This window comes from Callospermophilus lateralis, chromosome 1 (genome assembly GCF_048772815.1).
Source record: "Callospermophilus lateralis isolate mCalLat2 chromosome 1, mCalLat2.hap1, whole genome shotgun sequence".
NCBI lineage: Eukaryota > Metazoa > Chordata > Mammalia > Rodentia > Sciuridae > Callospermophilus > Callospermophilus lateralis.
This window is the reverse complement of record NC_135305.1, coordinates 126,669,618-126,809,867: the sequence shown is the minus strand read 5'-3', so window position 1 is coordinate 126,809,867 and position 140,250 is coordinate 126,669,618. Positions and strand designations below refer to the sequence as shown.

The following is a 140,250-nucleotide window of genomic DNA, read 5'->3' as shown; positions in this document are numbered from 1 at the left end:
CTAAGATCTACCCTGGCCTCGAGGCTTGGGAGGTCGGGGTTGCAGGTTTTCAGATCTGCCAGTGCTGGCTGGGCTCCTGCCAGCTCTCACTGCTATATAATTTAATCTAATTGATCAATTAAATCCAGATAATCTTTAAACAAGCTGTAATAACAGTTATGTAATTTCAGTACTACATATAATTTCCCTAACAACTTTATCAAAGGAAACACTCACCAGGACGCGCCGTCTGCCTTTTGGGAACCGCGGACTCCAGAGCTTTGAGCCCAGGGAGCAGGCGGTCCTCCAAGTGGGAGTGGAGGTAGGGACTCCCCAGGGCCTCACCATCTGGGAGGCAGTGGCTCTTCCCGTATTGCTTAGTAGAGATGTGAAGGGATTCGCCTGCCCAGCTATGCCGCAGTCACCTCTCACTCCAGCGCTGCTCCGTAACAAAGAGTCCCCAGACACAATGAGGTGCTTTGCTCAGGCACCCATGGTTGGCTATAAGTCAGTGGCCACTCTGCTCACTTCTCCCAGGCTCTCTGGGTCTGGCCTCAGGAGAGAGGGCCAGCCGTTCTCCAGGAGGCTGTTGCAGGGTGAGAGGGGGTGTGTGTCATCAGGCTTCCCATGACTGTAACTTAAAAACAGGAAAGCTTCATTTTGAGTCACAGTCTTAGAGGTTTCTGTCCATGTTCGACTGGCCTGGTTGCTTTGGGCCTGTGAAGGGGCCGCGCATCATGGTGGGAGTGTATGGTAGAATGAGTGGCAGAGGGAGGGGCCCGGGGCCCTGTCCCCTCTGGGGCTCACCCCCACCACCTGACTTTCTCCAACTGGGCCACCTCTAAGGGCCGGCCTCAGCCCCAGAGGCTGGCTGCCCGCCTCCAGCACTGCAACTCCAGAGGGGAGCCGGGAGCCGTGTGAGAGGCTCAGATGCTTGTCCCATCTGCCCTAGGATGACTCCCTGGACATTGTGGCCTTGGGTGGAAGGGGTCCCTGACGTACAGGGCAGAGGACCCAAGGGCAGGAGATGGTTCCCCACAAACACCGTTGGCCCATGTGAGGCCAGATTGTAGGCTGCAGACCGATGCTGAGTGACCGGAGCAGGACCTGGAGGAGGAAATGAAGATCTAGGCCTGGACAGGCCAGTTGCTAGGCGTAAGCCTCAGAGAGGTGTTGGCCGCCGGTGCCCTCTGAGGCTGCAGGAGAGTCCATCCAGTGTGCCGCTGGTTGCTACTGGCAATCCTCGGTGTTCCCAGCAGTCCTTGTTTCTGCTGTGTCCTCACCTGGCCATCTTGTCCTATGCGTGTGACTTTGTCCAGGTTTCTCATTCTTATAGGGACACCAGGCCCACTGGATCAGGGGCCACCTCACCTCAGGGTGGCCTCATCTTAATGACATCTACAATGTCTATTTCCAAACGAGGTCCTGATGTTAGAACTCCAGCCTATGGGCCTCGAGGACACTGCTGACCACAGTGGCCATTTAGGAGCCTCAACCCTGGGGAGGTCATGTGAGCTCTCTGGGGCTGCCTTCCTTGTCTGAATTATGGGTGTTATTCCACCAAGGTTCCGAGGACTTCAGAACACACTGTGTGGGCTGCTCCACCATCAGCAGAACCCAGTACATATCAGCACCAGTACTGTTGATGGCCCGGGTCGTCTACCCCCGTGGGAGCCCCCCTCAGCTCCACATCCTGCCCCAGAATTCCTCCCATCTCCACAGCCAGGCCCAGGAGGGCATCTGCTCCCCCTGGGCCCAGCACCCAAGGCCCCCTGGCATCAGCAGCTGCCCCTTCACCCAGTGCAGGACAGGAAGGGGCTCAGAACACAAGGCTGTGGTGGATTCCCATGGCTCCTCCTTAAACACAGCAACAAAGCTTTCATTAATTCTCCATAAGTGTAAATGTTCCCACAGGCTCCAATTACAGGCTTCTGTGGAACTGAGTTTTCCCAAATAAGCACCATTTTAATGTGAATATAAACTCATTGCTCAGCAGGGCTGCTAGGATTCCCAAGAGCCAGGCCTGGACAAGAGAATAGCCTGGGCCCAAGGCTCCTCTTCCCCTGAGCCCCTCCTCCCATGAGATGCTCCTTCCTTGAGGCCCCCTCTAGGCTCCTCAGCACCACCATCATCATCATCTTTGCCTTCATCACCATCATCTTCTTCACCATCATCACCATCACCATCATCACCATCATTACCATCACCATCACCATCATCATCACCATTACATCCCCCTCCTCCTCATCATCATCTTCACCATTACCACCATCACCACCATCACCTCATCACCATCAACAGCATCATCACCACCATCAAAATATCTTTACCATCACTATCATCACCATCATCTTCTTCACCATTGATATCATCACTATCATCACCATCACCATCATCACCACTACCATCACCACCAACATCATTATCATCACCATCACCACCATCATCACCATCATCACATCACCATCACCAGTGTAAGGTCAGGCAGCAGCGACCAAAAAAGAGGCAGATTTAAAAAGGCTGCTGAATGAGGCTTTATTGAGATTTTGCTCCCAGGCAGAACCCTCAGACCCACAGAGCGAGTCTAAGGAGAAATGCACGGGGGCTCCACGGAATGGAATTTTTATTGGGCTTAGGGCAGAAAGGGAGGGCTTGGGACAGGAAAGGGGGTTTTTAGAGTCCCTTTTCCTACTGGGTTTGGTCAGGGGAGCTGGCTAAGATCCAGAATTGGCCAGGAGACCCTGCTGATTGACAGGTGGTTCTGTCAACACCTGGTTAGTGGTTCTTTTGCATGTGCGGGTTACTTGGTGCTTTCTCAGCCAACCTCAAAACTGACCTAACAACCATCATCATCATCACCACCATCACCACCATCACCATCATCACCACCATTGTAACCATCACCATCACCATCACCATCATCATCATCACCATCACCACCATCATCACCATCATCACCACCATCATCACCATCACCACCATTATCACCATCACCATCACCATCACCACCAACATCATCACCATCATCACCATCACCACCATCATCACCATCATCACCATCATCACCACCACTATCACCATCATTATCACCATCACCATCATCACCACCATTGCCATCACCACCATCACCATCTCCATCATCACCACCATCATCATCATGGTCACCACCATCACCACCCACCAGCACCTGCACCGTCATCATCACACATACACAATACACCACCCTCTCTTTCTAGCTTCATTTTAGTTCCTCTGGCCACCCCGGGAGCTTCTCAGAACCTCCAGGTGCTGCCAGTGTGTACAAGTCCTAATCCATACAATGAGCCCAAGCTGAGGAGTGTGGGGTGGATGAGTGGAGCAGGGTTAGAGTCTTCAGATTAGCACATGCACGGTCCCCAGCAGGATGAGTGTGGTTAGCTCTAGGTCATCAGCACCATTACCATCATCACCTTTAGCATTATCACCATCATGTTCTTCATGTCCCCTGGGGAAGCGTAATTGATAGGCCAGTGTCCACTTTCCCTTCCTTTGTGGCAGGTTTCTGGAGGAGCCATCTACTCTACATCCTCTGGTGGACCTGAGGCTGGCCAACCCTCAGCCCCAGAAATAGTCTACAGCCCTTCCAGCATGTTGGCACATCCCAAGCCCAGGGATGTGGGCTCTAGGGTGGCCCTTGGCCTGCATCAGGCCAAGGTGACTTATGCTCAGACATTTCTAGAAGGTGGCTAATGGTCTCTTCTTCCATCAAGTTTGTGCGTCTAGTGGGAGAGGGGTGAGGAGTGTCCAGGATTGTTCTCACCAACAACGAGGAGCCGGGGCAGAGGGAACGCTGGGCAGAGGGAGCACGTGGGCTGGAGATGCCCATCCTGGGTGCCGTCTGCATCCACCACAAACCCACAGCCCACTTCCTGCCTTCTGAGTCAGGTCCCATTCTGCACCAGTGCCTTGGCCTGCTCGTTTCCTTCCCACGGTGACCTTCCTGGGAAGGTCCCAGCCAGTCTGGCTTCTGTGGGGCTCGGAGACTGCCATGTCCACTCAGCTCCGAGGTGATGAGCCACCCACCTCCTTGACATGGTGCACAGGCTGGTGTCAGCCGAGTTGCCTTGGGGGAGAAGCGAGCAGTGGCCTCTAAGGTCCGGGCCTGCCCTGTTCACCTGTCCAGCTGTGCTGGTGCCTGGGCTGAGACTCTCAGGCCAGAGACCCATATTCTTTACCTCCTGTTTCTCCACGGTCTGTGCCTGGGGACCCTGAGCTGAGCCCTGCTGTCCCTGAGGAGCAGGCTGGACTGGGCTCCTGGAGACTTGGGGGTGAAGCCTGGGGGCTTCTGCAGAGCGGCCAGCACAGCCCGTGACAGGCGAGGGGCAAGGCCAAGGGGCCACTGCACAGGGATTCGCACGAAGACCCTGGGGCTCTGCTGGTCTGCCTGGCGCGAGGCAGTCCCCAGGCTCCCACCTCCAGCCCCTCTTTGAGGAGCCATGTGGCTCTCTCCTCCTGGCCATGTGGAGCAGAGTTTGGAGCCAGCTTGGACAGGCTGTGTGCTGGAAGCCCGGCCCCAACCCAAGTGTTCAGGTAGCAGGACCTTGAGAGCTAGGGACTCTCAGGGGGTGACGGTACTGGCACCAAGCTCCTGAACTTTTCCCTAAAGTGTTCAGCTTCAGGTGCTTGTTATAGAAACAGAAAGTGCCCCACGGCACGAGGTGCCACTGCAGAGGTGCTTGTTCCCGGAGCCTTCTCTACCCAGTAGGGTGGGGTCTTCGTCTTTGCTGGACCCTGCCCCTGGGGTGCCCTAGTGGGGCATATGGGAGCCTTGCTTGCGTGACCTCTCCCTCTTGGAATTCCAAGGACATTCCTGTCCCTCCCTCAGTAGGAGCACCTCTCCAGCAGGCCAGGGCTGGATGCAGGCAGCAGTGGGTCAGCCTTCTGTCCCCAGGAACCCTCAGTCACCCCTCTGTCCCCAGGAGCCCTCAGTGTGTCCAGTGGGGCATAGAGCCTGGCGGCCACAGGGAGTCAAGACAGCCCCAGGCCCAGTGTCGTCCACCCTCCTGTTCCTGTTGACCTCCATGTCCTTCTCCCTCCATCTCAGAAGAATTGGAGCAGAGGCCCTGGACTTGCCTCCCATGTGGTCCCTGATCCTCACACAGGAACGGACTCATGTGCTCAGGACAGGCTGCTCTACCTGGGCCCTGGCTGCTCAGCCTGCCCTGCAAGGCCCCGCTGGCCCCGGTGGCCCGACAGGACCAGGGCAGAATCACCGTCTCTTATAAGCCATGATGGGCCACAGACCTTGGGAACAGCGAGAGCAGAAAGAGGAGCCTAGCGACCCTGGTAGCCAGAGACCCCCCCAGGTTCTGCCTCCCCACCCTGCTCCCCTGCCCGCACCTCCCGGCCCTGCACCAGGCTCACCAGGCCCCAGCTGCTGGCAGGAGGCGCTGGAAGGGTGGAGCGGCAGCGGAGCCGGCCATATGCTGCTTCCCTGGGAAGGTTTCTCAAGTGGATGGGTCCAAACCCCTCTTCCTGCCAATATCCCAGGCCTAGCTTCTCCACCTCGCTGGTCCAAATGCTTCCCGCCGCCCGCCCCAGCGCAGGAAGGAGGGAGAAAGCAGAAATACAGCAAGCAGGGGCAGCACTCTGGGCTGGGGTTTGGGTGGCATCCAGACGTGTCCATTTCTATAGCTTGTAAGCTCAGGCTGGCGAGTCCAGGTCTGGTTGGGCAGGGCCCCAGGGCCACACTTGGGCGACGTGGGCCTCCTGGGCTTACTCTGTGGCAGGGACTGGACAGATGCTCCTGCCAAGGCCAGGGGACCTCGGGGAAAGGCTCCAGCTCTGGTGGAATCTGGGGAGATAAGTGTAATGTCCAGGACCAGGCCAGAACCCTGGGCTCAGAGCCAGCTAGCACGGGGAAACGTATGACCAAGCCGAAAGCAGACATCCCACTGGAGACCAGGAGGGCCCAGGGCTGGTGCATGTGGCACAGTGGCAGGGCACACGGGAGGACAGGGTCTCCAGGATGAAGAGCTGCCTGTCCCTTGAATCCTCTCTTGTGAGGCCCACCCCTCGGGGAACCCCTCCTACATGGGGCCACTTGGTCTCAGGCAGCTGCCACTTCCAGGCTCCACAGAAGGCCTAGCCTGGCCACCAGAGCCCGGGGCAGGACTCTCTTCCTTCCCAGGGGGGAGGATGAGGCTCTGAGGCCACCTGGGCTTGAGACGGGCGGGAGGGAGTCCATCCCTTCCCGGTGGAGCTGTTCCGAGCTCTGGGCAGTGGGGCTGCTTTCTCTGCCTCTGGCTACAGACGCTTCCCACCAGCCCCCTCCCTTGCCACTTGGTGCAAATGGATTTTGGTCACTTGTGACCAAGGTACCCTGAGGCCCACAGAGCTGCCCTGTGGGCTGGGCCCATCCTTCTTGGCTGTGACATGCTCTGTACCTACCTGGAGCCCTCCCAGCAGCTGAGCCCTGGAGCACGACCCAGGTGTGACATAGGTGTGACCTGGGTGTGCTCAGGAACAGGTGGGGCAAGGCTGGCCCTAGGATTCCCTGACATCTGGTCCAAGGGTCTTCTGGGCTCTCCAACCCCTCCTGTTCCACAAGTGTCATGTCCCTTGGGGGCTGCTGCTGCTCCTGCAGAAGTGATGATCTCCACACTGGCCATTGACACCCGGCTGGTCTTACAGGCATTGTTCTCTGTCTGGCAAGAGTGATGTGTGCTTCAGAAAATGCCAACGGCCTGTTCCATTGGTCTAGCTGTGGTTTGAGTGTGGCCTGCATGTGTCCCTAAAGGGCTATGTGAGGTGGCGGCACTTCTAGGGACTGATGGAGGTGACTAGCTCACTGCTTTGGTCCTTGGAAGGGGATGGCATGGTTCTCCTGGGCCCCTGCGGCTCCTCGAGCTGGTAATCGGGTGTGAGCCTGGCTGAGCCCTCTTGCCTCGGCCTCAGGCCACGGGAGTGAATGCCTCAGACCACGGGGCTCCTTCCTGCTCCTTGCCAGGTTGTGAGGCCACCCGTGGGCCCTCCCAGAGGCAGAGCAGGTGGGGCCACCCATCTGGCTCAGCCCCAGAACTGAGCCCCAGCCTCGGGCTGTACCAACCGCCGCTGAGCCAGCCTCCAGCCCTGGCTTTTTGTAGGTCCTCTAGGGTCCCCACACGTAACACAGGCTAAAGTCCCCACAGACCGTGACCTCCTCTGCCCTCCCCTGGGGCCACCCCTGCCTGGGTCCCCAGGTTCCCATGTGTCCACCAAGCTCCAAGTACCCAGGAACCAGGCCTCCCTCCTCTGGTCCAGCTGGGGCTCTCAGGAGCTGGACTGAGCTGAAATTGAGTCCAGTTTCCACCCACAGGGTGTCCCCTTGAAGGGTGGCTAGCGGCTCCCTCCTCGGCCCATAGGTGAGCCTGCCCTGCATGGAATCTGCCTATAGAGGAGGACGGCCTCGCCAGCCTTGTCTCTGTGGGGATAATGTCCTGCCCAGGCGGGGAACTTCCTGGGACCCATTTTACCTTAATGAAGAGACAGAGGCAGGTGGCCTGACAGGCGCCTCCTGGCAAGTCCGCCTCTCTCTGAACCCCCCGGAAGGTGTCTGGAGCGTGGACAGCTGAGAGAAGCAGGGACGCCCCCGCTCTGCCTCGCGTGGCCTGCCCGGCTGTCCCCGCTTCCCAGGGAGCTGGTGCCGCCGACTCAGCCCCGCCATCTGCGCCCTGCGACTGGGATCCGTGGTGTTTGCTTTCTGAAACTGTGTGTGCGGGGTCTGAGGCTGGCAGCCGCTGTGTGTGGCAAACTGCGCTTCCTGTCATATGTCCCTGAGGCACAGAACAGCTTGCGCTGCGTCTTTGAAAACAAACCAGAAGGGAGGAGGTTTTCCGGGCCTTTCCCCCAAAGGCTTCTGGAAGGACCAGAGGTGCTGTCCCACCTGGAGCCAGGTGTGCCCAGGACACTGCCAGGCCACTGTGGGAGGGGCACATGCAGGGCCACGCCTAGGGCCTCATGTGGAGCCTGAGCCCTGGGCAGCAGGATCCCCAGCTCTTGAGGCCTGCTCAGCCCAGTGTGCAGCCCAGCTCTGCCTGGGCTCCGGGACCTGCTGAACAGGGGGACACCATGCACTTGCTGCAGAGCCATAGCCCTGGGAGTGGAGCACAGGGTTGGGGGGGGGGGCTTCCACTCCAGGGGAGCTAAGAGCAGGGCTGCTCCACCCCAGTCAGTGCTGCACTGGGCAGAGGGACCGCCTGAGCAGGCCTGGCCCACACCCCGCTGCCCTGAGTGCGCCTCCGTCTCTCCAGGCTGTGTGGGGCAGAACCAGCAGCACCCAGAGGGTCTTGGAGCAGCTGCCGTAGGCTGCATGGTAGCCGCGTGGGGTGCGGGGAGGCCTGGCTGGGCTTGGGCTGGTCACCAGCTGTGAAGGCAGAGGCCAGCGGAAGGGTTGGCTGTGCCTGTGTTTGGGGTCCCCTCTGCCCTCTCATCAATTTTCTGTGAACTTAGTCCACCTGAGCAATAGTGCATCCTTCTTAGATAAGCTCGCGGTGTCCACTTACGACAATCCTCCCCTGCTCCCAGGCCAAGTCCTACCCTCCTGCAGACGGCTCAGCTCGGTTCGTCCACTCTGAGCTGGTTTCTCCCTGTGTGTGCCAGCAGCAGTCAGCCATCTGTCCGACCCACTACCCTCTTCCCAGAGCCCAGCTTGATGTGGGGTACACAGGGTGCAGCTGTAGACAATGATGTCTGCCTTGTGAACTTGCAGCGAGGCTGCCCTTCACGGTTTGGGCCAGAGGCAAAAACAGGAATCTCCTGGGGATTTCTGGGAAATCTTGGGTCTTCTGATTTATGTGTTGCCCTTTCTCCTTCCTGTTTCAAATGAGGATGTGATGGTTGAGGGTGTATCAGCCAGTCTTCAGTGGTGAGGTCTAAAGGCCCTGGCTGTGATGGTAGTGCAGGGGGAACCTGAGGTCTCCCAACTCCTCAAGCAGCTGTCTGGGCCCTGCAGTGCCTATTTGCCTGCTTGGCTAAGCTGCGGTACTCGGGTTTCTGTCTGATGTAGTTGGGCATAATCCCAGATGGTTGCTGTCTCTGGGACCCACCCCTCGGGTTCACAGACCATGGCACACGGCAGATGACTGCTCAGGCTCTGGCCTCAGCCTCCTGGCCTCTGACCAGTGGCCTGGTCCTTGCTAAGGAATCCCAGGGATACTCAGCCCTCTAATCCAACGATGAGGTGAGCCACGTGGGCATGTCTCCCCCACCAGGAAATCTCCAGGCTGAATTGGAGCTGGCCTGGGGTCCTGGTGATGGCCGTGGCCAGCATTGCAGGGAGGGATGCCTGTCCACCTGCAATACGCCCCTGATTCTGAGGTCATCCGAGTGGGCAGAGCAGAGCTAGAGGCTGGTGGCTGAGAACAGCAGGGTGCGGTGACATGGTGGGGCCTGTCCTTGAACGGGGACAGGGATGTTGCAGAAGGCCTCTGCAGGCACACATCTCCACCAGCCGCACTGGCTCCCTTCTCCAGTTTGAACAAAGGGCCATGTGTCCTCTTCAGGTTTGTGTACCAGCCCCTGCAGGGCCCAGGCCCCACCAGCACTGTAAGCTCCTGCTCCCCTCCCACTCTCCCAAGCACCATCTTTCTTTGGAGCAGGGCAGAGGGGCCTGACTTGAGCCTTTGAGGCCAGCGTGCACAGGTGACTTCAGGACACCAGGGCCAGGGCCACCTTTGATCTAGGCTCAGAGGCACTGCCTGGGAGGGCACCAAGGTCCCGTACAGGTCACAGCAGAACCCACCTCCTTGCCACAGAGGGCTGGGCCTTGTGCAGGCTGAGGGGAGAGGCTGCCCAGCACGGAACAGAATGGAGGTGGAACTGGCCTCCGTGGCCAGCAGGACTCAAGTGGGGCTCTGCCTGCTGCCCCTCCACTAGCCCATGCCCCCAGATAGCTGTCTGCCGACAGCTCACAGAGACAGGATGCCTGGCTCTTGGGAAATGCTCCTAGTTCCTCAGTGTCTGCTGTAACATCAGCAGAGCCAGAAAACTGGGAGCCTGCTCAGCACAGGCTTGGCCGGTGGGCGCTCGAGGCTGGCCTGATCTGTTTCTTAGAAAACAAGGTGACAGCGGCACAGAGGCAAGCTGAGCAGGGCCATCGTCTTCAGGGATGACCAGAGCTATTCCTGCCCAGGCTCAGACCCAGCCCCCAACCTTGACGCCCAGGAGCACCTGACAGGGATTTGCAAGTGGTCCTGTGAGGGACCCAGGAAGCCCCACCACCAACCCCTCATTCCTTGTGTGTCCCCAAAGCATCACCAGGACCAAGCACTCACCCTGTGTGTGTGGTACCTGGGAATGGGGACAATGGAGAAGTCCCCAGCTGGTGCAATGTGGCCACAGCCCTTCCACCAAGTACCTGGACAGGTAGCAGCTGAGCTATCTCCATGTTGGATGTAGCAAGACTTGACTGGGCTGAATGTGAAGTCACTCACTCCTGTGCCTCACTCTGTCCCCACCAGGAACAATGAGATGATAGTCTCTTACCAAGGGTCTGCTCCCTGGGATGCAAGGCCACCCGGCCCCCACACTCATGTCACCATCCAAATCCCCTGTGCCTTTTCAGGAGTGAGGACCATTTTCCCATAGCACCGGGCAGGCCCTTCTGGGGCCCTTGACCGGGGGCCAGACAGTCCTGGTCTCCAATCCCTTGCAGGGCCAGTCATGCACTAGGATTGGTCTGGTGGAGAATCCTGGGGGACACTTCCCCCTATGCTGGGAGCCTGGCAAGCCAGGAACATATGGCGTCAGCCCCTTCCGCACCAATGCTGGCCCCTGCTTGCTCGCTGGCCACAGCCTGGAAGGGGTGAGGGCAGGAGAAGCTGCTCACGGAGGCAGCACAGGAGAGCACCAATCCATGCAGGGGTAAGGCACCCAGTGCTGCTCAAGCTGTGCTGCTGCCTGTCACCTGTCCTGACCCAAATGGCCAAACTCAGCACAAGGTCCTGGTGGTGGGTCCCTCCCCCACACCCACACCCAGCACACAGTGTCCACCCTCCACTGCTTGAAGGAATGGGGCCGGGCCCAGGGCTCCACCCAGATTCAGCAAGGCCTGCCAGGCAGGGTTAGTGGAGTGTGCATCAGTGAACACCGGACATGTGCACACTGCCACATGCGGGCACATGTGGGCATACACAGGCACACGTGCTCACACACCCACATACACACAGAGTGCTCTGCACACCCGCACACACACCTGGCCACACGCTGCATCCATGTGCCCACACAGCAGGCCCCATCAGTAGGTCCGCCCCACGGAAGAAGCTGATTCCTGAGCCCAGTCACTAACGGAACCACGTCTTGGTTTCCTTGGGTGACAATGCTGCCGGCACGAACGCCCGTGTGGGAACAAGGATGCACATGTGCGTGAGCCTGCGCTGGGAGTCTTCACTTTTATTTTACTTGAAATTCAGCACTAAATAATAACAGTGCTACTGGGTGGGGCCCATGTCTACCTTTCTTTTTTTTTTTTTTTAATGTGTCTTTTTTTGAGAGAGAGAGAGAATTTTTAATATTTATTTTTTAGTTTTTGGTGGACACAACATCTTTGTTTATATGTGGTGCTGAGGATCGAACCCGGGCCGCACGCATGCCAGGCGAGCACGCTACCGCTTGAGCCACATCCCCAGCCCCCATGTCTACCTTTCATTAAGACAGAGCCGTGGTCCCCATCAGACACCCACGGGGCCCAGCTATGCCAGGACAAAGCCACAGGAGGCTGACTCGGGAGGTGCAGCCTCCAGAAGCCTCTGTGCTTCACAGAGGTCACTACTGCAGAGAGGTGACCACTGCACAGGATGACCACTGCACAGGGGAGAGAATTGCCCAAGGCTGACCATGTCAGAGGGTGACCACTACACAGGGGTGACTGCAGCAGACGAATGACCATCAGACTCCACCAGAGCTTGTGGCTTCAGGGGTTTGAAACGGACAGCCTGGCCTACAGGAGCAGTGGTCAGGATGCCTCTGGGCTCAGCCATGCCCCCCAGCGTCACTGAGGGGCAAGGGGACCTGGGCTTCTCGAGAGCAGCCTTCTCACTGGGGTAGAGGTGGTGTGGGGATCCCGATGGCTGCTTCCCCAGTAGGATGCCAAGACCTGGGCTCTGTGGACTCCGGGGAGCTGGCCCTGGCCAGGAGGTTGCAGCCCTGGGTGGGATGGCAGGAGGGCCCTTCCCTGGGCTCTGGCTGCAGCACGGTTCTGCCCTGGGCCGGGTCTGCTGGAGAACACTGAAGAACACTCCCTGCACCGTGGTGCCCCAGGCCGCCTGGGGTGAGCCTGAGGCTGCTCCAAGAGCGCCGGGAAGCTGCGTAGGCTTGGGTGCCATGTCAACAGCACTGCCCCACAGCCTGGGCACAGCAGGGCAGCCTGGACTGGCCTCCCACTCGGCCAGCAAGGGGGCACACCTTTCCCTCTGTAGAAGCCAGCAGGCATCTCTGTGGCCACTGCAGCCCAGAGACAGGCAGTCCCTTGCCCCACCAGGCCTCGGGTGGCAGCACCCAGTAACACCTGCCAGCCACACATGACCCGCAGAGCCGTGTGCCAGGAAACCTTCTTTGGCATTTAAGGCTCTCCTCAAGCTGGGCTGTGGACACCCGGTACCCTGAGCAGAAACACTTTCTTTAACATGCTCCTAAGCTGCCCTTGGCCAGTGACCTCGAGAGGATCCCGGGACAGCACCCCATGGGAGCTCCTCCCTGGCTGCAGTCTGTCACTGTGCCCCGGGACCAGTGTGCGGATGCCTTGGCTCCACACCTCACCACATGGCCTTATGTGACATAGGAGGTGGCTCTGTGGAGCTGGGAGAGGTCAGACCACATGGCCAGAAGCCCAGCCACTTGAGAACCACAGCAACCACAGGGGTGGGCCTGAACCTGCCTGTCCTCTTGTGTAGCTGCCTACCTGCTGATCTGGCTGGGCTTCCTCCTAAATCCCTTGAACCTGGGGTTCTTCCTCCAGGCAGGAGTGTCCTCAGGACCCTGGAGACGTGCACATGGAACCACTTCTCCAGTCCCCAGATCTCCCTCCCGGACTCTCTCCAGCCCCCTGGGCTCTTCCTGGGGACCCATGGCTTTGTGCATAGTGGTAACTGGCCACACGGGCCACAGTGCTCCACGTCCTGGTGTGGCCAGCCCTGCCTCTAGCTCTGCCCCACTGTGCCACCTGCTGCTGCCTGAGGCCTACCCAGCAGGCCTGGCCCCTGGACACTCCCTCCCAGCTCTGTTACCTCCTCCCATGCACCTTGTAGTCTAGAACAGTGGCTGTCCATGACCTGTCGCACAGGCTGGGACCCCACGAGGGTGAAGTTCTCATCTGCTAGCTTCTTGCCACGTCCGTTCCCAGGCACAGAAGCAGGGAAAGACCAGCGACCCCAGTGACTCACTGATGGACAAGCCTAACAACGGCTGCACAGCCTGCCTGGAACAGATGGGCGGGTGGTGGGCAGCTCCCCAGCACGGACCCACCACCATCCCCACCACCATCCCCACCACCATCCCTGTACCTCCACCCTCTCTCTCTTTTTTTTTTTTTTTAAGAATTATTATTTTTAATTTAAAAATGTTGTTTTGAAATGGGATTCACAGCCTTTACCAGACCACTGAAGGGAACCACAGGGCATGGGCTCAGGAGTGCAGGCATGCACACACGTGTGCGCGCGTGCACATACACACACCCACACATACACACTCACGTCGCTCAGGAGGTGGACCAGTAGGGGACAAGCCTGGGTCCTGAGGAACTTCATGAGGTACCGATTCTGAAGACTAATAAAAGAGAAAGTCAAACTGCTCTTTGGAGGAGTTTCTAATACAAGCATTAATCTCAGCCTCAGAAGTCTGGGCAATGTAGTTTTTGGTCTTTGAAGCTCTTCCATTAGAACAAGGTTTGCATGAATCTTGAGAAGCTAAGAGTGGCTACTGGGATTGGTTTGCCTGCCACTGGCCCTCTTCCATCTGCCTAGGCAGAGTACAGGAAAGTACAAGCACACTGAGCTACGTTGCCACTGTGTCTTGCAACTATGCCTCCATCCTTTCTCAACCCCTCCCAACCTCATGATGGTTGTCCTGCTGCCCCATGGGAAGGATGGACCCTGGGCCTCTGCTTCTCCCTCAGCTCTGAACCTCTGCACATGGAGAGAGGCTGCACCCATCCAGGGCAGTGGTGGTCCCTCCTGGCTCACCCCAGGCAACCCCCACAGCACTGAGAGAGGTGACAGTGACATGTGCTCAGAGTGGCCCAGACAACAATTCTCCACCACGGCCGCACCCTGGATCACCATGGCTACCCCAAATCTCAGTATGCAAGCACTAGGCAGTGGCTGGCACCCCGGGCAGCAGGGCCCAGGCAAGTGGCACAGGCTCCCCTCAAGTCACTGAGACCAACTGCAGATGTCCAGGAGGCGGAGCCTGGCACACAGCAGGGCCAGGTTGGCGGAGGGGAGTGAGAACCCGCCGCATCGTGGCCGAGGTTGCACACTGCAGACCCCAGCACCAGCTTCTCCCCCAGGTACTGAACCAGATCGGCCCTTCCTGTGTCGGGGGAGAGACCCCGGGGATGCCTGGCCTTGTCTGGTGGCAGAGGGGGTCAGAGCACAGATCCCAACAAAAGAACATCCTCAGTCTCCTCATGGTTACGGGACGATGCTGCTGCCCCAACCATCGAGCTGGAGGTCAGGAAGATAGGAGAGAGGGCGGGAGGACAACTGTGCCTGGAAAAGAGCTTCCCCTAAACCTCACAAACCAAATCCACCAGAGGCCCCGGCTGCAGGGCCTGGCGGACGGGAGGTTCTGGGTCCTGTGAGGCACACTGCTGTCTGGACAGGCATGGCTCTGAAGGAAACTGGACAGAGGAGATGCAAGGGGCAGACACCCAGCACCACCTGCCCCGCCAGGGCAGAGCGCACGCCAAGCTCCCAGGCAGCCCCACCCCCAACAGGAAAGACCCCAGCCCCATTTCCTTCCTGCAGAAGACTAAGGAAAGTAGGTCCTTCTCAGATGCCAGGGGCAGGGGTCAGAATCACGACATCACCAGACGGAAAAGGATCACTTGGAGGCACACCCGCCACTGAGATGAGTCTAGCCCACTAGGCTGAGATGAGGCTAGTCCACCAGGACCAGGTCACCCCACCACACCCAGGCAAAGGGTCTCATAATATTTTATGGTAAAACAAACTTAATAATATAAACTCGATAAAAATAAGAATTCAAGCGAAGACAAAATAATAGTGATGGATGTGGAGGGAGAGGGTGCAGACCCAAGAAAACAAATCAAGAGCACCCTGGGGAACTCAGGGTGGCCTGAGGTGGGGGAAGCCCGCGGCCAAGGATGGGATTCTCCAGAATTCTACACCCTGCTTCCTCCCCTGGATCACCTCGCCTGTTGCAGAAGCCGTGGGTGCCCTGGGAGCACCAGGGACACGGGAACCTCCCACAGGCTCCCGCTTCTCTGCGCCTGGTCTCCCATGTGTCTCACTGTCCATCTTGTTGAGGGCAGAGCTCCCAGCCACAGCACAGCGGGGCTTCTACCCTCTAGAATACTCCAGCAGGTGCTATTGGGCACCCGCACCCAGGACCAGCACACAGGGACGTGTGGTCTGCAGCTGGGCACTCAGCCCTACCCCTCCATACTGGGTGGTAGCCAGCCAGGCAGGCTCCTTCTAGAAAGGACAGAAAGGGCAGGTGGCTCCTGGGGCCAAGCTGGCTCCTATGGGATGGGAAGTCCTTGTGGAGAGCAGCCCGATGGGCTGTGGGCATGAGTGGGGCCTGACCACATACTGCCCAGAGGCCCTGGGAGCTGTGCCTGTCACCCACACACACATGGCCCTGACCAACCCATCAGCAGCCTCCTCAACTCTGACCACCAGCCAGACTCTGCCCTGTGGACTGAGGACATGGCTCAGAGTAAAGCACACCAAGTCCTGCTCTTCCCAGAGACGGACCACAGGAAGCCACAAAAAATCACCTTCACATCACTGCCCCAGTGATCAGGGACATCTGTGGGTCCTGGAGGAGGGAGTGAGTCAAATGTCATCCCCCAAAACCCACATCCCATCTCCCTCCTAGGACCCATGGGACTCGACCTTGCCCATGTAGTAGGGACTCGGGGTGAGGCCGCACTGGGTCTGGGATGGATCCTAAACCTGACAGGCCTCCTATGGATGAGAGCCAGGAGAGACTCGAGACTGGGAGACTCAGAGGAGGCAAGGACTCCAGGAGCATCTAGAAGCCTGAGAGGGCCCAGGCCTCTGGAAGGGTCTCCGTCTCCTCCCCACTGTCTTGAGAAGGCGGGCCCCGTGAAAAAGCCCCAGAGGCCCCGGCAGGTGAGCTTGAGCTGAGGCAGGTAAGGTCCAGCTAGAGCAGGTGAGATCCAGATGGGGCAGGTGAGGTCCAGCTGAGGCAGATCAGGTAGGCCCATGGGTCCTGGGGGCCCAGTGGAGTCCCAGGTGCAGATTTAAGGAAAGGATGGTTCTGGCTGTGGGGCAAGTAGACCAAGGGCCCTCTCCGTCCTCACACCCAGTCCAGGCTCATCCCACTGCCCAGGGCACCCTCAGCAAGGGCCACACAGCTCCTGTGAGGACATGGGTGGGGGGGAGCCCTGAGCAAACCAGGATGCGCCTGCTGAAGCTGCCATCTGCAGCCGCTTGGAGGCCACACAATGTCTCTAATGAGACTCAGCGGAAGGAACCATGGAGCCACTCGGAGCTCCGCCCCAGGCTCCTCTCAGCAATTCTGTGTGGAAATCTGCATGAGAATGTGCTTTCAGGTTGTGGCCTCTGCTCCCAGGTGGCCCAGCTGGGCCTCGCAGAGCAACTGCCAGGAGACCTGGCCACGGCTATGTCTGAACACCAGCACCAGGTTGATTGCTGCACGGTGGACTGTGTATTGATGTACGGAGACAATCGGCAGCTGCTCTCTGTCCGCAGGTTGAGATTTGATTACTTTTTTTTTATCACTAAATTAAATTTCTTTTTCTGCTTGTCTTGTTATGCTAAATCTCTTTGAATCTTAATAGACTGTTGCTTCTCCCCCCAGCTCAGGCCACTGAGAACCAGGTCTGGGACTCACGGGGCCAGGGCCAGAGGCACAGAGCAGGCTGGGCAGGTGCGGGGAGGGACATGAGGCAGGCGGATGCAACAGGGTTGGAGGGGCTTCTCCTCCAGCAGGCTCAGGCCTGGAGGCCCAGGAAGGAGGCCCAGGAAGGAGGACACTGCCACCTCCAGAGCAGGGCAGGGCTCCTGCCTCTCCTCCAGGCCCTGCACACCCTGCCTGCATCCTGATGCCTGCCATGCCTCCCAATGTCTGCCAGCCACCTCCCGGTGCTATGCACTCAGGCCACCTTGGGAGAAGTGCCCACAGGTCCTCCGCCTGCAAGAGTCCAGCCCCCCAAGTCCAGCAGGGCCCGGGGACTCAGGGCAGGCAGGAGGCCCAGGCATCAGATTGGAGGGGAAGAGCTTGGCGTGCTGCTGGTGGGGGCGCAGGGTGGGCTGCGGTGGGTCGGGACTGTCCCAGCCTCCTTCACTCCAGGCTCTGAAACAAGCTCACAACTTGTGCCAAGCGTACCCTGTGTGAGTGGCATGAAGGGACCAGGACCTGGTGTGTGTCCTAAACCCAAGGACGGTAGGCATCCACAGTATTGCTGGATAGTGTGGCTATGGGCATGGGCACTGGCACTAGCACTGACAATGAATCCTCCAGTCCAGAAACAACACAGGCTGTGTCCACTCAAAGCCTTCCCAGAGCTGGCCTCAGGCCCTACTCAGGGCTGGAGATGCCCAGGGGTCAAGAGCCAGCATCCTGGTGGGCAGCAGATGGCCACTGGTACAGGAACGTAGAGTGTGGAGGCTTTGAAGCCATGAAGGAAATGCCGGCAGGACACAAGGGGAAGGAATCACAGGGGAAGGCATTGCAGTGTAGGCCATCTGGGCTCGCCCCAGGTGACAATGGGGACAGGAGACCTGGGCCAGGAAGTGCCTTGGGGGGCTGCTCACAGCAGCAGGTGAGAATTGCCACATCCATGTCTGTGGGTGGATCCTTCCCCAGGAAGCCGTGGGCCTCCAGCAAGCCAGGAAGTGGGAATTGGCCCCGGGGCAACTGGAGTGCTGCTGTCACTCGGGCCAGGCCACCTTGGTGAGGGCACCAGGGCTGTGGAGAGTTTTCCTGTCTGCCAGGGGGCAGCCTCCCGGAATGGGGCCTCAGGCCAGGGATGATGCCCCTCCAGGGACTTGTGGGCCTTGTGAGGATCATATCTGCAAGAGTGTGATGACCTCCTGTACTCAGGACAAAGTAAGCGGATGAATAAGCAAAGCACGTGAATATGTCACTGGTGCTCTGGGGTCTGCTGGCAAGGCCTGGGCATCCCTTGGCACGGCTTGCACGTGTCCAGGGCCTCTGCCTTGCGTCCGGCTGCAGGTCTCAGCAGGCCACATGATCTAGCTGGATGAGTGCGTGCGGTTTGGTCCTTTGGTGGAATCAAGTGGTGGGCACATAGCTGTCCTGTGGGTGACTTGACACCTGTGGCTGCCTGGGCCATGTGGGGTTGCTCTGGTCGGATCCCGAGCTGCACACATCAGGACTCTGTCCCCTCACAGCCGGGAGTAGGGGTACTGTAGGCAAGGCATGGGCAGGACTGGGCTTCCTCGGTGTCCCCGGGGAAAGGGGTTCTCCTCCTCCAGCTGGGCTGCGGGCTGGCCTTGGTGATCCGACTGTGGCAGCACGGCTCCAGCTCTGCTCAGTCCTCACATGGACGTCTTCTGTCCTCTGTCCATTTAGGGCCTGCTGGGATCACCCAGCATGGTCTCACCTCGAGATCTGAAGACTCCATGTCCACAGGCCTCCCCAGGCCTGGAGTGAGGCCATGCACCTCGTCAGGGACCACCACTCAGTCCTCGTCCACTGGCCTTCCCCAGCTACATCGAGCCAAGGGGCCCACAGAGGAGCAGAGGCCTCAGGGCACAGCCCAAGACACTGAGGGCAGGACCCAGGCTGCAGGGGTCACAGGATGGAACCCAGCAGGGGTCCCTAGCCCCACCCCAGGGGCCCCCTGGTATAGACCTGGGAGTCAGGGAGATGAAGGTGAGTCCACAGGGCTGGGTTCAGGTGGCGGCCAACTTAGAATAACCAGGGCTGCACACTGGACACAACAGAGCTCAGACAGACCCAGAGACCCATGGGGCAGCCCAGCTCAGTGGCCCCAGAACATTCCACCAAGATCCAAGAGGTCCTGGCCTTCGTAGCAGGGCTGATGACTGCATTCCTGACCACTGTGGGCCCATCTCAAGGACCTAAGTAAGCTCAGAGGGGTACACTGTCATAATAGGTCATCAAAGCCCAGAACCTCCTGTAGCAGAGAGCGCAGTCCAGCTGGTCAGGCTGCCACAGCACTTAGCACCAGTCACAGACAAGCAGACACACCAAGACCAGGAGGGCATGGCACAGCCACGGCTCCACCCACCGTGGCAACAGCAGGTGCCTGTGGACTGACCTTCAGGGATGGGGCACCACCTGGGCATGGCTTCCACAGGGTCTGAGCAGTAGTGGACTCCAGGGTGTCATGGCAATGCTGACGTGCACAGCACTTGGAGACGTGTGCACCGACTGGGGGTCAGTATCCTGCAGCCCAGCCTGGCCTGGCCAGCTCTGTCCTGGGACCCCAGCTTCCAAAAATCCAACCGAGTGATGGAAGGCCAGCATGATCTTCAGACGGCAAGAGAGCCCATCTAAGCTCAGGTCACACAGCTTCGTCCCAATGTCAGAAGGCAGAGGACGGCAGTGGTGCCCAGCACTGGCTCTGGGCAATTGGCCAGGCAGAATTGCCACACACCAACTCCAGGCCACGGGCTGGACACACAAAGTCCCCAGCTGGGTGGAGTGCCGATGTCCTCGGGTTGTTGTGACAGGTGACAGAGACACAGACAATGATGGATAGAGACACAGACTGAAACAGAGCCAAGCCCTCTGAGGTTTTGATGGCTAGAGTTCTGAGGAGTGGGCAGTTGCTGCCCAGGGCAGTGGCAGGGCAGCTGGTGAAGCAGGAGAGGAAGAGGACACAGGGGAAGGAAGGCACTTCCCTAGGCACAGGAGGGAACCAGGACCCAGGGATGGCCAGTGTCTGCAGGGGCGGAGCCTCCACCCCAGGACAGGAAGGGCTTCCTTGGGTGGACGCTGCCCTCCTACCTTGCAGAGAGCACCCCAATTTGTCCAGGGCAGCCCAGAACCAACCCGAGTGTATTTAAGCCTATCACTAAAACTAGGGTCCTGGTCCTATTTCCCGTTGCTCACTCTTCTAATTTTGTTCAGCTGAACTAAAAAGAAGTCTGCAGAAGATTCTAGAAAGACAGTCACCCTGTGGAAGGAAACCCCCTTTTCCACTTGGCTCTTTCTCCTGCCTTAAACATCATGTCATGGGAATGTGACTCTGGAGCTGCGGCATCAATGCTGTGTTCCTGAGGCAAGGATGGAGCCTGTGTTTTAAGAGCGGGGTGTGGGCCGCAAGGAGGGTACATTCCCAGGAGGGATTTATTACCAACGTCCACCGTGAACATGCTATACATGACCCTCCCCATGGGCAACAGCCTCTGGGCACAGCTACTGTGCCTCGGCCTCTGTCTCCTTCCCCCAGACCCTTCTTAAGGTGGCAGGGGAGGGGCCACCTGCTCTGAGGGTGAGCAGGAAATGAGGAGGAAGCTCAGGGTTTTGAGGGCAGAAGAGGGAGACCACTCTGGGAGCACTGGGCACTTTGGCTGAGAGTCGTGGGCCAGCAGCCAGGTTCAGGCAGATCAGGCTGCACATCCATGGCCTTCAGCCACTCCGGGTCCCAGGCAGGGCTGGGGTTATCATGATAGAGGGACAGTCCTGGCCACTCCACAAAAGCGGGACAAGAGTGCCCTTCTCTGACCAGGCAGGGGCAGTGGGAGGGCCTCAGCACTGGCCAGGTGTGGGGGCTGCAGAGGCAGTCGCACCCAGATCGTGCAGCGGAGGGGGGTGGAGCCAGGGTCCCACCACAGGAGCGCCACTCAGCCAGCTGCAAGGCCGTCCTGCAGAGTGCCAGGCTTGGTGCTTGCGCAGTCTTGACCCTGAAGAGACTCCTCCTTCTGGATGTGCTGAGCACGTGCCTGGGGAGCTTGAGACTTCCAAAGGACAGACGCGTGGATTTCTTGGGGTTCACATCTGGACCCCTGGGCCTAAGTCTGCAGGGAGGCTGTTATCAGGCCTTGGTGGGGGTGCAGTCTACCTGCAGGGGCTCCCTGGCTCCTCCACGGCCCCTCCCAGGCAGCACAAACCTGGCCATGTTGCAGACACATTTGGGGGTTGGAACCTGCCATCCTGGGCCCATGTACCTCACTGGACAGAGAGCTGGCCTGTCGACACTGTGACCCTCCCCAGTGGAATCCGTGAGCTCTCGTAAGAGGTAAGAGGGAAGAGACCCGGGATTGGAATCGTCTGTGGCCACATCTGAAAAAGACATTTGCAACACATATGTCCCCAGGGCTGTGTGGAGACCACTGCTGGGGGCTCTGCCCACAGTGCAGGACCCAGGACAGCCCAGGTGTCCACACATGGGGGAGGCCCTGAACCCCCATCAGCACAGACCTCCGTCTCCACCTGTGCAAACCACCTCTCCTAAGCCCACCTGCCCATCCACGCAGGGGCCAAGGCTCAGTTGGAGATGAGCATAGCCTTCCTCAGGGCCCCGCTGCTCCAGGGCTCTGGTGGCACCCCAGGACCCCACCCTACCTGCTCACCTGCATCCATAACTACTATGGGGTGTCCGCCTCCTCCCTGCCACCACCAAAAGTGTCCACTACTGGCTTTTGGTGCACACATGGGAGGGACCCTGAAGACAGTCAGTTGCATGTACTTGCCCAGCCACACCCCTGCAAGAACCAAATGGCAGGACTTGGGGACTCTGTTGGATTTGAATCTGAATCTTGCTCAATGGGTCCTGATGCACACAGTTATCTATGATCTGGGCTCAAACATTCGCCCATCCACCCACCATCCAACATCCACCTACCATCCATCCATCAATCTACCCACAATCCACCCATCCACCCACCATCCACCCATCCACCCACCATCCACCCATCCACCCACCACCCACCATCCACCCACCACCCATCCACCATCCACCCACCATCCATCCATCATCCATCCACCATCCATTCACCATCCACCCACCATGCATCCACATCCATCCACCATCCATCCAACATCCAGCCATCCACCCACCCATCCACCATCCACCCACCATCCACCCATCCACCCACCACCCACCATCCACCCACCATCTACCCATCCACCAACCATCCACCCACCATCCACCCACCACCCACCATTCACCCACCATCCATCCACCAGCTACTCACCATCCACTCATCCACCCACCATTCATCCACCATCCATCCACCATCCACCCACCACTCACCATCCATCCACCATCCACCCATCATCCACCCATTCATTCATCCACCATCCATCCACCATCCACCCCCCCACCCGCCCATCCATCACCCCCCCCCCATTCATCCGTTCAGCAGATGTTGGCTAGGTAGCTCCCTGTGTGACATGCTTTCCACCCTGGAGGACAGTGCCTTCCTGAACAGATGAGCTCTGTCCTGGGGGCTTATGTTGGGCAGGGTGGCGAGGATGAGGGAAGGTGAGCAGTAGTATGGGCTCTGCCCCATGGGGCTCAGTCACTGAGCAGTCTGGGGAGGGCCTGGGCGGGGCCCAAAACCATGGGAGAGCTTCTCACCTGGCAGCCAAGGGGCCAAGACAGGCCTGACACCCCCTCATCCTCGCTGCACGCTGAGCCTTGGATTGTGTCCTGGCGGGCAGTGGAGCTGTGGGGCCCCAGCACAGGACCTGCGTGCTGAGCGCACACAGTCGGCTCTGCATTTGGGTGAGATTACGGGAGATTTGCTCATGTGTTTTATCTCTTGCCCAGAGATCAATAAAATGTAATTAATTTGAAAAGAAGATTCCCTGCTCTGTTCTTCACACTGGGGATGGCTCTGTGAGCACAGGCAACACCCAGTCACCTCTGCCCAGGAGCAGGGGAGGCGAGCAGGAGGCCTGCCGTCCCCCAGCCAGGGCAGCTCTCCAGCCAGAGGCCAGGGGTCATAGGCTCCGCAGAGCCTCAGGCAACCGAAGGCTCTGGCCTGTCCCGAGGCCCAGGGACTCTGACAAACTGGAAGGTGAGGCCCACAGGCCTGGCTAGTGGACTCCAAGCAGGGAGACCGGAGGTCCTGGAGGACACGGCTGTTAGGGCAGGAGCCTCGGGAGCAGCAGGAGTGAGCAGGGATGAGCCAGCGCAAAGCAGGACTCACATCTCAGGACAGGCCCTGCTGGAGACCCACCGCTGGACTCAACCAGATAAAGGCCACAAAACTCCTCCTTCCGGGCTCAGGAGACACAGCTGCTCAAGGCCTTAAAACTGTTTTTGACCAAAAAGTAAAATTTCTTGGTCCCAAAATACAACACAGAGAGAAAACTGAAATTTGGCATTGATTGATGTGGACAAGGGCAGGAGGACCCTGGACCCTCCAGTCTGGGATGCAGAGACGTCTCCGAGGGTGGGGTTGTGGCAAGCTGTGGATCAGGGGCCTGTATGGAGATGGCCCCGCAGGCCACCCACACAGGCATCCATTGATGTTTACTGGGGACTTGGGCCAAGGACAGCACTGGACAGCACTAGCAGAAACACTCTGCCCTGGAGAGCTGACCTCAGGGCATAGGGCCCTGGTGACGGCAGTTCAGCTCCTGGGATCCTGAATGTCCCTGCAAACGATTGGCACCACCTCCGGGTCCAGCTGCAGGGCCAGGGACAGTGCTGGCTCTCTTGCAGACTCCACTGCCCCGTGCCAGGCTCCCAGGGCTCCAGTCTGATACCAATGGCCTCACACAGGCGTGGCCCCTGCACCCCTGGACCCTAAGATGAGTCAACGTTGCCTGAAGGACCCGCAGCTGAGGGTGGGGTGGCCTCTTCTCGGCCAGCAGTGGAGCATCCAGCCCCCGATTCCCCAGGTATGGTCAGTAGGCTGGGCCCTTGCTCTGGGCAAGGCCTGCGCTTTTTCTACCTTCTCTGCTACAGGTCACCATGTCCCCCCAGTGTCCCTAATGAGAGCTGAACAGAGAGGCTTTCCAGGACAGGTGTGGGTAAGGCAGGAAAAAGCGGGGTGGTCGCACCCATCCTGGGAAGTCCAGCCAAACCCACCTGAGCCCCAACCCCAAAGCACAGTGACACCAACAGCCCCGAAGGTGTCCAAGGAGCACACAGGCAGGACGGGCCCACCTGGGCCTGTCCTGAGGTGGGGATGGTGAAGCCTCACACCCCCAATGAGGTCCATTCATAGGTGACAAGGTGACAGTCACTCTTGCCATCTCCTGTGAGCCTCATGGAGGTGAGTCCCAGGTACTGAGGGGCCCACATGCTGGGGGGGCACACAGGACCTGAGAGAAAGCGGGGTTCAGTGCTGGAGCAGCAGGGGCCTGAACTCCACCCACTTGCGTGAGCTCAGAAGAGGAGCCCAAGCCCCCAGTAGAACTCCAGCCCCAGCCAACTCTTCCATCCCAGCTTGATGGGACCCCTTGCCCTCAAGGACTCCCCAGCAGGAGACCAAACCAAAGAACAGCCACAGCACCCAGGGTGGGGAGGCCAAGGGTGGCGCCAGAGAGGCCAGAGCCCAGAACAGGGAGAGGACCCTGGATGGGCTCCCCTGGAGGGACCCTGAGCCAGTCCACTGGGTAAGCTCCAGAAGACAACGGGGACGTTCTGGCAGAGCCCTGGATGGAGTTGCCAAGGCCCGTCAATGAGCTGTGGGGCCGGGGCCAGCCACGGGCAGGCGTGTGGTCTGGGGCAGAGCCGAGGACCAGCACGGTGGGTGCCTGTCAGGGTGTGCAAGTGTCTGGCTGCTGCCTTACCCACTGCCCCACCCACAGCCTCCCGGGCTTCAGCCGAGCTCCAGTGCAGGGGAACCAAGTCCATCCCTGCTCTAGGAGCCCACTGTCCCAGCTATCGGGGGCATGTCTGGCCCTACCTTCCCCAGCAAAGCCACTGACGCAGGGGGACGGTGAAGGTCTCCACGGATGTCCCTCCATGGTGAAGGGTGAAGGTCTGCACAGACCCCCCCAGGGATGGTGAAGGTCTCCATGGACCCTCCCATGGTGAAGGTTTCTACGGACCTACCCCCCATGGTGAAAGTCTCCATGGACCCCCCCATAGTGAAGATCTCCACTCACTGCCCCCCCATGGTGAAGGGCGAAGGTCTACACAGACCCCCCCCACAGTCTCCCCAGACCCCCTAGGGATGGTGAAGGTCTCCATGGACCCCCCCCATGGTGAAAGTCTCTATGGACCCCCCCATGGTGAAGATCTCCACTCACTGTCCCCCAATGGTGAAGGGAGAAGGTCTGCACAGACCCCCCAACAGTCTCCACAGACCCTCCAAGGATGGTGAAGGTCTCCACAGACCCTCCCACAGTCTCCACGTACCCTCCCATGGTGAAGATTTCCACGGACCCCCCCCCCCACAGTGAAGGGCAAAGGTCTCCATCACTGCCCCCCTCATGGTGAAGGGCAAAGGTCTGCACAGACACCACCCCCTGGGAGGAGAGTCCTGTGACTGCAACAGCGCCTTACAGAGACAGCCCTGGTGGAACCCACCCACCCACCCCCATCCAGGCCAGCTCTAGGAGGGACAGCACCTTCCAGCAGCCAGGGTCTGAGCGAGGACCAGGCCGGGGACCAGACCTGCACTCTGCTCTTGGGGTCCTGCCTCCCCCCAGCTCACGAGCAGCCCAAGGTGGCAGCAAGGTCCACGAAGACCTTCACCAACCCTTAACTGGGGCCGGAAGTGCGCAGGCCGGAAATCTCTGTCGGAGCAGCCTTGGCCCAGAGGAGGCTCCTGAGGCAGGCTCGAGACCTGGGGAGAGACCAGGGTGGACACAGGTGGGGCCAGTCTGCCCTGCCCCTGAGACCTGGGCACAGGACCCACCCACCTGCCAGGTGTGGGGAGTGGAAGTCCAGCAGTCCCTTCTCAGAGGACAAGAGCCAGCTGTATACACATGACCAGGGTGTAAGGCTGACGGCTGGAGCAGGGAGCAGGATGGACGATTCCCAACAGGTGACATGGGTGTGGAATTCCTAACCCCTTGACAGACGGCAGGTGAGAAGGAAGGCCCACCTGGCCAGCAGTGGGAGGCTGCGTGGTGCCCCCAGGCACCCAACCAGGGGGCTCTCCTGCCACAAGAGAACAGAGGGAGGTTGGCACCTGAAGGTGTGTTTCTTTACACAGCCCAGTAGGAGCATGAGCACCTTCAGGAAGACTGTGCACCCACAGCACTCAGCCAGCAGGGAATGGGGAGGGGCCTTGTGCTCTGGGGATAGCATACTGGTTGTGGCTGCTCTTGGTCTGCCCGCTCGCCAGGCACCCGGTCCTGCAAGACCTCGCTAAAGCAAAACCTGGCTTTTTTGCCATCTCTTGTCCATCCTTTGGGCTTGGACAGGTGAACGTGCTTCTCGCACAGGTCAGCTGGCAGGGTGTTGGCCCAGACGCAGATCTAGAGCTACAGACCTCATAGGCAGCTGGTGCGGAGGGCACACTGGAAGCCTGGAGCTGCAAAGGCGCTGAGGGACCTGCCTAGCCCTCCACTGCCACCCTTCCATCTCCCCAGGGCCCCAGCTGGATCTGAGACCAGCAACCATGATGAAGGCTCTGCTCTTCACATGGACAAGGACTGGACAGGCAGGACGTGTGGACAGAGGCCAGCACTGAGCGAGCCTGATCCTCCACAGCGGGCATCTTCCCTCCAGCCCCTCCTCTGCCCAGCTCCAGCCCCAAGTGCACCATCAACACCAAGCGGAAGTGGGGAGGGAGCAGATGCCCCCATTCGAGACGAGCCGCTCCATGGTTAGCAGGGGTGGCCGAGCAGTCAAGGGGCAGCTGAGCCGTTGCCCACGTGAGGAGACGGTGACTCTTCCCAGGACAGAGCAGAAGCAAAGGCCCCCGGTGGAATGCCCACCCCAATGCCCCCACACTCCTGGCTCACTGACTGGGGTCACCAGGCATGGACTCCTGGAGCCGCTGCCCTGACCACATAAGCCAGGGACACTTGCTGCCTCAAAGGCTGGAGGCTGGATGCCAGGGTGGAGGCTCTGAGGCAGACTCCCCAGACCACGCGGGGGCGGCTGGAATCTTTGGGCCCTTGGCCTCACCTCATCCCCCATCTTCACAAGCCTGTCTCCCTGTGTGTCCCTGGGCCCAAGTCCCCCTTGGTAACAAGGACACTGTGACTGGTTAGGGCCACCCTACTCCAACATGACCCTGTCTTTAGTTGTATCTGTAATGACCATTTCCAAATAGAAGGGTTTCAAGGGGTCTCTGGGGACCCAGGCAATGCCTGGGAGGGGATACCCTGCAGTGCCTGAGCTAGGGGATCTTCACTGCCCGTGTCCCAGGATGAGACTCAGCTGCTGCCCCTGGAAGCCTGGAAGGGAGGGCCATGGCCTGACCCTCAGCCTGCTGGACCCCAGGTGAGGCAGGCTCTGGCCACAGTGTCTGGGAAGGGCTGGTCCTCCTGCATTGGGCACTTGCTCCTCTGCGGCATGGAGGTCTTTGTCTCTTGGACTGTCAGAGTCCTCCCTGCGCTTGGCAGACCACCTGGAGGCCGGGGCCCCTCCCCTAGGGCTGCCTGACCGCTCCCCAGTGAGTGCAGGGCTCTCCCAAAGCTCCTGGGTGACTCTGTCTGCAGCCGGGACTGAGAGCCACCAAGCATACGCAGGCCCAGGCAGGCGCATACACACACAGGCACACATGCACATGTGCACACACATGTGCACACACATGCGCAGCAAATCAACTGACTTTCCAGAACAAAAAAAAACCCGCTTTAAGATGATTTGCTGCCTAGACTGGAAGTGGCCAGCAATCTTCAAATGGCAGCTTCTGGTAATCACAAAGGGTTGGGGAAGAGGGACAGCTGCCCGAGGCCCCTGCCATGTGGGAGCCCGAGGCTCTCCCCAGGCTTCTATCCCATGGCTGACAGAGCCCTGGCGCAGACACACTCCCAGCCCAGGAAGACCCCGCCTAGGAACCCACCTATGCCAGATGGCCATTGGCTGGAGTGTCAGGTTAGGGTTAGTGACATAAGTTTGGGGTCTAAGGTATCAGGGTGTGTAGTCCAGGGTGTCAGGCTGGGGTCTTGGGTGTCAAGTTAGGGTTAGTGACATACGTTTGGGGTCTAAGGTATCAGGGTGTGTAGTCCAGGGTGTCAGGCTGGGGTCTTAGGTGTCAGGTTAGGGGTCTGGGGTGTTGGTTGGGGGTCTGAGGTGTTGGTTAGGGGCCTGGGGTGTGGATCAAGGACTTCGGCTGTTGGTTCAAGTTCTGGGGTACTGGCTGGAAGTCAGGTTGGGGTCTGGGGTGTCAGCTAGGGGTCTGTGGTGTTGGTCGGGGGCCTGGGGTGTTAGTCAGGGGCCTGGGGTGTTGGTTTGAGGTCTGGGTACTGGCTGGAAGTCAAGCTGGGGTCTGGGGTGTCAGGCTAAGGGTCTGTGGTGTTGGTTGGAGGTCTGTGACTGTTGATTAGTGGTCGGGGATGTTAGTTGGGGTCTCGAGTGTTGGTTTGGTCTGGGGTACTGGCTGAAAGTCAGGCTGGGTCTGGTGTGTCAGCTAGGGGTTAGTGAAGTAGGGTTTGGGATCTGAGGGTACTGGCTGGGGTTCCAGGTGTCAAGCTGGACTGGGGCACCTGAGACTTCAGGGACACTTGGAGAGACTTCTCAGGGCATCAGTAAGAGCCCAAAGGCAGCCCAGCACCAGCTCCAGGCTCAGGTTTCAGCATGGGCAGCAGCACCCTGGACTGGGAGCTGGCCCTGCAGCGTCCTCATGAGGCCCCTGCCCCAAAGGGTCTTTCTGCCAAGCATGTGACACAGGGCCCTGCAGTAGAGGTGTGGCTGAGGCACAGCCCCAGGGCTGCTGCAGGTTGGCAGACAACCTGCAGCCAGCATGAATGCCCCTGGGCCTCCTTGCTCGACGCCTTGGGCTCCTTATCTGCACAAGGGGACAAGGAAGAGCTGGCACCCAAGGGCCGAGGAAACCCGGCTGCACTCCAAGCAGGGGCAGAGGCTTTGCCTTGCTGTAGGGTGACACATATGTCCTCCAGGCCATGCCCAGGCTCACTAAGTCCTCAGCTCTGAAAGGCCTCATCCTGGAGACCAAGGCACAGAGGTTAAGTCACCAGCCAGGGCCACCAGATAGGAACTGGGAAACCTGGGGTCTGAGTCCAGACGGTCCAGGATGGAATATCCAGAGAGACAGATGTTACAGACAGACAGAGACAGAGACAGAAAGACAGGCAGAGACAGAGACCAGAGAGACAGACAGAGACCAGAGAGACAGATGATACGGACAGAGACAGAGAGATAGGCAGAGACAGAGACCAAAGAGACAGACAGAGACAGAGAGAAAGACAGAGATCAGAGAGACTGAGACCAGAGAGCAGATGATACAGACAGACAGAGACAGAGAGGCAGAGACAGAGACCAGAGAGGCAGAGACAGAGACCAGAGAGACAGAGATAGAGAGACAGACAGAGACCAGAGAGACAGACAGAGACAGATAGAATATAGCATCAGGGAGACACAGACATGGAGAGACAGAGACAGAAAGGCAGTGACAGAGACCAGAGAGAGAGAACAGAGACAGAGGAGGAGGGTGAGGGAGACCATGGGGCCATCCTGAAGAGGTCTCACTGTAAGACCCTCTGGCGCCCTCCAGCACTCTCTAGTGGAGCCTGTGTCCCTCAGGCACTTGCTCCTCTGTGGCATGGAGGTCTTTCCCTGGCCAGCCCAAGGGAAGCAGCGGCACCCTGGCCCCACCAGGCCCCCTTGACTGGTTCAGGCTGCAGCGCGCTGCTGCCATCTAGAGGGCATATGTGGTTCTGCATGCCTGGCCTTGGATCCAGGAGGGCCTGTGTTCCGGTCACCCCGTGCAGACCGTGGCTCAGCCCCCACTGTTACAGACCACCTCATCTGTTGGGTCTCAGCATCTCCTTAGCTACAAGTCTGTCTGGGATCCTGTCCAGCGTCCCCCACCTGCGGAAGCATCCTCTCTGCCTTGGCCTGGGTGGTTTGAAAGCAGGCTGATGGTTGGTGTTTTCAGACTGTCCCAGGATGTGGGTGGCTCTGGTGTTTGCAGTCACCACACAGGGTCACGGAGTAGGAGAAACGCATAGGGCAACCCCATGTCCTCACATCCTGCTGGGGACAGGTGCCAGTGCTATGACTGTCTTTGGGGACATGAGCTGGGCTCTGGCAATGGTGCCAGCCGGTCGGTCCTCCCCTCTGGGAAGCCCCATGCTCATCTCCAGTCTGTCGCCTGTTGCTCCTATGCCCCAGAGAGAGAATCTGGCTGTGCCCCCTCCCCTGCCTCCTTCCTCCCATTTTGGGTCATAAGGGTGACACCAAAGACAAGAACCACAGACCTGAGCTGCTGGCTGAGGCTGCAGGTCACACAGGTTTGGGAGCTGAATGCCACTCCTGTCCAAACACAGGTCCCAGGGTCTCTCAAGGACCCAAGTGTCCCTGGGATGGTGGGTCCCTAATGTCTTGCACAGCTGGACAGGCCTGGGGTCTGGGCACCCCATGCCACCCTCCACTTCAAGCCAGGGCTACACAACCTTGGGCCCTGGCCACAGCCAGCCCTGTGGTCTGGGTCTGCCTGAGCTTCCTGAAGGGGAGCACTCATGTTTCTCTCCAGCAGGGAGGAGGGTCCTGAGGCCAGTGGAGGCACCTCTCAGCACCTGAGGCCCCACCACCACATACACCTGCAACAAAACCAAGGTCTGTAAAAGTCATAACCGCCCGCCTGGCCTTGGAAGGCCAGGGGACTGGCCACTAGGTGTCACACTTGCCATGCTCTGGGCCTGAACCTCCAGGACACACCGGACAGCCTCAGGCACAGCCAACCCTCCAGGGCCAGCCCCTGGCAGACCACTGATTGGCCTGGAGTCCAGGGGCTCAGGTACCTGGCTCAGGTGAGGTTTCCACACAGGGATGGGGGTGCGCCTAGAGGCTCCAGTCTTGGGAGGAGGTGTCTGCAGCCCTAAACTGCTCCAGGTGACACTGATGCCACTAGTCCAGGGACCCAGCTGCAGAGCCCTGCAACTTGTGTCCACCACATGGGGACACCCAGCCTCAGTGCCCAGGAACTGTCTGGGTGGACCCAGCTCTGCCCTGGGAGTGTGGGTTCAAGGAGACAGGGGGGCCTTTTTCTTCAGCCCTCCCCAGCCTCTGCCCTGGGCTCTTCACCAGCTGAGGGCTGGTGGGGGCTGCTCCTTCAGAGGCCTCCCCACGAGGCACCTGGGAGGAGACTGGGACTGAGCCGTCCACATATCTGGGAGGCTCTTCTGCCCACTTCCCGGCTCAGCCGGACACTGCTCCCACCTGAGAGATGAGGGAGCCTGGACTGCTCTTAGTGACACCAGCTCAACTGGGCCTCAAATCTCACTGGACACCCGGCATTTTTCCTCCACCCCAGAGAGGGCAGAAGAGCTGGGGGCGCAGGTCAGTGGGAGGGCCAAGGGTGGGACTATGCAAGGCCCGCTGCATTCCACCAAGAGAGGACATACAATGGGAAGAGAAGCCAGTTTTGGGGTCCATTGGCCCCCCGCCAGAGGCTGTAGGGAGAGGGGTGAGGCAGGAGGAACTGGAATTGGAGGACTGGAGGGTCATTTTATTTGTCAGAAATTACCTGCATTTCTCCCTGGGGAGGACAGCCCAGGTCTCCTCCCACTGGCCCTGCCTGGCCTGAGGTGTCTGCCTGCACCTCCTCCAGACCTCCCCCACTGCATCCCTCCCCTGTCCCTGGTGTTCAGCTGTCTCCCTTACATGTTTGCTTTGTGTCTGTCCACCCCATGGAGCCCAAGGCAGCAGGAGCCTCTTCCTGGCAGCTCAAATGGTCCTGCACGTAGTAGATGCTTAATGAATGTTGCAGCACAGGGCAGCCCCAGAATGCCTGGTCCACCTACTGGCCTGATGCCCACCCTGGGGGAAGCCCTGCCCTGCCCACCAAGGCCCCAGGAGAGGAGTTGGGCAGAAATGCCCAGAAGCACCTGCCCCAGTTGGGAGCCCATACCAGGGCTCCAGCTATCTGCTGAGACTTGTGGGTAATTTCCACAATGAATGACTCACTTAACCAGAATGCAGGTCAGAGCACGGCAGCTGCGAAGCCCCAGCCCTTCCAGACCCATGGAGGAATCTGCTCCCTCAAAGCCTCCATGCTGCGGGGATCTGCGTCACATGTGTTCCTAGGACTGTTGGTGGGGCACGTGCCTGGTGGCGCGGCTGGGGAGAGGAGGGTTACTGAGCCCCACCTGGGTCTGTGCTGGGCAGCTGGGTTCCAAGCACGTTCTGAAAATAGACCTGGTAGAGCTCTCTGAGGCACTGTAGGCCGGGTATGGAGAGAGCAAGGTTGGGTGGGTTGTGCCCACCACACCCAGGCAGAGTGGCCCCGTCCTGGTTGAAAAGGAGGCTTCTAAGGGATAACCAGGAGCCCCGCTCGGGAGCACCAGAGAGCTCTGAACCTGTGTTTGCAAAGGCAGCAGGAGATGCTGGCCCTGCACCCGGGGAGGGCTGCCTCAGCCAGCAGACAGCCAAGACAGGGAGAAGCCAGTCCTGCGGGTGCTGTGGCCACAGCTGTCAACTCATGACTCAGGAGGCTGAGGTAGGAGGATCCCAAGCTCCAGGCCAGCCTGAGACCCTTGACATGACCCTGTCTCAAAGTAAAAAAATAAAAAGGGCTGAGGATGTAGCTCAGTGGTCAACACTTCTGGGTTCAATCCCCAGGACAGAGAGGGGTGGGAGGAGAAAGAGAGAGCCTGCTCCCCACCCTCCCCTGGCTGCCTGGCCCTGAGATCACCTCAACATGCATCCTTGGGGAGGGGAATGGGGTGGGATGGCAGGGAACCAGCTCTTAGGAGCTGGGTGGGCACTGTGAGTTCACCCAGGTGTGCCACTGAGGTGTGCCCACCCAGCCAGAGCAGCAGCCTCCTGTGGTGGCAGAAGCTCCAGACCAGACAGCCCTGGTCACTAAAACACTAAGATCTCGGCCGCAGCTGGTCAGGAGTAGCTTTTCCAAATTGCACCTGGTACACTCTGGCCAGGGAACTCACCAAGGCACGAGACGGAGCACGAGACCTGTCTTTCCCCACAAGCCGGGGGCGTGTCAGAAGGAGCCAAAACAAGACTTCATTGGACAGCAAAGAAAATGGGACAGCTGAGCCTGAGGAGGGTGGTTAAGTGGACAGAAACCAGACGAGTGGACACCCACACGGAAGTTCTCCAAGATGGCCCAGTGACCCCCGAAGGGATTTGGTTTTAAACACCGTATCAATTAGGACATCGTCTCTCTGTACCTGTCTCTGGGTCCCTCTGTCTCTGTGCCTCTGTCTCTATTTCCCTATCTCCGTCTCTGTCTGTGGCAAGGAACAGGAAATCCAATTGAACTTGGCTCCACAAAGATTAAACAAACTCAGACATGAGTGCATATATGTGATTACAGGAACACATGACCAGTGCAATTCCACACCATGCACCACCACAAGAAGGGGAAGTTACACTGCTTGTATGTATAATAAAATGTCAAAATACATCCTACTGTCATGTGTAACTAATAAGAACACATTTTAAAAACAGGTTACATAAAATAAAATGTAAAAGGAGTTGATTGGCCCCTTATAAGCTGTCCAGTGTCTGGCTGAGATCAGCCCAGCATCCTTGCCAAACCCTGTTGTGCAAGGTGTGGACTTCTGCTCCAGGCCACGGATATGCTGCTGCCTGTGAGACACACATCATTGCCTCTTTCCTGTCCCTCCTCTGCCCTGGCTACTGGCAGTTGAGTGGACCAACACCCTAGTGTCGGCCTGATTATTTTGTGGCCTTGTGATGTTGGCATTTGCCAATGTGATAGTTATGGGGAAAGAGAATACATGGATGGCGCAGAGGGCTGAAGAGAAAAGCATCCAACTCACCGGTCAAACCCTGTTGTCAAGTCAAGCCTTGGCCTGCGGGCAAATGACCAGAGGATGGCCTAAGACATGCCTGCAAACTCGTCAGCCATCCAGAGGAACTGCAGGTGACAAGCTCTGACAGGAGGAGCAAGTGTCTCCACAGTCCCCAGGTCTGTAGAGAGGTGACTCCCGTCGAGTTAAGAAGTTTCTAGATTTTAGGAGACAAGTGAGCAGTTGGGCACATGGATCTAGAGTCCAAGTGGTGACATGAATGTGCATTTGGAACCAAGAGCCTGGATAAGGTGTGGAAGGAACCAGCAAGAGGGATAGAAATCAACACACCTGGCCACATGAACAGGAGGCGGCCACAAAACAAACACACCTGGCCACTTGACTGGCTTCAGAATAAGCGTGTAACCTGAAAGCCACTGAGTGGTGTGACTGTCCCCTTCACAGTCAGGCCTCCAGTGTGGCCTCCACTATGCTCTGGAACCCACGAAGTGAGCTCCCCTGCACGGGCCCAGGGAGCACAGACTCCACCTCTCCCAAGAGCCTGGGAGCCCCTGTGGGGGCCTGCCCAGTCTCAGCTTCACTCTCACAGGGCAGGATGGTCAGGTCACCTGCAAGCAAGGAGCTCTCAGGGACCGTGACTCTGCCAGGTCCAACCTGAGGGCCTGCCACACAGAGTGTGTCCACCCCCCACCAAGGCCTGTGCTAGGGTCTTTGGAATACAGGTGACTCACACAGGCGTGGCCACATCCAGGAGCATCCCCTGCAGGGAGATCAAGAAATATCATGAGGACACAGTCAGTGTCCTTGTCTCTATGTCCCTGTCTGTCCCTCTCCTCCATCTCTCTCCCTTCTCTTCCCAGCTCCCTCTGTTCTTCTGGCCCTCCTGGCCTCAGACCTGAATCCCACCTGGCAGCCCACAGGAAGAAAGTCCACTTCTCACTGGTCCAGGAGGGTCGTGGGCTCCCTCACCTCAGCCATTCATGGCCCCTGAGAGGGGAGAGCAGGGTCACCCGGGACCACACAGAAGCAGGTGCTGGAGGGAGCAGGGCTTCTGCAGGAGTGGCCAGAAGACGCAGGGGCTGTTCATGACAGAGCCCGAAGGCATGGGGAGGTGTCCCTGGCAAAGAGTGGCCAAGAGTGTCCAAATTGCCTCTGCTGGACATACAAGGGCTCTGCCGCTCCCCCAGAGCTCCTGTTCCCTGTCTACTGAGTAGCTGGCGGCAGCTGCATCTGCTGCCCAGGGCTGCTGTGTGGACTAGAGGACCTGGTGCTCAGAGGTGGCGGGGTGCCATGATTACCAAGGTGGGGAGAAGCATGTGAACACCCCTGGGCTCCCTCAGAGCCCAGGAACATGCCCTGGCACTTGGGGTGGAAGAGAAAGGGCCCAGGAGTCCCCTCCCTGGGGGGCAGCACCCTGTCAAGGACCATCAAAGTGCCCCGTCAATAGGTGGAAGAGATGTGACAGGGCTGGACAGTGGGAGCAAGACGCGGCCTCCCCAGTGGTCTTCTCCATGCCTGATTAGATGTCCTCGTAAAGAGATAAAAGGCTGCTCCTGGGGATCAGGGAGGTGTCTTTCTCTGCAAGATTGGGTCCATGACCCGGCGGGAGGGGCAGCAAAGGGCTGCACATTAACAGATCATGGAATAAAATCCTGACAGACTGAGCCTGCAGCCTGAGAAGAGCAGGAATGAGATTTACGCACTGTTAGATTAACTCCCTCTCAGTTTCCCCACCCAAAGCTGCTAGGATGGGGATCTTCAGAGGCGTGTGGGATCGTGTGCATGTAGCCCAGAGAGCCATCCGGAGCAGGCCTCTCCGTGGGAGACATATTGAAGGTGATATGGTTATTAATAACGCATTAAGCACAATGCATTATGGATGGGGTCTAATCAGACGTCCCGGCTGCACACAGAGGCTGCGGCAGCTGTTCTGTAGGTGGCTCAGATCTGCCGGCATTCAGAACAGCCCTGGGACTCCTCCAACCCAGCTCTTCCACCCCTCTGCAGCAGGGCCTGAGCAGGGCTTCCTGCAGCTCCATCGACAACCCACAGACGCCCCGTCCTGTATCTGAGACGCCTCGAGGAAAGGTGTTTTGAACAGCCCTAGGGACAGCCCTGGACCCTTCTCCCAAACAAGGAGTGGAGAGACAGCCCCTGGTCCACATAGGAGGTGCTTCAGTCAGCTAGGTGGGGCTGGGCTGGGCAACAAAGAGCACGAGGTGTGGTGCTGAGTGCATGGGAGGAGCCACGTGTCCCTGTGGTTGGCAGGGCCTCTGCTCTCTGTGATCATGGGGGCCAGGCAGACAGCCCATTACCTCAGATGATCACACCAGACCTGGGCCTGTCTGTGAAGGTCCCTGTCCTCAGGCGTTTCCTAAATTCACAGCTCTGGGAGGGAGGGGCCAGGGTTCTGAGGAAGGGCCTTGCTTTCTCTGCTCTTCAAATGTTTTACAAGAATTGATTCAGGTATTCACCTGTGTGGTCACAAATGTCTCATGACCTCTTAAGAAGAGGGAGAGGAGAGTGGGGCTGTAATGCCAATCGCCTACTGAACACCTGTCAGGACCTACCTGAGCTCGGGAGACCACATGGGGATTACAGCTCTACCTGGCCTGGCCCTGGACGGAGCCCGAGAACCATGGCGGGCAGAGGGGCAGCAATTCTGAGGCTAACCTGCAGCAGACAGGGCTATTGGAGGCTGGCTAGGAGGGGCCTGTGGAATGTCACAGCGTCTCAGCAACTGGCAGGCAGATGGGGACGGGGCAAGGGGAAGAAAGGAGGCTTCTGAGTGGGAGGCTTGGTTGGAGCTGGAGCTTGTCCTGCACTGTATGGGGGCACCTTGAAAGACCCCCCTCTCCCCCCAGCCAGAAGGCGGGTCCCAGCGAGAGAGCAGGTGCCTGACTGCACCAGTCCAGGCCTGGGTCAGCACAGCGGAGGGCTGGTTCTGACGCTCACTGAAGAACCTGCCCTGGACTGGGGAGGGAGCAGCATCTCTACTCAGCCTGAAGACAAGGATCAGTCCTGACAGAGATGGAACCCCACCCAGAGACCACGCCCAGCTCAGGCCCCCACTCATTACAAGCAGCCCCCTCCCATTGCTAACTGGGTTATCCTAAGCCCCCACCCCAGCCCCTACTGGGCTCAAGGTCCAGTCACTAATCCTCCAGGGCTAAAGGCTGTAATCAGGCCACCAGCCCTAATCTCCTCAGGGCTAAGGTTAGAGATGATGCCCCCACCCTGCCCCGCACAGGGGGCTGGCAGTGCTGAGCTGGGGTCACACCTGTTCATGGTGGGCACTTACCAGGCCCTGCACTAGGAGGAGGGATTCAAAAGCTGTGTCTGAGCCCAAAGAGCAATTCCATTGGGAAATGCAGATGGGCAGCAAGTCCTCTAAGTCAGCTCCAGCTGTCCAGGGACATTCCTCCCTGATGTCCAGGAGCAGCAGGGAAGCAAGGCTGCGGGTCCGAAGGCCACCCCAGCTCTGGGAAGAGGTGGCCCAGGTCCCCCAGTCAGCCAGACACACAGACCTTCACACACCCGCAGTTTCCATGCAGATGCCCTGGAAAGGTCACATCCCCTGACCCCCCATCCCCCAGCTCCCCCCACATCTGCCCAGCCTGAGACCACCGGCTGTCCCCCTGGTAGCAGTGGTCTCCCCCACCCTTCTCACCTGCCTGGTGCCACCTGCCTCGTGGGGTCCTCATGGCCAGGTCTCCGCTCATGTGCTCCTGCCACCATCCTGACCTGCTCTCTCAAGCAGCCTCTGTCACCTGCTGCCTCATCCAGGACATCTGTCCCTGCAAGACGTCACCTGGCAACTTGTCTGCACACCACCTCCTGTCTCCCCAAAATAAAGTTCCAGAGGCTCAGACCTTGAGGGTCACATGATCAGCATACCCCAGGGAAGTGGTGGGTGGGGAGTGGGTGGACACAGGGTGGACATGTGGGTGGACAAGTGGGTGGATAGGTGGGAAGGGCAGAGGTGGGTGGACGAGTAGGTGGGTGGGCAAATGGAAGGCTCATGGGCAGGGAGGTGGGGGTGCTGCCCTGTAAACGGCCACTGGGGTGGTGCTCAGCAGCCTGCACCCTCTGCCTGGGTGGCCAACGCCTGCAGAGCCTGGACCAGAGCCCAGAAATCCCCAGTGTGAGGCGGTGGCCAACAGATGGCAGCAAGGAGCAACCACCCTGCCCGTCCTTGCAGCCCAACCCAACCTGAGAGCCCAGGATGGCATCTGTCTCAGGCCGGGGTGGGAAGTGAGGCCAGTCCCCAGCAGGCCTGTGTCCAGGAATCTGTGTGCAGCATCCACGTCTCCCTCTAGCCTGGTATGCAGCAGGCACCCAACAAGCACATGCCAATCATGTTTAAGAGCTGGGCTCTGATCTGGAGCCCAGGGTTTGGAACTACACCTGCTAACGTGGTACGCTGTGACAAGAGCGGCCCAGGCCACGTCCTTACCCTGGTGCATCCTCCAGGACTTTGCTGCCCACACCACTGAGCTGTGGTACCAAAACCCCTTGAGTCTGTTGGGGCTTTGAGGCCCTCACTGAACAGAACAGCCCAGGAGGAGAACAGCTCTGTCCTTCAGAGCCCTGGTCCCTCTCAAGCAGCCAGCACTATGCTGTGCCAAGGCCCAGAACACATAGCTCAGACCATGTAGGGAGGCTGCAGGAAGCACCCAGCCTCTGCCTCAGGAGGCCTCGGCCCCCAACACAGGGGCAGCACTGGATCCTTCCACATGGAGCAGAGGATCTCTGTCCCACCACACCTGCCCCCTCCCAGGTTTATGACAAAGTGGAGCTGTCAGAATGTGTGCACAGTTTTGGGGTCGTTGTTGTTTTCTTTTCTTTTTTGGTCCTGGGGTTGAACCCAGGCCCTTTACCACTGAGCTCTGTCCCCAGCCCTTTTTTTCCCTTTTAGACAGGGTCTTGCTGGGTTGTTGAGGCTGGACTTGGACTTGCCATCCTCCTGCCTCAGCCCCCAGTTGCTGGGATCATGGGTATGTCCACTGTGCCCATCTGGGGGTGTCTTGGCAGGAGTGTCTGCTCACTGAGTGACTTTGGACAGGTTGCTGAGCCCTTCCACACCTATTTTCCACAGCTATGAATTGAGGACCACCACACACCCACCACACAGGGGCATTGTAGAATTCAACCATGTGTATCCATGCATATTATACTTGGTTGAAGTGTCCCCCAAATACATGTCCCCTTGAACCTCAGAATGTGGCATTAGTTGGAAACAGGTCTGTGCATACGCAGTGAGTTAGGATAAGATTACCCTGGCTGGGGTGAACTCTGAGTCCAGTGACTGCCGACCTTGAGAGGGGATGCAGTGGACTCCACTGGTGAATAGAGGAGACTGGAGCCATTCAGCTACAGCACAGGAGTGGTGAACTGGTGAACAGTTGGAGCCTGCAGGAGTGGCAGAGGCGGGGCAGAAGGACCTGCCCACACGGCCCACCCTCGCCAAGATCTCAGGCTCCAACCACTCCGGATTCTAGGAAGAATGGAAACTCAATTGTGAAGTCATGGTGAAATAAAGTGCCCTTGCTGCACATCCACCAGCCCCTGAGAAGACCCTTGCTGTGGAATCTTCTAGAAGCACCTGCTCTCCTAGGTGTGTTGGCACCTGCTCTCCAGATGGTGTGAAGAGGGGTCCAGGGGCAGCATGCCAAGCCCTGACCAGTCCAGGGCACACCTGAGTGGCCTGCCTCCCTGTTACCTGGAAGGGCCCTGTCTGCAGACAGGAAGTGTGGCCTCTTGGACACCCCGCCTGCTCCACCTGCCTGTGGCCATCTGCTGCCTCTGGGTTGCCTGGGCAGGGCCTCATGTTTGCTGCATTCCAGGCCCAGCCACTCGGAAGCCTGGAGAAGCTGCCACATGCAGGCAGGGCTGGCTCCAGCTGGTCGGTCCCTCCAGGGCCTGAGCTGACCCCCACCCCACCTGCAGCCCTGCCGACTGCTACCCACCCTTGCGGCTTCTCCCTGCCCCTCCTCTCCTGCATGAAGGCCTTCAAGAGCCTGGAGACACACCCTTCCACATGTGTGCACCTCTGGCAGCACAAGCATGCTGCCGTGTGGCACCTGACACACGCGTGTGCCCTGTGGACGCTTATGTAGAGGCACATGTGTGTCTGGATTCCCGTGTGTGCAGCTGCTCATGGACACACAGGAGCCCTGGCCTGGGAACTGGAGCCTCCCCTGCACATATACACACACGGCTCTGGATGCCAGCCAGACGCTGCGTGTGGGCATGGCAGGGCCTGGCAGGCACGTGCTTGTGTTGTGCAGTGTCAGGGGTTTGGCTGTGGAACTGTACAAGACAATGTCTCCCTGGTAAGCAAACCCTGGGGAATAATGGGCATTTTGTTTTCCACAGCTGGAATACTTTGCAGTTTCTCCCGAAAACTAGTAAGATAACTAACACATGCTCAGTGCCTGGGAAAGTTTCTGTGCAAAGGTGCAGATCGCCTAGCTACTGTGGCAATGTCCTCCTCGAGGAGGCTCTGGGCTAGAGTCTTATCAGCCTTGATCTTGATCTCAGACACTTGGCTCCTGGGAACAGAAGAACTGGCTTGTTAGACAACCACAGTGTCTCACCAAGCTCTGCTGCTCCCAGACCTGTCCACACACAGCGACTTCAAACAAATGGACTTTCCTGAAAGCTACACAAACTCCTACATTGCACATGGCAGCCTAGTATGTCACCGAGGAATAAGCGGCAGGATGTTACCGACTCTGTAACCTGCCCAGTGACACAATGAGCAGTAATGTACTGACCATGCCCTGGCCGAAGGTGACCTATGGATGTAAACAAAGCTGGCAGCTGGAGGAGGGGCTGCTTTGCCTCGGCACCGGGCTTCTGTCTGCCTCTGTTTCTTCATGGTCCAGGGGGTGCGTGCTCCACACACTCACATTCATCTTGGCATGTTTGTGCATGTGGTGCCCATGCAGATCTGTGTCCATCAGCACATACGTGTCTTGTGCAGGTGCAGAACACACAGCCTGAGCACTGGCCGCTGCCCACCCCACGCAGTGCCCAGGCCTCCCCATTCAGCTCCTCCTCCACTCCAGCTCCCAAAGGTGCTCCTCTGGGAGGTGGCACTGATGTCCTCTGTGCAGGACGCACTGCCCTGTCCATGCACCATGGGCCTCTCACAGCGCAGTGCACCTGACGCTGCTGCCTGTCTGTGGGTTTCCCAGGCTGACGTGTCCACAGCCAGGCAGGGCCTGCATACATTTGGTGTTAAAGTGTTGGGCTAAGTGAATGCTGGCTGGTGCTGGCCACTGACCATCTAGGGCCTCCTCTCCTGTTTCCTTGCCCCACACTGCCATTGGGATGGGTTCCCCAGAGAAACACTAGTGAGTGCCATCAGGTGGGGACACTTATAGGGGCCTCTGCTCTCCAGGTGTGGTCACTCTGGATTTCAGCTTTGCGCTCTGAAGAGTGGCCTGGGTCCCATACTGCGCGGGGTGGGAGATGCCCATGGTTCCATCCCAGAAACAGCTGCCCCTCAGCTGGGAGGGAGTTTCACCAGAGTGGCTACTTGACAGGGTACTTTGAAATGTCCATAGGTGTCTCTCCTGGACTCTGCATAGATCCTCCCTGACCCCAGGGAGCCTCCACCCCACACCCACACAGGGAATGGACAAGACCCAGCGGCATGGACCCTGAGCTAAAAGCCATGAACAAGGTTCTCACCCCCGTCCCTGTGTTGGTCAGCACAGGCCATGCTGCAGCGACAGCTGGACCTCCTCAGCTCCACGGCTCTCTAAAATAAAGCTTTTTTCTTGGCAAACTGCTGTTTATGAAATCACTGTGTGAATGATTGCTTGCCTATGTCAGAATCTGCTCAGGTGCTCAGCAGGTGGCCCTCTTCACGGTGACTCAGAGGCTGTCTGCAGACCCTTCCGTTCTGCCTCTGTAGTCCCTGGCCCTCCAGGGCCCCTTCGCTGAACCTCCAACTAGAGGAATACGGGAGGAGGCTGTGCCTATCCATGTCCTTACCTGTCCATGCCCTTGGTGAGAACCAGGCATCCTCTACAGCCTGCCCACAGGGAAGCCACACCCAGAGGGCCACGTGCTCTGGGACAAGGGGACAGCCAGGCAGGTGAACAAGCATCATCCCTGCCAAACTGCCAGCCCTGAGCCAGTCAGAAACAGGCCACAGGCCTTGGCCTCTGCCAGGCAGAACTGCAGGGTGTGGAGGATGAGAGGAGGTACAGATGGAGGAACTGGGAAGGAGCCTCCGCAGGGAGACCAGCCACCTCCCGGTGTACACCTGGGTGACTGTCAGACCACTGCAGGACGCGGCACTTCCTGCCCTATGGCAGGGCAGGAACTCAGAACCTGCTGAATGACAGGAAGGGAGGGAAGGGAGGGGGGCCATCAGTGCTGATAGCGGCCATCGCTGGCTGGGGTGCCTTTCCACAGCTGTGGCTGGGCCACCCCCAAATGGTCATACAGAGGGCCCAGTCTGAGGGTGCTGGGGAGGGCAGGCAGCCTCCAGCCAAGGGTGCACAGCTCAGCCCCTATACAGGGTGCCTGGGTCGGGGGCTGACACCCAGTGCTGCCTGGGAGGAACCGGGAGATCACCAGGGTTGGGGGACAACACAGGAGAGAGTAGGGAGAGGGAGCAGGAAACCCTATCCCTCCCCGGGGGAGGGGGGCAGGTAGCAGGTGCTCCCTTCACAAATGGCTCCCTTCCCACCAGCTAGGGAGACCCTACAGGTCCAGGCTGGGTGTCCCTGCGGGTCCAGGCTGCCTCCTCCAGGGCTCCTTTGATAATCACAGACCCCCGAGTCCAGTCCTTACTGAGGATAGAAGCTGTGCAGCCCTGTCCCCACCACCAGCCCCCCTGGGGTGCTTGATATTTCTGTGCTGTTGGCCACAGGCTGGGTACTCAGTGGGGCCGTGGGATCTGTTCTGTGTGTTCAGTCACTGAGTGGCAGCCACAGCTTGAGAGGGGGCTGGCAGGGAGCCAGCGCCCAGAGCCCAGCGCCCACCATGGCAGCTGCCCTTGGCAGCTTTCCCATAAGGCCTGGCAGCTGATGGGGACCAAAGACGCAGAACAAAGCATGAGGTCGCTCCAGGGGATTGTAGGAAAACAATTAAAGCAGATTAATTATGGGTTATCTCCCTCCGCTTCCTGACCGCTGCATGAATGACAGATTGCACCTGGCACCACCCTGAGCCTATGGGCCCAGGGATGTCCTGGAAGAGCGGTGTCAAATGGCGGCTCTGGAGCCTGACCTGGAGATCATGGGGCTCCTCGACCCACCCCCTCCCTGGGCAGGTAGCCCCTCCCTAAGGGCAGGGGCAACCCAACCCTGGAGAGGTTCACCTCTCCTCAGCTGCAGGCTCAGAACAAGGCTGAGGTGCTGGGCAGGTCCCCTGATGGGGAGGACTCAGTGTGGGTGGGCACTGGGACACACTGCAGCCCCTTATCCTGAGAGGCCTCTGGCTCAGCACGAGGCCATGGGGGTCTATGGATGGTGGTTCCTGTGCCACCCATGATGGCATCCCCGTCTGTCACAGCGCTTCCTGGACCCAGCCCCTCCCAGAGCTCAGGGCCACACCCTGGGGGCCCGGGGGCCTGCCATTGCCTGAGCACCTCAGCCTCCTTGGCCTCCATGAGTAGCCTGTCTGTGCCCTTCATCTGGGTCCTGCTGGTACCGTGGAGGGTGCAGTTCGAGAACCCTGGGGTCTGCACCACCAGGCACAGAGGCGGAGGGGCGTGAGGCCCTCCTCACATCACCCACCATCCCAGCACCAGCTGCCCTTGACCAGCATGCCTGGCATTGCACCCTAGAGCCCAGGGATCACTGGTGGCAGGGCAGTAGGGCCTCTGAGGAGCACTGACAGCCGGGGGCTCCCCAGGCAGCTGCATGGGCTCAGCAGGAGGTGGGAGAGGAGCTGGGCAGAGGCAGCCCTCCCCTCATGCCTTCCTCCGGCTCTGCCCAGCCTCACTGGCCACTTAACATCATTCTGATGAAGCAAAACTGAAGTCTTCAGCAAGTCTTGCCAACCGTCTCTCACCTGATCACCACAGCTTTCCACACCTGGGGGCGTTGACTCCTGGTAGGCACCACAGCTCCGTGGTCTCATCCCTGAGGTGCCTCACTGGCCATAGCACATAACCACGGCTGACCAGGAAGACTAAGGGGAGATCACTTCAAGGCTCAGAGATCATCTGGGGACCCCGGGAAACTGTGGAAATGGGGGTCCAGGAAACTCGAGTGCACCCAGGAGTCCCCAGAGCAGGCTCAGGCCTCAGGGGCTGCATGCAGGGCCCTGGCAGCCTGGGGGCAGGAGCCTTGGCCACCATTCCTGGGAAGGAAGGGGAGCCCGGTGAGCGGCTAGAGCCGGTTTGGATCATTTCAGGGGCTCTGGTGCGTGGCCGTTCCCAGGCATCTGTCACCTGCCCTGGTGTTGGACAGATGGGCGGCAGTGGTAAGACTCTAGAGGAGGTGGTAAGCAACAAAAAGCCCGGATTGGGGTGTTCACCAACATGGAGGGCAGCCGCCCAGGGTCAGCCAGACCCCAGCACCAAGTCAGGCAGACAACCAGATGATCAATGCAGAGCAGAGGCCCGGGTGCAGGGCTGTCCATGAGTGTGTGGACCCCTGGAGCGGAGGCCATGCATGGCCACAGGGGCTGTGTTCTCAGGCCTGGCCTCACTCCTCCTGAGGACTGACCGCAGGGGAGGGTCTAGGAAACTTGCCTGGAGTCTCCCCTTCCCATCCTGGCCCTCCACTGATGGCGATCCCCCAAAGAACTTCAAAACTCTGCACCTGGGTCTGGTGGGCAAGAGCCCAACTCACGACAGCCACAGTAGTGACCCCCTCCCAGCTGCAGGGCTGCCAGCCTGGAAAGGCAGCCCCTGCTATGCTGTCCGCTGGGACTGCCTCCAGCCCCAGCCAGGCTCCTGCAGTCCTGGGGGAACAGGGAGTGGACCCCAGGGGTGGGAGCTGGCAGTTAGGTGGTATCCCAGGAGGGACAGAGCCCAGGCACAAGCCACTGTCCCATTGGACTTCCCTTAAGGAAGAGACTCAGGCACAGAACAATTAACACTTTAAGACGAGGCCCAGAGCACTGAACCCCAAGTGTGGGCGCCAGCCAGGGGGCAGGCGGCTATGCAGTCACCATCCTGCAGGCGGCCTGCACACTGTGGACGCAGAGAAACATTTCTGACCACGGAAGCCCAGGGAAGTGGCCGCCATCTACTTGCTCTGAGCACACTAAGCCGAGGACTCCTGCGCGAGGTGGGAGTGTCCCCTTCCAGCGTCTTCCTTCTTGAGAAACAGGAAGCTGGGTTGCCGGCAGAAGGGGGTGAGAGGAGGCCTCTGACCTTGAGGGCAGGAGTGGGAAGCGCCTGTCTGGGAGTCCCAGGGCAGCTGGATGCAGAAGGGCAGTGGGGCTGGCCGCACAGAGAGTTCGGGAGACCCCTGTCCTGATGTAGAGCCAGGGAGATCAGCTCTGCAGTGCAGGAGCTAACAGGCTGAGGGTCTCCACGCAGCACAGTGAGCAGAGAGCACAGGGACACACACACACACACACACACACACACACACACACACGTACACAGGCAATCAAGTATCAGGCCGTGAAACCACTCTGACAAGGGGAAGTGTGGGGATGGGGAGGGTCAAAGGTTGGGGCCAGGTGTCTGCTCTTGTGGGTGATAGGTTTCTCTGGTGCAGGAAGGGCGTGAGGAGGAACCCCAGGATGGGTGGTGGGACAGCGTGCTTGAAATTGAGGCCCAGAGGGTGCAGCATATGTTGGGGCAGAGGGTAAGTATGGAGCCTTAGGGGAGGTCAAGGAACTGGAGGTGCAGGCTGGCAGGACCATCTTCTTTGTGGCTAAAGTTTGGGGCAGGAATATCAGGGAGCTGGAGACCCAGGGGACACAAGCTGGGAACCAGTCTGTGACTGTCAGGGATGTGGGGCTGTTGACCTGAGACAAAGTTGGGGCTTGGGGAGGGGTTGTCTGGAAGGAGCAGTGGGGGTTATGGAGGACACAGGGGTTCAGAGGAGGGGGGCAGAGTCTTGGCTCCAGCTCCCACTGAGAGGTGGAGATCCCCTGAAGGCTGCTGGCCTGAGGGTGCCCAGACAACACAATCAGTGGGAGCCATGTGTGGGGCTCCTGAGCAGAGGGCACAGAAAACCATGTTCCTCCAGGTGTCTAGGAGCCGAGCTTCCCTGTGGGCATCTGTCTACTCCAAGTTCTCAGGAAGAGGCTGTAGTGGGCACACACACCACAGCCCACTGAGCCTGGCCATCCAGCTGTTCCTGCCAAGGTCCTGGCTTGACATGGTCTCCAGCCCAGATCACACCATTGATGCCACTTGGAAGCAAAAAAAAATCACCAGCCAATCCTGCCTGATCTCCTGACCTCCCAAATTGGAAGGTGTGACAAAAGCACTGTCACTGTGAGCCACCAAGTTTGGGTGGTTGTGGTACAGCAGTAGATAACTGCCACAGACCCCTCCCGACCTTCAGATCTGTGTCAGCACAGATGGAGCTCTGAGAGCTGTGGGGCGGGGAGGTGAGCCGTGTCCACAGGGAGACCCAAGCTTCAATGGAGCAAGACAGGAATGTCAGGGAAAAGTGAGGGCTTAGTGATCTCACTGATGGCTGCGTGCAGAGGGAGGGTTTGCCCCTACGGGGGTCCTCTTTAATCCTTTTCTGCTCCTTCCAGAATATCCTCCCCTCTCCCTCAAAACCTACAGTGGAAGGGTCTGGGAAGTAAAGAGAAAGGTGGGAAAGGGAGTAAACTAGAGGATGCAACTCAAGAAATAGGAAGTAACTCAAAATTTGTGTGCTTCATGCAGCTGAGGTAGGTAGGCATCATTGAGGTAGGCATCATTGCCCACTGATGTCTCCAAAGCAGGTCTAATGAGATTGAAGTTTAAGGGGGGATGATGGATGGGTTTTCTTTTTTTTTTTTTTTAAAGAGAGAGTGGGGGGCTGGGGTTGTGGCTCAGCGGTAGAGCACTTGCCTAGCACATGTGAGGCCCTAGGTTCGATCCTCAGCACCATGTTAAAATAAAGATATTGTATCCAACTACAACTAAAAAAAGAAAGTAAATTTTGGGGGCTGGGGATGTGGCTCAAGTGGTAGCACGCTCGCCTGGCATGCATGCGGCCCGGGTTCGATCCTCAGCACTGCATACAAACAAAAGATGTTGTATCCGCTGATAACTAAAAAATAAATATTAAAGTTTCTCTCTCTCTCTCTCTCACTCTCTCTTTTAAAAAAATATTCTCTGATCCATAACATCCTTTAAAAAAAAGAGAGAGAGAGTGGGGGAGAGAGAGAGAGAGAGAGAGAGAGAGAGAGAGAGAAAGAGAATTTTTTAATATTTATTTTTTTAGTTCTCGGCGGACACAACATCTTTGTTTGTATGTGGTGCTGAGGATCGAACCCGGGCCGCACGCACACCAGGCGAGCGCGCTACCGCTTCAGCCACATCCCCAACCCCAATGGATGGGTTTTCTAAGAACAGATGTTGATGTCACTATCACCATCATCACCATCATCACCATCATCTCCATCACCATCATCACCATCATCACCATCACCATCAACACCATCTTCACCATCATCACCATCCCCATCATCACCATCTTCACCATCTTCACCATCACCACCATCACCACCATCACCATCACCACCAACATCACCACCATCACCATCACCACCATCATCACCATCACCATCATCACCATCTTCACCATCATCACCATCACCATCACCACCATCACCACCATCACCACCATCATCACCATCACCACCATCACCACCATCATCACCATCACCACCACCATCATCATCATCATCATCACCACCATCACCACCATCATCACCATCACCATCATCACCATCACCATCACCACCATCACCACCATCACCACCATCATCACCATCACCACCATCACCACCATCATCACCATCACCACCATCACCACCATCATCACCATCACCACCATCATCATCACCATCATCACCTCACCATCATCATCACCATCACCATCATCACCATCACCATCACCACCATCACCACCATCACCACCATCATCACCATCACCACCATCACCACCATCATCACCATCACCACCATCATCATCACCATCATCACCTCACCATCATCATCACCATCACCATCATCACCATCACCACCATCATCACCATCACCATCATCACCATCACCATCACCACCATCACCACCATCACCACCATCATCACCATCACCACCATCACCACCATCATCACCATCACCACCATCACCACCATCATCACCATCACCACCATCATCATCACCATCATCACCTCACCATCATCATCACCATCACCATCATCACCATCACCATCACCACCATCACCACCATCATCACCATCACCACCATCACCACCATCATCACCATCACCACCATCATCATCACCATCATCACCTCGCCATCATCATCACCATCACCATCATCACCATCACCACCATCATCACCATCACCATCATCACCATCACCATCACCATCATCACCATCACCATCACCATCACCTCACAATCATCACCATCATAACCATCACCATCACCATCACTATCACCATCACCTCACCATCATCACCATCATCACCATCACCATCATCACCATCATCACCATCTTCACCATCATCACCATCACCACCAACATCACCATCACCACCAACATCACCATCACCATCACTATCACCATTATCACCATCATCACTATTATGGTTTGGATATGGGCTGTCCCCAAAAATCCCCTGTTAATGCAGGTATACTCAGAGGTTAAAGGATTAGATTACAAGAGCTGCAGCCTAATCAGGCCAGCCCAGTTTGAATAAACTGAGTGGGCGGTGACTGTGGGCAGGTGGGGCATGGCAGGAGAAGGTGGGTCACTGGGGCTGCCCTAAAGGGGTCATTCTCTGTCTAGTCTTTTCCCTCTTCCTCTTTCTGCCCCCAGACCCCACCGTGAACTAAGCAGCTTCCCTCCACTGATCCCTTCCCCCAGCATAGGCTGCCTCACCTTGGGGACAGAGCAATGGAGTCGGCCACCTATGGACTGAGGCCTCTAGGGCAGGACCCCCAGATGAACTTTTCCTCCTCTAAGTTGTGCTCATCAGGTTTTGGTTGCAATAATGAGTTGACACAATCACCATCACCACCCTCACCACCAGCTCCCCAAGCACACTGCAGTACCCCGCCCACACCTCACCACTACCAGCCCCCGCCTCCTGCCCTCGAGGCCACCATTCACCTCCAGAGCCCCTGCATGTCCTGTGGCCAGGTCTTCAGTCCTGTGGCCAGGTTCTCCAGCCCCTCACACTGGGTCCTCTAGTCTCTCACACTGGGTCCTCTAGCCCCTGACACCTGGATCTTCCAGCCCCTCACACTGGGTCCTCCAGCCCCTCATACTGGGTCCTTCAGCCCCTCACACCTGGATCCTCCACTCTCTCACACTGGGTCTCCAGCCCCTCACACCTGGGTCCTCCACCCCCTCACACTGTGTTCTCCAGCTCCTCACACCTGGGGCTGCAGCCCCTCACACTGGGTCCTTCACCCCCTCATACTGGGTCCTCCAGCCCTTCAACTGGGTCCTCCAGCCCCTCACATTGGATTCTCCAGCCCCTTACACCTGGATCCTCCAGCCCCTCACACTAGGTCCTCCACCCCCTCACACTGGGTCTCCAGCCCCTCACACTGGGTCTCCAGCCCCTCACACTGGGTCTCTAGCCCCTCACACTGGGTCTCCAGCCCCTCACACTGGGTCCTATAGCCCCTCACACCTGGGTCCTCCAGCCCCTCACATTGGGTCTCCAACCCCTCACACTGGGTCCTCCACCTCCTCACATTGGGTCCTCTACCCCCTCACACTGGGTCTCCAGCCCCTCACACCTGAGTCCTCTACCCCCTCACACTTTGTTCTCCAGCTCCTCACACTGGGTCCTTCAGCCGCTCACACTGGGTCCTCCACCTCCTCACACTGGACCCTCTAGCCCCTCACATTGGGTCCTCCAGCCCCTAATCACCTGGGTCCTCCAGCCCCTCATACTGTGTTCTCCAGCTCCACCTGGGGCTGCAGCCCCTCCCACCTGTCCCTCTGGACACTGTCCAGCTGAGCAGGCACAGAGTGTGGGACATGGCTGTGGGGTATGGGTGGCTAGGTCCTGCTGTCATGGTTGTCCAGGGCTGGAGTAGATCAGCCCTGTCCTGGAGCAGGGGAGGCACCGTAACCACCCTCAGCCTCTGCCTGCATCCAGGAGACCATGGCAGACAGCCACCAGACAGTCACTGAGGGTGGAGGGACAGTGTCCGTGACCTTGACTTAGGAAGGCGTCTGGCCTCTGGGGTTGGGGGCACCAGGATATGGCTAGGGACCCTCAGGACCAGGGAGCTTGGAAATGGGCCTTGGGTGCCTGCCCAGAGACAGATGCTCCAGCCAGCAGCAGTGCCTGGGCCTCCTTTCTTCTATGGATGGGAACACCTGTGCATCTGCCTCATTACCTGTTACCATGGCAACCCACACACTCACCCCAGCCCAGCTGGACCGACTCAATGATGGGGACATTTCTCAGAGCCTGACTGGAAGGCTTCAGGAAGCACAGGGAGGAGACTCCCATGCCTGGCCCTGCCCCCTGGCCCTGCAGCCTCCATAGAGGTTCCAGGCACCACTAACAGCCCCAATGAGGGTTTTCAGGGCCCCAGGCCCTAGCCAGGCAATGCTGCCCACAGAGGAGTCTGGCTGACCTCCCCAGACCTGCTCCAGAGAGCCCTGAGTACTAGAAGGGCCTGGGACCTGACCTGGCTCTGCCTGTCCCAGAACTGCTTCTCTCTGGCCAGCCTGGTGGCCTGGAGGAAGAGGAAGTCCCACTACAGAGCTGCACAACTGTAGCTGGGAAGCCTGTCTCAAAATCACTTGCAAAGCTGGGGCTCTGAGGGGCCCAAGACCTGAAATCCAAGCAGAACCAAGAAGAAGCCCAGCTACAAACACATGGCGCCATTTTGCCATCTACCCATGGACGTGCCTGGTGCGTCTCAGTGATGTGCTGCTGGGGTATCTGGAAGCCACAACTTTGGGGATGGCAATGGGGCCAAAGCAAACACTGGAGCAGTCACCCTCCTTGTAGGACTATAGCCTGAGGGAGGAAAGGTGCCTCATGTACAAGGAGCAGTGTTGGAAGCAGCAGAGAGGAGTGCCCCCTCCCCGCCCTGCCACTAATAGAGATGGACCATTTGGCAGTGTGGCCACTGAAGAGTGTGGGTCCCTGGGGAGCTGTGAGGTTCTCCCTCTGGCCAGGAAGATGGACAGGATGGGGCCCAGGGCACTGTGTGCATCTACCCAATGCCCAGTTGAGCCCAGGGGCCTGACAGCGACCAGCCCTGCAGCTCCCTCCTCATCCCTCACCCTCGAGGGCTTCCAGCTCCATCTGCGTGGGGCCTGGGCTCCACAGGCTGAGATGTAAGTCTGCAGGTCTTCACTGGTGAACTGCGAGGAGACCCTCCCAGGATGGAGAAGGGCAAGCACGCAGGTGGCAGCCACTGTGGGAGACGTGACTCCTCCTGGCTCTCCCCTTCCTGCTTGATGGATTACAAGGCACATTCGCCATTTTGTATCTTTTAAAAATGAAAGGAAACTTGGCAATGCCTCCTTCCCTCCCAGGAGTCCTGCCCACTGTAGAGACATGTCCTGGCCCCTCAGAGTTCTGGAGACCCATGGGTGGCAGGCGGCTGGGATTGGCTGTGCAGGGCAGGTTGGGCATGAGGTGTGTGCAGGCCCAGGGCTGCCTCACTCGGCTCCTCCTGGGCCCCTCTCATCCAGACACATGGCTACATCCAGACCCCACACCCTACACACTAGAAAACACAGTGTCTTGCGTTTAGGAGACCCACCATAGGTGGGCACCCTGGCCTGGGGCTGACGGATCCTGCAGAGTGAGCTGGGGCCCCAGAGGCTGAAGGTCCCGAGAAAGGAAGAAGGCCACAGATGGCTCTGGGGACAGTTCTCAGGGAACCTCTGGCGATCACCCTCTAGCCTCCCGGCTTCTCGCCCTAAGCTTCTCTCCTCGGGGGTCTTGGGCTCCACAGGGACCCTCCCTGCACCACAGCCTGGAAGCTCTCCAAGGGCATGGGCTGGGGACGCCATGAGCCTCTTTGCTCACCTCTGAGCTACTGAGGCCTCTCCTGGGTGTCCTCCCTCCCCGCCTGCCTGTCACTTTATCGTCAGATAGACTCACCCATTTCTCCTTCACCATGTCTGTCCCCACAGGCAGACACAGGGCCCTCTCTGAGTCACTGGGCTGAGCCCAGTGACACCAAGCACATCAGAATGCTTGTCCCTATATGAGGGGAGACTGGGAGTCCCTGTCCCTGGCCCTGGCCAGGCTACGCCACTGCCACCTTCCTGGGACAAGGCCAAGGCCCAGGCTCAGAGTCTGCAGGTCCAGGTGTTGCGTCTTCAGAAGCCGACTTCCCACCAGCTGCCTCACTCTGCCCACCACCTCCAGCTTGCCTGAAGTGGCCCCATTCCCCAGTGTTAATTCCTCCAAAATCCTCCAACAATACAAGGACCCTGTCTCCATGTGCCCAGTCTCTGCCCGAGCCCCCACAGCCTCAAGACCGCACTCTGGCAGGAGTTTGATGATTAAATAAGTACTTATAACAGCAGGCCCCGTGCAAACTGACCACCCCAACACCCTGACTCTCAGCCCAGGGTGGAGAAGAGCCTTTCACAACGACACCTGAAGGTACGGGTTTTCTCTGGCAGAGTGAGGCTCAATACCTTTCGCAGCAAACCCACAACTGTCTTAAAGACAGCTCTATTTTGGAGGGGCTGGCAGAGGGGGCTCAGGCGCTGCACTCAGGAGACAGGCTGAGAAATCTCTCACAGGCTATCTCTTACATAAAGGAAGACTGCTTGAGCTGGGGCCAGACCCAGAAGGCAGGGCCTGAGGCAAGGAGCAGTCATTCCAAGAGGCAGGTGGCTCTCGCCTGGCACAGACCTGGCGGCTATCAGACTTTCCACTGGCCCAGCCAGCGCTGCCCTCCTGGGCTGGAGAGTGCTGGGCTCTTCCTGTCCCTGCCTCGGGCAGCCCTGTGTGGGGACGGGGTGCAGTTAACTTGGCTGCTCAGTCCACAGCTCTTTGTCAGGAAAGGACAGAGGACTTAGGCAGGAGGAGCTCATGAGAAGCACACCTGGGAGCGTCTCCCCAGCCCTCCCTAGTTACAAGACATCAGGCTCCGTGCCAGATGGGCACCAAGCAGGCTGAGGGTCTGGGCTGGGCTGGGTGCACGTAGTATGTGGGGAGACATAAGTTACGGAGGGCAAGAATAATAAATGACCACTGTGCAATCGAGGGTGCACATCCAGAAAGATCAAAAGCATTTAGATGGCAGATGCCAATCATTTTCCCCGTCCACGCTCTCGTGCCTGCCTTTCCCAGAGTGATGCTGGGCTGGCCCTGAGGTGCCAGGTGTATTAGTCCACTGGGATGTGTTAGAGTCCAATGAGGGGCTGGGGCTGGGACTCAGTAGCAGAGCACTCACCTAGCACATGTGAGGCCCTGGGTTCAATCCTCAGCACCACTTAAAGATAAATAAATAAAGGTATTGTGTCCATCTTCAATAAAAAACAAACAAAAAAAAAAATGAACTTGGTGACCTGAAAAGCAGACTCTGCCTTCTCCAGTTCCGGAGGCTGGAGTTTGGACAGCGAGGCACAGCAGGGCTGCTCCTTCTGGCAGCAATGGGGGAAGCTCCTCTGCTCTCCTGACAATTGCTCACCTGAGGTAATATGACTGTAATCCCCCACAACCTCTCTGAATACCCCACTCACGTGTGCCTGTCTTTTCTCAGAACCCCTTGTAGAAGGACTCTAGGCATTCAGCGAGGCCACCATTGCCACAGTCCGGCTGCAGCAAAATAAGCGGGGTGGGGTGGGGGGTGGGGGGGTGTTGACGAGCAACTTGTGTAGATTGATACAGCAGGAGTAGGAGCCATTTATTGTAGGACAGGAGGGGTATATATACATTCCACACAGCTTATCTTAATTAACATAAACTAGATACAGCAGTCAACCAATAAGGAATCTCCACACTTAATGGCTCGCTGGCGTTACTTCACAAACCACTCCCTCTGCAAAATGCCAGGCACCATCTTGACTTGTTTACAGGCTCTAACACACCATGAATCCAGTAAGGCCACCAGATCCAGTAAGGCCACCAGGAATCCAGCAAGGACACCGGGAATACAGCGAGAACACTGGGAATCCAGTAAGGCCACCAGGAATCCAGTAGGGAAACCAGGAATCCAGTGAGGACACCAGAAATCCAGCGAGGCCACCAGGAATCCAGCAAGGACACCAGGAATCCAGTAGGGACACCAGGAATCCAGTAAGGACACCAGGAATACAGCAAGGACACCAGGAATCCAAGAAAGCCACCAGGAATCCAACAAGGCCACCAGGAATCCAAGAAAGCCACCAGGAATTCAGCAAGGACACCAGGAATTCAGCAAGGACACCAGGAATCCAAGAAAGCCACCAGGAATCCAACAAGGCCACCAGGAATCCAAGAAAGCCACCAGGAATTCAGCAAGGACACCAGGAATTCAGCAAGGACACCAGGAATCCAGTGAGGGCATTAGGAATCCAGTAGGGATACCAGGAATCCAGCAAGGACACCAGGGATCCAGTGTGGCCTGACCTCAGCTGAATACTCCAGAGCAATCCTGTTCTGAACAACTCCCCTCTGAGGTACTGGGGCTGAGACCCCAGGGCATGAATCTGGGGAGGCAGGATCCCAGTTCCAGCCCTACACAGGTGGCAGGCAGCAGGAGGCATTGCCTGAGTCCTTAGTCCCTGTCTTTAGGGATTGTGGCTTCAGCCTTGGTCACCAGGAAAGCCCACCCTTGGGAAGCCAGTACATGCGGGATTGCTGTGACCGTGCTGTGAGTAAGCTACACAGCCATGGGTACAGGCTGGTACCAGCAGTCCCTGGCCGTTCCCACCCCATGCCACTTCAGATGCATCCAGCCACCTGCCCGCAGCCAGCTGAGCCCAGCAGCCCACAGACAGGTGAGAGGTGATGGTGCACAGCAGCGTCAGAAAGTGTCTTCTGTGGCATGAGTTGACCAGAGCAGTGGCTGTCATATTTCATGGAGTTGGTGATGGTGAACTACCAGAGCAAGTGGCAAACCCTGGGTGTGACCAGTGGATCCACTGGGAGGCCAGACACAAAAACCACCAGACAGAGTCCAGGTCCTGTGTGCCTGGAATCCCCAAGAATTGGCTGCCCAACCTGTCTTGCTCAGCAGGTGGTTGTGGGCTGGAGACCTGCCCTTCGCTCACTGTAGCATCCAAGTGCTCAGAGCCGGGTCAGTGAGTTGTCCTCCTGAGCACCTCAGGTACTACTTCTCTTCTACTTCTACTTTTCATATTTAAGACGTAAGTTCACCACGCTGGGCAAGATGGCCACATCTGTGAGCTCAGGAGGCTAAGGCAAGAGGATGGCAAGTTCAAGGCCAGGCTCAGAGCAACTTAGTGAGGCCCTGTCTCAAAATAAAAACAAAAAAGGGTGTGGCTCAGTGGTACAGCACCCCTGGGTTCTATCCTTGGTACGGGGGGGGGGGGTAGGGGTGGGGGGGAGACTATAGTTCACCCAGAGAATTACTTTTTTATTATGATAGATGTATAGTGTTTTGGGCCATTTAAATGCACCAATTACATTCACAGTGTTGTACAATCACCATCTTTAGCTAGTCCCCAATTTTTTCTGGCAGCTCAAACAGAAATTCTGTCCCCATTAAGCACTGACCCCCACAGCCTGGGCAGCCTCTAATCTGCTTCTGTCCCCAAGGACTTGCCAGTTCTATAGAGGACCCTTGATGTGCATGCTTCTGTGCCTGCCTGCTTTCACCTGGAGACGGGGAAGAAGAGTCCAGAAGGTGCCAGGAATGAAACACAGACCTCCAGACAGGCATGTCCTCCCTCCCCTCTCCTTATCCAGTGTGAGTCAAACACCCCTGTCAAGGCCACCAGACCTCCAGACAGGTAGACAGATCTCCAGGTGTGTGGACAGACCTCTAGACTGGTGAACAGACCTCCAGGTGGGTGAACAGAACTCCAGGTGTGTGGACAGAACTCCAGACAGGTGGGAAGACCTCCAGACAGGTGGACAGAACTCCAGATGGGCAGATAGACCTCCAGATGCATGGACAGACCTCCAGACGGTGGGCAGAGCCTCAGACAGGCAGACAGAGACCTCCAGACGAGAGCAAAGACCTCCAGATGGGTGGACAGACCTTCAGGTGGATGGACAGACCTCCAGGTGGATGGACAGACCTCCAGGTGGGTTGACAGACCTCCAGACAGATGGACAGAGCCTCATACAGGCAGACAGACCTCCAGGTGGGTGGACAGAGCTCCATACAGGTGGACAGACCTCCAGTAGGACTACCAGGAATCCAGCAAGGCCACCAGGAATTCAATGAGGCCACCAGGAATCCATCAAGGACACTAAGAACCCAACGAGGCCACAAGAAATCCAAGAAGGCCACCATGAATTCAGCAAGGACACCAGGAATCCAGTAAGAGCATCAGGAATCCAGTAAGGACAGAGCTCCATACAGGTGGACAGAGCTCCGGTGGGTGGACAGACCTCCAGATGAGTGGGTAGACCTCCAGACAGGCGGGCAGGCCTCCAGGTGGGTGATTGACCTCCAGACAGGTGGACTGACCTCCAGACGGGCTGCCAGGAATCCAGGACTTGCCAGTTCTGGACGCATCTTATAGGGGACCCTTGATGTGCATGTTTCTGTGCCTGCCTGCTTTCACCTGGACACAGGGAAGCAGAGTCCAGAAGGTGCCAAGAATGGAACACAGACTTCCAGACAGACATGTTCTCCAACCCCTCTCAAGGCCACCAGACCTCCAGACAGGTAGACAGAACTCCAGGTGTGTGAACAGATCTCTAGACTGGTGAACAGACCTCCAGGTGGGCGAACAGAACTCTAGGTGTGTGGACAGAACTCCAGATGGGTGGACAGACCTCCAGAGAGGTGGACACATCTCTAGACATGTGACCAGACCTCCAAGTGGGTTGAAAGACCTCCAGACAGGTGGACAGAGCCTCAGATGGGCAAATAGAGTTCCAGGTGGGCAGACAAACCTCCAGGTGGGTGAACAGACCTCCAGACGGGTGGACAGACCTCTAGACTGGGGGACAGACCTCTAGACTGGGGGACAGACCTCTAGACTGGGGAACAGACCTCCAGGTGGGTGGACAGAACTCAAGGTGAGGCAGAACCTTAGACTAGTGGGAACGCACCCCCAGAAGTGGGGTCAGACCCTCAACTGGGGACTCACCAGCTCCAGCTGTGACTGCTCAGCTATCCTAGTCTGAGGGAAATGCTCTTTTCATGAAGGACCTGGGGCTGAGGGCTTTGGCGCCCTGTCTTCAAGCCAGTCAGGCTGTGTCTGCTCCCAGAGTATCCACAGAGTGAACCACCAAAGATCAAGATTTATACAGAAACAAGAAGGGGAAGGAGAAGACAGAAAGGAGACCTTTCTCGCTGGTGGCTTGCAAGGGCTGGAAGGTGTCCTCAGAGTGCCCCAGGCCCTATGGCATGTCCTCCCTCCCCTCCCTGAGTCAAACACCCCTCTCAAGGTCACCAACATCAAGGGACACAAACTAGACATGGCTGGGTTCCACAGGATGGGGAATGGAGATCTCATACTGGTGCAGCACCCAAAAAACGCAGCGGGAGAGGTGGGGCACAGGCGGGTAGGGGTGGACAGACAGCAGGGGGAGAGGGTTCAGAGGCAACCTCTCAAGGCCAGTGCTGGGCGGGGGTCATTATGGCTGTGGGCTGATCTCCCTGTAACTGCCTTGGGCTGCCAAGGCCAGGCAGCGGCCCTGACCACACACACCCTCGAAGGCAGAGGACAGGCAGGCCAGGGCCTTGGACAGCAGCCAGGCGGGGGTGGTAGGCACAGGGTGGGGAATCAGAGTTCCTTCCTGGCAGCACTCTTCACTCCCTGCACCCAGCTCCCCAGGGCTCACCAGGAGCAGGTGGCAGGAGCCAGAGTGACATCGCCTAAGAAGGGAGGGTCAAGCCCCTGCAGCCACCCTCACAGGAGGCTCTCATCCCGCCTGGGGCTGTCCGTGGACCCCTCTCAGAAGCTGGAGAGGCTGAGTGGACCCCTCCTGGGGCCTGGCAGGGGCAGCTGCTGGCAGCACAGTGCTGGAAGGGACAAGGCTGGGGCTGCAGGAGTCGGGGAAGGTGGCCCAGCCTTGGGCCCCTCACTGCGGGAGGGTCCCTCACCCTCCCTGGGGTCTGGGTGGGCTGGGCCACTTGGAATCACACCCTGCAACTTGCTCAGCAGACAGAGCCAGGGCTAAGGGATCCCGAAAAGCTCCTGGGCACAGAGTCCAGCCTGAACCTCGTTCCGCCCGCTCTTCTCCAGCTGCTGTGCCCATTCTTCCCCTCCCCTCCCTTCCGGCCCCTCTTTCTTCAGTTCATCTGTGTTTCAAGGCTGGAGGGGCCACAACCAAAGTGCCAGAGCTAGCAGGCATATTGGGGTCATGCGGACCTCAGTGCTCCATAAGGACACATGGAGGACAAACCGAGGAGCAAGATCCCCAACGAGGACCCCTCAGAACCATCCAGGTTGACAAACACAAAGGCCCCCTTTCTGTCACCTCCTTCCCCTTTGGGTTTCTGTATAACCTCAAGACACAAGGTCACATCTCCTGCTCATCAGCACCTGCTTCCCCTGCCCCCAGTGGGGAGGCCCCACACCAGCAGCCATGAGGCCACAGCGGGTGGGTGCCGTAACCCACCCCTCCCTTCAACTCCCAGCAGGCAGGGAGTGCTGCCATCCCCAGTGTGGTGGGGAAGGGCTGGGCTGTCACACCTGCAGCTAGGAGGCTGGGCGCCCAGGGGACCTTAGCAGCTGACTTCTGTTTCCCAGGCCATAGTAAGTGCTGATGGGTCTCCCGGGATCTGCAGGGAGGGAGGGAGCCCACCACATCCTGGATGCTCTCAGAGGGGGCCCAGAGCAGGGAAAGGCAAACAGGGGTCTGTCTTCCAGCCCCTGCCTCTGGTGGGAAGGAGCAGCCAGGCCCTTACCTGGACCTTCAGGCTCCCCTCCCCTGCCTCCAGGGAGGCACCTTGGGGCTCACCTGACTTCTCCAGGAAAAGAATTCAGGAACTTCCAAATGGGGCAGCAGTAGCTGCTAGGACTCTAACAGCTGGGCCAGGACCAGAGAGCAGAGAGCAGAATGTAGACCGAGGCCCAGGCCAGGGCACGCAGGGGCTCTTGGCACAAGAGCTTTTTTATGGCTGCCTTGGCCAGGAGTCTACTAGCTAGGGGCTGGCAGCACTGTCTCAGGACTGGCCCAGCTGTGTGGCTGCACCACCGGCCACCATCCCTCTCCATACTTTGCTGTCCCTTCCCACTCCCCCCGAGGCCGAGGTGGACAGCCCTCAGGACATGTGTTGAGGATGACTGGATCCCGCAGCCCTCCTGCCTAGCAGCAGACGGCTCTCACCTGTCCAGTCACAGACAGGAGTTGGAGAGGGCTGTGTGCAACCCACGCACACCTGTGGGGTGGAGGAGAGATCCCCCCACGCCCTTCACATGGTGTGCAGAAACACAGAGCTCATCCTGGGGTGCAGCCTGACCCATCCAGGGGTAAGTACCATGTGAAGCCTGCTGTAGGTGCAGTCCCTTCCAGAGACGTGACCACCAAGTGACCTGCTCCAGAGGAGCCCCTAGTGTGCTGAGGAGCACGTCCTCCACTACTGTAGGCCAGGACCAAGAAATGTCCCTCGCCTGTGTCCCACAGAACTCCAGGCTGGGCACTGCCCTCCTCTGCTGAGGAGAGGTCACCAGGCTGCCAGCAAGGGGCCTTCCACTGCCCTCCCTTGGCTATTATCCTCTTAAAGTTACTTGCCAATTTCAAAGACTGAAACCAGTTTCCTAGAGTTGTTTCAAGGTGCGTCTGTCTGTTTGATGGGCCTCTCTCCTCCCAGGTGGGCTGGCCAGTTGGGTCTGTTCCTGTGGTGTTCCCTGATGTCCAAGGCCAGCTTGCTGAGGTGACTGACACTTCCTTTCTGATGTGCTGAAACGCCCTGTTCACAGCATGCTCGGCCACGTGCATGCAAACTGCTTTTCTCAATCTGCTATTTGTCTTTTTTATTTTGATGGTGAGGCACAAACATTTAGGCTGCACCATTAGAAGTTTTACGTAGTCAAGTTAACATCTGGTCCTATGTGATTTCCGACACCTGCATTCACAGAGTCATTGCCCTACATTTCTACAACTGTGCTGACACCCCACATCAGGAGAGAGGTGGAGGCTGGCTCCTCTGTCCATGTGTCCAGTGAGCCACTATGACACCCCTGTGGCACCCTGTCCTCTCTACCTGGCTTTGCACCGCCACGTGGACCCCCATGGGGATTTTAACTTAAATCAATCCTGACCATGGCAAGACCCAGCTAGCCTCTGCCCTGGAGCCATTCTCCCGGGGCAGGGCCAGGCGTGGCTCTCTGTAGGCCTGGGCTCTCACCAGGGGACTTCAGATGGATCCTCACACACCAAACAGACTAAACACCCAGGAGCTCTCTGGGCCAAGTGCTGTCAGCAGCAGACCCTGGAGGAAATTGGATCTCCAGTGTCAGCCACTGGGTTCTGAGAGAAGGACAGAGGCCATTGGCGGGGCCTTGGTCTGTGCAGGCCGTCTCTCAGATACACCCTTGCACCCTGTGTCCAGGTCTGGGGCAACCCCGGGCCAGACAGACCTTTCGCAGTGGGCGCAGAGCCTGGCTCCATGGCAGGAGGCTCACTGGTCTGGAAATCAGCTGGCCTGTCCTGGGGCAGATCCAGAAACAGAGCAAACTCAGACACCATGAAAGCTGCCAAAATTAAAGCACAGCAGCTCCCACTCTGCCTGGAAGGAGCAAGAGGCCTCAGAGTGGGATTTTTTTGGCAGGGCCATTTGGGCCCAGGGTCTCCGGGCTGGTGTGGAACTTCAGACTGTCCTGGGTGCTATTCTCCCCACGCCATCAGGTGGTGCAGGGAAGGGAGGTGCCAGCAGCTCCAGCTAGGGCTGAGCATGTCTGTCCTGACAGCCCAGAGCAGTGGTGTAAGGTCAAGGAACCTACAGCCTGGCCTCCTCCGCCCCCAAGGCCAGGCTGGGACAGCCAGCTGGGCGAGCTCAACATGAGGACCAGCCCCTGCAGAGATGAGGCTCTCCCTGGCTATCCTGTATGCTCCAGTCTCAGCAGTAAGGGTCCCCAGGAGGCTCTGGACTCCAGCTCCTCAGGAGGCCAGCCATCCCAAGAACCCCAGCGGCCTATCCATGAGGAGCCCTATGTGGCCCTGCTTGGAAACAGGACGCATGTGAGCCACCCAAGAGGCTGAGCAGAGGCGGGGCTGCATTCAGTGCTCTGAACAGTGTTTTCACAGAGCAGATGGGGAGGTGAGGGCGACAGACACTGCCACCATCCACGGCCGCGTCCCTCTGTCACCACACTTGGGGGAGTGCCCTGGCCCCCACAAACCATGCACACTCCCTGGGCCTGCCAGGCCCTGGGCAGCACTGACCCCATGTCTATACATGTGGCTTCCTTAGGCACCAATCTCCCCCTCCACTGACCAGTCTCCCAACTGGACCATGGTCCCATGAGGCAGGGTTTAGTCTTTTTCAGGGAGTGTCCAGCATCCACAACAGGACCCAGCTCAAGCCAGGCACTCCTGTGCAGGCTCTGTCCCCAGGGCCCAGGTAGCCCCTGAGCCAGGCTCCTCATTCACCATCCATCCAGCTGCTCCAGGCACCAGCTGCAGGAAGACACTGGCTTAATTGAATTCTGGAATCCCTGTGAGGAGCTGGGAAATTTATACCTGCAATTTGTGGGGCTGAGCTGAGCAGCCAGGCGCCGTCAGGGCCTTGTTACCATCAAACGAGAGGATTTATTGAAGCCCCAGAGCTCTGCAGGCGGCCAGGCTGGCTGGCAGCTCAGGGCTCGGCTGCAGTTGACCCCCTGGCCCTGCAGGGCTTTGGGCTGCTGGCTGCTGGCATGGGGCCACCCAGCTCTCTCCTGCCCCAGCCTGCAGGCAGTAGGCCCCCAGGCCAGTAAGTGTCCAGCCAGCCTGACCCGTCTTCCTGATTGATCTGGGGGCTACACACTGCCGATCAAACTGGTGGATAATGGGAAGAGTTCCAGGAAGCTTCTGGCCCCTGGTTAACTGTTCCCAGTCCACCAAGGAGCAGAGCAGGGTCACACTTGCTGAGTAGGCTCTGCAGTGGAATGACCAGGGGACCAGCCCGCACCTGTCAGAATCCAAGGGGGCTGGAGGAGGCTATGGGGCCAGCTGGCTGTGCCAGGAAGGCCCTGGGCAGGACCAGATCCCAGCCTCCCCCCACACTTCAGGCCGCATTCCCGTCCTCATGTGGGAGGGAGAAGGGCCTCGCCTTCCAGCTCTGAGTTCTACCATTGCTTCTGCCAGCCTGGGGCCACACAGGACCCTGTCCCAGACTCACCTTCTGCATCAGGACCAGCTGTGGCCAGGGCACCTCTTGGGGACAGAGAGGCCAGAGCAGGATGCAGATGGAAGCAGCTTTCCTCAGGGCCCAATGTGGGTGCAAACCCCATGCATCAGCTGGACTTCAGAGAGCACACAGAAGGCATTAGCACAGGGCCAGAGGTAGAGGGAGGCGAGCCAGGAGCCACCGCAAACCCCAGGACCAAGGGACATGCAAGCCTCAGAGCCACCCAGCAGCTGGCCCTTGGGACTCGTGGCAATGCTGACAGGAGAAGGGGAGCAATGGATCACTCTGCTCCCCCTGTCCTGTGCCCAGCAGGGTGCTCCCTGGGACGCCCAGCAGGGGAACCACCAGGAGGTGAGTCCAGGAGCCACAAACCAAGAACCCTCATGACAGTGGAAATCCAGAGCAGCCTAGCTTCCCGTCAACAGCCAAATGACCAACCATGGCACACTCGTACAGGGAATACAGCCTGCGGGTGGCCCCCAGGAATGCCTACATGAAATGCACATTCCAGAACTGGCAAAGAGCTGGGGGGACATGGCAGCACCCCCCAGGGGATGAAGGTGTTCTGCAGCTGTGTGCCGTTGACCTCCTAAGAGGAGCGTGGAGCACGGAGTCAGCGCTTGCCAAGACTCCACAAGTGTGCGCTTGAGATTTGTGGCTCTAACTGTATTTAATTTTTATCTCAGAAAAAGGTGGTAGGCAAACACTGACTTCTAGATAGTGAAAGGCGGCTGAAGAGTTTGGGTGGAGGTGTGGAAGTCAGATATACCTTGAACTACCTCCTTAATAAGATGGGCAGCAAAGGGCGGCCGGCGGCCCCCAAACTCACGTCCACCAGGAACCTGCAAACCAGGCCTCATTTGGAAAGGGAGCTTTGCAGGTGTGATCAGGTTAAAGATCCCAGGATGGGGGTCGGTGAAGGTCCACTCTGAGTGCAGCATCCAGGGATCTAAGAGAAGGGAGAGGAGAAGGCACACACAGAGTCAAGGACTTGGCCACAAGCCGAGGGTCTCTGGGGTAGCAGTGTCCTGGGCAATTAGACAGACGCTGCCAAGTGGGCAGCAGTGGCGTCCAGGCCACAGACCCAGCATAAGTGAGAGGCTCTTGGGGCTTGAAAATCTTTCATAATAAACTATTACGGTGGGCTGGGGATATAGCTCAGCTGGTAGAGTGCTTGTCTCGCATGCACAAGGCCCCAGCACCACAAACAAACAAACAAAATGTTACAGGGAAAACTGAAATGTTAACAATAGAGAGGCCTGTTTTCCCCACCCCACTTCATGAAATCTGAACAAACAAAGGGAAGGGTGGACCCAGAGCCCAATAGCAGAAACCAGGCAGAGGGAAACTGGGGCCCGGGTCCTTCCTCCTCCTTTGCAGGTAGGACACTTGCCCAGGGTGCCCAGCCCTGGAGACCCTGGGGTGGCCTGTGCCTGCCACAACTGGCCCCATCCAGGTCACAGCACCTTGCTCAGCTTCCACAGGGACCTATATCTATCTCTAAGCATGTCTGACTGCGCAGTCTTAGGACTGGATGGTGGGCCCTCTGGGTGCACAAACAGGAACACCCACCCAGCAGGGCCTTGTCTGCTGATTTCTATTTATTGCCAGTGCCCAGGCAGGCCCCCCACACAGTAGGGCCACAGTTTACATGTGCCAGATAAATGAATGACAGCATTGACCCTGTCCTGGGACACCATGGTAGACAAGTGAACTTTCCTAGCCATAGTGTCACCTCCCTGAAAGTCAGTCCTCCCACGGAGCTGCACACACCACCCCTACCCTGACTTTGTTTACCCAACATCAGGCCAACACCTGCCCACAGACACAGTCAAGGTCCAGCCCTGCCTCTGAGCGAGACTTGGAACTGCCCAACAGTCACAGTGCTGGACACAGCTGCACTAGAGTCTTTGCGGGAAAATGCAGACCCATCTGATTTCTATGATCATGCAGGGTGTGGTGGCATATGTGTGATCCCAGAGGATTGGGAAACTGAGGCCGGAGGAGCGCAAGTTCAAGGCCAGCCTCAGCAACTTAGTGAGACCCTAAGCAACTTAATAAAGCATTAAAAAGAGCTGTGGATGTGACTCAGTGGTTAAGCACCCTGGGTTCAATCCCTGGTACCAAAACAAAAAACAAACACAAAAATAATTTCTGATCACTGTGCTCCGCAAAGCAGGGCAGGAAACCCCTGGACAGTGGCTGCAGTCAGCTCTCAGTCTTTTCAGAGTCCTTGTAGCAGCAGAAATATCACTTACCACTTCTATGTCCTTGCTGCTGGTACTGAAGCCAGAATTAATGTGACCAACCCCCAGCATGAGGCTGGGTCTCCTGCTGGCCCCTTCTTTCCAAATGCAGCCCTGCTGTTTCCTCTCCTTGGAACATGGCTTGGAAAGAGGGAGACAAAGCTCTGTTTGCATCTCAGCACCACAACTTGTGGCTGAGTGAGAAAATCAGCCTCTATGACCCTCATTCAAAGAGTCATATGACAAAGAAGGCAGTCAAGCAGGAGAGCTCAGAGGGCTCCTGACCTGACCTGCAGCAATGCCTCAGTGTGGTGGTGATGATGGTGATGATAGTGATGGTGATGATGGTGATAGTGATGGAGGTGATGGAGGTGATGAAGGTGATGGGGGTGATGGAGATGATGGAGGTGATAGAGGTGTTGGAGGTGAAGGTGGTGATGGTGATGATGGTGATGGTGATAGTGATGGAGGTGATGATGATGATGGTGATGGTGGTGATGGAGGTGATGGAGGGGATGGAGGTGATGGAGGGGATGGAGGTGATGGGGGTGATGGAGGTAATGGAGGTGATGGTGGTGATGGAGGGGATGGAGGGGATGGAGGGGATGGAGGGGATGGAGGTGATAGGGGTGATGGAGGGGAGGGAGGTGATGGGGGTGATGGAGGTGATGGAGGTGATGATGGTGATGGTGGTGATGGTGGTGATGGTGGTGATGGAGGTGATGATGGTGATGGAAGTGATGGAGGGATGGAGGTGATGAAGATGATGGTGGTGGTGGTGATGATGGTGATGGTATGATGGTGATGGTGGTGGTGATAGTGATGGGGATGATGGTGATGATGGTGGTGACCTGGATACCAGTGCCACAGTCTGGCTGGGCACAAAATAACCGAGTCACCACGAGGCACTTGTAGGTTCAAACAGGAACTCCTTTATTGCCCGAACTCCCTCGAACACCACCCACGCAGCCCTTCCAGGAACACCACACCAACCGGAACACCACCACCACCACCACCACCATCACCACCCCCCCTTCACCAACCAATGCAAACTCTCCAGGAATCCCTGTAAGAGCTCAACTGGAATTCAACTGGGAACTCGTAGGGAGCCTCCCTATTGCCAGACAGCAGGGGTCTATATACAACTGAATACACAGTCTGTTTCAATCCAGCATCATCCAATCACAGCAATTATACACAGCTTAACTTAATTATCATCATCTTAATGGCCGCTGGCTGTCACCTCTCAATCATTCCTTCTGGCAAAATTCCAGGGGCCATTCAGACTCGGCTGTGGCTCTCAACATCCCAGGTCAATGAACAAACAGGATAGGCATGCCTCCCCTCAGTTGTAGGAATCTGACTTAGATAAGGAAGAATTTTAAATATGTATAAAGAGGTGAAGGGATGTTGTCTGCTCTGGAGAAAGTAGAATAGGTGGGAATGTCGAACTAAGGACCGGCCCATGGAGGGCAGGAAAGACTTCACAGATCCCCTTGGCCTCTGGCACAGAGCCAAGCCTACTCAGCAGGGGCTGGGAAGAGCCTCCAGAGAATGCTGCTGCTAGAACAGAGTATACACATGCAGCAGGTGAGACTAGATCCTTTCCTGACGATAGGAAAGCCAGCTCAGAGTGGATGAAAGACTCATAGGAAGACCTGCAGCAGTAAGCTCCCAGGCTAAGCATGGGGACTGTTCCCCCAACTCTGTGCTGGACAATGGTGTCTTTTGATATGTCCCCCAAAGCCCAGACAACAAGCACCACTAGCCTGGGGGGATTGCACCAGACTCAAAGGCTTCTGTGCCATCCAGGAGGTGGCCTGGAGGGAAGAGGCAGCACATCTGGCCAGAGAGGACATTTGCAAAGCTAACACCCAGAAGTAGAAGAAAACCACCCAAATAGAAATGGGCAGAGATGGGGTCTGGGGGTGTAGCACTAAGTAAAAGAATCCAGGCACAGAAAGACAAATCCCTCTACGTGGACTCTAAAAACCAACCTCCGTGAAGCAGGGAGGAGGACTGAGGCAGCCAGAGAAGGGCACAGGTGTTAGTCAAGATACAAAGTTGCCTTTGCAGATGAGTTAGGTTCAGAGACCGGAAGTGCAGCTTGGAAACCATTTAGGAATTGGGTCTCACGTATGTGAAATCCACTAAGAGTAGTTTTAGGTGTTCTTATAAAAGCAAGAGAAATGTAACTGTGAGGTGATGGATGTGTTGATTAACTTGTTTATGGGGAATATTTAACAATGAGTTCATATGTCAGATATTGCACACCTTAAATATATACAGCTGTTAATTGTTAGCTATAACTCAATACAGAAAAGAAAAAAAGAAAAGGCCACAGGGAGAGGGAACAGTAAATGCAAAAAGGTCCCGGGGCAGCACAGAGCAGAAACCCGGCAGGAGCGAGTGGAAAGGACTGAGGGAGGTGGAGGAGCAGAGAACAGCTGGGGCCTGCAGACCTCCTCCTGCACGTCCACAAGCAGCCAAGGTCCCCAAGAGGCCACGGCACTGCAGCTGCTGAGGACCAGAAGCAGGGGTGGCCCTGACCCTGGGTGGGGACAAGGGCACAGGTTCCAGGCCAGGCATGGATTGCATGATCAGCAGCTGTTCTGCAGAAGGCAGAAAGCACAGCAGGCCACTGTGACACTCCAGCTGTGAGCCAGGTCTTGGAGGGGCTCTCAGGCCCAAGTGCTGCTTCCCCAGCACTCCAGGGAGTGGGCCTCGCTCTGCCAGCTTCAGAGTGGGCCTCCCCAGCAGGCTGTACTCAGGGTTCTTTGTCCTCAGGGCTAGCAAACAAGTGGAGAGAAGCTGGAAGCCATGGGTAATCAGGAATGCAAATTAGGGCAGCCACCAGCCATGACTTCACTCTCATTTGTCAAAACAAGACGCTGTTGTGCCAGTACTACAGGAACAGGAGCCTTGATCCTGAGAGGGCCTGAGGAGGGGCAGACCAGGGGAAGGCCACAGGGCCAGGGCTCCACTGCAGGGACTCACCTGGGATCCTCACCAAATCCAGCTCTCTGCAAGTTGGAGATGCTTCTATCACTCACTGTCACATTGTCAGACCCAGGGGCTGGAGTCAGCTGAGTATGGGCCACCCACAGTTCTGCAGGCCATTCACCCATTTGATCACCGTGGGAGGGAGTCCTGCCAGGGAAAGGAGGATAGGAAACCCAGCCCCATCTGCGACCTGCAGGGAAGAGCACCTTTTGTGCATTTCCCAAACTATCCCTGCAGCTTCCTGGGGCCTCACTGGACCTCACTGGGCACCCCGTGACCCCCTTGAGCATGACCTGCCCTGTTCCCCTCTGCCCACCCTGCTCCCCTCCACGCAGAGGCTGCTTGGGCCCCACCTCTGAGGGCTTCCTACTCCTTCTGCCTTCCTGTGGTTGGGTCAGGGTGCCCATAGCTACCAACTGCAGCCTCCAGGTTTTTCCCCAACAACTTCCCTGTCAGAGGTGACTTGATTTTAAGCAGGTCACGTGAAGGGGAAAATGGCACGTAGTCCCACTGCCCAAGCATCTCATGATTTCAATAAAAATAGTAACAAATAGCGGATGGCCCTCACCTTATCATGGGGGTCTGAGCCCTGAGGCTGAGAGCTGGGCTCTGCAGGGTCCCAGGGATGAGCCCACTGCCAGGCTGGAGATTCCATAGCCCCCGGGGTGAAGCACAGCCATCTGCCTGCTCAGGCAGGGGCTGGCAGGTCCTGGTGAGGCACCATGCCCTCTACATGGGGCCCGCGGTGGAGTGGGACACCTGAGCCCCCGGGGAACACACGAGCTCGTGCGTGGACAGGAGGGACAGGCAGTTGGGCAGTACACGTACTTTGACTTATCTGAGGGGCTGGGACAGCATGGGACATCAGTGTCTCCTACGGGGAATCACAGGTACCCTTTCCTGTTCCAGGAACCGAACCCCTTCCCTTTCCCACTTTGGGGAAGACTCAGCTCCCGTTTTAGTCACAAAGGAAATGACTACTAGCAGCCACGCCAGGGACCCTGCCAGGGTCCCTGTTGGCTGGATTTGGCCGCTGCCCAAATAGGAAATCAGCAGATGATGTAAAAAGGAAAAATGGATTTTGTGCAGGTCCCGGAGCTGGGAGAAACAGCCAGCTTGCTTCCCGTGGTCCTGAGAAACGGCTTCAAAGCATAGAAGCAGAAACCAGGAGACGTGGGTGTGTGGGCATAGCAGGCCCTGCTGGCCAGAGGACAGATCCGGGGGCTTCTTAGGCACCTGCCACATGGGCCAGGGGGTTTAGCTTCCATTCTCAGCATGATAAAGTCCAGTCCGGGAGCCGTTGCCCAGAACCAGCTCAGCCTCCTCTAGCTTCATGTGCAGGGCCAGGCCCCTGGGTCCCCCTCCTGTCTGGCAGGGTCTCCTGCACTGCGGAGTCCCCGCATCCACTCCCTATCTTTAACTGGAGAACTCTTCCACACACTGTCAAGTCGCCTTTTAAAGTGTTGAATCTGTTTCTAGAACACTGAGAAGATTGCGCCAGGATCCCTACCATCTGCCTCCAGAGCTCTCATGGCCTGGGAAGGACACCCATCTGCCCCTTAGCAGCCACTCCAGGTGCTCAGCCCCAGGGCTCTGAAGGCCCCGCCTACTGTCTTCCCACCCAGAAAGGACCTGGAGGACTCCTGGAGAGGGCTTGGACATTGCTGATACACCCCTCTGTGACCACCCTGACATGGCAGGGAGATGCATGGAGCAGGTGCTCAGTAGCCTGCAGGCCTCCACGTGCCCAGCGATACCTCCCAGCCAAGTCTCAGCTCTGACCCTACCTGCAGGCTGGAGGTGAAGGGGCAGCAGTGTCCTGCTTGTCCCCCACACCCTCAGGCATCCTTCATTCACCTGCAGAAATCTGGAGCCAGCAGCCTGGAACCCCTTGCGTCTCTGGACTGACTGGTCCTGGACACTGGTGTCAATGGTCTGCAGTGACCTGGCCTTTGTATCTGGCTCCTTCCCTCAGCACACACATTTCTGGGACCACAATTCAGACTGATGCTGCCCCAACTGGACATCTCTTCTGGGTTCCTGGAAGCATCCCTAGGGGTCCTCCAACCCACGTGTCCCTCTCCCATCACCTATCTGGGCCACTTTCCAGTCCCCAGCTGTCCATGCCAGGGGCCACCAGCCCCCTCAGGACTATCCTCAGCTTGCTGACACTGGCACCTGTGCAGTGTGCAAAGTGTTCACTGAGTGCCCTCCACCCCAGCAGAGCCCACCAACAGACTATATGGTAGTCAGCCCAGGGCCCTTGAGTCCACCCCTCCTCTGCCACCACCACCAGATCCTTTTTCTTCTGCTGGCAGGTGGCTGGACCTCCCCACACCTGTCCACTCCATCCTGATGTGTCTTTATACCAACCACCAACAAAAAGGGCACCTCAAGGGGCTGAGGATGTGGCTCAAGCAGTAGCGCGCTTGCCTGGCATGCGTGCGGCCCGGGTTCGACCCTCAGCACCACTTATAAATAAAGATGTTGTGTCTGCCGAAAACTAAAATAAATACTTAAAAAAAAAAAAAAAAAAAAGGGCACCTCAACCCCAACGGTCCCCTCGCTGGAGACACTGCTGGGGCTTTCCACCTCTCGGAGAGAGGAAGTCCACGTCCAGAGAAGCTGGCATCCAGCCCCGCCTGCTCCCACTGCTGACCCCAGACACTTGAATTTTCCCCCATTGCCCCACCTGGACACCCCTCCTAACCGTGCTGCTCTGCTTCCTGGCTATTGCTTTTGGTCACCTGGGTCAGGTTCCTGACCAGTCACCACAGGCTAAGACTCTTTGCCCTGGTCCCTGCTACTACCATATAGGAGCTGAGTGACAAGTGACCCCAAGACCCTCAAAGCCTTGCACTCAGCACACACGGCTCAGGTCCACACCACTGAGAAGGACTTGGATTCCTCATCTCAGCTGGACTCCAGAGGACATGCCCAGCACCACACCGGCACCCATTCCACTCACATCCCTAGCTCCTCCCGGGACCTGGTACAGCCTCCTCACAGCACCGTGGGAGCCCAGGCAGGCAGCCTTCTAGCAGGAGCAGGTCACTTCCTCCTCAAGGGACCACAAAAGGCATGGCCAGAGGCAGAGCCAGCCCCACAGAGGGACATGGGAGGGGGCCATGAAGTGGGAGCCACGGTGTGGCCACCATCACCCACGTATCCACCTTTTCATGTGGCAGCCTGAGGACCGGCTCTGGGTGGCACTCTGTCAGAGCTGGGCACAGTTCTTGGACTTGGCACCAACCGCTGGGTCTGACTGCTGAGCTCTGGGCTAAGGATTCTCTCCTGACCCATGTACCTGGCATGGTCACGCCTGCATCAGCACAGAGTCATGCGTGACAGGAGATCAGCACCCGTGGGTTTAAGCCAAGGGAGAAATCACTGCCTTAGAGAACTGCAAAGTCCTGGAGCATAGTGGCTTCAGGCATAGCTGGATCCAGGGGCTCCTTTGCCCTCAGCTCACTCCTAGGGTCAGCTCCATTCTCAGACTGACCCACTCTATGGCACCAATGACCACAGGACTCAACTTCCTCTCCTCCTAGGAACCAGGCTGCAGGAAGGCCACTCCATCCTCTCCATTAGAAGCCCTTGCTATGCCCACAGGGCCTGAGTGACACTCAGTCTGGAGTCCAGACTGGGATATTCTCCAAAGCACAGCAACAGGAAGCAAAGGAGGGAGCTCAGGGAGCCAAGGCCCAAATGGAGTCACAGGGCAGGCCCTGCCCCCTCTCCACCTGTGCAGCTATCCCAGGTCTGCAAGCAGACCCAGAATCCCCGGCCCCAGTGCTGCTAGCCATCGGCCACCTGTTTCCTGGCCCTGGGGTCTGAGAGCAGGCCCCAGATTGTCCTTGCTCCCTCTGCCCCAGGCCGGTTTAACAAAGCTCGGCCCATGTCGTGGCCACCAGGCCTGTCCTGCTCCCCCAGCCAGGGGCCTGGCTCATGCTGGCAGAGACCCTGCAGCTTCAACAAAAGTCCCAGGCTGTGAGAGCAGGGGCCCTGTCTAGGGTCAGTACCACTAGAGGCAGCCCCTGCCCAGGCACCTGCTTTCCTGAGGCTGAAGCACCCCACACTCCCTGGGATGATCTTCCCAGGGCCCCTTGGACCCCTGCCTGTGGGAGTCTCTGAGGAGTCTTCTGACCCACTTCCTTACACAACATAGCCTGGGGACTGGGGAGGATTCTGCGGGGTTGATGCCATCCAAGGTTCTTCCAGGTGGGACAGGCAGCAGGCTGGAAGGGCCCATGGATCACACTGGCTCTGAGGGAGCCCAGCAGCCACTGTGGCCTCACAAGGTGCACTGAACCACTGCCCTTGGGGTGGGGCAACCCTGTCCACATCCTGGTCTGCTGCAGGCCTAGGCACTGCTGGGCATGGTCTACTGAGCAGAATTGGCTGCAGCCATTTCTGCTCAGACCACTGTACATTGACTCCCAGCCAATGGACAATGGGATCTCTCACCACCCACTAGCTCCAGACAACAAGGACCTTGCAGCGTGACAAGCTTCAATTTTACCCCAGATAAGTCAGGTGGGGAAACAGCTGCAAATAGGAGAAGCGGCCTTGGACTTATTTTCCATATCCTTCATTCCATACTCTGAAAGGGCTATAATAAATTGGGGTGGCCTGGCACAGTGGTGCATGCCTGTAATCCAAGTGCCTTGGGAGGCTGAGGCAGGAAGATCACTAGTTCAAAACCAGCCTCAGTAAAAGTGAGGCCTTAAGCAACTCAGTGAGACTCTGTCTCTAAATAAAATACAAAATAAGGCTGGGGATGTGGCTTGTGGTTGAGTGCCCCTGGGTTCAATCCCTGGTACCAAAAATAAATAAATAAATAAAAGCAGGTGCTTTTGTATCAACCATGACCAGAACCTGAGGTTGTAATTTCAACACACCCAAAGAAATATTATGAAAAGGATCATGTCCCATTGGATGATTAATTAATTACATTTTGCCATTGAATTTCAGTATCATTACATGGAACTCTAATAATGCAACACTGGGTGAAATTCATGACATTGAAGTTCTGAGCCCATCTAAGTCTTTGTTCTCTTAGCCAAATAACAGAGTCTTTCAGTTGTTGAATTTCACTTAAAATTTTCTGCAGTAACAAATTGTAACTGTGACTTTGCAGTGCCATGCCCACGCCCAGCAGGGGCCCACTTCCTGGCCCTGGGTGCTGGCCGAGGCCTTGTGACTTGCACAGGGAAGGAGCCTGCAGGAAGAGGGGTTGCCAAAAGCTGGGTCCTTGTCCCCATGCCAATCCAGTAAGGAGGACATGGTTTTGAGAAAAAGGAAAAAGAAGATTTATTGATTTGCTAGGGAAGGAGAAACACAGGGGGCCTGGGGATGTGGCTCAAGCGGTAGCGCGCTCGCCTGGCATGCGTGCTGCCCGGGTTCGATCCTCAGCACCACATACAAACAAAGATGTTGTGTCCGCTGAAAACTAAAAAATAAATAAGTATTAAATCTCTCTCTCTCTCTCTCTCTCTCTCTCTCTCTCTCTCTCTCTCTCCCCCCCCCTCTAAAAATAAAAAAGAAAGAAAAAAGAAAGAAACACAGGGGACTCCTGTCCCAAAGGCTGTGATTGTGCCCATCAGTAGGGCTGTTATCATTGGATGGTAGCCAGGTGGGAACCTGTGCTGGGGGCAGGGAACAGAGAAAATGTAGCGTGGAAAGATCAGGAAGGAAAAGTTTAGGAAAAGAAGATCAGGGAGGAGAAGTTTAGGGGGGAAAAAAAATCATGTACGCTTCAAAGCCACAAGGGATATAGTCCAAGCATCAAGGGAACCCATTACAGAGGTACTGGCTTGCTCAAAGTTTGTGTGGCCTTGTGAGCTCAGGAGAGAGGGTGCTTCCATGGCCTTCCCTTCCACCCTGCACTCAGAGAAAGAGGCCTTCTGAACAGGCCTGCCCTAACCCTCCTGCCAACCTGCAGCCCCGTGCGCAAGAAAACAGCAGTTTGTATTGTTACTGAGAATCCAGGGGCTTTTGTGATGCAGCATTATCACAGCAAGAGCTGACCTTTTAGCTGGAAGGGTGGGTCTTGGGCAGACTTCCCACCAGACTGTATCTATGGAAGCTTGCTCTGAGCCAAAACACACTGGGAAGGAGGTGGAGCGGAGGTCAGAGGGACAGACATGCAAATGTCCATCCTGGTGGTAGAACAAACAGCTGGCTCAAGGATGGTGCATGGGCTGATCCCTTAGAAGTGGAATGAGTTTTCCAGCTAAGAATGTTTGCATACAACTTCACGTCAATCAACTTTGCACTGTGCCTTGCAAAAGAGCATGCCGGCTCCAAGGGCTGATTGACGGGCAGGCCAAACTGGAAGCAAATTGTTGCTTGCATTGCCTTTCAGAGAGCACTTAGCCAGGGAGCAGCAAGTGGCAGGTGGGGGCCTGGGCTGGAGGATGGGAAAGGGTAGAGGCCCTGATTGGGGGATGGTAGCCAGGTAAGGGCCTGGCTGGGGGCAGGGAACAGGTGAGGACCTGGGCTGGGGGGATGGGAAAGGGTGGGACCTGGGCTGGGGGATGAGAAAGGGTGGGACCTGGGCTGGGGGATGAGAAAGGGTGGGACCTGGGCTGGGGGCAGGGAATGGGTGGGGTCTGGGCCCAGTGATAAGTTGGTTCTTCTTTGACAACCACCTACAGAAACCACTGCCCTTGAAGCTTTCCCTGCCTGCAGGGTCCTTGCAGATAGAGGACCCCATTCCCTTTTCCCATGGGCTGACAGGAAGAATGGGTCCTGAGGTTTGGAATCGGGGCTGGTACCAAAGAGCTGAGTCCCAGGATCCCGGAAGAAGCACTGGGAGCCAGTGCTGAGGGCAGAAGGAAAGGGGAGGGATGACTGGCAAGGGAGGAGTTGGTGGGAGGGGTGTCAATCAGGGACTGTGGCCAGGGAGATCAAGACTCTGGGTCCTGCCTACAAATGGCAGCAGGTGCTGGTCATTCAAACTGCTGTTCACAGACCAGCACACCCAGAGAGCTGTGAAAGGGGGTGCTAAGCCCAGCTCAGACTCAGGGCTCAAGGATTCTGGGTGTCCAGGACAAGGGAAGCTGAGCCTCCTCCCTGCTATCATGCAGATGCCCTCTTAAGGCTGGCTGCTAACTTATGCCACCACCCACCCCCACTCCACAGATAGGACAACTGAGCCCAGAGAAGTTAAATCATTTGTTGACACATTGCCAGTGAATGGGAGCTGAGGATGGATCCAGCAGTCTAGTGGTAGAACTGCCTTGCCCAACACCTGCTGCTACTGCGTAAAGTCATTGAGTTTCAGATTAAAACCGATAAGCAAATTGTAAAATCCAGTTCTGCCAGGCCTTGGGAGCTGCATGTGTCTGTCAGTCACAGCTCTGCACGTTTTGAGTTCTGCACCCAAGCAGCCTCTCCTTCCCCAGGTTCATGGTTGCATACACACTAACTGAAACAAGGAGCAAGTGGCTCTACCTCAAACTGCAAAGGGAAGGAAGTGGGGGATGCAGTGGGGTTTACCGGGCAAGCTCTGGCAGGACCCGTCCAAACACTCAGGGGCAAGTTCAGAGTCCTGGGCAGGGTATGCAGCAATTAAGATTTGCCTTTGAAGGCAAATGAGCATGGGCACACCATCAGGCTTAGAAGCTTGGGTACTAGACCACCCTCAGACCTAACTTCCAGCTGCTTCCTGTGGGCCCAGATGTTCTCTGCTTACAGGGAAGATTCCTCAGAGCAAGACTTCCCTGGGGAACAACTGAGCCAGGAATCCCAGAGATGCCTGCTGGTCCCCACATGGGCTATGTGCCACCTGGAAATGAATAAAGGCACCGGGGGATTCCTCCCCAGGAAAGTTAAGGAAACCAGAGGGAATGCAGAAACAGAGTGTCCAGACACCCTGCCCTTCACTGGGGACACACATCCAAGCATCCCTGGAGATTAAATGAGCAAAGTTTATTTCTATATTTGAAAACTTCCAATCCTGAACCTCAGCAGTCCAAGCAATTGTTCAGCGGGAAGGGAATGCAGGAAAGGGAATGCAGGAAAGGGGCCACAGGAAACTCTGCAGGTTGGGGGTGGGACAGTCTCCAGAGAGGTGTGGTTCCCAGTATCTCCTGGAAGAAGCCTCTGAGACTGAGGCACTGAGCACGTGACCCTCATCCACACTCTCAGGCTCCTACTCTCAAATAGGACTGATGAACAGGAATGAGAGCCCGCTCCGGTTCACCTGTTAATCAAAGGGAGGGTCTGGGGGGATGAGTGGGTGCTTTCATTACAAAGCTCTAAGGAGGCTGGGGAGTGACAGGAAGGGCCTAGGTCAACCCTGAGTCACCTTCCCAGCTGCCCTAGGGAGAGCCCTGACACAGCCTGGTGACACCCAGACCATACCTCCTCGCCTGTACACTCAGAGGCCTTGATCTTTCAAGGGACAGGAGACAAGGGTACACCCCTTTCTTCAGGTGTCCTTGCAGGGTTGGAGCCTCTGCCAAAAGGATCTCCACTGCTCTGCACCTTCCTGCAGGCTATGGATGTCAGCCCCAGGCTTCCCCTCTCAGAGGGCCTCTCTGCTGGGCCTCCCGTGTTTTTTTATTTGGCCATGGGCTCAGGGTCTTGCCACCAGTTCTGAAAGTGTCCCTTTTCTCATTCATTACTGCATGGTGAGCAGGTCTGGGTGTAGGAGGCATTTGGTAGGTATTGCATGAATTACCGAATTTAGACTACCTTGCTCGCCTAGGGTCTGCACAAGTGCCCTAGGAAACGCCTCGGGTCAAGCCCTCCAACCTCAGCAGCCCCGCCTGAGGAAAGAGGAAGTTTGTCCCTAAGTGTAGGTTCCTTAAGTGTAGGTTCCAACTCCCTGCGCCCCTGCCCTGCCTTTCCACCCCGCCGCAGCCCACCGCTGGCTTGCAGCACCAGGCAGCCCGGCAGAGCAGAGGCCCAGGCGAGTCCCCGTGGGTGCGTCCCGGGCCCAAGGTCATGTCACCGCGGAGTCCAGGAAGGCTGACGGGCCCGCTCTCGCTCACGTGCTCCGGTACCGAGCGCCCTCTGGCAGCTGCCCGGGCCGCCTGGCTCAGGAACCCTGCCCCGCCTACGTGGGGATAGGAGGCACAGTGCAGACCACTACGAGCTTGCCTGAGGGGCGGAGCCGGATTGATGGGCGTGGTTATAGGGGCGGGGCTCAGAGAACAGAGGGGCGGGGCCTGGTGCGGCTAAACTAGGCCGGCGGGGCGGGGCTGAGAAGAACAGAGCGGAGGGGGCGGAGTCTGACTAGGGAGGAGGAACTCCGCTGGGGCGTGGCCCGCTAAGGAGGCGGGGCCCGACGGGGCGGGGTGAGCACAGCGGGGCTGGGGTCTGAAAGGAGAGGTGGGGCGCAGCGGACCGCCGAGGGGCGTGGTCTGATAGCCGAGCCCGGCCAGCGGGGTGGGGCTGAGCCCAGCGGGCCCTGAGGGGGCGGGGCCAACTGGGCGGGGCCCGGCAGGCGGGCGGGCTCCTGGTGCAGGCCCACTTCCTCTGGCGATCCAGCCGGGCGGAAGTGCGTCAGTTGTTATCCGCTCGGGGCCCCGCCGCTGCCGCTGCCGCCACCGCCTCACGAGTCTGGTGCCCAAGAGCCCTGCCTTCCTCCGCGCCCGGTCGCCCGCTGCCGCTCGCCGACTGCCATGGGGCGCGCCCTCGGGGGCCTGGCCGAGGTTCGCTGATCGCGGCCGCCCGCCCATGTGCGGGGCCCGGGCCGGGGGTCCCAGGCCGCGCGGCGTCCGGCGCTGAGCGCCCGCGCCCGTCATGCCCGGCCCGGCCCGGCCCGGAGCCCGCGCGGCATCCTTGCAGCCCGGCTGCGCGGCGTAGCAGGCGGCGCGGGGCCAAGGTCACCGCCGCGGGCCGCCATGGAGGCCAAGGTCCGGCCGAGTCGGCGCTCGCGCGCGCAGCGGGACCGCGGCCGGCGCAGGGAGGCCGCCCGCGACGCCCGCGCGCAGAGCCCGTCGTCGGGCGAAGAGCCCGAGCCTAGCCCCGGCAAGGAGAACGCGGGCCTCCGCGGCGCGCCGCCCCCGCGCCCCGCGCCCCGCGCAGCGCGCCCCCCGCGCCGCCGCCGCCGCGAGTCCAGTTCGCAGGAGGAGGAGGTCATCGACGGCTTCGCCATCGCCAGCTTCAGCACGCTGGAGGCCCTGGAGGTAGGTGGGCGCGTGAAGCTCCGGCCGGGACCACGGGAGCCCTGCCCGCCGCCGGCCCGGGACCGCGCGCCCCACAGAGTCCGCGCGAAGACCTAGTTCCGTGCGAGGGCATCCGAGCGGCCCGAGAGGCCGGGTCACACCGTGGGCCTTGTTTCGGTTATGTTTCTGTTGCCAAGTTATCACTGTGTCGGAGCGTGCTGGTCCTCTGGGCAGTGCTGTGCTTGGGGAGGCAGCGATAAGATGGATACTTCGGGTTCTTCCTGTTCTGCCCTCCCCTTCAAGGTTCTGTTAGAAGGGAGAGGGAGGGCTAATCCTGAGACCCCTCTTGGTGATGGCTGCTTACTGCAATGGTAATAGATTGGTAAAAAATATTGCACGTTTGGCTGAGTTATCATGGACAATGTTTGCTGAGCAAATACTGCCCTTCTTGCCTGAACCAGATGAGTAGAGCAAGAAATGAGATACTGTCAGAAGACAGGTGTAAAGGTTGGGAGCCGCTGTCTGCCTAGAACAGGCCCTCAGGGCACCCCCAAAGCTGCACTCTTACAGGGCCTCTGCTGGGCCCAGGAATGCAGATTTCCATCTAGGTGGACTCAGTGGCGCAGTTTGGGGATTCTTGTTGGCTGGGCTTTGGGTCCCCAGGCATCTCAGTGCCCAGTTCTTTTCTCCCCCAGGATTCAGGGTTTGATGATTTGGGATCCTCAGTTTCAGAAGCTAAGCAAGCTTTGGAAAAGGGGGCATGGTCACTGCTGGTCCTGAGTGGGAGTGCTTTCCAGGTTTACATCCCAACTCTGGGATCCATTGGTTCTGGGATCCACAGGGTCAGGTGCTGGTGGCCAGGGGATGTGCTCCTGGGATGGAATTGCTGCTTTCTGCCTGACAGATGGACAGAGGTGAGGAACCTGTGAGCACAAAGTGGGGTCTCATGGCTTATGCTCACCACACTGCCTATCAGACTGCCATGCACACCCAAGGAAACTGAGATAGGTCCTGGGTCCAGCATTCTCAGCTAAGATGCTTTGTAGGGTGTGGTGGGACACACTGGGGCTCTTGCTGAAAATGGATGACTCAGGATCCTCTACCTCAGTTTCCTGAGCACTTCGTGGAAGCCAGGTCCTATGCTAAGCTCCTGCACGTGGCCTCATGCTCCAGAAGGAACTACCTTCTTGCCCCAACTGTCTGCTTCTGGGAAGGGAAAACTAAAACTCCAACCATGGCTGAAGGCCCCAGTGCCTGGACAGCCTCCCTTTTGCTCCAGCACATCAGCCCCTTTCAGGGCCCTGGCCTTGCAGCCTCACTGCTGTCCTCTGCCTGGATATTTGGGGCCTTTGATGCCCAGCCCAGATGTCATATCTGAAGTGATCTTCCTCATCTGAAGTGATCTTCCTTCTTCCTAGCTCTGAGTGTCACCTGCACTTGATCCCATGAATCCTAAAGAATGTAGGTTCCCCAGAACAGTTTAGATGTGGAGAGTGCCTTGTGCACATAGCAATGGAGGAGTAAAGGAGGAGCTGCTTTTTGGGAAGCCAGGTTGTGCTAAGGTCACAAGTATTCTGCCTATGTCGGCTCTGCCTGTACCTTTTCTCTGTCACCTTCCCCAGGCTGCAGTTCGTGAGTTTTAGAAACAGCCCCCTAGGTCACAGTGAGCCAGCCTGCCTCCTTGGCATCTACACAGACACAGCACCTCCATCAGTCTTATATGCCTTTCACTGCCCTTCTGAGCCTGCCTTGAAAAGTACAGGGCTTCGGGGAAAGTCAGCCTCTAGGTCCATTCAGAAGGGTCTTGATTGACCTCATTTCTTACTAAAGTATAATGGTTTTCCCCAAAGTTCAGATAATTCATAGTCACATTGATAGTGATAACTGGCTCAAAATTAACATTCACTCAGCTAGGCTATCTCTACAGACATTAATGACCCTCAAGGGCTGCCAGTTACCCCTGCCGCACAGTTGGGAATACTCGGGAATGCAGCAAGGGGAGCTGGTTGCCCCAACCTGCATAGTCTGGAGTGTGTGGTTCACTGCTCTGCAAGCTTTCCACATGGGACACTCAGAGAGGGAGTTGCTGGTTATATGCCCAGGGTTAGCAGGACCACAGCCACCTACCTGTGCTCACAGTTGTTCCACCTCCAGGCCTGGGCCCCACCCCCACCCCAGGATATGATACTGATCAAGTGAAGCCCATGTAACCCCAGAAGTAGCTCATTCCTTCCAGGTATAGCCAAACAGCTGTAGGCCTATAAGCAGAAGTGTTTCAGTACCTTTGTCCTGAGGATGTCAGTACCGCCCCCTGCTCTGGACCCCACCCATGTCCAGGCAGCTCCCCACCCTGTTACCCTCACATGCTTGCTTGCCCCTGCAAAGGGGAACAAACTCTGCCTGCTGTGCCTGTGTCTGTGGGAGCAGCAGGTGCTCCCTAAAAGTTGCAGTGGTGGTTGTCAGCTGTAGGGCACAGAGGAGCACATGTGGCAGTTAATAATCCACAGACTTGGATCAGAGACCTGCGATAGGTCTGAGATATGCAGAGGAAGTGGACAGGGCAGGGGCTCTGCAGACCTGAGTCAGGGTCACCTTTGACTCTGCTTCTCTAACAGGGTCGGGGGGGGGGGGTGAGTGGGGGCTGGGAGATCTGAGGAAGCAAAGACAATTTGGATAGGTGTCTCTCTCATTCCCTGTGACTACTGTGACAGAAGGGTCCATGTCAGCAACAAGAACAGTGTTGCTATTCTTTGCCTGCAGATTGTAAGGGGCTGAGAGGAGCATCCAGGACTATGTCAGATGTAAGCGCTGACCTCAGGCCCACAGAACAGGTTGTGCTGGTACCTGCATCTCCAGGGAGGTAGGCCAGGCCATATTCCTGCCCCAGGCAGTGTGTCCACTTTCTGTTACTAAGGGCTGGCCCAGCACTCTCAAATCAAGGGAGATGCTTGGCCCCTGCACTCTGGTCCATGCACCTGAATGGTGTGACCAGCTCCCAGAGGGCACTTGTGCCACTGGTTCCAGGTGGAAACCACTTTCTGGAATGGCCTCTGTGTCATCCATGAGGATCTTTTTGTTATTGTTGTTAATTTGCTGATTTCAAACAGCAAATCACTTCACCCACTTCAGAAGTCAAGCTCTGAAAAGGTAGAAATACAGAGAGCACCTCACCCTCCCATGGGCCAGTCAGGTGTGCATCCACAGGGGGAGGTTGCTCCTCATACGTGCACCTTGCTCCAGGGATTGAGGTGGGAAGGAGGATGCTGAGACACCAGCTATAGGGCCAGCAGCTGCCTGTCTCTGGTTTTTGTATCACTACCTTCTCTTGTCATCACAAGTTATTTTGATCATCCACAAGACATACTGTAAAGCCCAACTTGACCTGCCATTGGCAGAGCAGCACTGAAGAAACCCACATTTAAGTGTCACACATTTGTGGTCCCAGCTACTTGGGAAACTGAGGTAGGAGGGTCACTTGAGCAAGGAGTTTGAGAACAGCCAGGCCCTGTTTCAGTATTTCATTAAAAAAAAAAAAATTACAGGGGCTGGGGTTGTGGCTCAGTGGTAGAGTGCTCGCCTAGCATGCACGAGGCACTGGGTTCGATCCTCAGCACCACATAAATGTAAAATAAAGATATTGTGTCCACCTAAAACTTAAGAATAAAAAATAAAAAACAAACAGAAAACCCCAAGCCAGCCTCCTTTGGCTGTGTCTTAGAGGTTGAGGTGTTGGCCTCTCTGTGAGCCCCTAGTGGACTGGATGGGGGCATCAGGATCTGTCTGAAGTATGACCCAGTTTGTGGGGAGGTGGGACACAGGCCTCCCAGCTCTTAACTGTGTGCAAGATCTGGCACTTGGACCCTGACATTTATACCTCCAGGAGCTGAGTTTGTGCTGAGAGATATGTGCCCGTGCCTGACCATGCCTAGTAGGTGGAAATGGCTCATCCTCAGGGGAACAGAGGATTGCATTCCATTCAGTCTGAGCCTGCTGCCTGGAGCGCCCCTGGACTGCTTCCTGTTCTGCAGGTGGGGAAGCAGGCCCAGAGAGGGGAGGTTCTTCACCTCTAGTCACAGAATTGGAACCCGTCCTCAGATGCTGTTGGGTTATTCAAGGGCAGTATGGACACCAGTCCCTGCCAGGAGTGCACAGACACAGCATGTGAAAGCAAAGCCATCCGGGCCTCTCGACCTACAGGGAGCCACAGCTTCTTGGCTGCCATGGTGGGCACTGCACAGGGTGGGGCCTGTACCTACCCACTATGGCTGGGAAGAACCTCACTTCTTCCTCCTATGGTCCTGCTCCCTGCAGCCCTTTCCCCCTGGCTTCTTGGGCCTGCCACTTCTTGGTTTGTGCATCCAAGTTTTTTTCAGGTCCTTCCTGTGGCCACACTTGCTTCCCCTGCTCCCCCCACACACTGTGCACAGTAACATCTGACCTTGGCATTGGCCATGCCCTCCATGCCTGGAAGGTTCCCCCCTCAAGTGTTCCTGCAAGTCACTCAGCAGTGCCACCTGCCCCACCTGAGTTCTTCCTTCCTGGCCTGGCCCCTGGCAGGTAGCCCCTCCAGCTCTGCCCCTCCAGGAGACACGCCAAATGTCGCCTCTCCTCCCCCCACTGGTCTCCTGTGTTGACTCCGCAGGTGTGCGTGGCAGCTGGAGGAGCAGTGAGCCAGTGGCCCTTTTTTGGAGGTGCTCTGAGGGCTGGAGGTCCTGTGTGTTTAGTGTCTGTTGCTCTGAGTGGAAACTTGGTTTCGTTTTGTCGTCTTGGTGTCCCTGTAAGAGGCACTGGCATTCTTGTGCACATTAGGCAACGGGCTCTCAGCAGTGCTGGCAGTTTCTGGTGGATTCTCCTGGGGCTACCAGGGCATGATGACTGCTCTTCTCACTGCCATGTTGCACGTTTTCCTGTCTTACTGAATTGCCAGCACTTCTGCAGCTGTGGGTCAGTGGCACTGTCTGTGTCATCTCTGCATCCCTTCCCTCCCTTGGTGGGCCTCTCCTGTTCCTCAGTTCTGAGGTGGCATCACACGTGCATGCTCTGCCAGGCTCCATCCCTGACTGGGCCTCGTTCACTGAGGAGGAGTTCTTTGCTGGATGGGGGTGGGGGGTGTTCCTGGGCCTGAGGTGTAGTCCAACTCTGGGCTAGGCTCTGCTGTAGTTGGAGGCTTGCCCCAGTGCTCCTGGTGAGGTTATTCTGTGGCCACTTATCCTGCGGCTTTGCTAGGTTTGGACTGAAAACTTTCCACCTTTTCCTCTACTCTGAAACCTTGTAAGTGGCACAGGAATCACCACTGCCGGGCTCTGGGCAGGATTCCCTGTATGCAGGTCTGTTTAGTTGGCATGGACTGAGGAGGGGCTGTAGGTGTAAGGTGGCCAAGGGACACCTGGCCGGGAGCTGGCTCTTCAGGCTGGGGAGAGATGGCTGATGGGGTGGACTGGCCTGGCTGTTAGGGTCAGGAGGCCCCTTGAGGAGGGGACCCGTGAACTGGGCCACAGTCAGAAGAGAGATACCTGACCCAGCTCTGCCCACCTGCCAAGGCCCAAGTTGGGTATATCCTGGGTGCAGGATCTTGAACAGTACAACCCACCCAAGTCCTCGTGACCCAGGCTGTCCTCTTTGGGTTCACCCTCTGCAGCCTCACCCTGACCTCACCTCACCTCCTGTGCCCTTGGCTCCTTAATGTCTTAGAAGCCCACAGGTCTCAGATGCTCTTCCATGTCCCTAGGTCCTGCCAAGACACATTGGGTCTCCAAGCTGCCTCAGGATGCCCTGGGATCTCCCACCCTGCATGCTCCCATGCACACTGTGGTTTGGGGACCTAGGGGCTGGGCAGGAACTGGGGCAGGGACGTATGGAGGGCATGACACCGGTCAGGATTTTCCGCTGGAGCAGCAGGCACCTGGTGGCCTGCGGGTCCCTGGCCTGTGGGCCCAGTGCCCTGGCCCTCCAGCTTCCCCATGGGCTTTGCTCCTGGAGCCCTACTCCCTGCCCTTCCAAAGGGATGGTTTCCACCTGCCTGTTAGGCCCCATTCTCTCTGATCTTTGGGGACTGAGCCCATATCATGTGTGGAGGGGGATCTGCTCAGCCTGGCAAGGATCGCATGGTGGAGAGATGCCCACCCACCTCCTCTCCCATGGGCTCCCAGGCCCCTGTCTCAGGAAGTCCTCAGGTGACACGGGGCGGGGGAGGCTGGCTAGGTGGGTCGCAAGACTCCAGAGAAGTCAGGAGGGTATGCCACTGGCCTGCCCTGCTCAGAGACCCATCCTCAGCCCTCTGCCCAATAGGTGGAACAAGTCCTGCTGCCCACATTTTAGAGACCAGAAGTGCCTGCCTCTCATGTCCTGAGGACACAGCCCTGGGGCAGCCATCTACAAGGCTTCAGCAGGCCCCCACATCTACACCTCTGCTCTGCTGCCAAGGTCAGCTTGCTGTGTGTAGGCAGGTCTGGCCCAGCCAATGGGCCAGTGGAGTAGGGTTCCTACCTGTCCTTCACTCCCTAACTTGAGCATTTATTGAGCACTTTTTGTGTGCCGACCCCAAGCCCTGTGCCACCCTGGGGGAAATACCTGTACTAGTGAGTGTCAAGAGGCAGCAAAGAAGCTGTCACTGGAGTCTGGGAGTCATACGAGGACCCTCAGTCTGAGAAAGTGCCTCTTGCGGGAACCAGCCGGAGCACTGGCTGAGGTGGGGGCACTGTGGGGAGGAGAGGCTATAGCAGGAAAGGGAGCACTGCGGGGAGGAGAGGCTATAGCAGGAAACTTTCTAGACCGTGGGGCAGAAGCCTGGCAGTGCAGGTTAGTGTTGATCGTGAGGAGACCTCTGGAGGAGATGGGAGGGACAGCAGTTCTGGAGGTTGGGTGGCTGTCCCCAGGGTGCCCTCTGCTCCAGAGTTTTGGGGACTCTGGAATATTATTCTGGTGTCCTGCTCTGCCCAAATAGTTTATAAAAGAAAATGTAGCAGCCCATGTACCAGCTTTATTTGGTTTACCAGGACCTTTTTCATCTGGTTTCTGTGGAAGGCTTGTGGGATTTGCAGTCTCTCCTGCTGTGTCAGGTCAGGGTGGGGCTTGCAAACTCTGCAGATCAGGCAGGCACTGAAGGTTCTGTGGCATCTTCCTAGTCACGGCACACGTGTGCTCACGTGTATCTGAGGACCCCTGGCAGAAGGCCTGGCCAGCCTGGCCTGGTGAGCAGAAGTCTTGGCAGACCCAGCTCCAGTTCTTACTTGCAGCAACTTCGTTAGGCTTAGGAGGGGCAGGCACTGTCCTATGGACTCTCACAAGCAGTGACTAGGGCATGGAACCACATACACTGACACAGCCCTGGGAGGTTGAGGTGCTACCTGCTCAGCCTGTGCCAGCCAGGTATTTTCTTGTGAGATTGGCAGTGGCCTTATGGTTGTAAGGGGCAGAGCAGCTGTGTGTGTGTATTGAGGCTGGCTGCTGCTCCAAGCCTGGCCTTATTCCACAGAGCCTTTCTTTTAATGGCAGCAGTGCTGGTAGTGAGAGGGACGCTCAGCGGCAACAGAAGTATGGGGTCAGTAGTGAAGGGCATGGCCAATACCTCCCTGGGGTTGTTGTTGCTCCAGGACTCAGTGTGCTTACTCATCTCTCCCATGCAACCCCTGCAGCCCCTGAGGAGGGTTCTGTGTTGTACAGAAGGGCATTAGGCCCAGGATAGAGCTTCCCAAGCTTACCCTGCTGGTAAGTGGTAGTCAGGATTTGAGAACTGGCATGGGGCACCCTAAAAGCAGGGAGCCACCTCCTTTCTGGCCTGGGCACTCCTTCATTTGTGGGCTCCTCACCCCACTCTGTCCCTGTGCTGGACACATCTGTGCCCACATGGTCTGTCCTTCCCTATCCCATCCGAGGTCTAGGTTGAGATATCCCCATGGCAGGAAAGGAGTCCAGTAACTGCAGGGACTGACTGATGTGTACAGGGCCAGGTGGAGGCCAAGGTAGCCCTGGCCACCCAGGGTTGGGTGGGGCTCAGCTCTTCCCTCCAGTCTTAGTGGGGATTATAAGACCATCTCTCCAGGGTAAAGCTGGGGGTGAACTTGGCTTCTCGGACCCTGTCTGCTGCCTGATGCAGACCCCCCAGGGGCTTCCTCTCAACCTGGAATAAAACCCACCTTGCTTCCAGGGCCCCGATGACCCTGCCCTGCCTGTGCCTGACTCCCAGGCTCTGTGCATGCCTGCCTCGGGCAGGGCAGCCCCTTACCCTGAGCTCCTAGGACACTATCTCAGGGAGGGAAACGTGAGCTCCACAGGATGCTTGGTTCAGATGCAGATCTCTTTCTTACTGCATGTTGGCAACCCTTTGCCCCTCCTGTGCCCTAGGTTCCTCATCTGTTGGGAGGGTAAAGAGGTCAAGTGTACCCACCCCTGCCTCCCAGAGTTGGGATGAGAGTCTAGTGGACACATTCAGGAACTCTCCATCCCTCTGTGCCCTCCATTTCTCCTGTAGCCAACCCCCAGCCCCTGGGCAGACCCTGACTGTGTCCCACTGGACCTTATGCCCAGATCCATGCCAGCTGGCCATGGTGACCAGCACAAGCTGGGGCACTGGCCCTTCCTTCCCAGCCTGGCTCATTTGGTCCCTTCACATCACAGGCCTGCCATTTCAGTGACACCCTAGCTGGCTCTAGCCACCCCTGTGCTGCAGAAGAGGCTCTGGTGGATAAGCTGGCTGGCCCACTGTGGGTGACAGCTGAGTCACAGCTGTGCTGGGACTGGGAAAGACCTAGAGTGGGACAGAAGTCAGACCTGTGCCCACCTGTAGCTCAGGGCCCAGGGCTGGGGGAGTGGAGTGTGTTGCTGTGGCAGAGGGGCTTGCAGGCTCAGCTCTGCCCCAAGGCAGCCTGCAGGATTGGCCACACCAAAGGTACCAAAGGACCCATTTACCCTGACTCCTGGAGGAGTGGGGCCAGGGTCCACTATCAGAGGGACTTGAGAGGCCCAGTGCCCTGAGTGGGCTGAAGCAGGCATCAGCCCTGTACAGGGGCTTGGCCCTGACCCAGAGCCCTAGGCCTGTGGCCACCTCCCCTTCCTGCTGCCGAGCCGCTCAGGTCTCAACTTGCGTAGTCTTGTTGGGCCCTGCAGTCTAGCCCTCCTGCAGAGCCTTGCCTGCCTGGGCCCCTGCACCTGATGCTTCTCCTTGTCTTGTGTAAATCTGAACCGTTTCATTTGTGTCTAGTTTAATTGTGGAAGAGTTTGTGTGCTCAAATAATACATAGGGCATACATCTGTGTTAAAAAGCGACCACAGTGGGCCATGTGCCAGGGTCAGGGCTGGGAGCCCTTGGTGACCTGCATGTGTTTGTCTCCATCTTCACCTGTCAAGAGTTCCAATCTCCAGGGCCCTTGTAGATCCCACAGGACCCTGCAGAGCACTGTGCCTGGTTCCCACCCACAGCCCACTGGTACCTCCTTCCTGGTGAACTCCTGGTCTCACCCTCAGAACCCCCAGAGGGATCCTGACCGAGAATCAGGTCCTTTCTGACTGTGGTCCGTGGCCTTGTAGCAAATTGGAGCTATAGAGAAGGCCATGTTGGCTGGGCTGGGAGCATCATGGAGGCTGACCTCAAAACCACTTGTCAGGGGGGCAGTGTGAATGTGAGCTCGGTCATCAGTAAACAAAGGGTCAGAGCAGATGGACAGTGGCTTGATGTAGACTCCAGGCAGGGGGTCCTTGGTCCACCCTGCCTGGTCCTCACTCCAGCCCCCGCTGCTGTCTCTTCCTCTCGCCTACCTATGGCCCTGGCTTCTCCCCGGGCAGCACTGTTGCCCTATCCAGTGCCTGTTGCCATCTGCTCCTTTTCTGGGCACATGATGGGATTTTCTTTCTCTCTAAGTGATCTCTTTGCCCAAACAGCACCAGGCACAGTGCAGGGGCTGGACAGAGGTCTAAAGAGACAAATCCTGTTCCATAGAGCCCTGGTGGGTGCTGTGCAGCAGGGTCTCAAAGCAGTTTGCCCAGGACATGCTGTAGGAATGGCTGCTCCAGGCTGGGCCTCTGGGGGCCCTGGCCCTGCACCCCTCCTACACACTAGTCAGTGGCAGTGCGCAGCCAGCCCTGCCTTCTGCTCCACATGGCAGCCCACACTATCCATTGGGCACTCAGGAGCCTTGGCCAGCTCCAGAGAGCCTGCAGGTGCCAAAGGCCATGGGCCAGCAGGTGGTCTTAGGGTGGGTAGACGGGAAGTGCAGCCAGGCATGATTCAGAGGCTTCTGGAGCAGGCAACGGGGTCAGTGAAGCCTGTGGGGACATTCCCCTGGGTACATGTGACACAGGGCCAACAGGAGGGGAAATTGAGGCAGCTGAGTTGAGTGATGCTGGACGTACCTGGTGGGACACGAGAGAGCATTGTCCACTGGGGGAATGTGATATGAGGAAAGGGAGCGCCATCCTGGTAGAAGAGCTTTGCTCCCACCTTCTTAACTAAAGGGACAATTAGACACAATCCCCTGCCAGGGTGGTGGGGGCTACTCTCAGGGCTTTCATGCTGGGCAGTGGAGACCTTGGCTGGGGGCCAGCTACAGCTCAGAGACTAGTGAACATGTAAGATAGGAAGGAATGTGTGGACACTGCAGCTTAAAATGGGTAGTCAGATAGGGGAAGTGAGCTGCAGGTGCCCAGCTTATAGCCCGGCCAGGTGAGGGCTAGGTGGGGAGGGCTGTTCCCACCCAGACCCCATGCAAGTGTCAGAGGCAAAGGCCTGAGGTCTTGGAGCAAGGTCCCTGCCTCTTGGCTGTGGCCTCTGTGCAGTCACTCGGTCTCAGGCGCAGTCCTTCTAGGGCGATATGGTGGTCAGGTGGGGCTGGAAGCTGGGTCTCAGATGGGCTTTCCTCATGGCCAGGCCTTCCTTCCTACCAAGGGGGAGGCCCCATGTGCTTCCAGGAGCAAGTAGGTGCCTGCTGGCTGGAGTAGGTGGGTGAGCTGCCAGGGGCACACTAGTAATAAGCAACCTCGCCCTGTGGAGGGAAGTGGATCTGTCTGCTGAGTTATAATTACTTCTCTCTCCACGGTTGATTTACTGGAGTGCAATTAGAAATTTTATTGTGCCTGCATAATAATAACATTTAGGGGAACTAAAAAACAGTCATGTAAAATCACTACAGGAAAATCTAATTGACAACTCATGATAGGGTGCACCCAGCCCAGTGCTCCTCTTGGAGAAAGGAGAAGAGAGGTTGGGGTCCTGGCCCTGTTGCCTCATCAGGGTCCTGTTTTTGTGGGCTTGAGTGCAGGGGGCTCATGCTAACCCAGGTAGGTGCCACAGGCACGACTACAGGGGTGCAGGCCCTGCAGAGGCTCTTTGCAGTCCGAACAGTAGCCTGAGACCCTGTAGCAGCTGTAGCCTCTTGACACTTTAGGGATAGTAGGAGCTAGTGTCCCTCAGGGTTGGGCTAAGTGGCAGGTGGTGCCTAAGATGCAGATCCCAGACTGTCATGAAGGATCTCCTTGCCAAGGGGTCCTCGTCTGTTGCTGGGGTGATCAGAGCTAGTGGAGCTGTGCGTGGAGTGCTTAGCGGAGCCCCTTACACAAGTCCAACCTGCCACCATGTCGGAGGCTCCAGACCTGCTCTCGTGAGCCCTCCAGGTCCTCCCACGGAACCCTGGAGCCCTGTGTAGCAACCCATGCCCTCCTGGAATCGCTCAGATATCGCTGTGGGTAGGACTCCTAGCTCAGGGTCTGTCATCCCTCAGGCCCTGGGGGGAAGGCAGGGGGCTGTGGGTGGCTTGCTGCTGTCTGCCTTGGCCCTGGATGGTGGCTGTAACACCAACCCTGCAGGGTCAATATGGAGTCACTGCTGTGGGCGGCCGCAGCCCCAGGGGATCTGTGCTCCTGATGGCCCAGGTGTGTGTGGGGCTAGCAAGGGCTCCTGCCCTGGGACAGCCTGTGAGCTGGGTTCTTGGAGACAGATACTAGTGTGGTGGCATTGCTGTGGGGACTCCAAAACCAGCCAGATTCATGCCCTAAACAGCCAGCTGGACAGCAAGTCCCTCCTCATCCCGAGCAACACTATCTGTCCAAGCTTGGGCATTTGTCATGCCCTGTGAGTGCATAGGGCAAAGGATCACCTTTGCTCACAGTTGCACCAGAAGAGCCTCAGAACTGAGGCTGGGAATGTCCCCACAAGTGCCACTTGGGGTTTATCTCTGTTCTCTCAGGTGAGCGTGACTGATTCCTATGGGCACAGTGACATCTGGAGTCTCTCTTGTCCAAGGGCAAGGACCTGGGGTGGACTATTGTCCTCTGAATGTGACTGAGCTGAGGGGGGGAGGTCAGTATAAAACAGGAATGAGGTCAGACCCAGGACTAGTGGAAATGGGCAAAGGAGCCAGTAGCAGTCTTTTTTTTTTTTTTTTTTTTCCAAAACAAAGAAATGCCAAACCAGGTTCACAGGAAAATGTGGCTAATTCAGACCTTTTGTGGTTGGCAAGTTCATCTTTGCAGCCACATGTAAACAGTGGGGTGGCTGGAAGGATGGCAGGGCCTGGGGTGTCCTGCACCCACATGGCTCCCCGCTGATTTCCCATCTGCTCACTCCTGTCTTGCGGCTTGTTTGGAAACCAGTCCCGGCCTGGCGGGGGTCCTTGGAGCAGGTGTTTTGCAGTGCCTTCAGTTTGGCAGGAGTTGGCCCCTGGATTTGCTCAGGTTTTTGATCATACACAAGGTGCGCAGGGGATTGTCCGTGAATCTCAGTCCCCAAGCACAGGCAGCCCTCACCAGACCCAGCTGGGAGCAGGCAGTGACAGCAAAGCCCTGTGGCCATGTGTGGTCTGGAGAGAGCAGACACATAGACCAGGCCCATGTGTCAGATCCCAGAGCCGTGCGGGCAGAATGGCACTCGGGTGCCCTGAGGATTTTAGGGCATGCTGTAGGAAGTGCTGTTGTGTAGCAGCAGGTCCTCCCGCCTGGCACTGGCTGTGGCTGTCCTGGGAAGTCAGGCTGGGTAGGAAGCTCAGCCTTGAAAAGCCTGCCAGTCCTGCTGCATGCCCTCCTGGCTCTGTGTCCACTCCTCCTCTGGGAGGGATCTGTCTCTCTGTGGGCTCTACTCCCTGGCTGCTGCCTCCTGCAGCTTACACTGCATGTGCATCTCCGCTTCCCCTGCATGCCTGGCTACAGGCTAGCATGAGGTGCTGATCGCTGCTGGGTACCCAGTGTGGAAGCTGGCACCCCGAGCCAGAAGTACCAGTGCTGTAGCAGGGCAGGGTGGCACAGACTCGGGCTGCACAAGTTACAGACCAGCTGGGACTCAGGAGATTTCCAGACAGCTGCTTATGAGGCACCTAGCAACTCCTAGGTCCTGCAACCCAAGGGGTGACGGTGGCTAGGGTCTCCATCCAGATCACAGCTACACAGTGTCACCTGGGGGTGTTTGCTGTGGGGCCTGGGTGTCACCTGGGCAGCACCTCCTGTGGAGTGTGCCTGGGAAGGCTGCTGTGTGGTGTTAGGCACCTCTGGTCTCAGCGGCCTCTGAAGGGCAGCCCGGAAGGAAGGCAGTGCCCCATCTTGTACTCTAGGCTAGAGTTTGGCCTGTGTCCCACTGCTGGGACCTGGGGAACTTGCATAGCCACCCCCAAGTCATGGGGTACTGCACAGCCATCTCCCTCAGACGTGGCCTCTTCAGGATGGAGGCTCCCTCCCTGAGGTGTGACCCCAGCCTGGGCACCTACTCAAGGGGCACCACTTCCAGGTATGTACTGTCAAAAGCCAGGGGCCTAGGCCCCGTGGGAATTTCCAACCAATTGACAGGTTTTCCCTTCCTCTCCCTGCAGAAGGATATGGCCCTGAAGCCACAGGAGCGGAAGGAGAAATGGGAACAACGTCGCCTCTTCAAAAAGCCCCGGGACTCAGAAACCTGTCCATCTGCAGAGCCCAGTGAGAACAGACAACCCCTGGAGGCGGACAGCCCTGGGCAGGACTTGGAGCCCAGCTGTGAAGGAGGGGCCAGGAAGGTCCCCTTGCAACCCTCTAAGCAGGTGAATACCTGGTCCCTCCCTACCTCAGGAACTCTGCAGCCAGGTCTGTCCCCAGGCCACACCAGCACCTGGACACCACCCGTCGGCACCTGGGCATGCCTGGCAACGCACTCCATCGTTGTTGGGCTCAGGGTGTGGGGCACATGTGGAGGGGGCACTGGCAGAGAGAAAGGAGCTGGGCTCCTGGTTCATGGAGGTGCAGGGACTTGCCCAGGCCCCTGCTGCTGAGAGGCGGTGGGGAGGGTGTGTGCTGGCCGGGTGGATAACAGTGCCAAGCTGATAGGCCGGCCCCGTTTCCCGCTGCGTCTGTCAGGTTCCGCCGACTACGGGTATCCAGGGGTGTCCAGCGTGTCTGTAACAACATGGGGACCAGGCTTAGTGCTGAGTGTTCTGCACAGGTAGCACCATCTGCCAGACTGTGGCACGGGGGCAGGGAGTACTCAGCCACAGGACTGTAGCAGGTGGTCTAGGTGGAGGAATGACCAGGAGACTGGGCCACCACCCTCCAGGCTTTCCTGCCTGGCTGGGGAAGGGCCTGTCAAAGCAGGTGGATGCGGCTGGGGCTGCCCTATGTGTGGGTTTGCCCTCGGTCCTGGCTCAGCTGCAGTTGCACCCTCCCGGGGTCCCTGGGTCTGCGCCTTCTCAGTGTTTTGGGCTCCGCCTGAGTTCCTTTGGGAGTTGGGCTCTGGAGAGAACAGCATGCCTCAGGGGCCTGGGCTGGATGGGGGGGTCCGCAGGCACACCTGCCCAGGTGGACACGTGCTCTTTCTTCCATGCAGGTGTGCTCCCCAGAAGGGGGGCCGCTCCCAGCTAGCCCCTGGCACCAGAACGGCCCGGCCCAGCACCAGCAGCAGCTCCAGCCCAGCCAGCCCGACCAGCCCCAGGGGCCCCCCCCAGCCCCGTGTCAGCGCTGCCAGCCCCGTCGGGCATCCCCGGACCCTGGGCAGCCCTGCCCACCCCAGCGGCCACCCCCAGGCCAGCGCAGCTGGCCCCAGCGGTCACTTCTGGGCCTGAGACAGCCCTCCCAGCCCCGGCGGTCACTTCTGGGCCCTGGTCAGCACCGCCAACCTCAGCGGCTGCTTCCAGCCCCAGATCAGCTCTGCCAGTCCCAGCGGTCACGCCTGGCTCAGCCCTACAGGCCTCATTGGGCACTGCCAGGCCCCAGGCAGCGCTGCCGGCGCCTGCGGTCCCTCCTGGTCCCATGGCACCGCTGTCGGCCATTGCGGTCTCCCCTGGCCCCGTGGCACCGTTGCTTGCCACGGCGGACCCTGTTGACCCCATGTCACCTCTGCCGGCCCCGGCAAGCCCTGCTGAACCCTTGTCACCTCTGTCGACCCCTGTGGTCCCTGCTGAACCGGCACTGCTGCCGGCCTCTGCGGTCATGGTCCACCCAATGTCTCCATGGCCAGCCCCATAGGGCTGCCTCAGGACAGTGCTGCCGGCCTCTTCGGTCCCCACTAGCCCAGTGCCAGCGGTGCCAGCCCCCACGCTCACTCCTCATCCCACGCCGCCGGCCCAGCAGCTCCCTCTCATGTCGGTGCTGCTGCCCCCGGCGGGCACTCCTAGCCCCATGTCAGCGCAGCCAGCCCCGAAGGTCCCTCCTGGGCCAGCCTGACCGCCCCCGGCGGTCTCTTCTGGGCCTCAGACAGCCCCAGCAATTAGTCAAATCTGCAGAGCCAACTGGGCCTCCTAAACCTTCCCTGCTGGGCCCTGGACAGCCATGCCAACAGAAGCGGCCACTCATGGGCCCAGAACAGCCCCACCCTCCCCAGCGACCACTCATGGGCCCAGAGAAACCCTGCCGGCCCCTGCGGTCACTTCTCGGTCCAAGTCAGCCCTGCAAACCCCAACCCTTGCTTCCTGTCCCCACTCGTCCTTCACTGCTGGGGACACCAGGCCCATCCCGTCGGCCTCTCCTGGGGCCCCTCTGTCAGCCACGGCGGTCCCTGCTGGATCTAGTGCCAGCCCGTCAGCCCCAGCCTTCACCCCTGGCTCTGGGCCATCCCTGCCGGCCTCCAAGGTCACGGTGGACCCGGTCCTCTGCCCCAGGAGTGGCCCGCCAGGCCCCCTCTGTGAGCCCTGGAGCCTGATGCCAAGTAGCTCCCTGGATGAATTTTCCAGTCACCCTGTGACTGCCCTGGTGGGGCCTTGCAGGCCTGGATGCTGTGCCGGACTGGCCTGAGGCCTTTTCCAGACAGGCCTGGCTGACTACTGTTGGAAACGGAGGCTCAGCCAGAGGCAGGAGGAGCCCTGCTATGCCATGATCAGGTCAAGCAAGGCCATCGCAGCAGGAGAGAGGAGACCGGGCCTTTTACATCACTTCATCGCACCCTCCCCTGCTGGTGTCAAGGCCTCCTGGTGTTGTGGTGACCCCCACGTGTGTGCTGCTCTGTGATGTGCGTGCCCTGGGGCGAGGCACACAGCCTCCTGAGGGCTTGGAGCCTGCTGGTCCCTCAGCCTTTCTCCCTGTGCCTCTAAATTGCCAACACCGTCTTTGCATCTCTGAGTCTCCATCACGTGTGCAGCTGTGCGAGATGAGCATGTGTGCGTGCGTGTGGTGTGCAGGTAGGCTTATGTGTGTTCTGTGTGTCTGGGCGTGTGTGATGGCGTGCCAGCCACAGGCTTGCTCCCATGGGGCCCGCCCTGTCCGGCCAGTGTGCATTCCCTGCCCCCAGGCAGAAATTCCTAGTGATGAATTGGTCAAGATGTGGGTGGCCATGTTTTGGGGCCCAGCCCCCTCCTTTGGCAGTCAGGTGACGCTAGTGTCCACTTGAGGGTCCCCAAGCTGCAGGAAGGACACACAGGGGCTGAGACCCAGGGGATGCCAACCCATTCCTCAGGGTTCTGCCTCCACTCAAGTGGGGGCACTGCTAGGGGGCCACTTGGGTCTCCAGTGAGAGCTGCAGTGTCCAGGGCAGGTGGAGAACCCACTCTCTGGGCCCTTCTTGCTCTACCCCAGCAGCATTCTGTCAGCTGCTGGCTACCCCAGTTGACAGATCTCACACTACAGGGCTGTCTGTGGACCCCACCCCTCCTGTGGGTCCCCTGGCCCCTGACCCTAGGCCTCTGACCCCCGTCTCACGGCAGCTCTGCACTCAGGTCTCCTGGAGTCCCAGGGGAGAATGAGCCCCATGAGGGAGCTTGTGTCCCAGGAGGTAGGAGCCTGGGCCCTGCCTGTCCCAGGCCTTGGGGAGCCCAGGGAGCTAGCTGTGGCCAGCCTACTGAGGCCACCTCAGGGTCCCCTGGGCCAAGAGTGGGCTGGAGTCACCTGGTGCACAGCCGTCTTGTATACCAGCCCCATCTGCGAGGAGGAGGGAACAGGGATCCCCTTGTTCCAGGCCAGGCCTTCTACCAATGCCAAGCCTTTCCCCTGTTCAGGAGGACCCTAGCTGCCTGCTGGGTCCTTCCAGGGCTACAGCCTGCCGCCTCGCCAGCCACGGTGGCTCTGAGCCCCACTTGCCTGGGCAGGCCCCCTTCCTGGTGCTTACCTAGGGCTTCCACCCTGGAATTCCAGGCTTATTTTTCTGATTAAAGAAAATAAAAGTATCATGCTATTATTTTTTATAACAACATTCGTGTTTGTAATTTAAACAGATGAACGTGTGTCTGATCCCCACGCGTGCTCTTCCCACATCTGGACTTGCTCTCCACCCATGAAGTCCCCAATGGGGGCACACCTGTCAGGCCTGGCCAAGGAGGGGTTGCCCTGGCTGTGTCCCCTTGTGGGTGCTGTGGTGCCCTGGTCATGGGCAGGGTGAGGAGCCATCTAGGCTAGGGAGTAGGGAAATCCCATGAGGGCAGAATCGAGGGTCCTCTGAAGCTGCCCTCACATGGCCAGTGCTTTGGGGGGTGGTCAGGATCCAGGGGGAGCAACCTGTGGTGCTTTGCCCACCTATGTCTGCCTAATGGGTTCTGCATTCCCTAGGGGGCAGGAAATCCAGGGTTCCAGCCCTGGCCCATGGCCGGGACAAGCCTAAGCTGTACTCTGCACATTTCATGGTAGGCCAGGGAGAATTTCTCTCTTGGTGTAATCACCTGCAAAGTTGCCCTGGCACCTTCCACTGCCCTCAGATGCCTGAAATGCCTCCTGGTGTCCCCTGACGTCACGTGCTAAGGGAGTACTAGTTTGGACCACCTTCCCCTCAGAAAACCCACAGCTCTTCACTCTAGTGTGAGGACACAGGGCTAGAGGGGTCTGAGTGTGTGTGTGTGTGTGTGTGTGTGTGTGTGTGTGTGTGTGTGTGTGTCTGAGCCTTGTCCTGCCTGCAGGCAAGGGAGGCGCCACTGCATCCTCGGGGCCTAGCTGGGCCAGTAGCACTGCAGGGAGAGGATGGAGGTCACACCAGCAGAGCTGGCAGCCAGTGTACACTCACTGAGGGAGCACCTGGGCTCCCCTTGAATCCAGAGGACTCACAAAGCCTGGGCCTGACCTCCAGCTTCAATAGAAGCCTCAGGTCCAAACTGCCACCACAGGGAGGGCCCAGCTGCCACCCAGGGGCCATGCCACATGTGTGTGGCCTTAGGGAGTGGCTTCCACCACTGTCCTTGAGCACACAGGTTCCACGCCATTGGGTCTGGCATTTCTGGGCAGCTGGAGACCCAAGTTTTCTGTAGATTTGGCAATTTCAAAGTGTTGGTGGCAGATTCTAGTTTCCAGGACCCATCTTGCTGACCGAGGGAGGACACAGCTGTGCAGGGCTGCTTGTCCTGCAACTGGGTGTGGCCTTAGGTGAGTGGAGCTGGTTCTGTGGCTTTGGGGGTCTTGGTGCTGTGGGCTACAAAGGCAGTGGGCATGGCCCACCCTGAAGGTTGTGGATGGAGTGAGTCTGGGGCATCAGTGGGCATCTGAACTAACTGAAAGCCCTCCAGAGAGGGGAGACTGGGCACAGGGCCTGAGTGGCCATCAGCATTAGTCACCCAGCATAGGGAAATGCGGTGTGGCCCTCCCTGCCCCAGGAGAGGTGCTGTGGGGAAGGGTGTGGGTTGGGGAGGCCAGTGGAGTCCTTGACAGGACAGCGAGCCTTGCAGTTTGTTGTGGGAGGTGTCTAGGATGGGTTCCCAGAAAACGACTGGAGCGGTTCTCTGTCCCCCTAAGAGGCAAGGCAGGCCCTATGTAGGGGCCTCAGACTGGTCCACATGGGCCACATCAGTACACAAGTGGCAGGGTAGCCAGGAAGGGACAGCCAATTGTGTAGGTGGCAGAGCCCCTTCCTGCTCTGAAGAAGTCTTGTGCCCACGTGGGCCTGTGCCGCTCCTGAGCGCAGAGACACCCTGGCTGGCCCCGACTCCAGGCGACGCTCAGGAGCCTCAGGGAGTCTTCCAGGCAGAGTCGCCCCACACATCCTCCTCCAGCTGCACGTCACCTCCCTGATTCCGTCCTACAGTGCGCCAGGGAAGTGCTTTGGCAGTGGGGGTGGAGGGTGGGGTGTGGCTGGTGAGGGGAGAGAGTGGAGGAGACAGCACAAAAGCCAGGTGGCAGGACCAGCCTGGGTGCCTGAGGAAGCTTGAGGGCCAGAGGCTTGGGCCTGGAGCACAGGGCCTTCTGAGTGAGGCAAGAGCCTGGGGATCTGAGCAGGCATCAGGGCCTGGCCTGAGACCCAAGGTGGCCAGAACCCCAGGCCACAGTGGCAGAGCTTAGCCCCCAGACCATTGGCCAGGCAGAAAGGCTACTGGCCTTCCGCCCCTAGCCAGGTGCTATAGTGACAGGGAACCACTTTCCGTGTCCAACCACACTGTCCTGGGCCAGGGTCTGGCAAGGAGCCGCTCCCTGGATGGTATGTGGACAGGAGCAGGCACACGTGCTGTGGCCAGGGCCACGAGCCTGGGAAGGCCCAAGATTGCTCAGCAGGGCTGTCCATGGGTTTTAAATGTTCTGGAAGCCACATTGAAAGGGGATGCTGTCAGGCGGCTTTGATAATGTCTTCAACTGTGTATTTGCAACAGTACATTTTAACACATTATCAGCATGAAAATTAGCAGTGAGATGTTTTACATTCTTTTTTCTTTCTTTTGTCTTGAGTCCTGGGAAACTGGCATAGGTATGATCTTGGCTCCACTCCATGTGGCTCAGAGCCGCAGCTATCAGAAGGGCATGAAGCCCCAAGTGGTTCTCCATGCCTGCTGCTTCCTGGCCAGTGGGGAGGTCCGCTGTGCTCAGAGCCCAGTGTGGTCTTGCCTAGCCAGGCCCCAGGCCCCAGCAGTAACAAACCAGAGCACACCTGTTTCTAAATCTCCCTCCCCGTCTCAGGGGACAAAACTCGGACCTGCCCAGGCGATTCTGCCAGCAGCTGGACATCACTTCCACTTTTCATGCCCACACAATGAGCAGAGCTCTGCTTTCTCTTTATAAGTCTCCATAACTGGACTTCATTGGAGTGTAGTGAACAGGACACAAAAGTGTGAAGGACACAGCAGGGTGGTGCTCAGAGGGAAACATTTTAAGTGCTGTAGATGTCAGGAGAGGTGTGAAGTCAGAGCCTGAGGTTCCATTTCCAGAGTCCAGCAAAATCTCAGACGCAGTGGCACACACCTCTGATCCCAGGAACTCAGGAGGCCAAGACAGGAGCATGCCAAAGTCCAGACCAGCCTGAGCAGCTTCAAGAGATCCTGCCTCAGAAAATAAGGGCTGGCAGTGCAGCTCAGTGGTGGAGTGTGTGCCAAGCATGTGGGAGGCCTTGGGTTCAGTCCCCAGTACCAAAGAAAAAGAATAAAGCCAGAGTGGCATCTTTGAAAATGCCAGCAAACTTGAGAAATCCCTATAGGTTACCCAAGAAAAAGGAACACAGATGGGCAGCCGATATGATGTCAGAGACATTGACCAGACAAGCTCCTCCACAAACGGGTGACCTGAGCAGGGCCTCCCGTGGTGTTCTTGGCCCGTTTGCGCTGGACATCACTAGTTGCACTGGACATTAACGAGTTATCACCAACTCGTTAAGCCCCACCACAACCCAGGCCACCTGGGGACTTTCCCAGGGTTAACTCTGAGCTCTCGGCTGCTCCAAGATCCAAGCCCAGACAACCTGTGTGGTTTCGAGCCCTCGGACCCGCAGACTGCTTCCACTGCCAGCCTGTCTGCAGGCCCTGGGGTCCTCCCAGCAGCCCACCTGAGCAGGTGCTGCCCTGTGAAAGGCTTTCTGGAAGGCTCCCACTACTCTCAGGTGAAGTCCAGCCTCCTGGATATGCCAGGTCCCCCTGTGGACTCTGCGCCTTTCTGGTTTCCCTTCCAGGATTCCCCCCACCCAGGCCTGGCCATGCAACTCCTGCTCAGCTGTCCTTCTGCTGCATGGCCGCCTGTGCTGGGGTTCTGTTTGCTGAAGGCCCTTGGTCGGGGCAGGTGGAGCCTGGCCTCAAGTGCCTGCTGCTGCTCCTGGACAATGTGCCTCCAGGGAGCTGGTTCTGTGGTCCTGGGCTGGTCCTCGGTTTCCCCAACTGTGATGTTGGGTCACAAGGGCCCTCCCTCTGGTGTCAAGAGGATTGTGACCAGGCCCATGTGGCCCTTAGCTGGCCCCGGGCAGTGCCCATCACCAGGATGGGGTGCCTACCTTCTGGGAAGCCAGCCTGCAGCACCCTCCTGCCCTGCCTGCCTGCGGCTTCATGTGCCTCAGGTGCTGAGAAGAGGGTGGGCCCTCAGCCTTGTGCTGCCCCCTGCCTGGCAAACACTAAGTCCTGCTGCCCCCAGCCCGCCTTGAGCTGGGGTGGCCGGTCTCCGGAGTGCTGGCGCTGCCCAGCATGCAGCCTGGGCTCTGTACTTGACGGGGCCCTGGGCCTCAGTCCTCTCACCTGTGAAGTGGCATGTTCATAGCAGCATGTTTGTCTTCGGGTTGTTGAGATGACAGGTGGAAGATGCTGTGTGTGTGGCCACTGTCACACGGACTTTAACTCCTTCCTCTGGCATCGCCTGGCTTTGAGGCCTGGACTCCAGGGGCTTGTCTCTGCCCTTGTTGGCCGACACAGGTGCCTCATACTGCACAGCTGAGGCCAGGCTGTGGGCAGCGCCCCAGTCAGTCAGAGGCTCTGATGCTGAGGCCTAGGCTGGCCATTATGGTGAGCAGCAGGCTGGCTGGATGGTGCTGGAGCTCCCCCCAACAGCCCCACGGGACCTGAGTCAGTCCAGGGACAGATGGCCCTGAGGGTGGGGCAGCACCTGGGCCTGTAGGCGCCAGGCCTCCCCTGCTCCCTGCAGCCTCTGGAGAGCAAGGCTGCGTGGGCATGGCGCCCTCCTCACCACAGCCGGGCCAACCTGAACAGTATTCCCTTAGCTCGCCACTTGAAGCTTCTTTGTCAGTCCGTTCTAGGCTCTGGGTGCCAAATTCTAACTGGGAAGACAGCAGGACAGAGGATACCCTGCACATGATGGCTGCTGGGCAGGGCACTCTGAGCAAGCAAGTGTGGGGCCGGCAGGGCTGAGGGGCCTTGCAGAGGGTAGTCCATGAGCCTTAGCAAGGCAGTGGTGCCTACTGACTGGCACCTGCAGGGAACGCCAGGACAACCCAAGAGGCTGCTTTGCGTTTGGGAGCTGTTGTGGCCATTCAGGAGGGAGGTGGTGGTGGCTTGGACAGATCATCAGTCCATCAGGTGGAGGGGAACACCACCCAAGCAAGACACAGCCCAGTAGACCCAGGACATGATGGGCCCAGACAGGGCCCAGAGACCCTGCTCCAGGCTGGTGGCATGTACCAGCCTGAGTCCAAATGTTGCTCTGTGGGTGAGACATGGCAGCTGCCCCCCATCCTCCCCAGCAACAGCCGCACAGACAGCATTGCAGACACATTCTCATGCTCACACAGGGCTGTGCCACCAGAGTTTGCCAGGGACGTGTCCCCTATGATAGAATTCCTCATGTCATGTACTATCCATCTCCGTCCACCTGTCCACTCATCTGCTCATCTACCCCTCCACCCATTCACATATGCATGCATCCACTCATCTGCCCATCCCTGTTTCTATGCATCTGTCTGTTCATTCACCCACCTGTCCACGTACCACCCATCCACCTACCAATCACCCACCTACCAATCACCCACCTGTCCACACATATACCCATCCACTCACCCACCCATCCACTCACCTGCCTGTCCACATATCCACTGACCACTCATCACCTGTCCACACACTCACCTGTCTACTCATCCACCTATCCACATGTCCAGACTTCTACCTGTCCACTCATCTTTCCACTCACCTGCCTGTCCACCCATCTGTCTACTTATCCACTTGTCCACTCACCCACTCATCCATACCCCCACCTGTCCACACACTGCCCATCTGCACTGCCGTCTGCCCCCATTTCCCTACCCGTCGGAATCCCAGCAGAGGTGGGGAAGCTGCAGGGGGTGCTTCTCAGGAACAGCAGCTGCACTCTCTGAGGACCCCTGGCTGTCTCCAGACACCACCAAGACCCTCTTCTCTGTGCCAGGCTGACGGCTCTGCCTGCTGGGCTCTGGCAGGCTGCTGTTGAGAGAGAGGCCGTTAAGCAGTCTGTGAGCTCCGTGCAGCCGTGGCAAAGTCCCTGAGATGGTCAGCTCCTAAGGGGGACAGGTTTCAGTCCGTGTCCCTTGACTCTGTGGCTTTGGCCTGTGGCAGCACAATACATCCCAGCAGAAGAAGACTGCTCACCTTGTGGTGGCAGGAAGTGAGGACGGACAGGAAGGGTCCCTTGGTTCCTGCAGGGCATGCCCCCATGACCAGACCTTGGCCTACTAGGCCACCCCCGCCCCCGGGCTCCCACACCTCCCTCAGCACCACAGGCTGGCCACTGCACCACAGGCTGGCCACTGTGCTGCCAGCGCCTGCCTGAGGATGCATGGTCAGATTGGCCCAGTCCCACTTCCCTCCAGAAGGACCTGGGAATGCGTGCAATCCAGGAGGGCTTCTGGAACTGTTACCCTGTGCTGACCTGAGAAGCTGTGGGCCAATGGGAGGGACCTTTGCTGGCACCAGGGCCAGGAGGCGCTGCCTCCCCTCAGCAGGGTGTGCTAGGCCCGGGATGTGGCCTGACGAGTGGGCCTTCAGGGTGGACCTCGGTGCCAGGGTGATACCACACCCCTCAGCCCAACCCCAGCCGACTGGGCCATGTGCAGGAGCACCCCGTGGCTGCAAGGCAGCCTGTGGGGTGGTGGGGTGGTTGGGTCCCCTGGGCAGCCCCAGAGGTGCCCAGTCCCTTCTGGGGCTGGGCTTGCCTCCTCTGGCCCTCCCCAGGGAACATGTGCTGCCCAGTCCCTGCAGAGACAGTCCCCTGCACCCCAGCACTGTGCGCAGTGTGTGGGCACTGCAGGTGTCAGGTGGGTGCCAGCAGGCCCCTTCCTGGCTGGGCACACTGAGGCTGGCCCCACACAGGGCAGGCTTGAGCAGAGTGAGCACTGCACTCTCCAGGCCGGAGGGACTGTGGGCATGTGTGGAGAGGACCATGGACAGGGCCCAGCACAGCGGGGCTTGCAGCCACGCCTGGGGCCCTCCACAGCTGGACAGCAGTCCTGGGAGGACACAGGTGGGGGTCCTCAGAGGACCTGTGACCAGATGGGGACAAGGGCCACCTGGGCCAGCATCACCTGTACTGAGTGTGCCTTCTCCAGGGACTCGGTACCCTGCATGGGCACACTGACCTCAGGGTCACTGGGAGCTTGGGCAGGTCCCCAGGCTGCGACTCCAGGGGTCAGATCCCTGGAGGGCCCTGGAGCAGGCCGCCTGCAGCAGGGCTGAGAGCCAGTACCCCAGCACATGGGGGCAGGGCTGCGTCCCCAGGAGCAGCTGGGGAGGGGCGCAGCTTGCAACCAGTGCCCGCAGGAGAGCAGCTGCTGAGGTCTTCTCTGCCTTGGCTCAACAGGTTCCTGTTTCCTGCTTGGACAGAGGCCCAGCCCAGCAGCCAGGCAGCCCCACCCTCACCCTCAACACTAGGGGCAGGCTGCCCTGCCCCTGCTCCCAGGCCTGCAAGTGCAGACTGGGTGGGCCACTTGCCCACTCCTTCTACTGGAGCCTGAGTGTCTCCTGGGTGATCTCACCAGGGCCATCAGGCGCAGCTGTGCAGGTGGCACACTGCACTGTAGTGTGTTTCTGTTCCATCTGCACAAGGGGCTCTGGGGGCTGGTGGGACGTGTTCCCGCTGCAGGGCACACCAGAGCATGAAGGCTGAGTCGGTGACGTTCACAATCTTTGTGGGCTCCCTGGGCACACACATGGCAGGACATGTCCCTGTGTGTGCTCATCTGTGGACTGGGATGGTGTGTGTTGGGGGGCTTGTGACTTCTACCTGTGCTAGGGTCGCTGCTGAGCCCTCCCTCCTGTGCCCTTCTGAGCAGTAGGGTTTCTCGAGGCCCCAGTCCTGGGTAGCCCAGCTGCACGGGGACCCAGCTGCCTGAGTGGAACCCTCTTTCCTGCCTGGGGAGGGAGAACCCAGACCAATGGGCAGATGCTTCCTCAAGAGCAGCCTGAGCTGGGGGCCAGGAGGGCCAGGAAGGGCCTCTGCTGCAGAAGCCTCCACTCTGCTCTTGAAGAGGGCTGTCTCCCAGCCTGCCTGGAGTGTTCAGGAAGTCTGTGTGCTGAACTGCCTGACTGGGCTCACATAGCAAAGGCAGGTGCCCCTGCAGCCCCTCCCACCAGGCTGGCTCATACCACACAGCGTGGGCCTGGCCCTGGTCCTGTCAGGGGGGAGTCAGCGCCCCTCCCATCCCAGGAGCTGGTGGGGTCTGGCACAGTCTCCTCCTCAAGCCCAAAGGTGTCCACTGAGGCCCTGGCTGGGTCTGGGGGCCATGTATGTGGTTGCCCTGAGGCACACCCTGTTGCCCTGACTGGCAGGGACTCAGATGAATGACACCAGCAGGTTTGGTGCAGGTCCCCACTGGCCTGCTGGGTTTCCTGTGCCTCCACGTGCTGCACTGCCTGCGGCCACAGGGGCAATAGAACACAGCCTGGGCCTCCACTGCCCCGTGAGCTCTGGGCTGGGATATGGCTGGGGGCTAGGGCATCACAGGGAGGCATGTTGGTGTCACTGGGCAGGAGTGGAGGCCAAGGAGCAGTGCTGGCCAGTCTGTCTAGAGTCCCTGGTGTGCCACTCACTCCCTCCATGCTCCCCCAGGACCCTTCCACGCCTCCCCAACTTCCCACACACCTGCATACCCAAGCCAGGGGCTGCTCCTGTGGGCCCTGCCAGGCCAGGCACTCTAGACCTCATGAAGGCTCAGGGCTGGGCTCCTGGAGCCCCAGTGCTGGCCAGCAGGGACCCAGGGTATATGCTGCCAGCCTGGGAGCAGCCTGAGCACAGCTGAGGTGGACAGAGTAACACAGACCAGGTTCCCAGGCTCGTGGGCGCTGCGCCTGGCCGCTCCCACTCCTCTGCTCTCGCTGCCCACTCATCCCCTCTGAGCCTCCAGAGAAGCTGCAGACATCGCGGCCCTTCACACAGAGGTTCCCAGGTCCAGGGCCCTCTGACCCCTGCGGGGGGCCTGGAGGGCTGGGAGGCCCCGTCGAGGGCCCCACTTGGTCCCCGCCCCAGGGTGGGGAGCAGGACTGAGTCAGAGCTTGCCGTGAGCCAGGGCCCACCACCCCTGCCCAGGGTGGGCAATGAGGTCAGGCTCCCTGCAGGTCCCTCCTTCCCTATGTGGGGCTGGATGAGGCCAAGCTTGAGGCCCCACCTGGGCAGGGCCACAGAACTGGCAGGGATCTGAGGCCTGGGAAGGGGCCTCAGAAACCCCAGAGGGATGGCAGAGGCCGGGGCTCCCCCATGTGCAGAGCAGCAGGAGCTTAGTGCCCCACCTGGTAGGGAAGGCCTCCCTCGCCTGACTGAGGGTGGGTCCTGAGGGAGAGCCCCTCTGCTGGGCGGAAGGGGCCAGCTGTCCAGTGCTGAGGCTGTGCCTGGGGCCATGTCCTGTCCACGCCCAGACCTCCTGGGTTGCTGAGGTCTCTGCCCAGTGGCCAGCAGACCTGGCCGGCTTTGTCCTCAAGTGTGTGGACCCAGCCACTGCCCTGGAACCTTTCTCCTGGACCAGCAGTGGTCTGTCATGATGACCATGTGTCAGAAGAATGTGGTGAGCAGAGCCCAGCCCGGCCAGCCGCAGGCCTTGGGGAACAGCCCTTCTGGACCCTCCCTCCGCTGTTCTTACCCCTCAGCACTATGTGCTCAGCCCCTGCCACTGGGGATTGAGCCCTCTGACAGCCACATCCCCAGCCCTTTTCATAGTTTTTATTTTGGAACAGCATCTCACTAATTTCCCAGGCTGGCCTTGAACTCAGGTCCTCCTGCCTCAGCCTCCTGAGCCACTGTTCCTAGCCATGCCGTCCTTTATAGTTACTGGAGGTGTTCCTTCATGGGCTTAGGAGGGTGGGGACATATCTGTCTTAGTTTCTGCCGAGAACATATGAACTCTGAAGGCTGGCTGGGTGGGCGGATAGAGGGACGACGAATAGACGGCTGGTCAGGTGGTTGGCTGGTTGGATTTTGGTCAGCTGGGTAAGTGGATGGGTGGGTGGATGGCTGGTTGGACGATTTGTTGGTTGGTTGGCTGGCCCGCTGGTTGGTTGGCTGGCTGTGAACCAGGACTGGCTCCGCCTCTTGGCGTTGGCACCATCAGGCACACTGGCAGGGCCCTGGGGTAGGTCTCGGGCCAACATGTGTGCATGACTTGGCCAAGTCTGCCCCAGCGGCCAGGGGCAGTGGGGGCCGGGTGGGCAGGCAGGCAAGCGAGCACATTGTCTTGAAGGGCCTGCAAGCTGTCTGGCCGTGACCTTAGCATATTCATGAGGACAGCTGGGGACGTGCCAGAGACTGTGAGCAGGCCTGGAGGCTGACCCCTGGTGTGAGCAGGCACCTTGCCGTGGCCCTCGCCCACGTGCCCTGTGGCGTTGCCTCCAGAGATAGAGTGCCTAGTGCTGGCTGTGGCTCCATCCCCTGTGGACTTGCCCCTTAGGGCTGTGGTGGTCATCTGTGGAAAGGGGATGAATGTTCTTTCCCCTCAGGGAAGCCAGGGCAAGCAGGGCAGGGCCACAGGGCCCAGCACAGGCCTTCGCCTGACCTGGGCCTCGTGTGCTGGTGTGGTGGCGAGGCCAGTCAGTGGGTCTTGCAGATGGCACACTGAGGCACAGAGTGGCCCAAAGGCACATGGCCAGGGAGGCACTGTGCTGACTGTGGGCACTGGGTGTGGGAGTCCTAGGGCCTCCTGACCAGCTTCCTGCTTAGCCAGGGACAGGATGTGGGCAGGGACCCCAAGGATGCCCTGAGTCAGCAGCTCAAGAAGTAGGATGGAGCCCATGGGGGTTTAGGTGTGCTCTGTCCCATCTCCTCCTGGCGCAGGTCGCCACGGGCTTCAGGATCTGCAGGCTCTGCCCTCTGCTGTTCTCCACAGACTCCAGACCCTCAGCTCAAGAGGAAGTGTCTCCTCTGACCAGCCCCAGCAACCAGGGAGGTCCCTGGGCTGCAGCGTGGGTCCCAAGTCAGATGCAGAAGCAGGAGGGCCTGGGACAAATGGGCTCAGGTGTGTGTTTGCCTGAGACTGTCTCTCCCTGTCCCCAGATGAAGGTTGCTGTGTCCAGAGGGGGTGACCACAACAGTGATGACGACAATGTTCTTGAAGCCAGCAGCTCCCGGCAGAGCAGTCCCCAGGACCAGCTCAGCGACGTGAGTGCCCTGGCACCACCCGGTTCCCGGTTCCTGGGGCTCTGGTCTGGCTGCAGGCAGTTGGGGGTTTGCTCTAGAAGCATGACTTACTCCGTAGGATGTCCCCACGAGAGGGACTGTGGGTGGGACAATTAGGAATACCAAACTCACCACCCCAGTACCCACATGGCCACCAGCATGACCCCAAGGTTCCAGAGTGTACTCTAGGGATGAACTGGAGGCCAGGTGCCCCACGCTGAGTGGTTGGTGGGGCTGAGTCTCCGACAGATCCCGACAAGAGTCCTGAGGTGTGTCATAGGCACTGCAAGGCTGGCCCGACTAGGAATGACCCTCCAGCATCCCAGAGGGCTGGACCCGGGGCTGCAGGTCCCTGGGGGTGGCCAGCTGCAGTTCAGGGGGAAGGGACCTGGTGCTGGCTCAGGGATGGCACAGCCCTGGTGGCTCAGGTCCTTAGGCTTGGGGCTCAGGCTGGGATTCCACTAGTGGTGGGGCTTGAACCCCAGCCAGGGCCTGGGGAGGGGGTGGGCACCCCTCCCCTAGCTCTAAAGTGGCCCCAGGTGGCAGGCCCCCCTCCCCCAGGACTGAATGAAGTGGGGCCTGGGTGCCTGCAGGCACCAGGGGAGGCACAATGGCCAGGCTCCCTGTCTTGCTGCCTGGAGATGTGGAAATAGGCTGGCAATTGTCTGGGGCCCACTGCTGCCCCAGTTAGCCTTCCTCTAGCTGCCTGCCCAGCCAGAGTGGAGGCAGTTCCGCCTGCGCCTAAGAGCCCAGGAGCCACATAGGCCCCCACCCCTCAGCTGCCAGTCAGGGCTGTTGGGAAGAGGAGGACACCTCCTCCCCACTCTGCAGGGGGGCCAGATGGGTCTGAGGGAAGAGGGAGGGGTTGCAACTAAGGGGCTGCCCTCTCCCTCTGGTCCTCCTCCACACCCACCCCAGCCCTTCAGCCTTCCTGCCATGACCTCTACTGTGCCCCAGGGTCAGCAAGGACACCCATGCTCAGTCCTGGTGGGGCGCAGTACCCACCCATCCAGCAGCATGGGTGTGCCGCTCCTAGAAGTGCCCCTGCAGTGTCTCTTGCCCAGAACTGGCCAGCACTCAGCTCCGTCCTGCCTTCAGTAGCCAAGTCCTCGAGGCCCTGTCCAGGAGGGTCTGTGGGCCTGTCTCCAGCTGGGATGGTGGGCACTGGGAGGAGGTGCTGTGGTCCACTACTGATTATCCTTTCTTCCTCTGCAGAGCTCAGCGCAGGCCGCGTCTGGGAGAGGCTACTCCGTAAGTCTTCCCACCCCTCCACCCTGCTGAGTGGCCCCTGCCACAGAGCCCGCCCCCAGCAAACCTGCCCAGCAGCTCCCACACCCAGGCCCCACCATCCTGGGATCTGCTTCTGGCCGTGACCTTGGGGGGGTGGAGGGTGCACATGCCCTGGGGCCATGATTCACAGGGATGTGCCACTTGGGGACACCCATGAGGCGCTGCATGCAGGGCCTCTGCCAGGAGCCACAGGGTGCTCAGCCCACATGGGCACAGCAGGCATAGCCTCAGGTGCCTGAGCACAGATGGGCACAGGGACTCATCCTGGAGCTGGTGCCACCTGTGGCCAGTACAGAGGAGAGGGACTGGGGCCCTGGGAAAGTGCACCGTGCATTTGCGAGCGCCGTCCAGTGACATCCTGTGCAGATGAGATGGGCCAACACCTGGCCCCGCCAGATCCGCTGCTCCAGGCTCCCTCAGAGTAGCCCCTGCACCCTCCTGGCAACCCTTCCTTTTCCCTCAATGTCAGGAGGAAGGTAGATAGTATGAAGCCCAGATCTCCATAAAAGCTATCTCTGCAATCCACAGCCCCATCCCTGTGGCCACAGTGACCCCCGGGTATGTGTTTCACCTAGTAATTACTCAGTGGGGCCAAGCACAGAGAGTGCCACAGCTCCCTGCTGGGCTTCGCGGGACCTGGAAAGGATAGGAGTGAGCAGGCCGTGACCACTGCATCCACACCACAGCTCCAGTGAGCAGGCTGTAGCCAGTGTGACCCCAGGTGCCACAGCTCCAGTGAGCAGGACATGGCCAGCAGTGGTCAGGGCTATGCCAGACACACCAAGCCTGCTGTTGTGGTGGCAGGTCCCACAGTTGCTGCAGGCTGTTGTGTAGGTTGGAGAAGCTGAGAACTGGGCTTCTCCAGGACAGGCAAGGTGGCTGGACGTGGAGTCGGCCATCTCATGTCTGGGGCACTTGGCAGAGGGAGTGTGGATCTGAGTCCCACCGCCACACCCCAGCTTTCCAGGGAGTTGGGGTTCTCGTGGGCAGGAAGAGTGCTGGGTGCCTGGGCCAAGCCCCCAAGGTGGAGATGCCGTGTCCTCCCTGTGAGCACCACAGAGGTCCTGCCAGTGGCCACAGCTGGGGCGAGGGCAGGTCCTGTGCTCAGGGAGGTGCCCTGCCTGGAGGCCAAGGCTTCCAGGCCACCTGTGGCCCTGGGGTGGCCGGGCTCTTCCTGCCCCAGCCACCAGCTGCTCCTCTGCTTTCAGATCCCTGCTTGTCTCCCAGGCTCCTCCCCAGACGCTGCCTGGTTGGTGGTTCTGGAGAGCCTGTGACTGACTTGCCAGCTGCCCCAGCACAGCCCCCACAGCTGCTGTAGGAGTGACAGATGGTGGCAGGGCGGGCGTCACTCCCCTCCGAGCAGCAGCCCAGGAGGCCCTAGGTCTGCAGATGGTCCTCTGGGTGACGGAAGCCCTGGTGCATGCAGACGGGCCTGTGCAGGCATGTGTGTTCGACCCCGACAGGGCCCTGCTGTTTGTAGGTGGCCTGGTGCGGTCAGCCCTGGCCCTGCAGGCTTTCGTCACACCAGTGAGCCTCTCGTCCAGTCGGCATGGGGGTCAGACCCCAGGCAGACAGTGGAGTCAGGCCCGTCTTCAGAGGCTGAGGAGTTGCAGCCACCTGGGTGGCCTGTGTGCAGCAGAGGGGCTGGAGCAGCAGGGGCCGGGTGGGAGCTGCAAGATGCCGTGAGCCCAGGGTAGGCCCCAGGGGCCTCAGACCTATGCCCTCAGGTTGGCTGGCTCATGTCTGTGTGCAGCTCTCCTGGGGCCCTCGGTACACCTGTGTGTTGGCGCATGTCTGTCATGTGCCTGTGGGCGTGGCCTGCCTCACCTGCAAGTGTCAGGAGAGCCCCCAGGGGCAACTGTGGGCATGTATCGGGCCTGGGTCTGCATGTGGGTGTACAGGCGAGCTCCGGGCCTCTCCAGCAGCTTGGAGCCCACTAACAAGGAGCACACACATGGCCTGTCCCTCCCCAGGGCATCCCTGTCCCAGGTGGCAGGGACATTTGTCAGCTGACCTGATTTCCTAGACCCTATTCTAAGTGGGCTAATTCTGCAAAGTCCTTGTCCCCAGCAAGTCCCCTGTCACTGCTCACCCTCAATGGCTTGTGTCCCAGAAGCGGGCCCCACCTCCTGCATAAACCATCAGATCTTTGTTAACGCCATGAAATTAGTTAGAAAGCAATCTTCCTAATTTGGCTGCTTGCATCCAAGGCTGAGGGGGTCTGCTTCCTACAGAGCAGGGTTGGGCTCCCTTCGTAAAGGTGAAAGGCCCTGTGGACACCTGCAGCTGCTCCTGAGAGGCCCCTGGGTGGAGGTGACCAGGACAGAGAGGAGGAGGCAGAACAGCTGCAGGTGGTCCTTGCTGTGACCGCCAACCTGTGAGGTGGGCACTTGGTTCTAGCCCACTCTTTTCCTCCAGAGAGGCTCAGGGCCTGGAGCCAAGACCTCCACTGCCCTCCAGCCGGAACCCTCCACCCGGAAGCTCTGCCCAAAGCCACCCAGGGCCCTCATCATGGTCAGGAAGGAGCTGACACCTTGTGCCCTCCCCTCCTCTGTCCCTAAGAGTGCCACTAAGACCTCTATGGTCCCCACCACCTGCCCTCCTTGTGGCTAGAGCATGACTTGTAGCCCCCAGACAGAAGAAAACCAGCCAGTGTTTGTCCAGTGTCTCCTGTGGCCAGTCTCTGTGACTGGAAGTGTGCACAGAGATGGTCGCCAAGCTCAGGAGAAGCTGCCCTGGTGGAGGTGGTGAACAGGGTGGCCGGCAGGTCCAGGCCTCGCTTAGACAGTACCAGAGGGCTGGAACTCCAGCACAGCGTGCAGAGGGGGACCAGGTATGTTAAGGGGCACCACAAGGGGATGAGGTCCCAGTTAGCTAGCAGGGCCCAGGGGTGGACCGAGAGGGGGCAGAGGCCAGGCCAGGTGGAGCTCTGACTGACACAGTATGGGGGAACCCATGCTGAAGGTGGGAAGAGGAAGCACCTCCAGCCTCATCTGGGGCTGGGCAGCCAGAAAGGAGGGCCAGCCCGAGGCTAGGGCAAAGTCTGACAGGCAGGTTCATGGTGTCATCACACAACCCCTGGGTCACTTCTGAGGCAGGTCATGACGTCACCACATGGCCCTGGGCCAACCCTGAGCAGCCATGACTGTACAAATGCAATGAAAGCACATCACATCCCCAGGAGTCAGGAGAGCCCCTGCCCCTCCTGACTTCTGCACACAAGGTCTTGAGGCCAGCTGCTGGAGGGGTGGCCAGTGCAGGAGCTGCAGCATCCGCCTGTGCCTGTTCTGCCTCCCGTTGTCCACCCGTATGCCTGGGGAGTGACCTAGGCTCTACACCAGGTGCCAGGGCCCCACAGACCAACCACGGAAGGCCCTGCCCTCTGGGCCTGCTCTCCCCAGGGCAGAGGGCAAGAAAGCCGGCCTTTCAGGAGGAACCACCGGAGCCTGGGCTGTGCCGAAGGAGACAGAGCAGGGTCCCTGCTGTAGCCACAGGTGAAACTGGTGAGGCCTCTGAACAAGGGCATCTCAGAGGTCAGGGAACCCCAAGGAAGTGGGTGCTAATGGCGAGGAACTGGGAGGGCGGGGAGCAGGGGCTCCTGCAGCCCTGTCCATGCCATGCACAGGGCTAGATGAGGGCGGGAGGACTGGCAGGCTCCCCTGGTGTAGGCCAAGGCTGGCCTGCTCCAGCACCAGCCCAGCGGCAGGAGGGGAGGCAGCCTGGGAAGGGTCTGTCCCCCTGAGCCGCAGGCTGTGGCGAGGACCTGGGTGTAGTTTGGGAGAGCACTGGTTCTCGAGAACGCCCCAGCTCTCCATTGCCCTTTCCATCCCTTCCTCAGTGCTTCATCTCATAGTGCAAATGTGGAAACAGAACAGAACTCAGTGTCATGCACAGTGCTGCCCCCGGAAGGCCAAGCCCTGCGAGCAAGGGTGTCCTCATTCTGCCCCCAGAAACAGGAAATGACCCTTCAGACTGCCTGGCAGCCCCCTCCACCCTGTATCCCATGCTAGAGGACTCCCTCCCCACCCACAGTTTAGCCAGCAAGTCATTCTTCTGTGGCATAGAGTGAGGTGGCAGCCAGTGGGGGGTGGGGCCAGCAGTGCTGGGGTGGCCTGGGCATGCGCCTGACCCCTGGATAGGCCCTCCATGGGCTGAGAGCCTCCCCTGGGTCTGCTGCAGGGTAGCCCACCTCTGAGAGTTAGGGAGACCAAGGCAGCTGCTGCTGCCCTCGGAGCCTAGACCCAGTGGCCTGGTGGCTCCAGAGAACACTCTCCTACGCCCTCTTCTTGCCCCTGCTGACTCGCAGGTGCCCACAGTTTCCTGTCTGCTGCTCTGGAGCAGGTGGCCTGCACCCAGTGGCCTCCACACAGTCCAGAAGCAGGTCATGGCCAGAGGCCCTTTGCCCTGCTTCCCCAGCATGGGTAGCACACAGGGCAGAACAAGCCTGGCCTCAGAACTTAGCCGTGGCCCTTCACTCACACAGTCCACTTGGGGGCCACCCCCTGCCCTTCCCCATGCTCCAGAAACCTCTCTGGCCCCACCAGCTCCAGGCTAATGAGAGTTGCTGCCCGAGCGTGAGGCGGGCCCTTGGGGCTGACCTCCCAAACTGGGGGGCTGGTGTAGGCTCTTGGAGTCACCTATCCTGATCCTGCCACAGGAGCCATGCCCACCCCGTGCCCTCTGATCTGGAACTGGGTAGTGGGTCACCAAGGAGATGGTCTGGCTTCCACGGCAGCTCTGACTGTTATGGGGCCTGGGCCAGGAACCCCCACCTTCCCCCCTTCCTTCCTGGGGTTCCAGTGGCTTCCTGTCCTCACCAGGTGGCCAGTCCTGCCCCTGACCACAAGTCCTGAACCATGATGAGCTGCAGGATCAGGTCCAGTCCAACCCAGCACTTGAGGCCCCCAGATTCCTTGGCCTGCCCCCTCCCCGCTGCACACCCTCAATGAGCCCTAGGACTTGTGCGGGGCCAGATGCAGGAGGAGTGTCGGAGGCCCGGCCAGTGGTTGTCCTTGGTGAGGGTGCCTGCGGGCAGGAAGCCCACTGGAGTTTGGGTGGCGCTGGAGGCCTGGCCGTGCTGCCCCACGCAGTGGGGGCTCCTCGTTGAGAGTCAGTGACTCATAGTTAGTGGGCACTGGAGTCGGGCACGTGAGGTCTCCTTTTGGTGCACTCAGAAAGGTCAGCTCCCGGGGGCAGAGATCCCTTATCATTCCAGCTCTGGCTCTCTGTCCCCTGGCCCAGCTGGGATAGGCAAAGGCTCTGAGGTGTGCAGGGTGGATGCCTGGCAGGCTGCGGCGGGCCCTGCACTCCAGGCCGGGGCGGAGGTCTGCAACACCTGCCTTTCTGACCATGGCATCCAAGGGAAGGGCAGGAGGAGGATGCTGGGGTCTGTCAGAGAGCAGAGGGGCAGGGGGTCACTAGGCTTGGTGGCACTGCAGAGGTGGAAGGCACGGCCTTCCCGAGAAAGCAGGCCAGGCCCAGTGGAGCTGTGGTCAGTGAGGCTACCAGGCTAGGGTCCAGAGGCAAGGTGGGTGATGCTGGGAGACGGCGGGGGGGGGGGGTGCACAGGAGCCAGTGGATTGTGCCTGTGGCCAGGTCACCCTTGGCTGTGTGGTGGAGGCCCAGGGCCTATAGCCAGCAGCAGAAGGGAGGTGTGTGCCTGGTGGAAGGCCAGAAGGCCAGAGAGGGACCAGGCCGGGTGCCTGCTCGCCCTCCCAGGGGCCTCTACTGCTCACTGCCCAGAGCTCTCCTGGTCTCAGAGCAAAGCTGGGTTTGAGGATCAGCTGACCCCACGCAGGCTGTCAGCCCAGTGGAGACCACGGACACTCCAGAGTTGAGTGGTGCTGCCAGCTGCCCTTATAGGACTCCTTTGTCTCTTTCTCCCCTCAGCTTCTCCCTCCCCTCAGCTTCTCTCCTCTGTCTCCCTCCCCTCAGCTTCTCTTCTCTGTCTTTCCCGCTTGTCAGCTTCTCCCTCCCTGTATCGCTCTGCTTCATCCCATGGGTGCTGCCCATTTTTACCCAAGCCTTCCTGGGATCCATCTTTGGTCATCCTCAGCGTATACCCACCCAGTTCCCACTGTCGGCTCTCATCCCCTCCTGGCCATCAGCTGGGCTCTCCTGGCAGCAGAGCCACCCTGCTAAGCCCACCTGGCCTGTCCCTCTGGTGGCTCTCAGTGGCTGCCTGACTTTCCCAGCTGCCCCCTGCTCCACCACAGGCCCCTCCCCCACCCTGCCAGGAGTCCTCCCCAACTTGTCCCCTCCCTGCCCCTCCTGTAGCACTTCTGCCTCCTGCGTCCTGACTTTGCCCTCTGTAGCCAGGGTCTCTAGAGGACCCCTGTACCCAAGGGTCCACCAGCCCAGGGAGGTGGAGGACAGAGATGACCCCAGATGCTAAAGCTGTCGCACAGTCTGGGCAGGACTCTGCACAGTACTGAGCTCAGTGTGCTGCCTCCGTGGGATCACCCAACGCTGGCTGCTGGTATGAGCAGGTGGCTTGGCTGGATATGCACCACACCTGAGCATGGGGTATGGCTCCATCTAGCCTGCCTCTGCAGAGCAGGAGCTACAGGTGGCCTTAGGCCACCTGCAACAGAAGGTGGAGGTGGTGACAGGAGGGAAGAGGCAGGAGTAAATGGTGATGGAAGAGATGGTGTGGTGATGAGTATGAGGATGACAGTGATGGTGGAGGTGGAGGTGATGATAGAGGTGATGGTGGTGGTGATGGTGGAGGTGGAAGTGGTGGTGATGGAGGTGGAGGTGATGGTGGTGGTGGAGGTGGTGGTGATGGTGGAGGTGGAGGTGGTGGTAGAGGTGGATGTGATGGTGGAGGTGGTGGTGGTGAAGGAGGTGGAAATTATAGAGGTGGTGATGATGGTGATGGAGGTGATGGTAGAGGTGGAAGTGATGGTGGAGTTGGTGGTGATGGAGGAGGTGGAGGTGATGGTAGAGGTGGTGGTGATGGAGGTGGTGATGATGGTGACGGAGGTGTTTGTAGAAGTGGTGGTGATGGTAGTGGAGGCAATGGAAGTGGTGATGATGGTGGTAGTGGTGAGGAGAATACCATCACACATTAGACTACTGTGTCCAACACTGTTCCAGTGTTTTGTATGTACTCACTCATCTAAGCCACATAACGATAGGCTTTTGTCCCTGTTTTACGGAAACATAAACTGAGACACAGAAAAGGCAAGGGATCTGTCCAAGGCTGCACAGCAGAGGAGGCAGGGTAGCATGAGAGCAGTCTTCTGCTTCAGGGCTCATATCTCCACCCTTCCCCATGGGCCTGAGGCCTGCCAGGGCAGTCACACCCAGCTCCAGCTCCATGAAGGTCTGCTCACTTGGGCAGCTCCCAAAGCAGATATGACTGTTCTCACCCTGCCCTGACCAGTCACCTCACCGGACCTTGACTAGCACAGGTTCACTGTGGTCCTGCCCAGGCTTGGCCGGCAGCAGGTGCAGCTTGGTAACTCTAGGATCCTGGCTGCTGTTCTCTTCTGCCTTCCAGAAGGCTCCCTCCATTATTGCTGGACAGTCTAACAGCCTTCCACAAGTCTCACTGCCTCCTGGCCCAGCCCAGCCTCAGGCCCAGAATCCATGAGGAAGCCTGTGGCTGGCTAGGGTCTCTAGCAGGGCTCTGGGGGCTGGCAAAGGAACAGAGGACAGGCATGGCGAGTGGTCCTGGTGGATGCCGGTCCTGGCACATCCATGTGGCCCCGCGTAGCAGGCAGGGCAAGCAGGAGCTGATGCTCCTTGCACCCTGGAGGTTTGATGGGATTGCAGTTTGCAACTTCGGTCTCCATGTGGGGATCGAGCAAGTGAAGGTCCCACTGGACCCCCCACCCCCCGCAGGCTGTAAGATCCATGGGGGCCACAGATAGGACTCTGGGCCTCCCACAGCCACAGGCTCCCCTTCCCATATCACTAGTGTGGCCATGGCCAGGCAGGTTCTGCCCCTCCCCTCCCCACTTTCCTTCTGTTCCCCTGAGCCCTGGGGTCTGGGCAGTCCCATCCCCACCCACATCCTTGTCCTCTCTCCTGACAAGCTCTGGGCAGTGGTGAGTGGCAGAATCTCTTCCCTGACCAGGGGCCCTGGGCCTGCCTGCAGCCAGCCCACACCTGCCACCCAGGCCAGGGAGGGACCGCTGTGCACTCACAGGCTCTGTGCCTTTGTGGGGCATGTGGACGGCTCTTGGCACAAAGTCCCCAGCCAGGGCCCTGGGCGGGCCTAGCTCCATCATGCCTGGGGGCTCCACACAGCCCACTGGGCACACTGGCTCACAGCCTGCAGGTGTGAAGTCTGCCAGCCGCAGAAGGCCCCTGAGCCTGTCCCTGCTGCCTGGGGTCCCACCCACCCTCAGAGCTGGCCTTGGAAGTCGCTGGTCCCTAAGCAGAGAGTGGCTGGTGAATCCCAGCTTGCCGCGGCTGCAGTGTTGGGGCTGGGGAGGCCTGCCCTGCCCGCGCCTGGGGAGGCCGCCCGTCGTGAGCACATCAACCTGGAGGAGCCTTTCCTTGCTATTCTTTTAGGGGAAACTGTATTGTTCTCTAGCTTCTCAGTTCTTCTTATTGAAAATGGAAAACAAAGATATGTTCTGTAAACTCCCACCTGGCCTGGGCCCCTTCTCAGCCACAAGTGGCCCTGGCCTGGCACTCACACTCCTGCAGGAGGAGCTGGGTGCTGGGGCCGCCTCAGAGTCCCAACTTCAGACCAGGACAGGGAACGTGGGCCCCAGGCATACCTGGTTTACCTAGACAGCCATGCCCCCAGGGGCCACTGACACCAGGGCCTGTCCCTCCAGGGTGCAGGAGCCTGTGACCACAGCCAGGAATGAAAGCCCTCCTTTGGGATGGGACTCTGGTGTGTACCTCATGTGGTCCCTGTGTCTGTGCAGAGGGGTGCTGGTCCCCAGAGCCTTCTTTGTGGGGCTGTGGAGCTGTGGGGCCCAGGGCCCTCAGCTGAGATGTGGCAGGGGACACCCACTAGTGCCTGCCACTTGTGCCCCAAGGGGCAAGAAGGTCCTAACCCACCTCTCTCTCTCTCTCTCTCTCTCTGTCCCTGCAGTGTGACAGCGAGAGTGGCATGGACGACAAGGTAAGCCTCACCCCACCCCCTCCTGCCCACCCCTGCCCACCCCCCCCACCCCGCCCACCCCTGCCCACCCCCCCCCCCCAGCCTGGGTGAGAGGCTCGGCACTCAGGGCTGTCCCTGCTGGAGGGTAGCACAGGGCAGTGTGACCTCCCTGCCCCACCCAGCCAGATGGGAACTCTGCCCTGGGTGGCTGCCCAGACTCCACAGAGTGCAGGCCCCAGTGGATGCCCACAGACCTGTCTGCACCAGGTGTCCTATGGAGCTCACCGAGGGCAGCCTGGGCCAGGTGTGTTTGGACCAGTCCAGGTTGATGCCACAGGCTGTCGTGGAAAGCCAGGGGCCAGGCAGTCCCCAGGGCAGTGGCTGCGTGCTGCACTGACAGGTTCCAGGTCTCTGTACTGCCCACACTGCAGCACCACCCCCCCCCCAGAGGCCAGCCCTCCTCGCCATGCTGAGGTCCTGCTGTTGGGCACGTGGTCTGGGGTCAGCACCCAAGAAGAGCCCTGGAGCACTGGCTTCATGCACGGCTCCCTCCCTCCCGCCACCACAGCTCTTGGGCTCCGCCTCCCAATGTGGCCACTGTTCTGGTCCCACTGGTGACATCAGGTCGAGCGCAGGGCCAGAACATCTCTCAGCACCCATATTTAAAACAGGGTCTGCAGGAGGCGCTGGCGGCTGCCCCTCCTGCCCTCCAGGGGAAACAGAGTGCCACTCTGCTCTCCATCTCAGCCCAGCCTGCCAGGACCCCACTGTGTGACCTGAGGTACACCCAGGGCCACATGGTGGCGCTGTAGCTCCTCCCCCAGCGAGTCTGAGCTTTCCTGTGGCCCTGAAGGGAGCACCCACTCCTGCCCAGAGGGGCTGGCAGCGTCCTGTGTATTGGGCTGGACCTCAAGCCAGGTCCTGGAGAGGGAGGGCAGAGTCACCCTGGCTCCACACTGCACCCCAGCCACCCACGCAGGTGACTCTGGGAGTGCCTACAAATGAGGCCCGCCAGCCCTGGCTCCAGGGCAGCTGCTGCGGTGGTAGGAGAACCTGGCAGAGGAGGAGAGGCCTAGAGCAGCTCCCCTCCCAGCTCGGTGTCCCCCCAACCCAGAGAGCCAGGACTGCAGTGGGCCGGGAGGCACAGCCCCACACCTCTGGCGACATCCGAGGCCTTCAGCGCCTAGAGGGTGGGCACACCTGCTGGTGTGCTGGAGAGCCCCTGGGGAAGGCGAGGTCTTCCTGCTCACCCAGCTGCCCTTCCTGAGCTCCAGGGGGTATTTGGAATGCCATGTCCTCCCAGGACAGATGCCAGGCCTGAGCATCTGCAGAGCTGTCCTGCAAGTGGGACAGTAGGGATGGTTTGGGCAAGCTCCAGGCCTTGTTCAGGAGCCACCACCTCTCAGCTGTCTCCACAGCAAGGGTGCCCGTTCCTTGGGTGCTGGTCCCTGAGCTTGAGGCTACCATGGGCAAGTCTGGGCTGGATTTGCATCTACCCAGCTCTGGGTTCCAGGTGGCAGGAATGTCCTCCCACCCCTGGGAACAGCTGTGCAGAGTACCTTCCCCTGCTAGAAGGGACAAGTCAAGGGAGGACAACTCCAAGGTGGTGAGTTCCTGCCTTCCTGAGACAGGCCCTTGGTGGAAGTAGGACAGGTCTGGGTGTGCAGGAAGGACACCTGAGCCACCCAGACTTGCAGGCCAGTGGAGGCCCTCATGCTTCTCACAGGACTGGCATGGCTGTTTATGTCCCTAGGTACATGGTGGCCCAGAAACAGATGGGTCTTGGGCAGGAGGCAGTGTGGCCACAGAGGCTTGGCCTGCTGCTGCCCCTGCAAATGCCCTCTGGGTTCCAGGAAGCCCTGCCTGCAGGAGCAGACGCCTGGCAGAACTAGACACCCACTTGGACAGGGCAACTGGGGTGGATGGCTGCAGCTCTCCTGGCCACTTTTCTCACTGGGCACCCTCTCTTCCTAAGCTACCAGGGTCTGACCTCAGTTTGGGCACGAGCTTCTGCCATCCCCCATCCCTGGGAACTGCCTGGGGCTCTGCCATGGATCACGACACAGACATCCCTCCTGGCAGAAGGACAGACAGGCACACAGGAGACCTGTCTTCTCCTTCCCCACCATGCCACCAGCACCCCTCCCTGCACAGCCTCCAGGGCCCCTCTGGCCCTGTCCCATGCCACCCGACTCTGTGCATGATGGCTCTAGCGCTGGGGACACTGTCAGCAGCTCAGGAAAATGGCAGGAAGATGGTTCTGAGAGACTGCGGTTGTTGTCTGGCTGCTTTCTTGTTGGAAAACTACAGGCATGAAATTATGTGGAGCTCACTAGGCAGCCCGAGGGGCTCAGTGTGGCTGTCGGCTGCTGAGAGCTCCTGGCGAGATGGCAGCACTCCTCCTGGCTGCCCTGAGGCCACAGCCCCACACCTCTGGCGACATCCAAGGCTTTCAGTGGACAGCCACTAGGCCATGTGCTCAGTGCCCAGCCGTGGCTACGAACCAGCAGGTCTTGAAGGGCTCCCAAGGGGAGAGCAGGGATGCTCTGATGGGTCTCTGTGGGCAGCAGCAGAGGTGGGGCATGACAGTGGAGTGGGCCTGCAGGTCCCCAGCTTCAGTGGTGCCTATGGCCGGGGCAGGTGGAAGGTACCACACGAGGTGAACGTGGCCTGTGAAAGGCTGGTGTGCGGGCGGCCTCACTCTGACCCTGGACCCCAGCAGGAGCTGTGCCTAACTGGGCTCCTCTTTGGGCCTGTCTTCTTGGTGCGGAAGCAGCATTACATGACCTACCACCAAGGGCTTGTTCTTGGAAACTGAGCCAGACACCAGGCACTGGGGTGGACAGAGGATGCAGCAGCTGGGCGCAGGCCCCTGCAGCGTGCGTTTCACCCCTGCAGTAGCTGCTTCCGCACAGCAACCCCTGGAAGCAGCTTCCAGCTCCTGTTGCACCAGGCCTGCCCAGCCCCGATCTTGAGAGCTCCTTCCTCAGGGTCCTAGTAGGGACAGAGGGACCAGGGCTGCACTTACCCCAGGGTGCCATCACAGGGTGCCTTGGGTCACAAGTGACAAATCCAACTTTACAGCCTCAGTGGGTGGGGGGAGGTTACAGGACAGGCTGGCTCAGGATGCCTGGCTCCCAGACCCCTCAGTGTGGCCTCCCTTGGGACACCCACATAGCATCCATTGGAATGGATGTGTCTTTGCTCATCCCACATGGGCAGGGCCCCAGAAGGTGGGTGTGAGGGAGGCCCTGGCACATGAGGGACCAGCTGGGAGCAACACCACATCCCCAGGACGGGCCCAGGGCCCGCTTTGAGCAGTTGTGGAGCAAGGGTGTCCTGGAGGGGCCTGGGCACATGACCCTTGGTGAAGAAGAGCAGGCCTAGGGCTGTGTGCCCAGGTGGGGCACACGCACTTGGTGCAGGCCCCATCTGACCCCGGCCACTAGGTTCTGGGGCTGCAGACACCCAGGTTAGACCTGAATTTGGACAAGAGGAGAGGCAGAGTAGCAAGGGCTCTGTCCAGGTGGCACTGCCCACCCTGCAGCCTCAGCTGAGAGGCAGCCAGGCCTCCCAGACCTGGCCATGTGCTCCTTGGAAAGCCGAGCCCTATGGCCCTGGGTCCCTCCCAGACAGCCACTTGTCACCTGGTATTTGTCATCTGCTCCCTTCTAGAGGGTGCTTTGGGCCATAGCTCCTGCAGACCCTGCATCCCTCTGGCCCTAGAGTCCTCCTGAGTGGGGACATTGGATCCCAGTGGAGGCTTGCAGGCCTGCTGGCCCCTGAGCAAGCCTCAGATGGGGGTCTTCAGGCTGCGGGGTGGAGATGAACATCCAGGCCAGCTTTGCTGGGAGTCAGGCAGAAGCTTCGGACATAGACAAGGGGCCCAAGGCTGGCCCTGGGCGACACACACCCATCTGGCTGCTGGACCCAAGCACAGTGCCACCCACTGAGTCCAGCCTCTGCCCTCTGATGTGACGGCTCTGGTCTGACATATGCTGTCTGAGAGGAGCTTCTGGTGCATCCTAAGAGCCCCCTTGTCACCCATCATAGCAAATAAAACTTGGGGTGGGCTGGAAGTCCCGAAGTCTAGGCTGAGTCCTGCTGCTTTGGCACCCTGGGAACTCCACGGGCAGCGTCCTACCTGCTGGCTCTTCAGAGCTGTGGGAGGGGACAGGCCTGGTGGTGGCTATCCATGGCACAGGTGTGCTGGCCCGTCTCACCTCTCCAGAGGAGCAGACCTGGCTCCCCCAGAAGCTGAGTGGAACATATGCTCCCTCTAGAGCCCCTGCCGGTTTCCCCTGGTGCCAGGCTGCAGCAGGGACTGGACCATCCCAGCAGCTGGAGTGGGACAGAGGTCTTGTCACAGGCAGGCCCCAGCATGCCCACCACTGCCGACTGACTGGTCTCCATGGTGGCAACCTGCAGCTGAACATCCTTGGTCCACAGTCACCTTCCCTGAGGCCAAGGACAGCCCCAGCTGTGGACTTTAGCTGTTCTCAGCCCTCTTAGGTTGACTGTGTCCTGAAGGTGACCTTGCACTGCCAGAGACTTTTTGAGCCTATTTCTTTGCCTGAAACAAGGAAGTAAGATGGCTCCCCCTCGGGGCAGCTGTGAGGCAGAAGGGCCACATGCTCATCCAGTCTCACACTCTGACCATCCTGCAGCGGTGTGGACATGCAGCAGTGCCTTATTTTGGACAAGAGCATCTTCCAATGAGGCAGAGTGGATGCTCATCAGTACCCCATGGCTGCCATTCACAGTGCTCCAGGCTGAGTGCTGTGCCTGTGGGCAGTTCATGCTCTCACATGTCGGGTGCTTCAGAGCCAGGTCCTTCTGCAAGCCCAGAGCAGCCTCCCTGTGTGTTCCAGCTCCTGGTAGCTCAGCATCCTTGGGCTTGTGACCGCCTGACCATAGTCTCTGCCCTTCCATGGCTCCTCCCTATGTCTGTCCCTTCTCTTGCCAGGACACCCGTCCCTGGAGCAGTGGCCTCCTTCCCTTGACCACATTCAAAGACCCTGTTTCCATATGAGGCCTTGTTCTTGTTCTGAAGTTCAGAGTGGGCATGGATGGGAATCAACAGGCAACTTGTCTTCATCCTCATGTCCACTTGTGCAGAAGGTCGGGCAGCCCTGGTGGCCCACAGCTTCCTGGCCCGGAGCTCCGACTCCGCTGGGCCCTCTCACCCCTCCAAGACCTGCACGGCCTGTCCAGGGGCACTGCTCCCATCTCGTCGTCTGCACTTGTCATAAGGAGAGAAGCTGCAGCCAGGGGTGTTGGGTGCATCCAGCGGTGTGGTCAGCTCGTTAGCAAGCTCCCAGGTGTCAATCAAGGCCTTGCTCCTCTCCACAGTCACCATCAAGCATAGTTCTGCCCTAGGGGTCTGGCAGCTGCCACCCTCCCCACAGAGGCCTGGGCAGAACCACATTACTAGCATGGCTGTGGCCATGTAGGCAGTGTGGTGGGCAGGGGGAAGGCAGGCCACTGAGGCCCCTGCCTCTTCTAGTGTGCAGAGGTTGCGCACACCTCTCAACTCACATGGCCACCTTCACAGGTCTTCACATCCAGCCCCTGCCTCTCCTTGCTGGTGGCCTGTCTCCTGCAGAGCAGCAGTGGCCCGGGGAACAGGCTGGCCTGCTCTGTGCTCCCAGCACCATGCTGGGCTCCCAGGGCACCCAGGCACTGTCAGGCTACATGGAGGCTGGGGTGCCCCAGACAGTCCCAGGGCCTCTATTGTTAACTTAGGGGGGTAGGGTTTGCGTGTACTGTCTGGCCCTGTGGTCGCTGTCTGTGGTGGACGACTAGTGTTCTCCATGGCCCTCTCGCTGGCTATCTTAACTCCATTTTCTTCTGATGTCCAACCTCGTCAAACCCCTCATATCACAGCTACTTTCCTTTCTAGACAAAATTAAAGGCAGGCCACGGGTTCTCAGAGCTGACTCCATGCCCCGTGCTTCCCTGGCAGTGCTACTCCAGAGCTCAGTGCCCAGGTGGCCTCAGAGGTGATGCTGGGAAGTGGACATCACGACTATGGCCAGACACTCGATTTTCCCATGGTGGGTGTGTGGATGGGTGAGACCCCAAGGAGCCAGCTGTGTTGGGACCTCGACCCTGGGCAAGCTGGCCGGGCTTATCCTAGAGCCTTAGCTGTGTGACCCTGCTCCCCAGGCTCCAGCAGCATCTGCTCAGTTCCTCTCCCTGCTTTCCCAACCCACTGCTCCTGGAGCCCAAATCCCTGCAAAGGCTGTGGTCCCCTGCCCCATCCAGGGAGCCACACCTGGGCTGCTGGTGCCAATCTTCTGTGTCCTGGCCTCACCTGTAGGAGGCATAGGCCTTCAAGGGACCCAGAGAGGCAGCTGCTCAGTTAGTACAGAGTGCAGTCCCTGAACTGGGCCCAAAGGATAGCCAGGAAAGACAAAATCAGCTGGGGTGTGTGAGCCTACCATTCCCTCACCTGCAGGTCTCACCACTGGGGCTCCTCTCAGCCCCCTGGAGGCCCAAGCTCCTGCAGCTCTCCCGGTTCAAGGGTCTAAGCAGATACCCGCCACCCCTCCTGGAGGAGGGGCTTGTCCTGGCTGAGCCCTGGGCTCTGCAGCCAGGTGCAGGCTGTTTACTTGTCTGTGTGTGGGATGGCTGTCAGGGCCACAGGGCTGGGGGCTCTCAGGCTTCTATCTCTGCTTAGGCACAGGTTGATTTTTATGGCAGGAGACAGCAGGACTTTGGGAGTGGTTTTGTTTTATTATTTGGTAAGGAGAGAATGTGCATTTAGGCGATAACTCAAGCAGAAGAAAAGGGCTTAAAATCCCCACCCAGAGGTCTTCGTTGTTGGCAATCTCTTCTGTGCCCTTGGAAATTTGGGGGGGTGGGGGCTAGGTTTGTGCGTGTCCAGCCACCTATTGAAAGGGAAATGCTAGCCCAGCCTGCACAGGGTTCTGTACCTGGCTCCCACCTTCTGCTGAATGGATGCTCAGAAATAGAAGACTGACTTTCTCCTTGATCTCAAGTCCTGAGCCTGAGCTAAACTCCCAAGGGCCCTGTCCACTCTGTCCAGCACGTCCCTGCCCCACTTCCCTCCCCTGATGTTCTTCCTAGCGCTATGCAGATGGGAATTCCAGGCATTCTGGTTTTGGCATGTGCGTACACTGGCATGGGAGGGCCCGCTGCGGGCCTGGGTCTGTGTGGCACTCACACTTGGCCTTCACCTGGGGCCCGTGGTTGGATCTGCATTCGAATCTCTTTGTGGCCACCTTGTGAAGTCTCCACAGGCAGCTCCGCGTAGCCAGGTGGGCGCGCTGTGCAGCCCTCTGCAAAGGCAGCAACTCCGTGGACCCTGCTTGGTGGGAGTAACCCAGGCCCGGCAGTCGGACTGGCTGCAGGTCCCTGAGGACCTGGACTCTGGGGTTCTGTCGGCCCTTCAAGCCCAGCTCCTCCCCGACTCAGTTTGCCCTCCGTAAGCCGGGTGGCAGATGCGCATAACTTGTCGCAGAGAGGATACAGAATCGGGACCCGTGGTGCTCTGCGCCCGAACCGGGACCTGCGGTCCCTAGGTGGCCAGGACGCCGCAGATCCGCGCCTCGGGGCTGGATTAGTCGGGCCTGCCCACGCCCCGCCCCCCGCCCGCGTTCGCCGCCGCCGCGTCCGCCGCCCGCAGCGCGCCCGCCGCCAGCCGCGCCACCCCCGACGGCGCCGGGCCGTAGCCCCGCGCCCCAGCGCCCCTGGTCCGTCGGCGCTGCAGACATGCGTGCCCCGCGCGCACCGGCCCCGGCTGCGGCTGAGCGGGGCGGAGAGCGGCCGCCTCGACGGCCCAGGCTGACGGCGCTCGGCGGCCGGACCTGTGCTCCGTGAGGTCAGTCTGGCGCCCTGACGCGCGTGGCGGCGGGGAGAGGGCCCACGAGGGGCACGGGGGCGGGGCGGGCCTCTGGGGGCGCGCGCCTTTGTCTGCGCCCGGCCTGAGGCGGCCTCAGGACCAGCCCTCGCTCACCTGCCCCAGCTGAGCTCTTTGTCTGGGGCGGGGCGCGGTCGGCCACTGCGAGGCCTCGCAGACAAAGCGCGCGGACCTCTCCGGAGCCCGGCGTTCTGCACCTTGAAGGGGTTAGTGGGGCCCACCTTGGCCGCCACGCCCCACGAGACCCAGAGCCTGCAGCCCGTGGCCTTGGCCCAGAGCAACACCTTCCGCCCGCACACGGGTCAGCGCCAGGATTGGAGCTGGATGGTGTGCCTGGGTCTCACCCCTGTAGATAATGCCCAGAAAGTTGTTAGAGCTGTTCGGTGGCCCCGCACGGGTCCCCCTCCCTCCTTGGTCCCGCCAGCCAGCCAGCTCTGAAGTCCTGATTTAAGGGAAAGTGATGAGGGAGGGAAGTGGGGGTCAGCCCCAGAAAGATGTGTCTCTGTTCGCTCTAGGAAGCCAGCTGGAACCTGTGCCGGCCCCCCAGGAGATCCTGGGACCTGGGGGCTTCTCGGTCAGTTCAGAGCTTTCCTGGATTGGTGGGACCATGTCTGGCCAGGCATCCAGGCCCTCTCAGGCCTGTGGAAGCTGGTCCATGCTAGGGTCCTGCAGAGCCTCCCTGGCTGCCCGCCCTCTACTTCCCTGAGCACACTTGCCTGCTGAGACCGACTGGCTGTGGCAGTGTTGGGCGCAGGTCTGGGTGGACCTGCTTGCCTGCCGGCCAGCCTTTGCAGGGATGCTGCTCCGTGGGGAAAAGCGAGCTCCCTCCTAATTCTTCCCCTGCTCCCCAGCTGTCCTGGAACTTGGGGCACCATCTCATGGCCTGGGAACCTAGCTTTCCGGCCTAGGGAGTTGAAACCCCAGTGTTTGGGTTAAGTGCCACAGGCATTCAGGTGACACCTTTCCTTCAGCAGTCTGCAGGAGGAGGGGAGAGCAAAGCCATGTGGTGCCTATCTGACATCTCCCACAGCCCTCACTTCTTGTTGGTGATCCCTGAACTTCCGAGGCTGCCTTCCAGATTGGCTGTGGATGGCAGGTCACACTGGCTTGCCTGTGTTGAGGAGGCCTGGGAGGCCTCAGTGCCCTCGCCCTCCTTGCTGGCCCACAGGCAGCGACTGCCACCTGGGCCCTGGCTCCTCTTTTCATCTGCTGCCAGGGCTTCTGGGAAGAGCCCTGTGGCAGCATGGGTGAGCTGGGCCATCAAGCCTTGTGCAGCTGGCACCATGCCCAGCAGCCCGGCCTGTCAGTGTGGCCACACAGACAGGACCTCCTGCAGCCTCCTTGGGGAAGGGCAGTTGCTGTTGTGCTGGCTGGGCTGGCAGGGAGGGCTCCAGCCCTCCCAGGCTGTGGCCCAGGCTCAGAGGGGGCATCTGACAGGCAGGCCCACAGTAAAGAGGACACAGAAAGGGTAGGCCCCACCAATGGTCCAGGAAGGGCCTAGGATGGAGCAAGGCTTCAAGACACCAGGAGGGTTAGGTGAGGACCACAGCAGCCCTGGGTGCAGGAACCTCAGGGTAGAGTTGGGGCACACAGAGAGGGGGCGGCTCTGGAATGTCCTCAGTTGGATACAACTTGTTCTGAACTGGTTTTAGAGACACTTGGCCAATGTGAAGAACTCCACAGTGCTGAAACCAGCCCAGTTGGTCGTTATGGGGACAGGAGCAGAGACCAGGTGGGGGTAATAACAGCCCCTATGGCCACATGGGGGTTCCTGCTGTGCCGGTGGTCTAGGAAGCCACAGGCTCGGGGAGCGTGGTAGCCTGGGAGGCCCTGGGGGCAGGCCCAGCCCCTGTGCTGGCTTGCTCCATGTTCCCTGCCCAGCACACACCTGGCACCTCATCTGTATCTCGTCCTTGTCCTTCTGAGAGCATCTGCAGGCTGTGGCCCTGGCCTAAGGCTGGTGGTGGCAGCTGTGGGGTTCAGATGCTGGACCTATTGCCTCCCCGCTGCAGAGCCTTCCTTGCCCACCCTGTGGACCCTTTTCCTTCAGGGAGGCACTTCTGGAGTCTCAGGACCCTGGGGTGGTCACTCATGTCCAGGACTCCAGCGGCATGGTCCTCCAGGTCCTTCATCAGGTTTTGCTGGCAGGGTGGACTTGTGAACATGCACACTTAGTTCACACCCCCATCACACACACACACACACACACACACACGAGCCACATGTAACCTGTGTGTACACGTGCTCGTAGATGGACACATAAGTGCACATACCTGTAGAGTATTCTGCATGCCCATGTATGTACAGTGCACATGTGTCGGCATGACCGCAGCATCTGTCTGTAAGCACTGCACAGTGTTCCCTGATTGTCCCCTCCATCCAGCAGTGCCCCCAAGATCTTTGTAGGAAGCACACCACATGGGTGGGCCCACCATGGGACAGCACTTGTATGCAGGTCCAGAGCAGGAAGGTACAGGGAGAACCCAGGGTAGGGCAGGAATGAAAGCCAGGTCTCTATGGGCTGGTGGCCAGTGATGAGTGTCCATTCTGCAAATGTACAGTAGCCATGGGGGGTGCACCTGGGTTGTGTCTGGGTCTTCATCCAGTCAGACCAGCTGGGGTCTTATGAATACATCTGTTGCTCAGTTTTGAAGTCCAAGGTCAAGGCACCAAAAGATCTGGCGTCTCACATGCTACTGCTGGTTCTGATGGCACCTGCCCATGTGCCCTTGGATGCAGCAGCAAGAGGACAATGAGCTCTATGCATAGAGGCTTGCGTGGGACCCCCTCTTCCAGCCCTGAGATCTCATCAGGGCCTGGGGTTCGTCTAGGCTTCAAGGGGCATATTCAGTCCATAACTCAATGAAGGTGAAAAAGACCAAAGGCTAGGAAAAAGGACCTGCCCAAGCTTCTCTCAAACTAGTCTGGGAAACCCATATAGAGTCCTCCAAAGCCACGTTCTCCCTTCCCCTGCCCCCATCAGGCCACTGAGGGCCACACTCTCTAGGACTGACAGAGGGTCAGGTAGCCCAGTAGTCACGTGCCTGGACACTTAGCCGCCTCACTGTGGTCATGACCCAAACTCTGCCAGCCCAAGCATGGAGAAGGGCTGTGTCCCTCCCAACCAACAGGTGGCTCTCACACCCACCCAGCTCACTAAGCCAGGGTAGGAGGTGGTGAGGGCTTCACCTTCCTCTGCTCAGCAGAACCAGGAACAGGTCTGCAGGCCTCTAGGCCTCTGCTTTGAGCAGAGGGGTCCCTGGGTGGCCAGTGTGAACACATGCAGGACAGCCATTCGTCCTCAGGCATGGGGGTGCACGGAGGGCACCTACACCAGGCCACAGCACCCAGACAGGCCAGAAACCTGTGCAGACCCTGGGTGTGGGTGCCCAGCCTTGGGAGCAGGGACCAGACTCCTGTCCCCTCCACCCCCAGGCCAGCTTTCTGCTCTCTCCTCAGGCCTCTGTGGGCTCGGAGAAGCTGTTTTCACCAGCAGCTGGGAAAGGTGAGTCTGTCCTCCGCTGGCCCCTGCCTCAGGCCCTGGGAGGGCTAAGGGGAGCAGTTGGCTGTGGGGCTACTTGCTTTGCCTGATCTCTGGAGAGATCAGAAAGAGGATGGTAACCAGCCAGTGAGGACAGGCATGGGGTAGACCAAGCCCTAAGGTGACTGGGCCCTATCTGGAAGATGGGGCCTGACTGCCTCCCCGTTGGGCTACTTTGGGGGCAAGGACTCTTCCTGTGTGGGTGCAAGGCTGCTCAGGCTCGGAACCAAGGGAGGCCTCCTGGGAGGGGCTGAAGCAGAGGCAGCACCCAGCAGGCCCTGGCTGTGTGGTCTTGGGTAAAAGTACAGGACCCACCTGTGCCTGATTCCCCATTGGAAACAGCGGTGGCCGCAGGACCCCCTGGTGGCTGCCAAGAGCATTAGTGGGCCTGGACTTTCAGGTTTCTGGCAGGTGGTACTTGGGCAGGTGGGGCCAGCCACAGGACCATACCTGCCCTCTCCCCCACAGACCCCGCACACAGCGAGAAGTCGGAGAATAAGGCTGGGGCAGTGCCCAAGGTGTCGGGCCTGGAGCGCAGCCGTGAGCTCAGCACTGAGACCTTCCTGCCGGCTGCCGCGCCCTCCGGGCTTGCGTGCAGCACCCGTGCCAGCCCCCTGGTGAAGAAGGAAACCCCGGCGCCCCGCCACGCTCCACAGCCGCTGCCCGCACCCCCGCAGCAGCGGGACCCGCTCCCAACGCACGTGCCTCCATCGCTGAGCACCTTCACCGGCCCAGGCCCCTGCCAGGCCGGGCCCAACGGGCTGCACCTGCACAGCCTCAGGTGGGCGGGGCCTCCAGGTGGGGTCTGTGGGTGGGGTTGAGGGGCAGGGGCGGGTGCGGCAGTGGGCAGGGCTACAGGTGGCACTGAGCCCCATGTCCCCAGCAGGAGCAGCAGTACGGGCAGTGGCGCCCCTCTGGGCCTGGCAAAGCACGTGTCGCTGTCGCCGCACGGGCCCGGCCCCCACCTCTCTACCTCACACCTGGCGCTCCGGTCCCAGGCGCAGCACCAGCACCACACGGCGGCCATGTTCGCCACACCCCCGACACTGCCCCCGCCCCCGGCGCTGCCCGCCAGCAGCCTGGTCATCCCAGGACACCCTGCCGGTAGGTGGTGGAAAGGGATCACTCTGCCACAGGCAGACTCCCCAGAGGCCTGAGAGGTGGGGGGAAGGGTGCCCCTCTGACCCGACAGGCTGTCCTTGTCCCAAGCTTCAAGTCCCGGGTTGTGTCCCATACGCGGACAGCCCTGGGTCCTGCACTTTGCCCTCCCACATCGACTTACTCCATTTGGACCCTGGCCGCCTCTGGTGGGGTGACCTTCAGGGTTTCCGTCCCTCCCCACCCCTCAGTGCCACATCGTGGTGACAGGACCCTGAGGCTGGGGGGTCCTGCAATGACAGCCCCTGCCCCTGCTCCCTGGGATGGGACTCCAGAGGCTCGCTGGAACTGAATCAGCCAGCTGGGTGGGGCAGGCTGGCGTCCTGCACGGGAGGGACGCGAGGGTGCGGGCTCACCGACTTCTCTCTTGCCTCTAGATGCCAGCCTGTTGATCTCATTCAACCAGCCAATCATGTATTGCCAGCCTCATTCGGGGATTCTGATTGGTACTTGGTCACAGGCTCCTCTCTTACCTCCACCCTGGGGCCCGCACCTAGCGAGCGGCCGCCACGGCTTGGCCTGCCAAAACCGGGAGTGCCAGGTGACTATCCGCCTCGCCCCGCCGGGAGCCCGCGGCCGACGTGCCTCTCTGTCTTCTCTCTTTTTCTCTTGTAGATCGTGAGCTGCTCAGGCAAGAGCTGAACACGCGGTTTCTGGTGCAGAGCGCTGAGCGGCCGGGCGCCTCCCTGGGCCCTGGGGCTCTGCTGCGGGCCGAGTTCCATCAGCACCAGCACACACACCAACACACACACCAGCACACACACCAGCACCAACACACATTCGCCCCCTTCCCGGGGCTGCCCCCATCGCCGCTCGTGCCGCCCGCTGCACCCCTGCCGGTGCGTAGGCCGCGTGCTGCGGGGCGGGCGGGGGGCACACGGCAGGCACACGCAGACGCACGCTCCATACGTGCACGGCCAAGGGTGGGCCGTGGCCACTCCCTGCCCCCTCCACCCTGTCCCGCTCGCCCCCCCCCCAGCCCTTCTGCCCATTTCTGTGTCTTGTCCCAGCCTTAGGCGCCTGTGTCCACACAGCCCTCAGCCTCTGCACTCTAGCTGGGTGCTCGGCCCTTGGCAGCGGGTGCCAGATCTGGGCCCTGGTGTTCCTCAGAGCCCAGGCTCCTCTCCTGAGCCAAAACTGAGTGGGGCCACTTTGTCTGTGGCAGGGGTGTGTCCCCCAGCTCCCCTGCCCCCTCTCAGGGCTTCACGCCCTCCCCTCCACCCAGCGCCACAGACTGCCCAGGTAGCAGGGAACGTGAGAGTGAGAGGCTGCCCTTGTCTGCCAGCCCCAGCGGAGTTCGGTGCTAGGGGCTGATCTCAGGGACCCTGGGGCGGCTGCCCACTGGCCAGGGTGGGCGGGTGATGGGCCCATAGAGGGCATCAGGCCAGTTCAGGAGGCCTCATCTCCGCTTCCTTTCCCGCAGTTTGACAAGTTTTCACCCAAGCTGGACAGCCCCTACTTCCGACATTCCAACGTGAGTGTCTCCCTCTGCAGCCCATTCCTGGGGCAAGCCTAGGGTACACATCTTCCTGAGAAGGGAGAGGACGGGGGCACTGCGGTCCTCCTCCAGAGGGTCTGTGACCCAGCACTTTCTCTTGCAGCTCTTTCCACCCTTCCCTCCTGCTGTCCCAGGACTGCCCACCCTGCTCACACACCCTGGCCCCTTTGGGTCCTTGCAGGGTGCTTTTCAGCCCAAGGTACTGGCTGTGCATGACAGGTGGGGTGGGCACACAGGTGGTGGGGAGGAGGGGCTGGGAGTACCTCTTGTCCATGTTACAGTCTGGCCACTGATCTGAGAACTTCTTCCAAGCTGGCTTGTCTGAGGTCTGTGCAGCTGCTCTAGGGATCTAGAGGCCTCTGGAATGGAAATGTTCCCAGGGAGGGGGTGGTAGCTACAGAGGGGACTATGTTGGGTGCTCACTCTCCCAAGTGGGCTTCAGAGGTCCCCAGTGTGGAAAGCAGCCAGCACAGGGCCTTCCCCTGTGCCAGCTTGTGAGCCACCTCAGCCCCGGACAGGGCAGCCTTGTGAGCCTTCCACAGCATGCAGGCATCCTGCTGTCTGTACCTGTTTCTTGACTGCCGGGGAGGGGATACAGATGTGGCCCTGAAACCTGGGACAAATCCTGCAACAGGCCCCGAGTCCTCCCAGGTTCCAGTAGACCCTGACTTCAAAGGCCCCTATGGCCTCCCTTGCAGTACTCAAGCTGCCCACACCTGGAGGGGCTGGTCTCACACTGAGCCCAGTTTAGGCAGGAGGGCTCTGGAGAGGGCAGTGCTACCTAGGTGGGCAGATGAAGAGCCAGGTGTTGGGGGGATGGGCCTCTGCTGTTCCTGTTCGGCCCACTGTGACCTCAGGGCAGCCCCCTACAGCTCCAGGGTAGGGACTGGGCTCTCTGCGTCCCTTCCTAAGTGTGGTCATGGCCCCTACACAAGTGGCTCTGCCAGTTGGGGGTGGCCCACTCTCTCCAGCCATTGGTGTCAAGACCCCCTTCCCACCTTTGTGGAACTCCCTGGACTGAGGGAAGCCAGGCTGCCCCTGGGTGGCAGTGGCCCAGGCATAGGCTAGCCTAGGACCCGGAAGTTTGGAGGTTCGTTATCTTGACTTCCTTAGCCATGGTGACGTGCTCTCTCTTCACCACCAGACTTCAAACCCAATTGAGGTAACAGGCCGGGCCAGTGCTGTCCACACGCTCCTGCAGAAGGCCCCTGGGGTAGGTGTCAGAAGTCACCCCCACCCCATATGACCTGGCAGCACCAGCTTGGGGCTGTCCCCTCCCTAATGCAACCTGCAGGACCCACATGTGACCCTTCCTCTGTTCTGTCCACTGCAGGTGTCTGACCCATACCGGACAGCAGTCAGGGTAAGTGTGTGTTTGGGGAGGACCTGGCCACGTGACCCGTGGCCTGTGGCTGGGAAGAGGGCAGCTCTGAGCACGCCTGGCCTTTCCGCGCAGAAGCCGGGGCGGTGGTGCGCTGTGCACGTGCAGATCGCCTGGCAGATCCATGTCCACCAGCAGAAGGCAAAGGTGAGGTGGGCGGGCCCGGGAAGGGGTGCTTGGCCAGCGCGGCCAGCAGCGGGGGTGGGGGTGCCTGGGAGGAGCCAGGCAGGACTGGGAGTGAGCCCTGGGTCCTGTGCGTGCAGGTGTCTGGTCAGGGCAGGAGAGGGTCCTTCTAGGATGCCAAGTCGGCCCTGTGTCCCTGTACCTTGCTGTCAGAACAAGCCCTGTGACACAGGACTCTGCCACGCACACTCCTTAAGAATCATGGCGTCATAAATGCACTGAGGGAGAAGGCAGAGAAGGGACTAGAGCAGACGCCACGTCTCAGGGTGCAGGTGCTTGGGTGCATCCAGAAGACTGAGAAGGAGGGATGCTGGGGAGGCCCAGGCAGGGGGCTCCCCACTGAGAGCCAGTGGCAAGGTCGAGATGGCCACGGCCATCTGAGTAACACCTGGTGGCGCCCAGGGCACCCGGGGCTTGGTTCCTCTCGGCAGCATCAACTGAGGTCAGAAGGCCATGGGCCCTCCCACCTGCCTGGCCCTCAAGCTGGGAGTGGCCAGCACCCACAAGTGTGTCTCGGTTTTGTTACATTTTAATAAATTCAGCTTTTGAAACATAACTAAATTCCATCACTGAAACTCAAGCTCACTGGAGTAACTGAGGCCTGTGACTGTGCTTTTCCACCTGAGTTTATTTGCCACAGTGCAGGCAGCACGTACCCTGAAGCAGTGTGTCCAGGTTGGGACCTGCAGGCACAAGGGCCACTCCCAGGCTCTGGGCCCCCTGTGAAGGGTGGCCTCCTCTTGGCAACGTGGCACGGGGCATGTGTCTGGGTTGCTAGCACGTATGGGTGTGGCTGTGCCCCCCCCCCTGAGGTCCCTGTGGGCAGCCGGGTCCACAGTAGACCTTCATGCCTTGTCTTCTCAGCAGATGCAGCTGGACCCCCACAAGCTGGAGGTGGGCACAAAGCTGGACCTGTCCAGCAGGCCCCCTGCCCCAGGTGTGTTCTCGGGGTTCCACTACCCACAGGACCTGGCCCGCCCTCTCTTCTCCAGCACAGGTAAGACAGGGCCACCGAGCCCACTGTTCTATGCCAGGAGGAAGGGCACTCAGCTCTCGGCATCCCGTCCCAGCCTTGGGTCCTCATCTGCGTGTCGGGGCCTCAGCCCTGGGTCCTGTGCTAGGCCTGTGGCCTCTCCTTCTGGGGTCTCCTTTTCCCACTGCCCTGTCCCCTCTTGGCCCAGCAGCCCAAGAAGGGTTCTCAGGATGCTGCTCCCAGGGCCCACCCTGGCGTTGCTCCCCCTGAGATGCGGCAGCCTCAGGGTCCCCAGGACCAACAGGGTGGCTGGGTGTGCACCATTTCTCGGCCTGGGAGAGGAGTGTGCAGCAGGGACCTCGGCGAATGAGGCAAGGTTGTAGTCTCATCTTGTGGGTACAGAGGGGCCTCTCTAGACCTGTGCGAGTCCCAGAGGCCCGCTCCGGCCAGCCTTGCACCCCTGACTCCCTGAGAACAGTACCTCCAACCTGTGTATGTACACACGTGCATGCACACACACACACACAACTCACATGTCCCCAAAGCCTGTCACCTCCTTGGAGTCCCAAGATGTGGCCCCAGTCTGCAGCTGTGTGCTGTAGCTGGCCCCTACCTCTACACTGGGCCTACCCTGTATTCCCCAACTCCAGTGGGTCTGGGTCTCTGACTCACGGGTGTCCCCTCTTTTTGCTCTTCTGTGTTAAGTTAAATCCTCCCGCTAGTCTCCACCAAGTACTGCTAAGCATACAGGCCAACTCAGGAACCACCTCCCGCCCATGGACAGGGTATATCAGAATCGTTCCTGAATGCTGTGCGTCTTACTGTGTGATTGGCATTTGTAAAATTGCATTTTTTTATGGGCTTTTGCTAGAAAATAGAAGTGCATGTTGATTCTGAGGCCTGCATCTCTCTTGGTCCACACCCTGCCGTCCACCACCCTTGGGGTGCAGCTCCTCACCTTGGCAGTGTGGAGGCCCCTCTATTGACAGTGCCTCACTCGCTGGGCAGTGTCTCTCGCTGCTGGCTGTGCCTGGTGTCCTGAGGCCAGCCCTCAGTTCAACCACAAGTCCTCTCTCCTGCTCTGGAGAGGAGCCCGGGACTCAGTGCAGGGTTCCCTGGGCCCAGTCCCTGCCCAGGGTTTTCAGCTGCAGGTTCCTTTCTGCTGCTGGCTCTGTGGCCATTGAAGTTCTCTGCTGCTTCTGGACTTAGTTTGATAACTAGAGCTTTTCTAGTAGGGAGCTGGTGGCCCAGTGGCTCCCAGGATTGCCTGGGCCCGCACCTCTGGTTCCCCACCGCCGGCCTGGCAGAGTCTATCTGTCCCTCAATATTTTAAAAGCCTGTCCCTCTAGTGTGTGCTCTATTGCTGTCCTTTCTTGAACTTGAGTTGGGATCTTAGAAGGCTGGTCTTCACCTTCACGCTGGCGTGTGCATTCTAGGGGCCCATTTCTGCTCCACTTCCCACTGCCTGCTTTGACCCTCCAGGTCCTGTTTTGTCCTGCTTTTCCTGCTTCATACCATGGGTCCTGCTCTGACCTGCCAGTCCTGCTTCAGATGCTGGGTCCTGGCTTTTTGGTCTCTGGTCGAGGAGGTGGAACTGTCTTTCCTATTGGGAGTCAGTGTAGACCAGAAGCTCTGTGCCCTGACCCCTGTGGCCCGGGGTGGGAGGCTTCACCTTCAAGATAAAGGACATGCCCCACTTGCAGGCCCTGGCCTCTCCAGCACCGGGTCCTGCCTGCTCAGCAGCACCTCAGACCCATCCCCCACACATTCGGTTCTTGGGCCCACGGGGTTGGTTGTTGGGTGCTAGTGCACCCAGAGGGACTCTTGTAGGCTGGGCCCTGTGTCTCAGAAGTCCACAGATAGGGATACTGTGTTCAGTACCTAAGACCCAATCCCTGAAGTAGCTAGGATCACTTTTAGTCACATGGCTGAGAACTCACTTCCCTTGGCCCTCTTCCCTCTGGAGTCCACTGCAGCCAGCCTCCCTTACCCCAGGTGGCCTCGCTGTGGCCAGATCTGGGAGAGTCCTGAATTTCACTCTTACTCCAGACACATCCTATTCCACAGTGGGATGAAGAGGAGTGAATGGGAGGTTGGGGGTTCTCAGGGGAAGTTGGGGTGTCCCAGCCATGAGCCACGCTGCAGACAGGACCTCCAGGTGTGCTCTCTGGGCTTCTGTCAACCGCAGCCCTTCACCCAGGTGCCGCCCACCCCACCTCCAGCCTCTGCGGACCCTCAGCCCACCACAGCTTCCTGCCTGCTGGTCACCTTGCAGGTGGGTGCCCTGGGGCCTGTACAGTCCTCCCGGCTGCTCTGCAGACCTCAGGGCTGGGGCTGAGTGGGTGGGAAGTGGCCCTGTTGCTGGAAGCTTCTGGAGTTGCCTTCCTTGGGCCAGGGGTCAGGGAGCCCCACCCAGCCCTGCAGACCCTGAGCTCCCACTGCCCACAGGCCCTTTCAGCAGATCCAGCACCTTCGGGGGCCTGGGGAGCCTGGGCAGCCATGCCTTCGGAGGCCTGGGCAGCCACGCACTGAGTGAGTGACCCCTGGGCAGGGGCTGGGGTCCTGGGTCAGCATGGAAGGGGAGAGGAGGGGTCTGCCTGGCTCACCTTCCTGCCTCTGCCCCTACCTCCCACCCCAGCTCCAGGGGGCAGCATCTTTGCCCCCAAGGAGGGCTCCACGCTACACGGCCTGCCCAGCCCCCACGAGGCCTGGAGCCGCCTGCACCGGACGCCCCCCTCCTTCCCAACACCGCCCCCATGGCCCAAGCCCCAGGAGGCAGAGCACAGCGCAGCCCTGACCAGCCACGACCGAGAGCCAGACCAGGGCCGGGAGGAGCGGGAGCGGTGAGTGACAGGCCCAGGCCCTCCTCCCTCCTGCCCACCTGCCCCCTCTGCACAGCTCAGTGTCTAACACAGACCCAGCCTGCCTGAGGAAGTCTGGGAGTGCAGTGAAGGCTAACCTAAGGGTCCCAACGGCCACATTCCAGGCAGCCCCACCCCACCCTATGGACAGGAGGGCCAGCAGCTGGCCAGGGAAAAGCAGCCAGGCAGAGATGCAGTCAGGAGACCCTGTGGTGGTTCCTGGAGGCATAGCCCTTGCCTGAATGCATGAGGACCTGGGTCCCTGCCTGGCTCTGCTTCTAGCTTCCAGCTCACAGGGCTGGCCGCAGGCTTATGGTGGCAGGTGGTCCCTGGTCTGTGTATCGGCATTGAATTTGGGGAGGTCGGGCTGCAGAGGTGGTCGGGTGCGTATTGCTTCCCACCTGTGGCCTTGTCCACCCCTCTATAATCATGTGTCCATGGGTGCCCAGCAGACATGGGTACTAGGGTGAAGCTCCCAGCATCACCAGCCTATCACTGTCCTGTGGCCCAGTGAGCCTTGGCAGGGCCCTCCACAAGCACTGCCCCACATCATCGTCCCAGAATCTGGATTTGGGGCATCTCTTCGGAGAGATAGAGGTCAAGAGGAAGGCCCAGGAGCAGGAAGGCCCTGCTCCAGAACGCTGGACTTGGGGGCCATTGCCTGCTGGTGCAGACTGTTTCTGGAGTCAGGGTGGCATTGATCATGGGCACATACTTGGGAGAGGGCAGCCATCAGGGTCAGCACAGGAGGTAGGGGTTGCACATTACAGTGGCCACGAGAATGTGGGATGACCCAGGGCCTGTACGCAGGCTACAGCCCCAGTGTCACCTCTGAGGGTTCAGTGGAGGTGGGGAAGGGGACCCTGGAGTCACAGGCATGCCACAGGAGCCTCACGGGCCAGGCTATCCACACAGCTCTCCTTGGTGGCCCTGTAGTCGTGCCTGCCCTGGTGGCTCTGCTCTGCCCCCTGTGAGGGGCAGGGATCCTTTGCTGCATGACTTTGAGCAGAACTAGCCAGTGTGGCAGCCCTGTGGTCCCCTAGTACTCACAGGTGTGTCTTGGGGGACAAGGGTGAGTGAACTCAGGAGCCCCTCCCAAGGCGGAAGCCATGGCCTCTGCTGCCTGATGCAGGCTACTTGGGGGAGGTGGGGGGACTCGTGGGCAGCTGCTGGGCTAATTGTCCATAGCCGTCTTCCATGGCAGAGGCTAAAAACACAGGTGGACAGCTGGATTTTGCCCGAAAGGAAGCCACACTTCAGGGCTGGCCAGCCAGCATCTCATTTCCTTGGGCTAGGGTGGTGGCCACAGTGGGCAAGAACTGTGAGCTTGGCCTGGGGCGGGGAAAGTATGGTGTTGGACCCAGGGTACTGAAGGTCCTTCCCAGACAGACTCCACTGTGCTAGAAGGCAACTCAGCCAACAGCTGTCTAGTGCCACCTGTTAGTGAGGCGTCTGCCCTGTCGCCCCCAGAGACCTCCTGGAGAAGACACGCCTGCTGAGCCGCGCCTCCCCTGCAGCTCCAGTGGGCCATCCCATCAGCAGCCTCCTGCTGCGCGGCCAGGGAGAGCTGGGCCGCTCCGGGGCCCCGGCAGAGCGCGAGGCAGAGCCCCGGGTTAAGGAGAGCCACTCGCCTGCCAAGGAGGATGGCGCCACGCTGATCGCGCGCCCGCCGTCGCCCTACAGCAAGGCGGCCCTGGGCGACAGCCTGCGCCTGGCCTGCCTGCTGGGCCGAGAGCCGGGCAGGCCACCGGAGCCGCCCGAGCGGCCGCAGAGCGACGTGAAGGTCAAGGAGGAGCGCAGGGAGGATGAAGCGCCAGAGCCCGCGAGCGGCGGCCTGCACCCCGCGCCCACGCAGCCGGGCCCGGGCCGCGAGCGCCTGGGCGCACCGGGCTTCTCATGGGAGCCTCTGCGCGAGGCCTACCGCGGCCTGGAGTTGCCACGCCGCGCGGGCCCCGCGCCCCCGGAGCCGGCCGAGCGCCCCTATCGCGACCGCGAGCCGCACGACTACAGCCCCGAGCGCCTTCGGGATGCGCGCCGCGAGGACCTGGAGCGTGCACGGGCACCCGGCCCCGACGGCGCCGCGCTGCTGGGTGCGCTGCACTACGCGCGCCTCGGGCCCGCCGCGCTACACGGCGCGCTGCTAGCGCGCACCCCTCCCGCCGCCGCGCTCGGCGCCCCGCCCCCGCTGGTGGCCGCGGCCGGGGTCCCCGCGCGCCCCAGGACTACGCCGCTGGCGCTGGGCCCGAGCGAGGCGCGCGACTACTCTCCGCCGCGCAACCCGCAAGAGGTGGAGGCGCGGTAGCCCTGGGGCTGCTCTCCAGCCTGTGCGCCCTGTCCCGAACGCTCCTGGCGCGAACCCCGCGCAAGCACAGCCCTTCCGCGTCCCCGCAGCGCGAGCCCTGGAGCACAGGGGACGGTTTTCCAGTCGAGATTAGGCCCCTGGGAAAATCCACCTTTGTATCTTTCCCCCCACAGGTGAGAAGCGTTTTTAATGGTTTTGTATTTTTCTTAATTTTGTGCTCTCAGACATTTAAAAGAACCAAAAAAAGAATTTTTAGTTGGGATTTGTGATTTACTGGCCTCAGATCCCTTTCCAGCCCCAGGGTTTCTTTGTCTTATTTATGGAGAGAACGCGGTCTTTTTGTCCAGCACACTGTGAGGCTCCCGCTCAGGCCGGCCCTGGCCACCCCCATCCCCTTGGTACTTGGAACCGAAGTTACAGATATATATTAAAATAAGAATTAATAATAATGTACAAAACTTTGGTTTTTTTTCTCCTTATTCTTTTATGCAGAAGTGTGAGGAGGATTTTTTTTCTCGGTTTGTTTTTTTAAAAAATAAACAAATGTAAATAGTCTTAATATAAATACAAGACATTATTAAATTCTTAACCTCCGTAGTCTTTATAAAGCTTCCAGAAGCCCCTCTGGTGATTTAACATGGTCACAAAACTCACTCACTGTCAGTAGCAAACACTCTTGGAAATCCACCTGCAGCCATCATCCTTCAACTATGCAAGCACTCTAAGGCCCAACCCCAGACTCTGGGGAAGAGGTTCCTGTGGACTTCCTCCAGCCCCCACAGCTCACTGGAAGGCTGCCTGTGGTCACAGTTGGGCCTCCAGGTAGTGACTGTTGGGCAGGTGACGCTCCTAGGCACCTTCTGCTGTGGCTCATGTGGGCTTTAGGATTGGCTGGCCTCAAGGAACATACCTGTGGATCCTCAGAATCAGAGCCAATAAGTAGGGTTTTAGAAGTGCAAGAGCCTAAAGATTGGTTACAAGAAAAAGGTAACCAGGATTCTTTCTCTCCCCCACGGAGCCATCAGGTCAGCTAGAGCCTGTCCCAGTGTTGCCCTGCTTGGTTTGGGTTTGCTCTCCTCCCGCTGTGAGCATCTGCTGTGGCCAGCTGCCTATACCTGCTCCTGTCTCCTGGGCTTCCGGGCCTGTTCTGTGCTGTTCTTATTTTCAGCCTGCCATTTCTACTGTGGACTCCAGTTGTTTTAAGCATTCTGTTTCCATATCAAGAACAAAGATAAATACAGCCTTGATTGTGGATGGAACATGGTGCGGTGTCTTGTGTGGTTGAGGCAGGAGGGTATCCCTCCATAGGCAGCATGCGCAGGCCTCTGTCCCCTGTGAGCCCTGTGGGGCTGGATGTGGTCACGGAGACCCTGTCCATCCCAGCCTCAGCCACTGAGTCATTTCCAGAACATTCTGCAGGGTTTTTAGGTCTCTGAGTGCCCGTCTTTATGCAGGCAGTGGTTACCCCCTTGGAACATGTGTCCTTGTCCCACACCAGGCAGCAGGTGACCCCCACTGAGTAAACAGCACTTCGAGGGTTGGTGGCCTC

General features: G+C 59.0%; 1 protein-coding gene across 12 annotated transcripts; it reads left to right on the top strand.

Moving 5' to 3' along the window:
- Nucleotides 1-77,332: 77,332 nt before the first annotated feature.
- Fbrsl1 (fibrosin like 1) lies at nucleotides 77,333-139,960 on the top strand. Of its 12 annotated transcripts, none has more exons than XM_076838608.2 (20): nucleotides 77,333-77,966; nucleotides 91,733-91,936; nucleotides 106,440-106,544; nucleotides 107,778-107,813; nucleotides 116,911-116,940; nucleotides 128,264-128,309; nucleotides 128,814-129,126; nucleotides 129,232-129,449; nucleotides 129,881-129,949; nucleotides 130,119-130,342; nucleotides 130,927-130,977; nucleotides 131,105-131,200; nucleotides 132,146-132,214; nucleotides 132,335-132,364; nucleotides 132,458-132,529; nucleotides 133,430-133,562; nucleotides 135,727-135,813; nucleotides 135,987-136,070; nucleotides 136,177-136,381; nucleotides 137,870-139,960. In XM_076838608.2, exons 1-20 carry the CDS (start codon nucleotides 77,682-77,684, stop codon nucleotides 138,699-138,701), a joined length of 3,189 nt encoding a protein of 1,062 aa, XP_076694723.2. In that variant the 5' UTR covers nucleotides 77,333-77,681; the 3' UTR covers nucleotides 138,702-139,960. The 12 variants fall into 12 exon arrangements, with proteins under 12 accessions (XP_076694723.2, XP_076694741.2, XP_076694712.2 ...); XM_076838626.2 differs by having other exon boundaries at nucleotides 129,229-129,449; nucleotides 133,433-133,562; nucleotides 135,739-135,813; XM_076838597.2 differs by having other exon boundaries at nucleotides 129,229-129,449; nucleotides 133,433-133,562.
- The last annotated feature ends 290 nt before the right edge of the window (nucleotides 139,961-140,250 follow it).

What these genes read in the sequence shown, in the direction of transcription:
- Fbrsl1 (XM_076838588.2), top strand. Translation starts at nt 77,682, where the DNA reads ATGGAGGCCAAGGTCCGGCCGAGTCGGCGCTCGCGCGCGCAGCGGGAC. An exon ending in CCCAGGACCAGCTCAGCGAC is followed by an intron (nt 106,545 to 107,777) that starts GTGAGTGCCCTG and finishes CTTCCTCTGCAG; the next exon opens with AGCTCAGCGCAGGCCGCGTC. An exon ending in AGGGTGCTTTTCAGCCCAAG is followed by an intron (nt 131,201 to 132,145) that starts GTACTGGCTGTG and finishes CTTCACCACCAG; the next exon opens with ACTTCAAACCCAATTGAGGT.